Source organism: Lipophrys pholis (genome assembly GCF_963383615.2).
Source record: "Lipophrys pholis genome assembly, chromosome: 17".
NCBI classification, from domain to species: domain Eukaryota; kingdom Metazoa; phylum Chordata; class Actinopteri; order Blenniiformes; family Blenniidae; genus Lipophrys; species Lipophrys pholis.
Genome location: NC_137643.1, coordinates 10354906 through 10463641, shown reverse-complemented (window position 1 = coordinate 10463641; position 108736 = coordinate 10354906). Strand labels below are relative to the sequence as shown.

The following is a 108736-nucleotide window of genomic DNA, read 5'->3' as shown; positions in this document are numbered from 1 at the left end:
GTGATCTTTATTTTGAAAACCAAACTGAACAAAAAAAAACAAACTTTGAAAATTGAACCGTCTCGAGTGTGCTTCATTTGAAACGTCGGACAAATGTTGTTTTTGTTTTGTTTAGTTTTTTTTTTTTTACATCCTTAACTTTTTTTGGAATGTGTCGAGAAAAGGGTGGGCTGGAGGTGTCTGTGCCACGGCATCTGTTCCAGTCGTCTGAATGAAAAGTGTCTGCAGTGATGAGACGACCGGGGCGCGTGCTCCTGATGCTCCGCTTCCCCCCAGAATACGTGGCTGATTAATGAGGCTGGCATCGTGCGGACTGACAACCAAGCGGCACTGAGCCGCAATGATGGAACCGAGCAAAGAAAAAATCCCAACTAATGTGTACCACTTACAGCACGGCCATTATTTTCAGTCCCCTGGAATGATTATTCACATAATTATATGCTCACGATTGGCTGAGCACCAGTGAAAGCCCTTAGATCATAACTCCAGAGGAAAACTGAACAGCGACTGATGTTGAAGTAAATTCACGACTCTTGCCTGTTGAGGAGACTAATGCACTTTTAATAATTAAGATACGACTAATGAGACCGAGGTCTGTGACGAGAGATTAGCAGACGACACTGCAGGTGTCTGTCAACACACCCTCCCTCCCTCCCTACCTCCCTCCCTCTCTCTCTCCCTCTCTTGCTCTTTCAGTTTTATTCAAAGTGCCTCAAAGATAAATAAAACCTGTTCTCACCTGCCCGGTCTTTGTGCGGGGCGTGCAAAGCCCCAACGGAAATGGCAGGGTGTTACTTTTGAAAAACAAGGTGATGCCGCTGGTGGTGAAGCCTCGACTTTGTTGAAATCACAAAACAAGAGAAGAAACCCCCACACGGGAAAAAAAATTGGCTGTATTACCTGTGAGCGTTTTCAGACCATGTGAAAAGTGTCTTGTGGGACGCCTACAAAGGCCCGAGGGTTACAGCTTTATACAAGGCTCAATTTCCTGCTGGATAAAAGAAAAGCTACCCCCCCCCTGTCCACTTATACTTTGTACTTGAGTGGTTTGACGCCAGCATTTTGCAATGAGTCACACAAGTGATGAATAGCAGAAGGTCTCAGGGTGGATATGGGACAATCTTTTTCTTATTTACACGTCTTGGATCCGTCAGAATTTACGTAGTATATCTTTCCTGCGGAAGTCCTATTATAAATTGAGATGGGAAAGATGGTACAGCACATCCATCCATCTTCAGCGCCTCTGAATCTCTGATTTGTTAATACGTTCCAGTGAGAATCCGCTCTCACCCGCATACGAAAGCAGGAACCTTAAACACAAAACAGTTTCCCAGGTCTGATCCAGATTCCACAAACGTATGAGGAGGTTTTGCTTAAAGTTTGGTGACTGCTATGTGGTGTTTTAGGCCAGCCTGAGCTTTCCTCTGTCTTCACCCACAAAGCAAACACAGCTACAGGTGATAATTAACAGTGTCCCAGTGGTGTCGGATCACAAGATTCCTAAAGTTGTTCGTTGACCAAAAACAAGGTCAGGTCCCCTGCATGGCAGTTCTCCCCAAAAGACTGTACTTTGAGACTGTGAAAACATGCTGTATGAGGATATTTAGTTGGCCAGTTCTAACATTACTACTGCATTTGAGGTATATAGTTTCTGTGTTTGCCCTGTGATGGATCAGCAGCCTGTTTAGGATGTATCCTGCCTTTGCTCATGCAGACAGCTGACATTAAAGTCTCCAGGCCCCAGGCAAACTCGAACTGGATTAAACAGGAGATTCTTCGGTGGATGTTACCAGAAGTGACACATAATCAGGTCAAACTACTTGAACTGTGTTCAATAACATGTAGCCGAGAGGCACTGCTGTCTAAAACAAACCTCTAGTAAAACTATAAATCACAAACATCAGTTCAATCTTTAATTGCCTCGTCCATAGCTGGCACGTTATTTAAGGTATCTACAAAATATGTAAACGCTTAGAAGAACATCCTCTGTTAATAGAATGAACTTATTGGCAACAAAAAGGCCAAATGAAAAGATTTTTTTATATGAATCTAAGTTTTCTGTGTAGTCGATTTATAATTTTGTTTTTTATTTCAAATCAAGTTGGTCAGCTGGACTGGGCTTATCCAACTGGTTTGGTGAAAGTAGTCAAATAAACTATAGGATATATACAAATGTATTGTGCGTATAAGTACACTTCAAGAAAAATACTTCTAAGGGTGCAAGCACCTAAAAAAAAAAAGACTATATAATGTGCGTTTTTCCTGTTGGTTACTTCTATATATGCTCAGTCACCGTGACGCAGCCAATCAGAGCGGCGGAGCGCAGCTGCTGCTTCAAGGTGTCACATGAATCCAACCTGAGCGCATCAACAACGGCCAAACCTGCAGCTGATTCAGTGTGTGTGTGTGTGTGTGTGTGTGTGTGTGTGTGTGTGTGTGTGTGTGGGGCTGCGGGTGTCTAACCGATCTGCAGGGGGCATCCTCGCCCCGACTCTCGGATCCCCCCCACCATTCTCTCCCCTATCTGTGTTGAACAACACACACACACACACACACACACACACACACACACACACACACACACACACACACACACACACACACACACACACACACACACACTCCTCCTCCTCTTTCTCCTCCTGCCAAACTCCCAGGCCAGGCAGCGTCGCCATACGGAACATCCTGCCCTCAACGGAGAGGGGGAGGAGAGAGAGAGAGACTGAGACACCGAGGGGGAGAGAGAGAGAGAGACACTGGGACACTGAGAGAGAGAGAGAGAGAGAGAGGTCTGCTGTCTCCCGGTAGTAAATTATCAGGGTTCGAGCACAAAAACTCAGAGACACACGGAGGAGGAGGAACGGAGGCCTGGAGGAGACGTCGGAGCTTCACGGGTGACCGGGAGCAGCAGCAGCAGCAGCGCGTGAAGCTTTGGATTAAAAAAAAAAAAAAAGAAGAAGCTCCGACTGTAGAAGGACTGATGGTCGCGCGGACGGGCGGCGCGCACTGAAGTTGGACCGAGACCGAGAGCGCACACGCACACCGGCGCACACACACACGCAGCAGCAAGCAGCAGGACCGGGAGCAGCTTTTTGTCCTCCCCTCCCCATCCACCTTCCCGAACCCCGTGAAGGCAGCGGCGGCCCCGGGAGGCTGAGCCCGTGCACCCCGACCATGAAGCTGCCTTGGCTGCTCGCGCTCACGGCGCTGTTCGCTCACACCGCCACGGTAAGCCGGGACCTCCGATCCTTTGTTAACCAGAGTCTGTGCAATTTATTTATTTATTCCCGGTGCATGCGTGTGTCTGTGCGCGTGCGTGTTCATAAACGAGACAGTGACTGTGGCTGCACGGGAGGAAATCCTGCACTCGACCTACATATCAGCCCTCATTGGCCGTCCGCGACTCCCGTGCACCCCACCCCCCGCTTTTACACACACACACACACACACACACACACACACACACACACACACACACACACACACACACACACACACACACACACACACACACACACACACACACACACACACACACACCAGCCTTTGTGTCTCAGTGTCGGGATTTACTGTGGCCTGTGTCCCCTTGAGTCAGGAAGTGTGTGTGTGTGTGTGTGTGTGTCGGTAATTAGCGGGTTATCTCTAATTGGGCTTGATGAGGGGTTTTCGTGCGGCGGCTCGTTATGTGGTGTCTGTGTCACCAGCTCACATCCTGCCGTTAATTCGGGGGGGGGGGGGGGGGACTCCAGTCATACTGCGGCTTTAACGACTTTATTACCGGGTGTCTGCGTGCGCGCGTGTGTGTTACGAAGGGGGGTGGTTGAGGGTGTCAGATGGCCAACATGTGACGCGCGCACGCTCCTTTAATTGCCAGATTTGGGCGAGCTCACTGTGGGGATGGGTGCCAGCATCCAAGCCGGGGGCATCCTCGCGTTATACATTTGAGGTGTGTGTGTGTGCGCGCGCGCGCTTGCTTGCTTGTGGCTAAAAGTGGGTGGGGTAACGGAGAAGTTAACGGCGATGCGGTGCGCGAACGGAGGCTCGGGTTGAATGATGTCATCGGGAATCGCGAGGAGGAACGCTGATTAGGAATGCGCGACCCCCCAGCTCTCTCTCTCTCTCTCTCTCTTTCTCCCCCACACACACTCATCTCTCCGGATCCACGCCGAGATATATTCGCCCCCCTATCGCACGCCCACACCTTCCGTTACCGATGAATCCAGATTTATCCTATAAGCAGCAGGAGGAGGAGGTGGAGGAGGAAGAAGCTGAATCATTGAGAGAAAAGGAAGTGGGACCGAAAATGCAGATCTTCTTGTGAAAATCAAAACCCCAACAAAGTGCCCCCAGTGTGCTGCACACACTTTGAGATCTTTATTCTGCTTCACTGTGTTTTTATCCTGTTCTCCCCTCTTCCATTCAAGGGTGCATCTAGTTGTGAAATGGCTTTGGGGCTCTCTCTCCCCACATACATACACACACACACACACATTAGATGCACTAGATGTTTGCACAACGTTTTTAATACAGCACCTATTAAGAGGAGGGATTTCAACACACAGATGATGGGAAACGGCCCATCTATCCAACCTCTAACTACATGGCGTCAGCTTCAGGACGTTCGGAGGGTTTTCTTGTTTCTAATCTCATAAAAATGTTCCGATCACATTCAGCTTTGATGATTTGTCTCGACTGAGCTGCTCCAGAAGCCTCAGTTAAGTCATTTCAATCCACTCTGTGGTGGACATGTTTAGGTTTGGGGGGGGGGGGGGGGGGGGGGGGTTTGTTTAAATGGGCCTCTTGCAGTCATTGATTTCAACTGTAACTACGACGTCACTCCAGAGAGAGCTCGAGGGTGACGTGATCCCGCATGACTGAAATCTGAAGTTGAATCCAAAGTGTGCTTTCGAGCTGGAGAATGATGTCCTGCGGTTTTCTGTTGCGTTGGAGTTTGAGCATGTTCTCCAGGAGTCCGCTCAGACCAGAAATGTATATTTCTTCGACACTGGGGCTCCATTATACTTACAGAAAGTGAAAAAGTGTTTGTCTGATCATTTATACTGCAGATGGTTAAAAAAACCAAACCAAACAATCAACCAACCAGAGCATCTGGGGTAAAATAATGAGGCACAAATTGATTCAGCAAGTTACAAAACTAACCTCAGACTTCATGTTGTATTTTAGTGGTAGAAATGAATGTTATCAGATTTATTGAACAGTATATTTGTTTGTTTTCCAGCTTGACTCGTGGCTGTGACACACCATCAGTTGGAGCTTTGTACTTTGTGCTCCCATGGTGATTGAAAGAGCATAGAAGCAAAGATCTTCAAACTACTGAGACTTGAGGCAACATGTAGACCCATTATTTATGACTGTTTGTGATGCCGAGTGTTTCTGTCTTCACAGCTGAATACAGCATCATTTCGTGTTCTTTTGCAGATGATGGTGCATTTATTTGATTGAACGATGGCGTCCTATGAACTTGTACCTGTGGTATTTGGCTCTGAAGGGAAAGGTTCTTAATCGCTCGGTGGGTGCAGTGCATTTTCAATGACACATAAATACATCTGATATTGTGTCTTCGCGGTGCCAATTCGTCAACACGTTTTCAAAAAGCCAATTTAACAGTGTGCAATCTTAAATGTTTTCGGGGCCCCTTGATGTCTGTGGCCCCGGGGCTGGTGAATGCCTGGACTTGCTCGACTCGGCTTCGCTGTAATTACTTTGCTTGGACACGATATTTGTATTGTCAACATGTTGGAGAGTAACGACTGGCTGTTTCTGCGGCGACGCTGCACCGGTTTTGGCGGAGGTTTTCAACACTACACACACAAACACACACACACACCGATTACCACTGGGTCAGTCTGTTGCCATCTTTGCCAAAGATCCTCGGCCTCAAACTGAACTAATCTGTCTTTAAGTGTACAGATGGAGACGGGTGTGACACACATATGCACACAGACACACACATACTTAAATAGCCAGTGTTGTGAACGTATAGGTTTGGCACACGTTGGTGACACACACACTCAAACCTCAACAGCCCAATTACAAGGCTCACCTCATGCAACCTGGACACACACACACACACACACACACAGGAACCACAGTTGCATGTGACTGCTGACAGGATCTTTCCTCAGACGCCTCCTGGCTTGAAACCAGCTGACTTCATGCGTCTTCAGAGTGATCCCCGGTCTTACGTCTCCGTGGGTATTTCCTGTTATCAAAGTTGTGACATCATTTCCGGATGACTATATCATACATGGGAGACTGATTTTTTCCCATGGACATCTGCTCTGTCCCACGGATCGCCTGTGTGTGTGCGTCCATTGTGTGTGTGTGTGCGCATATCTTTGCCTTCATGAGAGCTCCGACTGTCCATCTGTCTGTGTGGGCTCAAAAATAGTGAATATCCACTGCCAAAAACTTGTTCACGCCAGCCTTCTCTCTCTCTCTCTCGCTCCTTGAAAAGTGGGTGTCTGTGGCGGAAAAGCGTTGTGTTCTCGAGGATCATGTTTAACTCGTGGAATGAATCAGTGTTTTGTGCGTCCGATGGCAGACAAAGCCCCCCATAGAGAGACCAAGAAGGAGAGAAGGATCAAGAAAAAAGAAAAAAATAGCCGGAGTGAGGCGGCTTGAGGGAGAGTGTGGAATGCGAGAGGCAATTTGACACAGGAAGTGGGTCCTTCTCACCCTCCTGGAGGACAAAGTCCCCACACAGGCAGGGATGAGGGCTGGCAGGTAGCAAACAGGGGTGGGGCGGGTGGCGGAGGGGTTTCAGGTGTATGTGAAGGCATGGGTGACGCTCGGGGGGCGGCGGGTTATCTTCTCGCGGCGAGAGGAAATGAAAAGGATCATGGTTCATATCCGGAGTTGCATTCAAGTGGGCCATCGTCTGGAGGTCAACTTGGGCCCAGTGAGGGAATAATGATGGCTTTCAGTGGGAAAAAGTCTGCTCCCACCATCTCGTCTCGTTCCCCCTTCGGCTGTATGTGTGTGTGTGTGTGTGTGTGTTCGGTGTGTACACATACTGCTCACCCGCATATGAAAGCGGGTTCTTATCATAGGATGGGCCGGCTTGGCAGATGTGTGCTGTATTTGACTGGAATTAGTTTTCCTTTCTCATGGAGGGAGTTTTTAATGTTTAAATTCAACTCGGAATGGCTGGAATTTCCCATTTACTATTGAAGCGATAACAGTATGTGGGCACGGCGCAAACCTGCGATCCACAATCCGCCGTGTTTAATACGTTCCCCTCTGAGCTGGAATGAACTGGCAGCTAGGAATTTTATTTCAGGTCGAAGTTTTACTAAAATGCCCTGTATGCAACGCTTTCTTCAATTTAATGAGCGTTAAACAGAGACCGGTTTCTAATAGTCACTTGGCGAGCTCAGGAGACCCTTCATTTGTCTTTAGGACGCTTCCACATCTGCGAAATGGCACACTAATAGTTGAGATGTCATATTTGACCCGCTCTCTGAATTTACAATTCATAGTGGTGTACTTTTCTCACTCTGGAGTCTCCAACCAAAAAAAAGGAGAACAGCTATTTTTGCTAATGTAAACTTAACCGTATGTCAGCCAGCGTCCTATGATGTGATTTGTATCTTCACGATAATACGACTTCAAAAATGGCCATTTTTCATCTGCTGGAGGAGCTTCTGTTTGTCAGGCTGCAGCGGAGCCCCGGCAGTCTGCACTAAGCAGCGAGGATCATGAACCAGATAAAAGCAGAGGTGCCAAACGCGGGGCAGGAATGGTCCAGAGTTTACTCATTGTTAGTCACCACTTAACTTCTGAAGAGCTGAAGATAAAATACAAAGATGACTCAGATGAGCTGAAAGTGCTGAGGAATTGAAGGCAGGATTTTGTGCCTCCATGAATAGATTATTGTAATTTATTGTACTCTTAACTCGGCCAATGTCGCTGCTCTACAGATGGTTGAAAATGCTGCAGCTCATCTTCCAGCAAAGACAATAATGAAGCCCTGGAGCATATGTCTGACTGGCTGTGCTTATATAGGAAGCAAGTCTCTTAAAAAAAAAAAAGCCCCTTAAATTGTGAATTACTTCTTCCAACTTAAGGCCACAAGCGGCCAATTTTTCCAACGGCGTGAGTGAAGGCAGGGTCCGCCCTGGGCAGGCCGCCAGTCCATCACAGGACAAACACACAAACAAAAGTGTTATTTCGCTCTACGTATTTCTTTCAATATCAGTTTGTGTATCTTCATAGAGAAGTGAATTAAGAAAATATAAACAACTAAACCGATTCAGCTCAAGAAAGACAAATACAGAAAAGCCCACAGTCAAGCAGCGTTAAAACTCTACCCAAAACAATTTAGAAGTTGGAGTCATACAGCAAGGTATTTAATTAAAATGTAAACTACATATTAGGCTTCTGAAAGTGGCACATATGTAAAATCAACTTTTGCACTCATTAGGCTGATTTTTTTTTCTGCGTTCTGTTCACTTCAGTGTGAACCGCACAGCGTTCTCAGCTGGTTATTATGCAGAGTGTCTGCTCCCATGCCCTGAAGTCCAGTATGTTAATCCTTTCATTATTATAGACCTGCTGTGCTATTTTTCAATCAGTCTGGCTCTTATTAAGTTTACAGCCATTTTAGCGTTGTGGCACCGAAACGTCATGCTAGACAACGTCCACAACGAGTCGAGCTTCCAGAAAACACAATAGTTTGAACAATGACGACTCCACACAGCTAAACAACCCCCCCCCCCCCCCCCCCCCCCCCCAACGCCCCCAGAAAAAGATTGTGGAGTGAAACTCTCCCAGTCTAGTGCGTTGGAGTAATCCCACGTAATGAAAAGAAGACATTTATTGGCTGAATTCATCCACCTGGAAACTTTGGCTTCTCTCTACATGACCAGCAATACACTCTCACATACACACACAAGTTGAGACACGCTTGCTCACATATGCAGTGATGCACGGCAACATCGTGATTACCACACACACACACACGGGGCTGGTGAGTTGTGGTGGTGTGCAGCCGTTTTGTAGATTCAGTGAGTCAGAGGGAGACGGAGAACGCTGGAGGTGTTTTAGGTAGGTCAAAAGAAGAAACAGCTCGTGCAGAAGCTAAACACATGCAGACTCCCCTGCAGTAATTGGGCAGGACTACGCAGACATACATATTCTCCGGAGTTGGGGGGGGGGGGGGGTAGATTAATATAGAGATGGGGGGAGGAGGAGGGGAGGAATGGAATGGAAAAAAGGGGAGGTGTGCAGACCACAAGATAATGAGGAAGAGCCAACGAGGGGAAGGGCATAAAATGGAGAAAGGGAGGGATGGAAAAAGAGTTAAGGTGATGGTAAGATGGGGATGTTGGATAGAAGGGAGTGGAAGACGTGATAGTGAGGAAGGAGGAAAATTGAGTGCTGCATGATCGGAAGAGGGTGATAAAAGACGGTGTCAGAAAACTGAAGGAGGAAAGAAGGGACAAAGGAAAGACAGGGGGAAGATGGGTGATACTGGGATGTGAAGAGGGCAGGGGGGTAGAAAATGAGGACTGAATGATGGGGATGACAGCAAAGGGACGGAGCAATGGAGGTGCTGGGATGGAGTCGGGATGGAGGGATGTCAGGAGAGAAAAAGGGAGGGAGTCAGGGTGGGGGAGGGAGGCGTGCACTGCTCATTCCCAGGAGACGCTGCTCTACCTGCTCTCCTCGGCCGTTGCCATGACAACCACCATGGCTGCCGCTGTCACAGCTTTATCGCCCCGCTCTCCTCTTCGTTCCCTCTCTTCCCCGCCTTTTTTTTTCTTCCTCTCTTTCATTCTGGCTTGTTCTTTTCGCTGTTGCCGGTCTCATTCACAGCTTCACCAATATTTATTTAGCGGATCCCTTCTTCCACTCTTCCCTTCCCCTTTTTGTCTCTCCAGTTCACTCCCTCCGTCTCTGTTTCCATCCTCTTCCTGTCCTTTCTGTCCCATCTGTTCCACTACAATGAATTCAAACAAGCAAGCTGGAGAGAAGTGGCAGCTGTGCTTCACCTTTACTGTGTCTGTGTGTGTATGTGTGTGTGTGTGTGTGTGTGTGTGTTAATGTGTATGTTTGTGTGTATGTGTGTTCTATTACAGGACTCTAAATTAGAGAGCATAAACGCAGTGCCGTCTCCCAAAACCACAAAGCATTCTGGGATCCCTGTGTGTTACAGCTTTCGCTATAAATAAAACCCCCAGAAACAGGGCGCCTCCTTCCCACCAACAAACCTTTGCGACTATATATATATATGTGTGTGTGTGTGTGTGAGTGACAGAGTATGAATCACAGATGCCTTTCGGCAGCATATTAACTATACGCTGAGATGATATGATCAAATGTACGCTCGTATTATTCACATCTATCTGTGTTTTATTTGTGCTGCGCTGCTTCAGCCTGTGTTTGAGTAAGTGCGGGGTAATTAACGAAGGGCCCGGATGGGCGGGTCCATGCAGAGCCGTCCAATGGAGTTGCTGGAATGCGTTGCTCCTGATAAGAGCGGGCTGAGGCCGCGATAAGGTCGGGCTTTCACACTCTGGACCCCGGGTATCATCTCTGTGAGGTTGCCCCCCCCCCGACCCTCTGTACTCGACTCCATCTCCCTCTCCATCTGTCTGCCTCCTTCTCCATCACACAGCCACTTCTGACTGTAACCTCACATCTCCAGTGAATAAAGAAACTCTCCACATTTACTCGTTTGTAAAGCTAGAAACATGTAAAGTAAAATTATGAATCCAACTTTCAACTGGATTGTACTGATTATATCAGCCCAGTGTATATTTGATATGAACTGTTGATCGTTTCACTCAGACTGCCATTGTTTGTGTTTAATTGAAGTGATTTCTCTTCATTTTCCATTATGTTGAGCTGATTCTTTCACATCTTTCAATGTCTAACGGATGGTTGGATATTAAAATAAGAAAGTTGATGATCAGTTTAGAAAAATTCTATGTTTAGATAATTATGAAAATACCCATTAGTCTGAGTCGAGCACTCCTTCGTGAAATAGAATGATTAGCAGCAGTTTTGACGGTTCATTAATCGTTCCAGTCATTTATTTAGAAATAATAGCAAACATATGTAACGCCCCATCTCGATCCCATCTGAAAACTCAACCCTCTTTTTCTGGTTTATTATTTTATAAATCAAATTGGTTGGTTTGATAAAAAGTCACTCTGGACTCCGGGATCATGTGATTTAACAGCCTATTGATTTGACCTTAAAATAACATCGGTGTGGAATTTTACTACAATGTGGTATAAAGGTAAAGGACAGAAAACCTTGGAGCAAGGTTGTAGTTTACTTCATTCACTCTGTGAAGAACCTGTTTCTTCAGTAGAAACTTGCTTTCTTACTGGAAACGTTATCATCGTTCCTCTGGGAGCCGGTCTTTTGAAAATGGCCACTATAGCCATTCGCGGCCTCGTACCAGTGAGCGGTGGTGGAGAGTGCACCCGAATGAAGACGCAGAGGAAGATGGAGAGTGCACCGTCCCGGGGGAGCGCCTTTAAGGCCGTACAGGAAGAGATAAAGATCCAGTAAGATGGGAGCCACGTCGGATCGAATCTAAACGGCAGAGGTATTATATGCGACTAAAGTCAAACGGCTTCTGGCTTTAAAGTAATTTGTGAAACTCCTCCACCTCGGCTCGCATGTCCTAGAGGGTGTGAACGCTCGCGAGGGAGGAGCCACGTTTCAGCACGGGAACAAGAAAAGCCACATCAAAAGATGCGCGCATTCCTGTGTATGTCACCCTGTCTGTCACCACTGCGTTTTATCTCCTTTAATTACTCAGCGTCACAGTTTCTACTTTAGTCATATTGCCTCCTCTTTTTATAACCGATTTAGGAAGATTGAATCTGCAGTTATTCACGCCCGATTGCGTAATGTTTTGTGGCCTTTACTCTGTTTGATTGGGGTTTGTTGCTGGATATTGTGTTATTTCGTCACAGTTGTATTGAAAATCCACTCTGTGACAAAAAGCAGCCTGTGTGCGTATTGAGGTGTGTATATATAAACACAACCTGTGAACTTGGTTGTGTGGTCGTGGGGTTAAAGCATGGACACAGGAAGTAAGTATTTATAGATCCGGCCTTCAAGCTTTACATGGAGCTTCCTGAGTGGTGCAGAAATGGGGTGGGGGGATTTTTTATGAAGGTGTGTGTGTTTTTATGTGAGGCTGAGGCAAAGAGGAGCACGGAGAGGCCGTCTGTGCGAACAAGAGAGCGAGACTGTGCAAAAGGCATGTGACTGTGTATGTGTGCGTTTAAATTATTTAGCCCAGCGTCCCGACAGAGGAGGGAACGAGGTCAGGAGCTCATTGCTGCAACGGTTTTCCCCCTCTCTCCATCCATCCCTCCATCTCTACACCCTCAGCCCCTCGTCCTCGTCTCCCACTGCTGCGGAGCTCCTCGTCTGCTCAGCCTGGTGTAATAAACAGGAAGTTGGTAATAAAAGGCTTCCCCCATGTTACCCACGTCCCCTCAATTATCGGCAAGCCATGAGGGAGGGACATCGATCCAATTAAACACGGACACTAAAGTGTGTGTGTGTGTGTGTGTGTGTGTGTGTGTGTGTGTGTGTGTGTGTGTGTGTGTGTGTGTGTGTGTGTGTGTGTGTGTGTGTGTGTGTGTGTGTGTGTGTGTGTGTGTGTGTGTGTGTGTGTGTGTGTGTGTGTGTGTGTGTGTGTGTGTGTGTGTGCACACTGATCCTCTGAAGTAAACCTTTGAACCTCGGATCTTTAAAGGGCTCTTTCAAAGGCATTTGCAGTTTGAACGAGCTACTGAAGCTAATGAGCTGTGTGTGTGTGAAGGAATGTAAATCTGTGTGTGTGTGTGTGTGTGCGTGTGCAAGGGTAGTTAGGGATATTAATATAATATTAATATTGCTTGGTGGTTGCAGCAGGTTTCTTTCCCATAGGGCCTCTCTTTAAATGCCTCCACACAGACACACACACACTTGCAGCAGCAGGTGATTCATTCTTAATCTTTCATTCCAACAGTTGTGGATTAGCCCTAATCTTAGCCGGCAGAGGCTCCAGGTCTAAAAGGCTGACTGACACCGAGAGCGTGCGTGTGCGAACGTATTGTTTATTTAGCCGTGCGAGACGTGATAATTGTTTTTCTTTGTCGGGCTGCGGGTGGTGGAGGGGGTGGTGGAGGTATGACAGGCCATGATATGACTGAAGCAGATACACGAGGGAGACTGACAGGTCACACAACACTGGAACATTATACACAGCAGGAGGGGGAGGAAGCACTCAGTGGAGAGACATGATTTCTTTCTGACGTTAATGCATTTTCTGACATTTTGAAATGAGCCCCCCAGTGTGAGGCTGTGTGTGGACTGGATGCAATCTAAAGTAACTATTATTTTAGTAAACACCTACAATGTTGTCTTGAAGTTATTGATTAATTTTTACAGTAAAGCGTAAATTTCGAATATTTTGTGACAGTTCTGTTTTTTTTTTTTTTTTTTCTAGTTTGTGTTGTTTGACGGTAATAAAAGCAGCTGTTAGTGGTAAAAACCTTTCCTTGTTTCTGAAGGCTTGAACTGTAACTATAGTCTGGAGAGCACCTGTCCTTTTTGTGACAGTTGCATGCCAACGCTAAAACTAGTAACACCCTAATTTGCAATAACTCAGAGAAAAGACTTTTTTGTGTGTCCGTCGGCGTATTTTGTGCATAACGGAAGCAAAAGGCGGGAAAATGTCACAAAGGGCATAACCAGGAGGACAGAGAAGAGAGGAGGACTTGACCAGATAGCCGACTGAATGAGATGTTTGTAAATTGGCGACCTCGTAGCCAAATGGCTCAACGGGAAATCGATAACGCCGGCGATAGCCGATCCTGACCGGCAGCACGCTCACCATCCGGGGTCTCATTTGATAGAAGTGTTTGAAGTAGTTGGGTCAGAGAAGAGAATTGTCCTCCAAAGCGGATGTTTTAAAGCACTGACTCATAAAATTCTGGACCTTTTCTTTTTTTTTTTTTTACCCTGTATTTGAAGTGAAATTTTAACTTTTAATAAAGTATTTCACCGCTGCTTAAATGAAACGTGGGTACTTCTGCCACCTCTCTATGTCAATACATATGAATGAAAACCTTTAACTAGGCTTTAACTATTCCCAACCAGAACTGTGGGCAAATGTAGGACATCCAGAACCTTCAAAAAATAACCAGAAAGCAGCGATACAGAGCTCGGTATACACACATTTAGTAATGCATTGTAATGTATGTAGATAATAGTTTCAGTCATAAGATGGTTAAAAAGTAAAGTTATATCCTTGTAAAAGAAAACTTTGCTAATTTATCCCAACTTTTCTCTTGTTTTTTTTTTTTTTCCTTTCGAGGGAACTTTATGGTGTCACAGTTTGTGTGCTTTTTAAACTCGGGAGGTTTAATATCCAGCCCTAATTGTGACATAAAACGTTTGGCTGAGCTCTGCTGAAGACAAATTGTTTCCTAAACTTCTAATAACACCCTCGAAATAAGTTGGTGGCTGAACACTCCCTCAAAAATTGAACAAAGCAGCAAGGTGTGGCGACAGAGGTGATTAGATACTGAGTGGAGGTGGAGGGAGAGGAGATTTGAAGAAAATGAAAGGGGAATGAGGTCAGAGGCAATCACAGACAAAAGTGATATGAAAGGACAGGGTGGGGGCTAAAGTGCTGCAGGAGGAGAAACGAGGCAGATTGGAGAGGAGAACAATGTGCAGCAGATGTGGCGAGAATATGGCGGGGGGGGGGGACTAGATGAGGGAATCGAATTTGTTAATATTTAAGGTGGTAAAAAGGATACGCAGAGCCCATCAGAGAATAGCGGAAGAATAGGGAGGGATTGGCTTTAGGTGGAGTGAAATGATAAAAGGGCAGAGGAGCTGACGAGGAAGAAAAACGAGAAAATGAAAGGAAGATGGATGTGCTGGATTGGTGTCCCGGCAGCAGGAGAGAGAGACAGAGAGAGACTGGTGGTTAAAGCAGGCCTGTAAAGAGCTTATAGCAGCTGAGACGGATTGAATGGAGAGAACAACCTGGACAGGATTACACTGAGACAGAAGAGAGGAGGAGAGCAAGATGGTATCATAACCCATATATTTGCCCCGTCCTGCGCGAGCACAGGTTAACACGGCTGCTGACCACCTTACCACAGGCTTCACAATCACAATTTAATTAAGTGGGAGCCCACATTACCCAGCAATTAACCATCGCCAAATGTTATACCGAACACTTTGGAGCTAATCTATGTGTTAGACAATCATTCTCAAACCATTAGTTACTTAAATCCACCTCCTAATTAATCAGTCAGTGAGTAATATTGTCGGCGGAGAGAAGAAGCTCTCCTGAAATTACAAATGAACTTGTGACGATGTTTATTCTCGATTTTTAGTGGCGACTGTTGGGAGCCATCGCGCTGCTCCTGCCACGATCACATGAAATACTGCGCGGCGTGTTTAACCTGCTCACCCTCGTTATCTACTTGTTCACGGCGACGTGCAGCACGCATGTGTCAATGTTGCTTCAAATACTTTGCAGCAGCGACTCCCCCTCATTTATACCCTTTTAAATTTATACGTCAACAATGTGTGCGACATGCTCGCTGCTTTTTCAAAGTGGGAGGAGATATTGTTCCTGGAGTGTTTGTGTAGCAGAGCTCAGGTCAACAGGTTTGTCTGTCGATTCCTCTATTGTACTTTATCCATCCTCCAAATTGCTCAACATGTCTTTTTTTGTTTTTTTTGTTGGTCTCGTCTGGTATCTTTTATTTAAGTCAATATGCTTTGAAATTATTTTTGAAATAAAACATCTTGGGGTGGAATGATAATAAAAGTTTCAGAAATAGGCGAGACAATATCTGTAGTGACTCATTCAGTTCGAGCCGCAAGGTAGAAATTAATGTGATGAGTTTCTTTAGGAATTATGTTTCTTATCACGGAAACTATGTGCTGATGGAAAAACTTCAGAAAATACAAAATAAAATCTGGTATTGTCTCAAAAGACACTAAAACGCTTACATCATAGAAGCTGACTTCAATCCAAACAAGTTGGTATTTTCTAAAAGCAAACCTTGGATAGAATTCATTATATCAAAAGTACAGTGGAAACCTGAAACGTGGCGTGTGTTGAGAGATTTAAAAGGTTTCCAACCTTTTTTGACCTTGTCTGTCGTTTCCAGACGTGGTGGGATGAACTATCATTTATGATCTGTAAAATTCAATCACATGCAGTAATGCGAAGTATTAAGTTACTTCTGGTGAGACGGTACAAGAGCCATTCATTAAAAGGAACAGAACCGCATTTGCCTTCCTCTCCCTCGCGCTGGCTCATGATTCGTTGAAGTCTCCTGACATCGATTAGTCCGAGTTAATCACTATCTCATGATCGGTATCTGATTAGGTCGCAGGCATGCGGCCTATTAAAGCAGGGACCATATGCAGCTCGCTTCCTTATCTGAAGTTCGCTCCATCACCAGATCGTACAATAATCAGCGTTCGATATCAGGGGCTGTTATGATACACGAGGAATCAGTCGGCTATCTGGCTGCACTGACAGTCACTTGGCCTGCGGTGGCTGGGGATCGGCTCCGGGCTGACCGGGGCCGTTGAGCCAGTGGGGGCGAGCCAGGAGAGTGGCAAGGTCCGCCTGCCAGGATGCCTCAGCTTGTTTACCTCATCCTTGTGTGTGTGTGTGTGTGTGTGTGGGGAAAACGACAGGTATGGCTATGATAATGATACTCATCATGCCCTCTGCGCGCTCACACACAGCCGCGAAGGTGCGTCTTTCCCATTCCAGATTGAATTACACAGGGCTGATTGGATTTTTCTCCCCCTGCATCAAAGACAAAAACACTCGTCTCTCTTTGTTCTCCCGCCCGCTACCTTCCGACTCCGTCCAAACTCATCTCTCAACAAAGCTGTTTTTCTTTCCTCAAGTACTCCCCGTTTGTACCTTTCCTCTGCGAGACTCAGACTTTTGTACATCGATTTTTCTCCTTCTCCTTGACGTTCCCTCCTCGGGGTTTGCATAGTCGCATGACAGTCATTAGCCTGATTACACAAGCTGTAATTATATGAACACACACTCAGATGCTGCCTTGTGATTCCCATCACTGTATATCGGCAAGAATGTGCTTCTCGTCATCCCCCCTGTTCACGCTTATGTGTGTGTGTGAGTGTGTGTGTCTCTTGAGGTTTTCGATTTTAGCCTGAGAAGAGACCATTGATTACCGTTTCTATGTGTACTCTGAGTGCCCCCTCTCTCTCTCTCGCTGCTGCACAAAGGCATCATGGTCCACAGGGCGCTCACTCTCACACGCAGCCACATTTCTGAGCCCCTTTGAAAAGTTCCTTAGAAACACGAGAAAAGTTCCAGCCACAGGCGCCACGCCCTCCCACTGGCCCGGCAGAAATGGGCCCATTGAGCAGGGCTGTAATCACACTCATGGACAGGGACACACACACACACACACACACACACACACACACACACACACACACACACACACACACACACACACACACACACACACACACACACACACACACACACACACACACACACACATAAATCCACATTCAGCGTCGCTCCTCCTTGTCTCTCCCTCCGACACTTCACAGAGGCGGTCCCCCCAAAAAACACAGTCATTGAGCCATCAGCCAACCAGCAGCAGGATTCGCTGCTCATTGTGCCATTCCTCCAACCAAACATCAATATGCTCGCTCGCCGGCACTCCCTGAACGCCACGGACACACACACACACACGCTCAGAAACGCAAACAAACACACTGCAGTGCATTGTGCTGTGTGGGACCTGCAGTTGTGTCAGAATCCGGAAGCATTTCTGGCGGCATGACAGCGGCACACGCTCACTCACACTCTTATTTAGAAATGCATGTTTCATAAGGTCATATATAATAGAGGAGGATTCCACACAGAGAGAGGCCTCCCGCATCTGTGTGTGTGTGTGTGTGTGTGTGTGTGTGTGTGGTAGCCTTGAGATGTGGTCTTTAATCCTGCTGGATTGTCAGATTACTGTAACAGCTGGGGCCTACATACAGATATACATCTCTTTGCTTTCCTGTCTATGTGAGCGTCACCCCTCCTCCCATCATACAGCCCCCGTGTGTGTGTGTGTGTGTGTGTGTGTGTGTGTGTGTGTGTGTGTGTGTGTGTGTGTGTGTGTGTGTGTGTGTGTGTGTGTGTGTGTGTGTGTGTGTGTGTGTGTGTGTGTGTGTGTGTGTGTGTGTGTGTGTGTGTGTGTGTGTGTGTGTGTGTGTGTGTGTGTGTGTGTGTGTGTGTGTGTGTGTGTGTGTGTGTGTGTGTGTGTGTGTGTGTGTGTGTGTGTGTGTGTGTGTTAGTCTCACAGCTCCAGTCCATTACACGGTTTCAGGCCAGCTGATGTGTCACCATACAGTCACATGACCTCCGGCGAGTCGGTGTCAACTGCGTGCTTTGTTGCAGAAATGGAGACGTTACAGGTCAAACACACTGCGAGTCCGAGGGTCAAGGGGTCAGATCAGGACTGCTTCAGCCCGGGTCAGCTGTCAAAACATTGTTTAAAAAAAATGTTTTAAAAATCTATTCTGTGTTTTAAGGTATGTATTTACAGCAGTATATTAGGGAATGAAAGCGGAAGATTTGACATCGTAGTAGAGGGTGGAGGTCACAGTTGATAAAGAAAAGGTAGTTTAAAAAAAATTGAAATTAAACATTAGTATTTAAAATTCTTATATTCTATATTTCATATTTAATTCTAATCTTTTTTATGTAGAAAGACACTTTTTTTTGGCCTTGAAAATGTCCCTAATATGCAATTGTAGTCACATTATCAAGATTTGATTCACATTTCTGATTCATTAGCAAACCATTTTGTTTAAATCTGTCAAAGGTCTAACAGGAGAGGAAGTTGCATATCCATTCACAGTGAAGCCAGACATCAGGCTACATTCACACTACAGGTAAAAGTGATCCAAATCTCACTACTTTACTGTTTTCTGTGACAACAGGAGAACCAGGAATCCTAAATAAGATGCATATCTGATGTTTTCAAAGGCGTCTTCGGTCTGAATAAACCAATAGGACCTGCAGTGGTCATTAAAAACGCATTTTAAACACATCTTACTGGGGTGTTTCGGTTAACTTGGAGTTTCTCAACCTTTTTCTTTCTGTTGCTGCATCTTCTTATTCTATTACTAACTACAGCTAAAATGTGCTGAAGGTTACTCATATAAACATGGCTGGTGCTCACCTCTTTATTTATTGTGAGTTTTTGATGATGAAAGTCCTAAGTTTCATATTTTAAGTGCATTAGCAGTAACGCGATCCAGTTCTGATTCAGCGGTGGGAGGGTGAAGAGCCGACAGCGGAGCCGATATCAATGAGATAAAATTATGCAATAACGGATTACTTACAGGCATCATTTCCTGTGAATCCCTGGTGTTCAGGCAGACAAACAGAAGCCTGTGCATGGCACAGCATGCCATTAACAAATAACAGTAGCGGTAATTACAGAGGAACTTTGAACACAAAATGCATTGTGGGAAAACGGGTCCACATGTTTTGGCTGTTTGAGAAGATTTACTGAGGGGAAGCCAGACGCTATTCTCTACTTTTTTTTTTTTTTATTATTTATTTATTTTTTTTTTATAGGTGATTCATTCAAAGTGAACTTCAAGTTGTCAATTTGAGGACTCCGGTAATCAATTGAATAACAGCGAAGAGGCAGGCAGCCTTCCACCTAATGAGGATTAATTATCAAGTTAACAATGGAAGCATTTGAGTGAGCACCAAATTACACTGAGCGTCTCCATAAATCGAGGTGGGTCTGTTGTTTTGACACATATGAGATAAATACATAAAGTGCGTGCATGAAAATGAGATTACATTGTTTTCCAGTGATTCACATTCACATTACCCCCCCCCCTACACACACCGACACACACACACACACTGTGCACCTGTTCTGTCCCCACAGCGCTCTGTGGCCAAGCCATCCACTGCACCATATACCATATTCAGCAAATGCACACCTTTGCGTGAGGGCATTCGTCACTTAGGTCGTCTTCGTCCTTGTAACTCAGTGCGAGAAGATAATATTAGAAAGATAATATTAGAGCTTGAAAGCTTTTCAGCTGTGGTTTGGTGATGCAGTGAGAAGGATCCAGGGCACAAACGAGCTAAAATAACAAACTCAAGCCGATGTAATGTCATCCTCCCACAGGTTCTGTTGGAGGAATTAATCCGGCCAGAGGAGCCGCGGCAGTGTTATCAGGAACCCGATCTTTTTTTTTTTCTTCTAAAAATAGAAGAAGAGCAAAAAAAAAAAAAAAAAAAAAAGGCAGAGGACGTGCTCCTCTTGATTCCTGGCTGTTGCAGACGCGCGTGTTTATACTTTTTTGCCCGGTTGGTTCATATTTATCGGTCGCAGCGAGCGCCGCGTGTGTGAAAAACTGAGACAAACATGTAGGGAAAGATCAGAAATGTGTTTGGCAAGGGACGAGCGTTTCTACCTTCCCACTCAGTGCTGCTTTAGAGCGTCGTGTCCACAGAAGCCTTCTGGCGTCAAGTTGCAGTTTCAGGATATCGCACGTTATAAATGAGGACGGCAACTATAAATGTCACACTTTATTTTGGTTTTTACCTCTAAAATAAATCAAAATGCTGACATCCAGCAACCCCCCCCCCCATACCCTCTACATGGGTGTGACTGTATCCAAAACATTTTAGGGCCACTTGCCATCTTTTTAACAGCTATTAAGTGTAAAATTGCTCAGCGGGTTTTTCTTCTTGAATACAAAAAGTGACGCCTGCTCATGACCCCCTGCTGCAGCTGTTACTGTAATGATAATTCTGCTTGTAAATTTGGATGTTTTACTTGGCTTACTGCCGAGAAAAGACCCCCCCCCCCCCCCAAAAAAAAAAAACCCGCCTGCAAGGGAAGAAATTAATGATTATTTTGCGAAGACTTTGTCACAGACAGTAAAGATTTGACAGTAAGTGAATGTATTAGGAGCAGAGTTTGGGAATCATTTTGATCACTCCTGAATAGACTCGACTCGTTGGGCGAAGCGCTGCCGGTGTAGAAAAAGATGACGGCTCACACTGTGAGAGAAATGGTGTGTTTCGCTTGTTGGAAGGTGCAAACGTGGTATTTAAAATTCTGCCTAATTATATTTCAGCGGCTTCGCGTGAGTTTAAACTGTAACATTAGAGAAAATGTCAGAGTTTACTGGCCCCGGTGGGCAGCGAAGGCCTTGATTGGGGGATGAATCCTGAAAGCAAGTGCCTCATAAACTCGGGTCAAAATGCAATGGTGTAGACATCCAGATTGTTATGAAACCGTTGATTTAAGGGCAGTGCCAGCTATAGGGAACAGCGCTGAAGATTCAAAACGGTGATTTGAGGGAGTTGGAGGCGGACGGGCAGACATAACAGGGTCCCTTTCTAGAAAGCTCACAGTGTAAACATGAGTGATGCAGGATTGACTACAGATGTTCACGTTCAAGGATAAGTGCGAATTTATACAGTTTACACAAAGTCCCCGCCTCTAAGGTTTCACCTCATTTCAAGGACGGGCGCTTGATTTTACCAAGAGGTTCGAGAACTAATACAGAAATAACAGTGGTGGGAAGGGCTGAGTCTTCAGTCAAACTCAGTTGTGCTCAATAGGAATATAAGTTCTAATAAAAAGTATAGTGTGTAATTTTGATAAGCTACTGTCTTCACTCAACTTCAGTCCAGTCCGCGTATTTCTCTGAGGTGATACAAAGTGAAATCTAATAACACAGTGAATTTGTTCTCCACAAACTGAACTCACAACTTCATCTTTCACTTGGAATAGTTTAAGAAAGTCGAGTTTACATTCTGCATCAATCTTTGTTGGGTTAACGTGAGGTGGGACATGGGATTGGCTCCTAGACTGGACGAAACTCTTCAGAAGATAGAAGGATGGCCTCTTTGTGCTCAAAAGTTTCTCCATTATAGCAAAGTTCTTGTAAATGTTGGGATAACATGATAACTCGGATTGGAGGATCTGTTTTCCATTGTTTTGTGATTTTTAAACCTCACTGGTGTTTCAGCAGGAAGCCTTCAAACTGCCTTCTCTATTCTATTTATAAAAAGATACCTCAACAGGCATGTGTTGTAGTCAGAAAAATCCACAATTATGAGCCAACAATCCTCTTTAAATGCCAAAATTTGACGTCTCTTTCAATGAGTCCTTTGAGAACATTTGTGCCAAACATGAACTAATTCCACATTGGGAGATGTATTAATGAGAGGCGATGGGTGGACAGCCGGAAAACACTAAGCTGGCATAGAAAAGGTTTTTCATACGTACTTGTATCGCCAAGTGTAACGAAGTGCAATCATGGCGCGATGCACATGAAGCCTGTGTGACAGCGTATCTGCCTGAACCAGTGAGGAGACAATAACATTCCCCCGGTTAATCAGCTCCATATCTCCATCATGTTCCCGGCGAGGTTTTTCATCATTTGAGGTTTGTCTGGCGCTCATTTCGATTATGTCGTTTTGCACGTCGCCCTCCTCTGCGATGTTTCCGCGTCGTGTTCGTGTCACGGGGGAGGGACGGTAATGATGGGAAGGATCTCCGTGTTGACGACGGATGCGAGCGTTCAGCATCCAGCTGGCTGTCACGTTGTTCTGCTACTGCCTCTCACTCGCTACCGGGAGACTCCTGCTGTCTGAATCGATAAAGGCTGACAAAACAAACCCGGGAAGATGCAAACTGTAGCAACGGTGTCTGAGGGTTAAAATGTCAAGCTTGTTCACCGTGTGTCTATATTTGTTAAAGGGCGGAACTTCCAAATCACCCGCCAGTCGTTGCTCTGAGCGGACGCCTCGTCGCTCTCCTGCAACCCGATGTGAAAACATGACTGCCGTGTTGATGTGTTTGTTTGCGGTTGCCGATCAATGTCACTTCAGTCTGACAGAAATGCGTCATTAAGGCGAAACAAGGTGTCATCAGCTGTTCTCTCCTTGTAAAACAACTGCACACCTGTACAGGATTGAGACGCTGTCGATCATCAGAGTCTCGCCGGCTTACTGTGCTTCTACGGTTGCTTGAGGTTCGAGCAGATTCGTGCATTCAGAGAAAAAGGGTCACTTTCATGTCTCTTTAGCACTTTGTTGATTTTAGGGTTTAAATCACTGAGGTAGGGTTTCTTCGACCCGCCCCCTGCCGGTGTCGTGTGCAGGTGTGAGCTGCTTTGAGGGTCACGGGAGCACATCTGACGTCACCACTATGGGATACCGTCTCGACATTCGACCGCATTTGTGTGTGTTGTAAGATGTCACGCGTGACCGTGCGCAGGCTTTGTGTGCTAATCTCAGCTGAAGGTGGCAGGTGTCTTAACCAGGCCATCACCTGGTAACCTACTCTCACACACACACACACATGCTGCTCGGCCTCTATCCGGCTCGTGTCTGAGCACGAGCGTGCCGTGGCGTCCACTTTGGCTGGCTGCCCAGCCGGTAGAGGCGCGGGGTGGGGGAGTGAAATGAGGCAGAAAGGCGAGAGATGGAGGGATATTAGAGGTCAATGCTGACAGGGTCGGGGATCCACTCCGGAAAGCAAAGAAGGGCGTGGAACAACACGAACGGTAAACAGGCTGCAGGGCTCTTTTCCCGTAAGCGAGCAAATAGTTGGAGGGCAAAGAGTCGGACAATTTCCAGGTAAAGAGTCGGCTTTCTTCTGTCGGTTGGAACTGTTAATCGGGGTGGGTCAGACACTCGGCAGAGGAGCAGACGCTAAGAGACGGCTGTGAATCAGCTGCTTGCAGTACGAACCAAGTTTCTCCAACGACGCTGAATTTAACAAGAGGAGACTTTCAAATGCAGCCGACAGCAGCCACTTCACTCCGCTTTACGCTTCAAATTACTGTCAGATGATTATATTTTTCCCCCCATCTAAAGCCGCTCTGACATGGAGCACTTCAGCGGGGACGCCCATGTCCAGGTTTAAAACGTTCATCGCGACAATGACTCACGGTAACGTAGCTCCGCGCACGTGACGCCCTGAAACAAACATGAGCAAGCTCGACTCTCGCACTGCATGTAAACGGGGCCTGAAATAGACCGCTTTAATGAACACAAAGTCCCCCGGAGAAACATTCACGATTCGCATACATCTAATTGTCAATATAGCGGGAGACTCGGGAGGGAGCGAGAGGGGGAGGAATGGCTGAAGGCGGGAAGTGATGGAGCTGTGAGGGTGCAGAGCCAAATGTTTATCTGGACCACCAAGTGTTCGTGACATATCATCAGCGTAAATGATTAGCCGGTGAACAGAGCATGTGATTACCTGAAGGAGCAGTGGGCGCCATAAGGAGCCGAGGATGAAGCGGTTACCAGCCCAGTGATGAACATCTGTAACAACTCAAGATGGTTCGTGGGTTCATTATGTTTTCCACTTATCGAGGATGTGAAATGTCTTTTAGTTCAGGCCCAGTTCGATCTCAGTCGTCAAATGATGGCGTCACGATGTTGAAAGGACAAGCTCTAAATGTTCTTTTTACGAAGAGCATCATTAAAATGCTCACTTCCCTCCAGACTAATGCTGGAAAAGGCCCTTTAGTTCATGGGCTGTCATGTTTCTGCAAACTGTTTTTATGTGTTAATGCTGTTTGGCTAGTGATGATGGAACTAGTTTCACACCTGTATTACCACACACATTGCTGCAAATTGGGAATAGTGATTACATTCCTTTAAAAACTGCCATTACTGTCTCCTCACATTATTTTCACCCTATGCAAGGCCTTCCACAGGGATTGAACCTCACCAATGGGTGGCCTTTTGGCCTTGTGTTAATGGTAGCCATATTGAACCATCTTCTTCTAAAGCCCGTCTCCTGAATCACCTTCATATCCTCTGGATTCTGAATATAAACATTGCATGAAGCAACACTAAAGCTTGTCTTGTAGGTGAAGACGAGCAGAGAACATATGTCACTTACCTTTTTTGAGGACTACGTCTGAAGTTTTGTTGTGAATTTACAAAACTGCTACTTGAGGATGGCTGCCTGTCCATAATGTCCTGCATCACTTTAGAAATCAAAACTATGTGGAACTTTTCTGACACTATGTCTTTAGATTTTTTAGAATATATATATATATAATCTTCCTACAGAATTGTGCAGCTTTGCTGTTTTACCAAAAAGTATCGGGGGTCACATGGAAAACTGAGCTTCTTTTTTTGCCTTGTGAGCAGGATATAGTTAAGAACACATTCAGAATCAATTGGGGTTTGTTACAAAATGAAAACCAGCCCATAATGAAAAACAGAGTTCTCCTTTTATAACAAGGATCTATTAGTTAAGTCCTGGTGGGATCAGAGAAGAAGAGAGCTGCCGAGGAAACTCTTTGCACTGGTTGGATTTCGACATGTGCAGGTTTAGACTTCAAACTAAAACACTAACTAGCTAATTGTACTTTATTCATTGCATTGGAGAAATTCCTTTTTCCCATATTGACCCATCCTATTTCTAGGATGCAGAGGCGCGGCCACATTACGGCGCTCCGGAAATTCGAACCTGCAAAACTGCCGCGATGAATTTTTAAGATGGAAATTTTTGATTTTGATTTTTTAAAATTCAGGTCATTCCTAAATAGACAGTGTAGCGTCAGAACGTGACACGGCAACGGGTTTCTGCCCCCTCTTCTCCTTCAGTGCAGTCAAAGGAAGGAAGGACGGACAGAGAAGAGGGACTCACAGATGGTGCCAGAAAGCAGAGGGAGTATTCAAATGATTCTTCACAGTTTGAGAGCTTGGAGATGGCGCCGCAGTAGAGAACGTTCCCTTCGATAAAATCTCACATTTTAAAAAGCACAATTAACTATTATTTCTCCAAAGCGGAGAAGCACTGCGTGCATCAGGGCTTTGCGTGTGTGTGTGTGTGTGTGTGTGTGTGTGTGCGTGTGCGTGTGTGTGTGTGTGTGTGTGCCAGGCATTGTGTGGCAGCCTCTCGGGTTACTGAGGAATGCATTTGAAGTCGATCACAATGAAGCTCTCTATCTGCACTGCTCCCCTGAAGGGGATCTCTAAACTGAGCTGCACTGGATCCCGTAGAAAAACAACCCCCCCCCCCAAAAAAAAAAAAAAAAATCATCTGCCATCTCTTCTTCCAGAAGCGTGTGAACATCAGTGTGACTGTGGGTGTATTTGTGTATTTCAGTGTATTGATAGACCCATTTCTATTTGCCAGTGTCATTCCACTTCCTGCCTCTTGGCATTACCCGATATAACACACACACACACACACACACACACACACACACACACACACACACACACACACACACACACACACACACACACACACACACACACGCATGTAACCTTCAAACAGGCTCCCTCTCTTTATCAGGGCTCTGCAGTGTCGCTGCTATGATATCAGAAACTCGCACATTTATAAGCTTGCTTTTTTTTCTTCTTTTTTTTTTTTGCCCCAGCATTAAAACCCAAATTAAAATCTGTAACAGATTAGCTTGTGTGGAATATTAATATCTGTGAAATTGCAGCACTTGTCTGCTCAGGTATAAGAACCGGGCTGTGTGGTTGTAAAACGAGCCGTGCTCATGCAAACAGAGAAGCGACAGTGGGTTGGATTTATAGTGGGACTTGCCTGATGTCAGCGTCGGATCGAGTTTCTACCTGAGTCACTGCAAATGTTGCAACACCTCGCAGGAAACATACCTGTGTTGGCTCTGTGCAAACTTGACATTAACCCTCTTCCCAAAACACATTTCTTCCGTTTCGTTTTTACAGAATTACACATAATTATATACTGCAAGCTCACGGATTGTTTTAAAATGACTCCAACTGGCACCACATGTCTCACAATGGTACCGCTTCATACGTTGCCAAAAACCAGGATTGCGTTCACTCCGTATATGGCTGTCATCTTACAGTTTCCTTTTATATTGGGAACAAAATGCGGCGGTTGGAGGGAAATTGAGGGCAACATACAGATGATTTTAGCCCTAGGTTATGCGTGCGGTTGGGGGGGGGGGGAGCACGTTGCGTCTCATTGTGGTTTAGTTCGCTATGTGGTGTGGGCTGCGAGCACAGCCGTTTATAGCTCCCAAGATGCAGGCGAAATGCAGAGCTGGCCCGATCCAACTGCCCCCAAATCACGTAAAAAACGCACACTCGCACCCACGCAGATGAGTCTGAGGGGCATTCGCGTCTGCATGTACACATGCACCGCAAACAAAACCTGTGATTACACCCCTTCAGACGCACACGCTGTAATTACACACAGTGACGCACGACTGCCCGCCATACCATGATTTCACGCGTATAATATTCGACTCATAAATTAAATATGCTGAGGCACAGAGAGAGCGATTGTACATTGCTGCGAGATGTTGGGACAAAGATGGACGACGCACGGTTAAAGATAGATGAGGTTGAGACAAATAGGGGACTAGCAGCGATGGCGAGTCCTACAGGCCATTATGTGTGGGCAGGGGAGCTGCGAAGAGGCCTCTGCGGCGGGCCGTGGCGCCGCCTTGGGGGCGGGGTGTGTTTATTTAAGTGTGTGTGTGTTTTTAGGAGTCACGCCGAATTTCTGGGGCTAGCTTCGAGATAAGAAATGCAGTTTGAGATTAAAGGAAAATGGGGCGAGAGCAGGGATACACTGGCACCGAGTTAGTGGATCCGGAGGGGGAGGCGGTGAGGGAGGAGCAGATCGGAGGAGGGAGACGGAGGAACAGACTGTTTTGATGTTGTTTTTTAGGTTGTTTATTTGACGTTACATAACACCTTTGCCTATGTCGTTAAAGCTTTTCTAAGGGTGTGAGAGTGTGTTCTGGTATGTGTGTGTGCCTTGTAGCTTCTCACTGGGAGACGGGAATTTCTGTGAAAGGCAAAGGTTGCCCATAGCAACAGCATTCATTGTAAAACTGATCCTTAGAATACAGCGCACACACACACACACACACACACCATACTTGGAGTGAAACATTTTTGCCAATATTTTTTTTTGACCACTTTAGAGGTTTAACATCAACTTGATTTTACACACTTTTTTCTCATTCAATCTTTTTCTTTGCACGCATGCGCTTGAAACATCAGTCACTGACACACTCTCACATGCACTTAAATTGCCAACAATGCACACACATACACACACACACATACTCAGCCCTCCACTTTCTGCAGCCAACATCCTCGGTGTGTCCGGACTCCAAACAAGTTCAAGTCAATTTCATTTTCAGGAGGTACATATAGCGTTTCAACTCCACCTCATGCTGCGACGTGATGGACTGAGAGGCTCGGGTTTCTAGATTCCATTATGCTTTTATTGGCTTTTAAAGGCATCGGGTTTCCTCCGTCTGGAGCCGGGGAGGAGCTTCTGCCCCGTGTGTGTGTGTGTGTGTGTGTGTGTGTGTGTGTGTGTGTGTATGTATACAATTAGCATGACACAGTCTAGCAAAAAAAGCTCTGCAGGGCCTCGGGAAGGGCTTAAGATTGCTGAGAAGATACGGAGGAGATAAGTTTGTTTTGCTTAGATTTTCAGCAGTGGACTGACTGATTTCCAATACCTGGAGCAAGGCTGAGCCCTGCTTTAGCACAGGAACATTGTACAGTAACACTGTGTACTGAGAGAGATCTGGACCACTGATTAACACAGCACAGAAGAGAAAGAAGAAAAATGCAAATATACCCTGCTGTACAATACAAGTAAAAGACAATTATTCTGATTATTTAACATTTACATGGGAAAAAGCAGACGGAGCAGTAAAAGAACTCCACACCAAAAATTACAAAGTGACAAAGTTCTCTCAGCACATCAAAGCAATTTTATTGGCTTTCGGTTCACCCTTCAGCTTCACTAGGATATAGTGGTAAGAGGAGGAAAAACCCCTCCAAACTCTGAATAAATTGTCCTATTGTTCAAAACTCAAGACACATGAACCAAGCTCGAGACTCGGTTTTGAACGTAGAGGAGCATTTGGCAGCGGAAGAGCCTGATTACTCCATTAGCAGTCGATAGAGAGCAAAAACAAAGCGGGGATAGTCAATATTGGACCTCATCACGGCCAGAAACACTACGCCTAATGCTAATGTGGCCTCATGTCTGCTTGATGTGTAAATGAGCAAGTGTTTGCCCACAAATTGAGCATTTCAACTTTGTAAAGGGATAAAATGTCAGCATTGTTTTGACAGTGTGTTCAGCGGTCCATTTAAAATAAAGAGACAATCTGAACACTTACTCTGAATATTATAGCCTATTTAAGATAATTTTAACAGTATTTCATAATCACTATTTAAGTATGTTCAAACTTAATACTCAAACAAACCACCCGCTGACGAAAAGGTAAAAGACAAAAAAAAAATACCCAGTGAAGTCTGTCGATACACTAGAAAGAAGTGAAGTCTGCAGTCTGCTGGCCACAGCGTGCAGTGTTTACTTATGCACTGCAGGCCTCGTGGTGTCTGGTAAGTGCATGCATCCGATAGCAGTATTGGTCGACTCTGTATGATGGGAAAAGCCTCTGAGTGCTAAAGTGTGCGTTTAAACATCACAGCGATGTGGGATTGAGGTCAAGAGAAAGATGAATGAAGGGAGAAAGAGAGAGAGTAGAGATCAGCTGAAAGTGACCGAAGGCTGAGGTCACTCACTTCAGGGTTTCAACCCCTGAATGATCCCAGACTAATCTCTCCTGCCTTGACCCCCGCCCCCCCCACCCCCGGTGGAGGTCGGCAAGCTCTCGCTCCCCCACCCCCCTTGTGAGCGGACATGAAATAGGGCTGGATTAAGGTGGAATGATGAGGAGTGAAGACGCTGGGAAATGATCCATGAGAGACAGTTACAGCCGCATTACAGACAGAAACGCTTCAGGGGTGCTGCTGTTAAAAAAAAAAAAAAAAAAATTAAATAATACCTCTGTACTGTGTACCGCAGCAGTTATTCAGCGGAGATGATGATATTCTCCGAGCCACACGGGGAGTTCAAAATACTGACAAGTGTTTTGCAGACGATTCTGGTAATTAAATCAGGCTATTTATCAAACAAAACATTTACTCGTGGGTTCTCCAATGTGAGGCTTTGGAGCTTTTTGCCGTTTGTGTGTCAGCAGGCTGAACAGATCTGATGCTCATCAAAACAAGTAAAATCAAAACACAACCTTGTGCTGCCAGTTCCAGTTAGGTTAGGCCACCGGGGAAAATCTTTTTTACTCTACATATAGAATAACTGGATCTTAACTGGGCTTGTCAGAAGACGAGCAGCATCACTTGGTTTTTGTGAAAATACAAGTACATATTGAAAGTGATATCATTTAACTTTTAATCTATCATGAGCAACTTAAGATTTTTTGAACATAAAGAGCAAAGTAATTTCTTTTCGGACAGTCTTTATTCTACTGCACTGATCTCTCAGCTATGAGCTTAAGTCCAACCCCTTGTGGACAAATCAAGAACAGCAGTCATTTCTGTTGATAAAATTGTTGTTGTTTATTTTTTTACACATTGCATTGTCATCCATCCTGCCGCCCATTCTGAACCCTCTCGCTGTCCGCTTCTGCAACACGAGCTGCACGTTTGAAACCTTTTTCTGACCGTATCAGTCAGCCCAGCACTTTGTGCCGCTCCGTCCAGCATCACCGTGCTGCCAGCCTGACTGAAGACTCATACCTTATTGAATTAGTCGGCTGATTAAGTGACTGATTATCCGTTGAGTGAGGAAATACATCTAATGTTCCCCGTGTCTTGGCTTCATTCAGCTTTGTGATTCCGCTTGTCTTGAGATTTAAATGGTTTTAAACCATTTTCGGAGAAGTTGGTTTGGCAAAAACACGCGGCGTGAAAGTAAAACTTTTGCTCTGTCGAACGTAAGATGGACACTTGCTGACATTTTGTGGACTAAGCAGTCTGTTATTTGAGTACAATTGTTGTATGAAATTACACTATTAATCCATAATAGAGCAAATTCAACCAGCCCGAGTTCAGAAGTTAATTGCTTTGCTATGCTTTGCTGCTTTGCAGTCGGAGCATCACTCGCTGCTGACACATGAGCAGAGACTAAATGAAAGCGCCATCTCCCCTTAAAGGCTTTGATGTTCCCCTGCCAAAATCCCAGCTTTAGATCGTCCCGTTAGCTGCGCTCCTCCGCAGAGCCACAGACAGACAGATGTTGTTCTGTCCAGCATAATGCAGCCTGCAACTCCTCCTCCTCCTCTGTGTGTGTAATCTGCCAAAGTGGTTTCCCTTTTAAATGAAATGACAATAATCCCTGTCATCTGCACCTCCCTTTCTCTTGTGTGTCCAACAGGGACAGACGTGGTCGCCGTCCCCTGATGACGAAGGCTCGACGAGAGACGAGTTTTACGATGACGAGGACCTCTACTCGGGCTCCGGCTCTGGCTGTAAGTATGTGTGTGTGTGTGTGTGTCTATGTGTGTGTGTGTTTGTGTGTGTGTTTCATTGTGTTAGAGGTTACAGGCTCACGGCCTGCTTCTTTCAGACCCGACAGCTGCTGGGTTTCAATCTGCTGACCCCGTAGACCCCACCCCCACTGTCTCTGGCCTCGAGTTATGGTCGCTCTATTCACCACGCTCACATGCATAAAGGCCCCAGCGCACTCATTCACGCCATGCGAACACCACATTTGGCCTGACCGGCTGGTTTGGCTGTAGATTTATTGAAAACACCTCAGACACACCCTTACAAACAAGCCCTGACTCAGGCTCAATTCCCCCAGATCTTATTTACTCTAATGAGATTACCGTCCACAGAGATTAGATGATCACACGCACACCAGCAGTTGTGTGCACCTATCTGCGAGCGCATGCCTGTGTTCGCGGGAGCTGGCTGCCTGCGCGTGCAGGAATTACCTACTTAACGTAAATCACGTCGGTGTAATTCGGGCTGATTTTTGTGTGATCTGGCTGTTGAAGCTTGAGCACGGCTCTTCTTATTAAGCTTGACTCATCGAGGGCTGCCCTCAGTTCAGGCACTGCGCAAGTGGACGAGCTCGCTCCAAATAAATTACAATTCCGAGCAGGAGAGTGTAGCAGAGGCACCCCCTGTGGTTGAGACAGCCGCCCGGCAAATTACTTTATCTCAAATGGTTAGGCGCAGTTGCCGGCGTCTAAAAAAAAAATAATAAGAGGAGAATTTTTAACAGACAGATGCGGGTTTTATGATGCTGCAGCCTGAAAATGTGGCATTTTTGGGCGTCTGATATGTTTAACAGAAGTTGCATTGTTGGAGTCCATATTTCAATATCCTCTCCAGCTCCTCTGTCGGCCTTCGTGTCTTTGTGCCTGCAAATTCAATTTGTTTCTCTTTCAACCTAAGGAGCGCCAGTGCTCTAACCGAATGAAAGGTGGCATAATACCATTACAGGATTCAAAAAGAAAATAAATCTCTCTTCTCTTCTCTTCTCTTCTCTTCTCTTCTCTTCTATTCTCTCCTCTTCAGTTTACCATAAAAATGTTAAAAGAATCCGCGTGCACAGGTCAACTCTAACAATCTCCATGCTTATGCAAAAAGGGGAATTATTAAAGCTTATAATTCAGCAACAACAAAACAAAGAAACATCACAGCCAGCATGGGGTCAGGAGACAGACGGACAGCGCGGTTATTCTGCATTTAGTCCTTCGCTGAGGTTTCATGCTTTTGCGTTTCGCTCTCCAGGTATTAATGCAGCTGAACTCGCAACCGATTCAAGTTCTACTCATTTGCACCTTCCTCTGTTTTTGTTATCGGACGACTAAATGAGCAGAAAATAGCTATTTAATTGTGTCTTTGATTGCTGTGATAACTCATCATTAAACTCGCAACTTTTTAAGTAATTTGTAACGGCAATCATAGTGATGCAGGATTTACCGAAGTGAGTTTACAGAGAGAACTCCTCTTAAAGGAGAAGTACGTGCACATAAATCTTGGTGAAGTTCTTGCACACTCACATTCAGTCATATGGCCAATTTAAATTCACCAGTTATTCTCCAAATGCCTGTTTTTGGACTTTGCCTCGGGAGAACCCAGAGAAAATCTCAGGGAAAACATGCAAACTCCACATAAAAACCCAGAATTAGGAACATCTGTGAATTTGCACGACTGTTGTGATTTTGCAAGAAGACGCTATCCAGGTGAAGCTTAGGAATCCAATGCTTTTAGAGCGTAACTCACATGAAAGACTAAAGGCTGGATCATCTTGACCCTAATGCATCACTTTGTAGGACAACTTAAATTACAGTTGATACTAAACCGCTGCAAGCCCCCTTTAATTTTTCTGTGACAGACTCTGAAAACAGCCTCACATGTTTTTCCAGAGGCTCGGTTTTCCTTTGCCAGACATAAATACACGGCTAACATTTTTAAGTTTATCCACTGGTTGGTCTGAGGAAAAGGATCCAGTAAAGTGTAGACTGAAGGCCAAAGCAAGACGGAGCCTTTGAAATTAAAGAGACATAAAGTGCTGGTTCTCTAGTCGGTCTGTCCCCAGATGTCTGCTCTCACATGTCCTCTCCGATTCATAACTGTGTCCCATAAAAGAAAAAAGAAAAATCTTTTGATTAACAAAGAACTTTATTATGCCGTGTGTGCATGTGCTAATCTTGTGCCTGTGAGAAGGAAGTGCTCTCTATGGTATTTACAGTAATTCAGGGCGTCTTTTTACCAGAGAATAAACAACAGAGTGAGAAGCCTCTGATTCGTTATTTGACTGTCTGGATGGTCTTTGATGCGTTTGACAAAGTGAAATGTTTTTCTGAAAGTGCCTTTTCTTGTCTGGCTTAATTCTAATTATAAATTAATCTTCTCCTCCTCAGTTCCTGAGGTCAGTTTGAGGCCAACGTCAGCGGGTGTCTCCTTCACCACGGAAGAGCCCCTCCTCCTCTCCACCACCCAGGCCACTGGCCCCGCCCCCTCCGCCTCACCTGCGGCCGAGCCCAGCCCCAGCCCGGAGGACGTCACGGCCACGCCGCTGCCCACCGAGGCCGATGGAGAGAGCGGTGCATTCTGGGAGCTGGAGAAGGAGAGGGAAAAAGAACGGGAACTGGAGCTGGAGAGAGAGAAGCAAAAGGAGCTGGAGAGAGAGAAGGAGAAACAGTTGGAGAGAGAGAGGGAACGAGAGATGGAGAGGGAGCGGGTCCGAGAGATGGAGAAAGAGAGGGAGAGGGAGCGAGAGCGGGAGAGGGAGAGGGAACGCGAGAGAGAGCGGGAGAAGGAGCGAGAGAGACAGAGAGAGCGGGAGCTGGAAAGAGAGAGGGAGCTGGAGCGCATCCGGGCCGCCGCCGCCCAGACCACCGCCGCGCCGCGGTCGCCTGCATCCGTTCCCGTCACCTCCAACCCCGCAAGCAGTCCCGCACAAAGTGCAGTTCCTTCCGCAGGTTCAGATGACCTGAGCACCACAGAAGAAGAAGAGGACGTCTACCTGTCACCTGAGCCCTCCTCCTATTACCCCGGCTTCGACGTGGAGACCACCACAGAGGAAGACGCCTCCACCACGGCGGAGGCCACTCCTGAGCCCACCACAGCTGCGCCTGTCACAACCACCTCGGCGCCCACGACTGTCAGGACCAGGTTCGCCTTCAGACCCCGCGTTCCCATGACGACGACCACTCAGGCGGCGTCGACGGAGCAGACGACCCGCCCACAGACGCCCGCGACGACACAGGTTAGGATCCTATAATATGAGATTAGATATCCGGGTTTGTCTCCATCGGCAGGAAGCAAACTGAAGAAACAAACCATAAATACTGACGCTGCACTCTTATGTGTTGCACTGATTAACGCAAGTAGAGAGAGAGAGAGCAAATTCCTGAGATTTAATGTTCGAAAGTGTAATTAATTTAAGAAATAACCAGGCTAATGACTTTACCACGTTTCCAGTGGTTTTGCTTTTAACATGAGTGGCTGTTCTATTTCTTCACATTGTTTACAAATCCAGTTGAGCGAAAGTTAACAATGTGTAATGACTTTCAGGTTTGTACTGTTAAATCCTCTAAGAGTCTTTCTTCTCTTGAGTTATTGCCTACGAACACATCAATCTTTGAATGGAGAGCCTTAATTAGCAGGTTTATGGGACGGTTTTATCAGCCACAAATACATTTATGGCTTTATTTTAAAATCAAGCAAGGCTTCATTATTTTCTAAAACAGCTGGGCATCGTAGTTCGGAGCAGATGTTGTTCATGGGAATAAATTGATTCCTAAGGACGGTTGTCACTGGTGAATTGAAACGCATGCGATGCACTAACCAGTCCCTTCAGAGAATTGCGATGCCGTGATCACAATATTGAAATGTAGATTTCATCTTTTGTTTTTCGGCAAGAGCGTTTTGTCCAGGAGCCCATTAACACCATGAATCCATCCATCTTCTATATCTGGTCTTCCCGCTGAGTATGTGAAGGCTCTCGAGTCCATCACCGTACAAACACACAGAGACAGACAACCGCCCACTCACATTCAGGACTACACCCATTCTGGAAACGCCAATTAGCCTCAAACGCATGTTTTCTGACTGTGGGAGAAAACCAGCGGAGCTTCAGAGGCGGTGCAGTGGCTGGAAACATTAGGGGGATGGTTCTTTAGCTTTTAAATTTTGGGGAAAAAATCACGTTCAAAAGAAATAAGTGGAGGGTAAAATGTAATTTTCTATGTTTTTATAGCAGCGTTATATGGACTAGGTGAATTTTCAAAATGAAAGCATCTGATTAAAGCAAGAGGTCTGTTCTTTAACTGAATATAATACGTCACCTCGTTTGGTTTAAAACATAGAATAATCAGGATTATTTTTGCAACGTTCTAGACACTCATTTTTCAGTGTGAAAAAAAAAAAATAAAAAAAGGAACTTGACGAGAAGCATCTATTCTCATTATATGCAGAGTGCCTATTATAGCAAGTGATTACCTGACTCATTTTCACCAGGCAGATGTTTGGAAAGACTTCAATAAAAAAAATGAGCCCCAGACTCGCAATATTTCACAATTCCCCAACTGACGTAACAGATGACATGAAGTGTTTTGGCTATTGTTCATTTCGGTGTATTATTAGATGGAGGTCTGTAGTGCAGAACGTAAACACTCTTCTTTTAGTCAAACAGTTCATAAATATGATCGCTTCTATGTTCTGTTTTTACCAGGTGTAATAAGAAACAGATTAAGTAATAAACTCTGACCAAATAGCCACATACTACTTTAATGGACTCATTCTATACAGCACCAATAAACCATTGAGGTTAAGCTTCTCCTCTGACTGCCACCAACAGTTTAATTATTTACAGGCCTGAGCCATTTCTCTGATTGGTGTGCTTCTGGTTGTTTTGCAGCGGTTCTGCATTAAAGCACGGATGTGTTTAGATTGGCCGGGTTTTCCACTTTGAACGTGAGCTGCCGGGTTTTTATGAAGTGTGTATACATTTTGGACAACACGAGACTTTCCGCCAAACAGAACACACAGAGGCTCATTGTTCGAAATGCGAGCATGTGCCATGGAAAGTTCTCTGTGTGGGTTTGGATAAGTTTCAGCGCGGCGACTCGCTGGAACAAATGTGATTACATCAAATGTAAATTATCTGTCATTAGTCCCACTCCTCTCTCTCTCTCTCCCCCTTGGTTCTCAGGAGAATAACAACGAGGTGGGTGCTGCGGGGCCCAGCGGGGATTTCGAGATTCGTGACGACCGACGCAATGGTGTCGGCCGGGGCGTCATGCCAGTGGATCCTGATCTGATCGGCAACACGGTGGACGGAGGGAGCTCAGCGGCTCAGCTGCCACAGAAGAACATCTTGGAGAGAAAAGAGGTCTTGATAGGTAAGAGAATCTTTAAACCTAATTCCATGTTAATGTGGCGTTTGCCCTCTAGCTTGTCTCGCCTGTCGCTTGTGATTTTGGTAAAATCGCCGAAACACATTTCCCCCCCGTTGCCTCCTGTATTCTCTCCCTGCTTCCAGCGAGCTGCGGAGAAAAAAACCCGGCATTACCTGGCGTTCACGTAGAGCAGAGTCATCGCCATAAGTGAATGTGCTGCTTAGCCCCTTTTGACCCGCTGAGAACAAGCAATCCTCCTCTTGGGTCATCCGACCCCCACTCCGTCTCCCTTCCACCCCTCCTTTTTTTCCCATCATTTCCCCTCTGGGTAAATCCAATTTCTTTTCAAGTGCCCCCCCTTCTCTGATCCCAAAGAGCTGTTGTAGAGAAGTTAGGGAGCAGCCAACTTCTCCTGACCTGACTGGCTCTCTGTCTCTCCCTCAGCTGTTCTGATTGGTGGACTGCTGGCGGTGGTTTTCGCTGACTTCCTGGTCATCGGTAAAGAGCAGGAGGCAACAGATTTTAGACTAGACTTCCTCCGTAGTGCTGAACAGACCTAGACACTTTCCTTATTTCCCACCGACTAGAGTAGCAGATTGAACCCAGCTATTTTCCATCTTTAACTTTTGACACTTTTTTATTGGACATTTGACATTTGTGCTGGTTATTTCTTTTGATCCATGCTGGCGTCCCCCCCCCCCCCAAAAAAAAGAAATCTCTATTTACTGGGTCCTCCACTTCTGGTTCCTTCACGTTGTTCTTCGTCAAAAAACTGTGTGATTCTACCCTTCACACCGTCAAAATATATACTCGCTTATACACCAAAGTTCTGGGCAAATTATAATTCCTGACTTGATGATGATGAAAAGTAATGAGATCACTGAGGCTGTTAACAATTCGTCCTGAGGGCAACATTAATGTCAGTGCCAAAATTCCCAGCAATCCATCCAGGAGTTGTCGAAACACGTAAGCCCGGATCAAAGCGGCGCGCTGACACATCGACCAGTGGTACCGTCCTTGGATCCACACTGCAAACGTGACTGAAATCTGTGCTTTAGTCGGTGACGTTAATGAAGATTTTATATTGGGTGACATACTGGCATCAGAGACGAGTAGGGGCTCATGTCCTGGTAGGATTCTTTTTTTTTTTTTCTTTTTTTTGTCACAGCTGTCTTTCACTATAAAATCAAAGATGGCGAAGGTCCGAAATAAAAGAAAAGTCTAAATTGTAGAAGATTTTCACAAGTTTCAATCAACTAATTGAAGAATTGAATATGCTTGCTGTGACAGTGCACAGTGGTTTATGAAAACCCCCCCCAGCAGCAACAGGATAAACAAAGTGATAAATGGTGAACACACCCTTCACAGTAAGTGGAAACCAAAGCGTTTTGGAAAACACCCATTTGGTTTCTGCTTTGGCATCCATGCCAATTACTTTAACGAGGGAGTCTTTTTTTTTTTTTTTTTTTTTTTTACTATTTTCACAACTGCACTCAGCAAGCGTTCATTAGCAACGTGAATGAAGAGAGTGGGGGGGGGGGGGGTAAAAAAGAAAAGGAATTCCTGCGGATTGGTTACACCAGACCCACTTGGTGAAAATATGACGTTGTGCTGCAGGGCTGCAATTCTGCACGAATCTGTTGGCAGCGCAAAAACCTACGTTGGCACATGCAGACTCATCAGTCTGAAGCGAGGTGGTCGTGATGCTGTAGTGGAATTTGTCTGCTCCAAGGCCGGATGTGTTTTTAATCGAGGCTCGTGTAGCGTCGTCGCCTGCTGCAGGACTCCACAAACGCTTTAGTAGTATTTTAGTATTTATGTGTTGTTGTCTTTTTTTTTTTTTTTATTACAGATGTCAAATTCTGAATGTTGTGTTTCTGTCTCGCTGCAGCTGTGATTGTGGGCGGCGTGGTCGGCGCCTTGTTTGCGGCCTTCCTGGTGATGCTGCTGGTGTACCGGATGAAGAAGAAGGACGAGGGCAGCTACACGCTGGAGGAACCCAAACAGGCCACGGTCACCTACCAGAAACCAGACAAGCAGGAGGAGTTTTACGCATAACACCTGTTCGCCAGAGAGACACACTGCACGCCAAGGGAGAGAGGAAGAGCAAGCGACAGAAGAGAGAAAGATACTCTAAAGCCCTGCCCGCCTCCCCCCTCCTCCTCCTCCTCTTCGTCGGCCCCTCCTCATCTGCTCGTCTCTCGTCATTCCTCTCTCCTCTCGTCTCCAAAACACTTGAGAGCGCCTTTCTCTCAGCGGACTTGGGACTTTCTTTTCAATGAAAATGAAAGAAAAAGAGGACAGAAAAAAAACCGGAAAAAAAACAAAAAAAAAACAACTAAATATATTCTAAAAAAATAACACATACACACAAGATGTTTTTAAAGTAAATGTTGTTATTAATATTCTACAGATTCTCTTGTTCTGTATGTAATGATATGATTATTTTGTAAAAAAAACAAACAAACAAAACAAAACACAAGCTTTTACCGTGTTTTTCAGCACACACACACAAAAAAAAGTTTCTCCTGTTTTTGCAGAGCGAATGAAGAGGCTTAAAAGTGAGAGGAGAGGAGAGGAGAGGGGTGAGCTGGGAGAAACGCATAATAAGAGGGCGGCAGAGAGCTCGACTCTGCCCCTCACCCTCAGAGAATATAAAAACGCGACGCACTCGCAGAGCGTCTGGTTGGCCGCACAGAGCCCAGGGTCAAAGGTGAGAGGAAAGGTCTCTTTTGTGCCTTCCATCCCTCTGGTGCTTAAAGACATGCAAACGCACATACATGCATACATGCAGCCACATCAACATGCACGCTCACCTCTGCGCGCACGCACACATACACACTTGTATCTGATCGAAGGTGGCTCTGACCTCTCTCTCTGTGCTCGGCCAACCAGAAGACGGGGCTCGACCCTCACCGTGTTCCAGTGGAAACACGAGCCTGGTCACACCCCGGTTTGCACCGAGCAGGCGGCCCCTCTGCTCCTCTTAAGCTGTACAAAGTCTAGTTATGGATAGTAATAATAATCAATAATATATCCTCGTTCTGGGCTGGATGGTGAACAATAATGAGAATAATAATGCCGTGATAATAATAATACTTAAACAGGAGGAGGTGTATTTAGCGGTTTAAAAAAAAAAAGAAGAAAAAAAGTTTATATGTAAATATCAGCGTATCCTTTCTGGCGTCACTAACCATCTGCATGATCATGAAGAGTTTTTATTCATCACATCCGTCATCACTTTAGATGAGCTGTGCTCGTGTCACATGCACGCATACACACTCTTACATTCACACACACACACACACACACACACACACACACACACACACACACACACACACACACACACACCCGCGGACATAAACCTCGCATTTCAACACACCACACAGACGTTAGATATACTGTAAATCAGTCAAACATATCAATCCCCATCGTCTTCATCATCCCCCTCCTCATTGTCGTCATTGTGATAGTCATCACTTGTGATTTGAGCGAGATCAGGTGGTTTCAATATGTTATTGATTAGTTATCAGTAAGTTGCAGGTTGGTTTAATGTTTGGTCTGTTTGTGTAAAAGCACAACTACATTTCCAGTCCTCATGTCATTCAATCACCCCCTTTTCAACTTCACTCTCACACGTCCTTTGCATGCCTCACTTTCTTTTTCTTCCGCCCATCTGCTCTCTGTTTGGGGCTGGGAGGGGTTCCGGGGAAGGGTGAGGGGCTTTTGATGAAAAACTAAGAGTGTGTCCTATGCAGGAAGTTGCGCCCACGTGTGCTAATTCAGGCACAATCAATACATTTGTTGTTACAACTTCGGTCACGAGAGGAATTAGCTTTTATTCGGCCAACTTTGACCTGCTGTGGGGGCCATTTTATTTTTCGGGACAAGGAGGGGGGAATGTGAGGAGACAGGAGGGCTGTGCTTCTATCTAAGAGATTGTAACAATAACCACACCAGTGCGACTGGGCTAGTAGCTTCAATTATACTCAGTACTGTAGAACAAAAATGCATGGGAGTCAAAAAATATACTCGTCTGGATGTGTGTGGATGCCCGTGTGCGTTTCCGTCCGTGTGTGTATTTGAGAGAAATGGAGGGGTGAGTTTAAGCTGGAATGTACTGTGGTCGAGTGTGTGTTTACCTTCTCCAGCAGTTCCCACGCTCTTCCACAGATGGGTAACACACCTCGTCCACTCCTGTGTGCAAAGTCACCTGCCCGAGTTCACCAGTGCGAGAGTACCTCTGTGTGTGTGTGTGTGTGTGTGTGTGTGTGTGTGTGTGTGTGTGTGTGTGTGTGTGTGTGTGTGTGTGTGTGTGTGTGTGTGTGTGTGTGTGTGTGTGTGTGTGTGTGTGTGTGTGTGTGTGTGTGTGTGTGTGTGTGTGTGTGTGTGTGTGTGTGTGTGTGTGTGTGTGTGTGTGTGTGTGTGTGTGTGTGTGTGTGTGTGTGTGTGTGTGTGTGTCTCATCCAACCCTGCCGTCTGTGTGTATGCATGAGTGCTTCACCTTGGTATTTCACAGCAGACTCTTGTGTACACTGACTAGCCTGTCGACGTGTGTGTGTGTGTGCGTGTGTTCTGTCCGTTCTCTGCTGAATGTGGGGCAGATTGTCCCTCACAGTGGCTATCACACACAGTGACTGTGTCTTCTCACTGTCCGTCCGTCCGTCCGACTCGTCTACCTGTCTGTCTCTCTGCCGCCGGACAGATGGACAGCCGCCGCAGCCACTTTCTCACAGGCAGGAATGATCTTAACACGTACTGTCTTTTCTAAAGTGACTGTCAAAGTGTAAACGTGCGTTTGTACCCATCAAAGCCTGCGTAGCCAAATAAAGACGTGTGTTTGTGAGAGAACGAGGGTAAATTTGTATGTGTGTGAGTAGTCTGGGTGTGTGTGTGCGTGTGTGTGTGCGTGAAGCCCAGTGGAGGCTACACTTCTCTGTTTGCTGTTCCCATTCCTGTTTTTATACATTTGCATTTTTTTAAGGCTGAGTTTCTGTCATTGGCTGAGTGTGCGAGAGGAGGCGGATCCTCCACGCCACCGCCCTGTCACTAATCTGCCACTCTGTTCCAAATAAAATAAACCTGATTGGGTATACCTACCGCCTCTCCTTATTTTTTTTTAATGAAATTCAATAAATCAACATGGCTGTCATTTTTTTCTTTTGGTTCTTGGTATCAAGTCTAATCCCCGATGTTCTCTCGCCTTCTCAACACTTCATTGCACCGATCCCATCAACAATCGGTAATATCTCTGTAAACTGAGCTCACGTCAACCTGTTAGACTGCACTGAGGTAAAATGTTGCTTTTGAGGCTCTAAAGATCACAACGAGTCCCCACTTACAGAGAACTTTGTTTTGGTTGTCCATTTTCACATTTACAGCCGGTGGACACTGAGCTTATCACTGAATGGGGAAACGGCTGGCTTTACGCTATAGGAGAAAATGATCTTCCTACTGGCGCCTTGAGAGTTTTACTGATGACCTTATTGTATGTATTCAGTTTAAGCAGAGCGAATGTAGTACTTACAAGTAGGAGTTTTATTCCTCAGACTGTTTGTCCCAGCCTCATGAGGTGGGCAGATAGCCTGACTTTATCTTTGGACTGAGCGTTGTTTCCAGACTTTAAGCTTGGTTATTAGGCTTTTGTCATCTAATGTTGTTTTTGCAGAGAAAAAAAAAAAATGCCTGTACCTAAAATGTTGAACTACTCCTTTAATACAGTATATGGTTTACTTAGTGTAGTTGTACTCCTAAAGCTTACCTGGTAGTCTGGATTTGTTCCAATTAAAAAGTACCCAACTATACTAGTTCACTTTTGTATTTTAATCACCTGTACTATTGATCAAAATAAAGTTATTAAAATACAACAAACCTGTGAAATCCGAAGCATCAAGAGGTGAAGGATCCAGTTTTGCTTGTTAATGTGATAATAGCTTTTTTTCCAAACACGTTTACTCTGTGTGTACCCCACACAATTTGGCAAATCTATTTTCACTTGAAGAAATGTCATGATAGATAATTAAAAGGCATTGCACAGCAGCAATGTTGACTCAGTTGGTTTGGCTCTTTCAGTGAAGGGTTTGTATGTTCTCCCGATGGCTTTGAGTTTCCTCTCAGATAATCCAAGTTTGAATTGGCGATATTAAAATGCCGACAGGTTCCACTGTGATAGTGACTTGAAAGGCCTCCAGTGTGTGTTTTTCTCTCATACCAACGATCCTCCTCCTCCTGAGTAATTATTAAATCAGTTTTTGTAATGGCAGAAATTGCATACTAAATGAATCTGTTTTTTTTTTGTTTTTTTTCAATGTTTGGTTGATAAGACGCTTACAATAAATGTGTGGAAAGTCAGGAGGTGTGGGAGTGCAGAGCAGAATGTTCACTCTCACCACATGAAACATCAAACGGGCCTCGGAGGATACATTTTAATATTCATGCTTGGAGTAAAGTTCAAAAGCTTTGACTTCATTGATAGTACTATCTACACCATGCATTAAAGTAGCAGTTTCTGAAATTTCTCCACACATGAATACGATTCAATTGGAGTCGAAAGATGTTCTAACAAGAGCCGCATTGTTGGAGTTGCTCGCTGTGGCGTGTGAGCTCTCTTTGCATTGCAGCCATCACCATTAATGTGTGAATGGATGAGAAGCATCATGTGATAATGCACTCAGGGGGTTGAATGTGTAAGTAAAGGGCATTTACTGGTAATTACCGTTGGCAAAAGCACAAAAACGTAAAAGTGTTTTTCACATAGTCTGTCTGGCATTTCTGCTTCCACCTCAGCACAGTTGGTGGTGCTCATAATGATTACAACCCACATTCGGAAACAGTAACATCTTTCTCTGAAGACACATGTGTCCTGGTTACTGTTGCTCTCTCGGTAAACAGACCATTACAACTTCTCGTGGTGGAATCACTCCACTGAAAACCGATGTCATTGTGGCCTCAGGAATATCCTCCAGGATGTTGTTGCTGGAAACAAACGCTACTGTTTAATCATTTAGATGGTTTTTTTTTGTTTTTTTTAAATTTCGTTGTCCATTATGCCGGCATAAGTGTATTTGTCCTCGTTGTATTTTGATGACTTAAAACAAGGAACCACAAAGCCAAAAGTATTTGTATGGTCAGATGCGGTTAGTGAGAAAAATATGTTCCTCGTAAAGTTGTGGGGAAACTGCTCCTTTAAACTTTACTCTGACTCAGCTCCCTCGCCATGCTGAATTGCTCAAACATTGAGGCAACGTGTCCTCTCACGACTCAGCAGCGAAGTACTTGGAAACAGTGGATAAATATATATCGGTTGCATACGTTCAGAAAGTATTTCTGTGGAGACACAAAGTCTGTGTGTGTGTGTGTGTGTGTGTGTGTGTGTGTGTGTGTGTGTGTGTGTGTGTGTGTGTGTGTGTGTGTGTGTGTGTGTGTTATGACCCACTGACACCGCACACAGCTGGGTTGTGACAGAGAAATCGTAAATGTATAGATCATCACAGCCTCTTAACACTCTATTTACGCTCAGTTAACTCGGGGTCCTCGAGGGAGATGCAGACAGAGATGTTATTATTCTCAAGTTATCACATAAAAATCCACTGTGCGCTGAAATAATTAAACTCACTCTGGGGATCTGCGTGCACACAGGGAAGAAAATCATTTGTGCTCCTCACTTTGCATTCTTAGCATCACACCAGATGAGACCAAGGTCACCTGATGTGGCGGAGCCGTGGGGCCGGCAGCTGGCCGTCGCTTGATCCCGTGAAGCAAACAAGTCGTCCCGGCCTTGGCTAGAGGGGGCAGCTGATATGGAAATGTGCCTCCACATTTCGACTGAGGGGATGTTGGTATATGAGCCTCCTCTGTCGGGGAGGAGGGAGGACAGAGGGGCAAAGCTGGGCAGAGGAGCCGGGATAGACCAGAGCAGGTTGTTGATGTCCAGGTCCAGCCAGTACCCCATCTGCTGGGAAAGAGAGGTACAACTGCAGCAAAGGCAAAATGACTTCAAGCTTAGTTCAGACACTTTCAGGTGTGTTTTTTTTATCAGTTCTGTGAGTAAAAAGTTGCAGCACATTGTCGCCCCTCTGGGATTGCGATCAGAGCACAACGGTGTCATGGTCGTCTCAACGTGTCGAGCTGTGGCAGGAATAGAGCAGACACACACACACGTTGAGCTGATGTCGTATTCATGCAGGAAGGTTTATTCTTCAGCAAGAATCAGGTATACTTAAACAAAATCCCAACTGGCCATCATCTTCATTCACATTGCCGACATGGCCATAATATCCCTTTTAGGACAATTGCATTTCTCTCATTCTATTAATCTAACATATTTCCAACTAAGCTATTGAACAACATCCACAAGACAAATGAACTGTATAACTCGTTTTCCTTTACTCCTGACAATACTTTTTAACACTCCATACAAAACAACACATTTTTACTCTCAAAAATCCTTAATACCATCTTGAACGACATGAAACATGCGTTCCAAAACTATGAACTATTTTACTTCTTGTACAAATTCACATAATAACATAGGTTGATCTACAATAGGTTGACCTACAATATGACAATTCTGGGTAAAGCAGGATAGGAGGATTTGTCAACATCTCGACACGTTTTGATGTTCAGAGGTCCACGTCATTGATGTACGGGCGGAAAGCTTCACCTTGTTTCTTTTCATTTTCCCCTTATTGGTCTGAGGCCCCATCAGGCCTCCTTGGTTCTGTAGCAGCTTGAACAAGGGCCTCACTAGGCATGACACATCTTGGATGGAGGACCACCTTTAGAGAATTAATTAGTATTTTGAATGACAAATAGAATTAAATAAAACTTCATGAAACTGAGAATTAAATAGGGTTATCATCCTGTCATCTTTTGGCCCTCTACAACATCACCCTAATGTCTTTAAAACTTGCAATATCATGGTATGATTCACAGAAGTATGCTTATGCTACACAAATTCTTATTTGGATACCATATCTCACAGCAGCAACAATAAAATGGCTGGAATAGTCACTTTCTGAAAGATAATAATACACACATCATTCCTGGCATAATTTCACACTGTGCAATATAAACAAAACACATGGCATTGTTGCTTTATGGGCTTTTAAAAACACACATTTAAACAGTTGTGATTAAAATCTCAAAGGAATATGGATGCAACCTGAATACAAGATGTATTTAAAATTATATAAATGAGATTTTAAAAAGTGTTTAAAGTGTTTGAACTGGTATCTTCAGATTTTAACAATTAAGTAATGGCCTTGTGAAGACAATATACATATGTGATTTCTATTAAAATGCACCTGGAATCTGAAAAATACAAAACTAACCTATTACAAATATGTATAAAGGACATAAAATAAGTATTCTCTAAGTTAAAACAATAAAGGTGATGCTGATTATAAGATTTAAATTAATCCAAGCTGTGGGTGTACACAGTATACAAACTTTAGATGTTCATTGTAGTTAATTAGATAGTTTTGTGTATATTGTACAAGTAGGAATAAAACCTCCCAGGGATTAAGTGAAGAAAATCACTTAATCACAGTAATTTGAGTGTTTTCAGTAATTTATGACTTCAACAATTCGCAACACAAATATCACAAATGACATAAAAACTACAAACTAACTAGTAAAACTGAAGGAAGAATGCAACAGTTTCCTTGAATTTAAATGAGTTTTGAGCCGCCAACACACGCTTGTGTCATATTTCCTGAATGTAACCATTTTAATTAAGATCATGCACATTAACGATGACTGTCACATGGTTCGTAGGTGTTTGGCGCGTGCTCGTGGCATTATATTCTGAGCCCTGATTGGCTGCATGGGTTCACCTTTGCACGTGATGACTGCCGTCACACAGCTGCACGCTCTCGGTGATAGTCATCAATCAATCAACCTCGTTAATTTGAGAACTGTGGCCTTTCGCCGCGTGACCCACCGACCTTAATTGGTCATTATCAGCCGTTTATTGGCCTGGACGGTGGCGCGAGCCGCCATGGACGAAGACGACAGTGCCTTAGCTGGATATTTGGGTAAGGAAGGACTCCCGCAGGTCAGCGTTTAATTGTTTTATTGGCTTATTGGCTCGTTGTGGCGCTTCCACCCCCGGAGCATGGCGGGCACGCCTGCCTCCACTGCTTTTATCAATGTGCAAACTTTGAAAGACTTTTCCACTTTGCGGTGAGAGCCGCTCCCCGGGCTGCTTTGCTCCCGCGGGGACTCCTCCTTTTAAAATTTTTTTTTTTTTTTTTTAAACTCCCCGTTATTAACATTGGCGACCCGGCGGCGCTTGCGGCCGGGTACCAGGGGTGGCAATGTTTTCGCGGGGAGTTAATTAACGGGCAGGTGAGGCGCCGCACAGCTGGGACACTAATTAAGTCACTGCAGGCTGCGGCTCCTCGAGAGGACGGCGATTATCAGGTCTCACTCCACCTGCGGGTCAGCGCGTGACGCAGGAAATGTGAGAGAAATGAAGTCCTGTGACAGCGTGGAGCCGCTTCATCTGGCGCTGCTCTGATCAATATCTCCGGCCTCCAGAGGCAGAAACCGTCTGAGTGAAAGTCACTGACATAAAGTCACGTCATAGTTAAATATCCTGTATGGAATCAAAGCACACGGGCTTTAACAGACAGAAGCTTCTATTCACTATTACTAATGTTCTAGTTACCCCTGTGTGGGACAAGTGCAATAATTTTATATAAATTTTCTGTATCATGTCTTGACGTTGATTTGTGCTTCTCAATTCTTCCTTGTGGCCTAAAGATATACAATGACTAAAAAATTATTCATGAATTAGTTAAGTGCACAATCCTTGTGAATTACATCAATTAATGAAATTTTTTCCATTTTAAAGTTGCAGAACATATATGCTCAGGGCATTAATTGAACATAAGTTATGGTAGTACAGGAAGTCCTTTGATATCTATATTGTGCCCATGGACATCCAGATAACATTTTATGGAAAAGGTAAAAAAGTTCAGGCTCCACTGATATTATGTCATGGAAGTAGGGTATTTAAGTAGAAGCATGCAATGCTGAATTCCTGATCTCAATTTATCCAAACAGAAAGCCAACAGTGGAGGGTATACTACAACAAACAATGTCAATGTCACAATAACTTGTCATGTGCCCTTGAGCATCAAATATCAGCTCAACAACAAGGTCTCATATGGCATCCCACTCTTCTTGAAGGGCCCTCAGGTCATTAAGGTTCTGGAATACAGAGTTACAAGCCTCTTCTCAGCTGATCCCAGAGGCTTTCTATGGGATTCAGGTCTGGAGAAAGTGCAGGTCTCTTCATTTGAGATCCCTCAGTCTCCAGCAGCCGTTCCCTAAAGATTCCACCTCCACGAGCTGGAGCGTGTCATCCATGAAGATAGAATTAGACCTGTGTTGTTCACGCAGAGGCACACTGACTGGATTAATGATGTTATTCGGGTAGTATGAGCTTGTCGCTGTACCATTTAAAGTGTAGAGCAGTTTTGTATTGACTAGACACACCTCCACCGCTGAAGGCTGGTCTGGTGATAACAGTGGCTGATTCATAGCTTCACCTTGCCCTCGCCACAATCATTAGAACCCAGCATTTCTGCCCAACGTGAATGGACTCTCAGAGAACAACACTGAGACCCACTTACAACCTGCTGATGATGCTCTGTGACACTCTTAAGCTCAGTGACCAATAAATAATTGCGATAATTGAATTGTAATGAATAACTGGAAGAAACTGGGTGGTTTTAAAATCTTTAACCGGTAGTGTATGTTTTTAAAATACATGTATTGATGATACCATTGTGAACATTTTCATTTACAGTAAAGCAAAATTTTTAATATTAGTTTCGAAAATGAAATAAAATCAGCTTTTAACTTGAGTAGATGAGGAAGCTTAATGTGTCCCAGTCCTGCAGGAACAGCAACCGTCTTTGCAAAAGCCGACTTTTCTCTGGGCAGCTTTAAGAAAATGTGTATTCCTTTTGAAGAGATAAATGTGTGTGATGTCAATGATGAGCAGGGAGTCATTATGAATTGATCCGTGTCTAGAGAACCATTAAATAAAAAAATTGAGATAAAGTAGATTTGAAGTTTGAGTTCAGCAAAGACTTCTGAGTCACCTCTTTGTGGAGAAAAACTACAGATGAATGATTTCAGCTGTAGCTCGTGTACATGACCTCTCACTTCACCCTCTTGCAGACTGTCCAAGCCTTCTGTGTGAGGAACTGGAAGTTTTGGAGACGGTGAACTATCAGGGTAAGATGGGCAGGAGGAAGAACGGGAGGTGGAGGAGGAAGGAGAGAGTGACAGAAGAGGAGGAAGAGAAAGTGTTTGAGCGGGCGGATGAAGACGCAGGAATAAAGACTGTGCAAGTAACAAAGGAGGGGGAGGAGGAGAAAGAACAGAAAGTTGTTGTGTCAGAGAAAGAAATGATGGTGACAGAGGGAGAGGAGGAGGAGGAGGAGGAGCAGGTGAGTCCCGAGAGTGGGCTGGAAGCGGAGGAGGTGCAGATGGAGGACAACCAGACTGAGGAAACTAAGAAAACAGGCTCTGATAAGCTCGAACGCAAAGTGAAAAGTTTACAACTGAAAGACAAGCAGAAGACGAAGTGCAAAAAGAAGCGAGGGAAGAAGCAGCCGGTGAGAAGCAGGAGAGGGGTCGAGCACCTTAGAGAGAGGAGTGAAGAGGGGGAGGGGAAGTCTTCGATAAAGGAGGTGCTCGTGACGAGTTCGGAGGAAAGCTCTGCTCTGGTGGAGCAGTCCATCGGCCTGATGAGCACCTGCGAGCTGACTGACCCGGTCTACGTGAATCTGGGGGGCGCCGGGCTGTACTGCCCCTCGGTTCCTATTCCACTGCTGTATTCCTCCCAGAACTCAGTCCCAGTGCAGCCGACTGTCCCCCCTCACAATGCTCTCCCCCCTCCTCTTCAAACACACGGGACGAAACGGCCTCACAGTCCCCTCCCACCTCACGCTGTCCCCCCGGAGGACCCACGGCCACTCGAGGTGAGAGGAGCTCACGCCTGTCTTCACACACACTTCTAGGGAGAGTCTACAGGTTTCTAATAATGACTCGTCTGCTGTCTAGAATTAAAGTCTATTGCAAACGGGATGATGTCTGATATCAGTAGATGACTGAGGCCCCGTTTACACGACAACGAGTGTATCCACAAAACGTTCTTCACTTTTGGGGGGGTCAGGTTACGCGACACCAGTGGTTGGATCCACTGCATCCGTGACTTTTTTTTTTACAAACACATGTACACTGGTGAAATTACACTCAACAAAGACAAGAGCAAGTCAAATTCAAAAAGGGTTTAAAGAATTCAGAGAGAGAAGACTTGGAATAGATTCAAGACCAGTATTTGACATCAGTTGAAGCCACACATCTTACTCGGTTCCCATTTAATCAACTAATTGACCCGATCTTTAAGCAAGTTGTCCCACTCTCCTTCGATGACTTTAAGTATACTTTCAGGATCACTTGCGATTTATGTCGGCCATCTTTTCATACACACGTATCACAACACAATGGACATCTGAAAAAGGCACAGAACCAAGGAGAAGTTCTTAATCTACCAACTAGAGTTGTAGATGAAGGTAAGTTAGCATCCACTTGGCTGTACTTTAAAAAATAAATAAATAAGAGGAACCAATAACATTAATCAAATATTGATTTGTTTCAATGGTGCATTTTGTCCACTTGTGCTGTGCAGACTGCTGGCAACAGTGCAGTTCAGCTAAAATGATCACGTTTGGTAGACTTAAAGGTTTTAATATACAATAATGGATGTCCCTCTAAAAACCAGATCACTATATTAAATCATTATTGTAATAAACAATAATACAACAAATGTTCGCTGCAGGGAAGAGCTGAAAAATGATGCTAAGAATATTTTCCAAACTGCGGGTGGCATCATTACAAGTCTTTCTGAACTGATGATGGGAGGTGACTTAACCAGAACTCAATATTAAGTTGAAGTCTCTGTCTGTCACAAAGCAACGATCTGGGATTTTAGGTAGCCAGAGCCGTTTGCATTTGCTCGACCTTGTTCATGAGAGTGGGAGAGCTGCATTAATTGCCAGTTCCTGCAAAACAGTGTATATATAATATTGGCACTATCCTCTCCATCTGCTGTGCTGCGTGCCCTTGGTCAAGCAAACAAAGCCAAGTTACAATACTAACACACTCTTCGATAGCAGTCAGTGCTAAACACTGAAAACTATAACTAAAAGCAGTTCTGTGTAACTTTGTGGACACTTGATTTTTCTCTTCTATTTCCTAGTTTGTACTGTAATAATATAAGTTCAGGTAGACAGAAGCTGCCCTATATTATGGCCTCTTTCAGCGTGACTAGATCGTTGATCAGCTGACTTTTTTCCAACCAAAAATAATAAGGCTGCTTCTTTTTCAAATGTAAATTTCCTGCGACTGTCTTTGTCCTGGATTGGGGATAATATGATGTCCTTTAGGTTTCGACCACCTGTTTCACACGGTGAACAATTTGAGGACGTTACCCTGGGCCCTCGATAATTGCCCTGGCCGTTTTCTATACACTGTGACATTTAATAGACCAAGCAATTAGCAGAAAATGAGAAAAATGATCACCTGCTGGCTGCAGCCCTGGAGTATAGACACTGCAGTGTCACATATGGCAGGTCCATAGACTAAACTAGAAATTAATTACTCAGCCACTCAAGTCTTACCAATACCGTCTTTCTTTTATGGAAGCCATTGTTGCAGTGCTTTCTGTGCACCTGTTCACCTCAGTGGTGTTTTGAAAATCACTGTTGTGCACATCTTTAAGAACAGGTGTGCCAGGGCGCTTGATGAAATCAGGGATTAAGGAACGATTTGATAAAGCTTAAGCTTTTTAATGACTGAAGGCACACATTTAATGTTTTTGACAATAGATGGAGATAACGCAGGTTTACTCCACCCGACGCTCCATTCGCTACAGCACCCGGGGCCGCAGCCAGCCGCTCAGCTTCAACCTGCTGTCCGGGTTGGAGACTGTGGACCCTGGCCTCTTGCCGCCGGCTCCGAAGAAGAAATCACGGACGCTCTACAGGACGGGTGTGTGAAAAGTGTCTGTATTTCCAGGCATGGACACGTTTGACTGCGATGGAGATGTATGACCTCATTCTTGTGTGTGTCATTGTGTCTGTGCACCCGAGTGCAGATCAGATTGAGCATTTGGAGGCGCTGTTCCAGGAGGATCACTATCCCGACGCAGAGAGGAGGAAAGTCATCGCTGCTTCAGTTGGCGTCACACCTCAGAGAATCATGGTTCGCCTGTCGTCTCCTCGCTTTGATCTTTAAGAAATTTCACACTATTTTGGCTTCACTACAGCTAAGACCGAAAAAGAAACTCTCAGCAGGCTGTGAAAGTAATCTTCCCACCTTGTCAGTTAACATGGTCTGTCTTCTCTGACTTCACCTGTTACCCTGTTAACACCTTCCTCTTTATGCCCACTATTATCTATTTCTTTGTGTCGTTTTTTTTCCATCATTCTCTAATATGTTTCTGTATTCTCAGGTCTGGTTTCAGAACCGCAGGGCAAAGTGGAGAAAAGCTCACTCTGTTCCAGCAAACGTTGACCCCAAACCGAATCGAGCTGAATGCAGCAGCAGCCCACATCACCTGGCTCCTAACAGGTACTACAGCATTGTCCCTCTGCTTCTTTTTTGTGGGATTTATTGTCAATTGTTTTTTGTTGTTGTCTATTTTGTTTTGTTTTTTCCCCCAGAAGAGGGCCTCTTTTTCATGGTCTCGATGCTTCCAAGTTTCCTCAGCTGGCCCCTATGCAGCCTTCTATCTCGACAATTTCCACTCAGACGCCTCCCTGCTTCAGCAATACTCTGGCCAACGCCGGCAGCCCAGGTGTTGAAATATGCATGCATAGAAACATATACAGTCACATGTTTTTGCTCTCGCATCCAATTGTTAAAACTGAATCCTAATGCCTTTATGAGGTAAGTAGTGATAGTATTTTCACTGTGCAGCGTGCTGTAAGCATTTGAAGCTGAATGTTTGATATCATTGCCTTGAAAGGGTGCCGTTAAGGCCCTTATAGGTTGTGTTTAAGCTGTTAGTTTACATGATAATGGTGGAGTCACTGAAAACAAAATTCTATGAAAGCGGCGTCCAGAGTGCAGCGTTTTTTTTTTTGTTTTTTTTTTCCGGCACCGCTCTCTATAAACAGGGACAACAACTTTCCTTTAACTGCACATGTGCGAGTAAATCAACAACGATTTTTCCAGACTGTCCTCCTCTGTCTCTTGATTATAACAGCGTTACTCCAACTTAGTGTTCATTTACGACACAATCGTCTGGCTTACATGTAGAGACATTTCTTTACATATGGATTGAATACTGAGAAGAAAGACGCTAATGACACTGTTCTCTGCGTGGTATATTTATATATATGTATATGGCCTGACATGCGTACTGCACCATTTTCAGGTTTATGGTGTGTTTTTGAGGTCAGAACCTCAAACTTTTCAGAAATAAAAAAATAAATTTCCAGTTGATTATTGTCATGTAAACAGGACCTTAGACTAACTATTTTGAATTTTTGACATTCTTTCAAAGAAACCTCACTCCTAATTTCATTAGGAGAATTGTCTATTTCAACGATACTGTATCATATGTATGTAATTTCACACCAGACTCATCCGGCAACAATGCCTGGAACAGATGAGCATATAAATAAATATTGTAAAAAAATGAAAACAGTTTGTGCATCGTAAAACTGAGATGTATCCATAAATCTGTAATTTTTATTATTTTACTTTGTCTATGTCGAATAAGAAAACTTAAATGTTGCTGTGTTAAACCTGTGAAAATATATACGGGAAGCGTGTTCCTTAACTAGTAAAATCTTGTGGCATTATGCCTGCATAACTTGCATGCATTACTATCCTGTTGCATTCAGACTCTGTGAATGTTCGTTCTGCATAAGATCAACAAGAAACTTAACGACGGAACCTCTCTAATCCCACTTTCTAATCTGTTTGTTTCATCTACAAGGTCACTTCAGAGGGAAAGATGCAGGCCGGCACCAGCTTTCATCTCAGGGGGGTTTATCAGAGTATCACCCCCGCCCCATGCACAGCCCTCCCCCACTGCGGCGAGCCAGCCTCCCTATTTTTACACCCCACAGCCCGATCACCACCCCACCTCCGTTCCTGGAGCCTCTGGAGGGCGGCCCCTCCTTAGCCCATCATGACATGCAGCCTCTGCAGACCGACACCAGGTCAGCTCAGCTCAGCTCACAGCCAAGTGTGTCGTGAATACTAGGATGATTCCAACATAGACGAGTACGAGAGCTGACAGGAGGACAGAGAGCAGGCAGGGAGAGATCCTGTGAAATACTGATATAATGATCACTCACACAGAGCCAGTAGTCGGAGGGAGGCAGTTTCAGATGGTGCCTACAAGTCTCTCAAGAGTACATTCTGCAAGAAATCTCAGTAATTACTATGCACAGGGTTGTGGTTATTTTGCTATAGTTGCATGTCACAACACTAAAACAACTCTGCTAATGGTAGATGACACAAAAACAAATACATTGGTGCAGCTCTTGTTCCTGTTGGTAGATTTTTAAAGATCTCTGAACTAAATTTCAGTTGTGCTTTAATAGAGGAACTTCATCCAAATGTATATTTTTGTTATGAATAGTTGAGTGCCATCTAAACTAACGCAACTACTAATGAAGGCTAAAGTGTGGTAGTCGACACAGTTAACATCAACTTCCTCATTTTAACTCCTCTTGCATGCTTCTTCTAGAAAATACGCATTTTTAAAACTAATTAGTGAAACATTTCTGCTACTACAGTTTTAAATTTCATAGGTTAGGTTCACTAAACAATCTAACCTTGGATTTTAGTGCCGCAAAACATTTTCTCGCAGTATTTTCTGGTGTCATCTCTCCATCTGTGACTCCTGTGCACGAAGTGGAGTGTTTGCACAAGGCAGAACACCTGCTGTAACATAGTGTTTGAGAGGTGTTACCTACACTCATAACACTCAACCAATTTTACCATCAGATGGGATTCATCCTGCACAGGAGGGTGGGAGTAGATTTGGAAGATTAGAAATGTTTTCAGTTTAGATCTTACCTGGAAATTAAGAGGAAAAACAAATGAGGTGAATCTGAGACTCATTGTGGTTTGTTTTGAATTCTTAGAATTTTAGCAGAAAACATTACTCACATTCACTGCATGGATCCAGGCAGGAATTTCAGAAACTTGCCTGAAAGATTCCTCCTTACCAACGTGTGTAATCTTAGAGATAGCTCTAGGTTGCCTATGAAATATATGTCCGAGTGTTCTTCTGTTAAAATCTTTGTTTCTGTCATCCTCAGTTCACTGTTGGACTTTGTGGAGAAGCTGGATTACCTGCCGTCGGGCCAGCAGAGCAACAACTTCCCCTTCCAGCTCCAGACCTCCTACCCCACCAGCCAGCCGCAGCATCAACCTACAGCATCCCTGCCCCGAGTGGCCTATCTCACTCCCTCTCGCTACCTCACCCCCAACCCCCCCGACGCCAACTCCAACTCCTACTTGACCTTTGGCCCCGGAGGAAGCTCGACTGGGGTGATGTCCTACTCCACCAGTGGTCACACCTACTTCCAGCCACAGAGCAGCGGACAAATGGTGCTACAGTCGAGCGGCCCCCACGGTGAGTCGCTGAAATAATGTGACATTCTATGATTGAAAAACACGCCAGTTTATGTAGAAAGGGATGTTAAAGGTTTTGTATAATACATTTCACAAGTTGCTATTTGACCTATGAGCCTCTGCTTCTTCTCTCAAAGTGAAAAGGTCGGGTTAGGTCAGGTGCGTGAATCAAACGTGCAACATTCAAAAGCTTTGTAGTTTATAAGAAGATGCTGCAGAATCCATTTGGAGTTGCTCCTCAATTTGACAGTAGTTTAATTCTCAACTAAAACTGAAAGTCCAGTGTTCCCTGTGGGGATTGACGTGTGTGTAGAAGCTGCTGTAGAGTTGAAAATGGGAATCATGTTGTGAAACACAAGAATTTAAGAAAAATTCTAATATGGTATTTATGGGTATGAATGGACTTGCACCCAGGTGGGATCACAACATACCGGCCTTACCCCTCGAGTAACATGTATAATCAGCTCCCTGCACACCAGCACAATCCGTGCCATTCAACCGCCAGCATGGGATCTTCTCTGGACCATCAGATGCCCTCCACCACTAGCCTGTCCACGTACCAGTCATTCTTCTCACGGGGGAACCAAGGGTCTTCACTCTCAAACTTCCAGCACTGGTCATATGACCAGACGCACACAAACACCACGATGACGACCACCGCCGCCGCCGCCACAGTCACCGTCCTCCCCATGGTGTCGTCTCTACGGCCCTCCAGCCTGAGAGCAGAGAACACTCCGGGCCAGGTTTCATCTCAGCTCCCCCCTCAGGTCAGCACTGCATGTCTGGAAAGCTCTGCAGCGCCCCCTTGTGTCAAAATAGACTGTGACAGTCCTCAAGAGCTTCACAGTCACTTCCACTGCGATTTCTCTGAAATACATTTTTGACTATGCGTGTGATTGTTTAAACTAAATGACTGAATATATAAGTGGTGAGAGTTATGTATATTTTCTAAGAATCCCAAGATTTTTCTCACCGTGAATATTTATGCTGCCATATTTGGTTGAGCTGCAATGATTGTTAATCTTGCTGCTAATAATATATTTCTGGATTTAGCGTGAGTCACAAGACGAAGCTTCTCAAAATGTTTGTTTCTTTCTGCCTATTGTTTTAGTGAGACATTTTCGTTGTGCACCAGCGGAACGTTTTCTAACCTCTCCGCACTGATGCATGCTCACAGATTGTGCATGTTTTTGTTCAGCCCTCTTCTCAAAAAACGAAAGACACTTTGGCAGCACCGAGTTTGAAAATGAAAAGAAAAGACAGACAGAGGAAAGGACTGCTTAAGAGAAACTCACAAATAAACAAAACTAAAACTAATTTTTACTTCATGTGGTCTGCGTTTTGTTGTGGTCTTCCGCGTTAGACTGGACAAGAGTTGACGTACTTTTGAAAACCAAATGATGGTGACGTACCAAGAAGGGATGATTTACAAATATATAAATAACCTTCAGACCAGTCCAGATATGACAAGATTTAAAGTGATCCCTCTTTACAAAATTCCAAGTAAAAACCCAAACATGGAAAAAGTAAAAGAGCATACATGTAGTAAAGCCGAACTTGCTGCAGTTTTTTCCGAGCGTACAAATACTGACGTATGAATCAAGTGTCTTGCTCGTGTTAAATAGTTTTTTGAGACTACGAGAGAGCAGGGCCCGAGGCAGACTACTGGCCCCTGCACATATTCCCTTTATGAACCCATGAGAACAAGAAGAAAATTCGGCAGTAATGTCAGCCAGCTGGCGAAAAAAATGCCATTTGATTTCTGATGATGCAGAAAATTAGAATGTCAATGAAGAAGTTGTCATGTGTGTGTTAGAAGTGTTTGACAGACCAAAAACTCTCCCTGATATTTGCTTTTAGTTGATGTTGATGGACCTGAAGCTGAATCCTTTCACTAAATTTCATTTAATAATGCTGAAAACTGACCGACATCTCATATTTAACTTGAGGACAATCTCTGGTCAAATGGCTCCAGTTGCCTCAGCATCAGGAAGAAATATTTATTTTGAACAATTAAATAACTTTTTGCTGAGTCACAGTGTGGAGTTCTCACTTCAGCACTTATGTGTGAGCAGCTGCTTGCTGGGATCTCTACTGTTAAAGTTGACGCTGTTCTATTCCTCTTCGTCAGCAGGCGGGTTATGTGACGGGCTAATCGGATCGAGGAGAGTAAGGACAGTCGGGGTAGCGGGATCCCAGACAGTCACTGATACAGCCCAAATCCTTAATCTGTGTTGCCATCTGCTGTGTTCACGTGCTTACTGCACTGTCCTCTCTCTGTGTTTATCCTTAGTATGCATGTCAGTCAGTGACATGAGCTTGTGAAAAGCAAATCCCTGTATGAAACCCGCCTCTAAAAGAGCTGAAGGCATTTTCCTGAGACCAAAAACCACATTTGGGAGTAGTGTGTCATTTCTTTTGCTCTCAGTAGTGCAAGTGACACAAAAGTTTCTCGTTTTAAGTCTTGTTAATATTCCTGGTTCGTAGTCCTGCTGAATGAAATGGAAAGTTTGAAGCGAAGCTTGGATGATGTGGGAGTAAGTAAAGGAACTATTTGATGAGCATGAGGAGGAGGTGGCAGGAACCAAGGGAGCAGATAAAGGAGGGGGGGGGGGGGTGGAGGAGGAGGAGGGAGGCGTCGTGTTGGTCTGGGAACAAGGGAGGAGAGCCGAGATGAGCCGTTGCTAAGGGAGGAGGAGAAGAGGATGATGGGTGGGCTCTGCCAGCAGGCGTGGGAGGGAGGAGAAGATGGGGATGAAGGAGGAGTGTGTTTGTGGCACAGGGGGTTCTGGGACGAACAGAACTGTCGGTTATGTAAGTGCTGTATTTGGATTTTTAATGAACCTCTCTCTTCCTGCTTACTGGCTACTGAGCTGTTGGTGTTGGCAGGAGAGGAGCAGCATAAACACACACACTTGCATTAAAAACTTCATTTGCTGTGCAGGAATTTCTCAAACTCTTGGACAAAGGCACACACACTCATCGCACATTTCAGAAATGAAGACTGAGCTCTATTCAGAGTGTTTTTGTCCATTTTAGGTTTCATAGGTGTAATATGGGACGAATTCTTTTATGATAATATGCTATTAATTATTAATGCATCTTTTGAGAGTCCTTCAGTATTCATGTATCAGTGTTCTCTCTCTCTCTCTCTCTCATATGTGTTACTGAAGGGAGCTTCATGTAGGTTTAACTTTGCAATTAATTTTTCCAGGACTAGTGAGGGTGAACAGAGAGAGCTCTGAGCACAGCGTCGAGGACCAAAGTGTGTGTCTGGCTTTAAGTATGTTTGTGCACGTATGTGCGTGTGTGTGTGAAGGAGAGAGAAGGAGCACAGGTATGGGATGCTTCTCCCCACCCTGATCTCGCCGTGTCAATATTGACTCAGTATTCTGAGATTTGAAGAAAGGCAACTTGTTTCAATATTTATGGATGTGGTCAAACATGAAATCCTCGCAGTTTTTCCAAATGCTCTGACAGTATGCACGCACACACACGGAGCGCCGGGGGAAAAGTAACGGAACACCTCACTCTGCATGCTCAAGTTGAGTAACGAGCTTTATTGATATTGGTGGATAAAGTATTTATTAGTGGATAAAGTTTATTGATATTAGTAGATCAAGTTTATTGATATAACAGCTTGAGAGTGATCTTTGGTGGCAGGACAAAACCAAAACAGATTTACTAGAAGCTCCAGTTGTTGATCTTCAGTTTGTTTATGAAAGACGTGACTAACAGACTTTGTTGAGATTCTTGGAAGAGGGACCGTCAGTGACTCGGGAAAACAGGTTACTGGGTAGAACAAATAAAGCTTCATATTCACATGTTTAAAAATGAGGACAAACAGTGGAAGATCCAGATTTAACAGAGATAAAATATCCCACTTTGTTGATTGTTAATATTTACACTCATAGTGGCACTATTGGTTTAAAGTGTCTTCATGGCATGCAGTGAGGCCGGGGAATTTGTTTGTGTTACAATTTTACTCAATGGGTCTGGCAGTACTATTGTGAATATTTTCTAAACTGAGCTTCTTAGTGGTTTGACCATTGGCAGGGAGAAGGGATTTACAGGAACATTTCCCATTTCAGTTAAAAAACCAAATATGCCATATCTTCACATCAGGTTTCTGTTGAGCCAATAAATGTACGTGTGAGAAAAAGGTGAATAACAAAATAACTGGGCAGATTATGAGCGAAGTAAATTTATACCCAGTGAATTAAATCAGGAGATAATAAAAAAAAAAGCCTTATTATATAATCATGGTGATAATTACTAGATCAAAATCTGCAGATTAGTTGACTTATGACAGAATATTATGTATTTACCCTTCGTAGTGTTTTTGTAAAAAGCAATTTTCTTGCAGCCAAGGTTTTTTTTTATCTTCAACTTGCCTCCAATAGTTTTTCTCAGCTAAAACTAAATTTCAAGGTTACAAAAACCAAGAATTGTTCCAATTTCATCAACAATTAATAGCTTCAATGTGGTCAGTAAAAGTCGATTTAAAGGTGTTGCTTATATTTTTTCCAAAGTAGATTTGAATTATGGATTTATTATTCAAAATCAACAAAAATACACGTTTGTTACAAACCCTCTGTGACCGTTAGTCTCGGCAGTTATTTATTTGTTTTAACCTTCTGGATATGATCTGGATGCCAGCTGACTATGTGGAAAATCCTGTTTAACCCTGGTCAGGGTTATAGTCCCATCACAGATCCAATATAGAGAAACAGATAATTACACACGGTCACATTTACATTTATGCACAATTTAGAGACGCATCCATCTGTGGAAGTGTGAGTGCAGCCGTTGCACTCTGGCACACTGGTGAGACACTGCAGGTGAGACAGACTTTAGATGGGCCGTAAGTTAACAGTGCAGTTTATCATGATGTGCATAATGGGGGGAAATCCTGCCCCTGATTTGACTCTTTCACACACTTTATAGACTGTCGGCGGGTTTCTAGCTCTTGCAAAGACCCAACAGGCATTGTGTTTCGCTTAAAGCAGCGTACAGCTTTTGTTGTGGAAGTCGTATGCAAGAACGTATCTTGAATCGCTCTAGAGTTCAGTTGTTTCTCTTTTTTAGTAATTATTTGTGTGGACCAGGGAACTACAGCGCAAGTGTGACCACTACCTGCTCAAATGAATGAGTGAATATCAGGCTGAAGCTCAGTTTGATGACGCGACTCTTAATTGAATCAGACATATGTGCTCCGAGAGACGACTGAAATGTGCCAGGCTTTAGATCCCTGAGAAGAGGACATATTTGATGATCATTTCTCTTCATACCCATGCTTCAACACACCACTTTTATATTTCCATTTGATTCCAGTCACACGTCAACACAGGGTGATATGAGACGGACAGCGTGTGTTGTGAAATCGTACATATTGGTTGGATGGACTGAGGTAAAGTTCCTCCTGCTTATGTTTGTGTTTGTCCGGTGTGCCAAGCAGAAAAAGTTACATAACCTGTGTGTGTGTGTGTGTGTGTGTGTGTGTGTGTGCGTGCGTGTGATCTCTATACTATGTCTGTGTAAATATCTGAATTTTGAGTCTATTGCGTCTTCTCCTGTGAGCCAAAAAGTCTGTTCCCTGACATGACATGATGCCCAGGAATAACATCTCCTCTCTTCTCATCCTCCATCACTGCCATCACTGCCATCACACACATGTTCAGTCGGTTTTGCCGCCTTTTCAGTGGGAAATGTGTCTCTGGAGTTACTGTAACAGCCTGAGCAGCAGCTCCCCTTCTCCCCCTCACAGACATACCCCCTCAATTGCGGCTTGTTCAGGTTGTGTGTGTGTGTGGGGGGGGGTTGTGGAGGAATGTGAAGTTGAGCAGGTTGGGTGGAGCGGGCTGTTGAAGGTAAAAGAGGGGTCTCTGTTTGGTGTGTATGTGGACTATATGGGGAGATTAAAGACGTCTATGTGAGCTTATTGATGAAAGTGTGTTTTCCTACTGTGTTTATTCCACTGGGGCCCGGGGCTGACCTGACAGTGGAGAGTAATGAGGAAGCGCACGGGGAAAGGAATGAAAAGAGGAAATGTAATTATATTTTTGCTCTGACATCCGAACCTCCAATTTATGACTTAAGTTCTTTGGTCAAAATTGCTCTTGAAACGAGAGGCGGCCTAAGAAATGATCCTAGTAAAAAAAGAAAATGTCCAAGCAACTGACAGAAAAATCTGAAATGTTACACATGATTGAGTTGGACTGAACTGAACTTAAACAGCCAGGAAGTGGCTTGTATACTTCAATCTATACAAAAATGCTCACACACACACACACACAACCCAACATGTGGAGTGGCAGGAACACTGTCGGCTGTGTACAGCGGCGCTCCTTCACTTCCGCACCATAAATGTGTGTTTGCTATACGAGGGAACACGGGGAGAAAAGAGGAATTCATGTTGGTGTTTATTTGAGCGGTGGCCAAATCCAACCTGGGGCGGCTGTGCTGGCGCACACGCTTGACCAAACCCCAGCCGCTCCTGTACCCCCAGCCAGACACACACTCGTACTGTACTAACTCGGGGACTCGAGTGCACACACACACACACACACATGCCTACCTGTCCATCCTAGCCATATCAAGGTGTGTTTGTCTTTCCCTGCCCACAATTTTAGGTCCTCCCAGAGCAGGTATTTCCCTCTCTTTCCCACAGACACACACATGCACTACATCAGTGCGGGTGGGGTGGGGGGGTGGGGGTGGGGTTGTCTGTGGGCTGAGTGTGTGAAGCTCTTGCATTGATAACCTGCAGCTCAAAGTCACCCGGTCTCACTTTGTGGCCGTCCCCATCGCCTGGAACTCCCTTCGCCCTGCTCTGCTTCCTTTCTGCCTCTCAGTCTCGGACCGTCTGTGGCCGCGCTCAGATCCCCCATCCTGCTGTCACCATGACGCTTACCTCGCCGTTTTTTCTGCTCCTGCTTGGCTTCATTGGAGCTCAAGCCACTCTAGACGTCCGCACAGCTGCAGCAATGGGTAAGGATGATGACCTTTAACCTCCATTTTTGACTAACTGCAGGTGTTGAGCAGAGGGATGCTGATGGTGTAGTGCATCGCACACTGATCTCCTAATCCCTGTAGTTGAACTTTGACCTTACCTTAGACAGCATATTAGTACAAAAAAAAAATAGGCTCACGTTTCATCTCAGAGCAGCAGTTTTCTGAAGGTCCATTTGCTTAGTCAGCAAAGTTGTAAACATTAGCTATGATCTCTTAAGCAACATTTTTGGTTTTTCGCTCATGTTGGTGAACGCCTGTTAACGTTTGAGCACAAAAACTCAAAAATAACATCATAACCAAACAAAAATGCATAAATGCTTATACAGTTGCTGTGATACTGGGACAGATTAATATAGTTTAGATAATTCGTTTAACAAAAGAGTAGGACTTTATATTTAATTTGTGTGATTTTCTTGATTGGAAATGTGTAAGCCGTCATCATTTACTGTCAATCATCCTTCTGGTTGAGTGAATGTACAAAGCTTAAAAATCAAATTTCAGGACAGTTGCATGTGGTGTGTGTATATGTATGTATGATAGGTGTGTGTGTGTGTGTGTTGTTGGTTGAAGATGTTTGGGAGATTTAAAAGTAAGATTAAAACAAAACTGGATGGAGGGAGAGAGGTGAAGGGTGAGAAGGGAGATCAGTTTTATTATCAGACCCACAAAGTGTTATTGAGCCTCAGTTAGTCAACCAGAAATGTTGAACCTCGTCAGGTTTCTGTGTATCACCTGAATGATCAATGTCACAAAAATTATATCAAATTTTTTTAAATCATATGAAACGCTTATTCAGATTTTCAGCTCATCATTTAGAATGTATTCATCAAAAGATTCAGTATTATTTTAATCGTAAAATACCTGATGTTCTGCCCTTTTCAAATCTTGAAAGGAATTCTAATCTCATGGTCCACCTGAGTTCAATGTAATTGCCCAGTTGGTGATCTAATAACACTTCATCAATATATTTATGCAAGACGTTATTTAAATATTTTTAAAGAAGGTTATCGGATCCTTTTTGTCCTCCACCTATGTTTTTCTGGCTGAGCCCCTCTGCATCTCAGCCTCCACCTCTCTCCCGCTCTCCTCCCGTTGCCTCTTTGCATCCTGTTTTTCTGTTCCCGCCCACTTCCTCTCATATACGTCTCACCAGCCTCCATCACTTCACCTCTGCCCTCCCTCTCTCCTCTCAGTGCCTCCACTGTCCCTTCGTGCTCCTCCCATTAATATTCTCAGCTTGTATTCAACTCCATTCAACATTTCAGGAAAAGAGGATTAAGTGTTTAGGAACTATTAAGAAAATGTTCCGGACTAACTTTTCTCTCCGTGTGCAGCTGCGGGTTTGTGCAAAACCCGTCCCACAGACCTCGTGTTCATCATCGACAGCAGCCGCAGCGTTCGCCCCTCGGAGTTTGAGCAAGTAAAGGTCTTCCTCGCAAAAGTCATCGAGGGGCTGGACGTCGGACCCAATGCCACTCGCGTGGGAGTCGTTAACTATGCCAGCCGGGTCAAAAACGAGGTACACATACACAACTTCCAACTGCCAGAGCTTTTAGATCTTTTTGAAAAACCAACTTCGAACACAAATTCTTGCCCACTGTGCTTTCCTATGCAGGTTTCTCTGAAGACTCACCGCACCAAAGCTGGGTTGGTGAAGGCTGTGACAAAAATCGAGCCCCTGTCCACTGGAACAATGACTGGTCTGGCCATCCAGTTTGCCTTGAACGTCGCTTTCAGTGATGCCGAGGGCGCTCGTGCCAAATCTCCCGATATCAGCAAGGTCCGGTGCACATTAAGTGTTCACACATACGGTTCCTCTCATCCCACAATCCGCATTATCACTCTCGATTGTACCTCTGCTGTCGCAGGTAGCCATTATCGTGACAGACGGGCGTCCCCAGGACAGCGTGAAAGATGTGGCTCAGCGTGCACGAGATGCCGGCATTGAGATTTTTGCCATCGGTGTTGGACGCGTGGACATGAGCACTCTGAAGCAGATGGCCAGCGACCCACTGGATGACCATGTGGACTACGTGGAGAGCTACAGTGTGATCGAGAAGCTCACCAAGAAGTTCCAGGAGGCCTTCTGTGGTAAGAGGGGACAGGAGGGGAAGGTTAGGAATATCGTCTCTGTTTTAAAGTGAAAAGAGGCAGCAGGAGGATATGGGCTTATTATGGGGTGTTTGAAAAAACAAAAGGTCATGGTGACCTTCATCCCTTTGGAGAGTGCTATCTGCTGGCAACCCTATACTGAGGGTAAGGTGTCAGGGCTGTCATACCTTTCATTCCAATACATTGTTCCCTCCCTTTTGTCCTCATCCCCAGTCTGTACATCCGTTCAGTCGCCCAGACTTTGTTTAAAATTTCCTGTGCATGAGGATATTAGGGCTGAAACAACATCTTGGAACGAGAGTTGCTCCTATTCCTCACTCAGCTCTCACATAACCGAGGGGCGAGACTGATCTGTCTGTAATTACCGATCCATTAGTGACAATCATTAAACCCCTAATTAGTAATGCCCTTCGGCGTTTGCAGTCTACGGCAGTTGCGACTGCTGTCCTGCTTTGCAGCAGCCAGTCTCACTGCAGACGTTTCATCGGAGGGCAAAGCTGCATGGTCACGGTGTTGGATTGTTCTTGGACGAGCCTGCATATGAGACGGGAACCAAGAACTAATCAGATATTCTTGAATTGAGGCCACTCCAATCTTTTCCACCTGTTCATTTTAAGGATCCACTGGGTTCATGCTTCATCCACACACTTTTCAAAATGGCCGACGCCTCTTGCCGATCACAGTGGATCATTAAAAAAATCAATGCAAATCTTTTTCAAACTGACATTTCATTTCTTCTCCTAACTCCATCCCCCCTCTGCGTGCACTGTGTGTACGTGTGTGTGCTCGGCATACACGCACACACACAGTGTCGGACCTGTGTGCCACTGGGGATCACGACTGTGCGCAGGTATGCATCAGCACCCCAGGATCATACAAGTGTGCCTGCAAAGATGGCTTTACCCTCATGGATGATGGTCGCAGTTGCAGTGGTGAGTGTGTGTGTGTGTCTGGAGGTATTCGTCCAAGCAGCACGGTTACAGTGCCGCCACATTCACACGGTTCAACGTTTGCGTGTCTGTTTGTGATGCAATCAGCTTGCAGCAACTCTGCGACGGATGTGGTGTTCCTGATCGATGGCTCCAAGAGCGTGCGCCCTGAGAACTTTGAGCTGGTTAAGAAGTGGATAAATCAGATCATTGACAAACTGGATGTGTCTGACAGCAAGGCTCATGTCGGACTGGTTCAGTACTCCAGCTCAGTCAAACAAGTAGGATTCTTATTCATGGTAACAGTAAAATACATAACTTTTTTTTTTCCCCCTGCCTTCATATGCTTATGTTTTTCTCTCTGCAGGAGTTTCCCCTGGGCCGCTACAACAACAAGAAAGACCTGAAAGATGCTGTGAAAAAGATGGCCTACATGGAGAAGGGGACCATGACAGGCCAGGCGCTCCGTTACCTGTCAGACAACAGCTTCAGCGTTGCTCAGGGTGCCAGGCCTGGAGTCGTAAAGGTGGGCATTGTGTTCACTGACGGACGCAGCCAGGACTACATCGGAGATGCAGCCAAGAAGGCCAAGGAAAACGGTAGGGCAAGAGAAAAGGTGACATCATGCTCCACGAGTGCGGCAACTGCCAGTTGTTTATTCCAGTCACATGACACCTGTCCATTCAAGGCTTCAAGATGTATGCTGTTGGAGTGGGAAACGCAGTTGAGGATGAACTGAAGGAGATTGCCTCTGTGCCAACTGGAGAGCATTACTTCTACACCGCTGACTTCAAGGCTATGACCCAGATCGCCAAGAAACTGCAGATTAATATCTGCCAAGGTCAGAGATTTCTGGTTAAGATGCATATCATGGAAACTTGCATTATTGTTTTTTTGATCTTGTGCTCTCTGATCCCACAGAGGAGGACCCCTGTGAATGTGACTCCCTTGTTAAGTTCCAAAAGAAAGTAGAAGATGCCCTACAGGCGCTAACGAAAAAATATATCCTTTACGATGGGTGAAGCGATTTCACAATACAGTACAGGAAGGTGTTTCATGTTCTTTGTCTTATTTTATGTTTCGAGCGTTTCTGTCCTTAACAAAAGCTCACTAGAGAGCATGTCGAAGAGGATTGCCTTGCTGGAGAACAAAATCGTCTGAGGTGTCGCATCCCACTCTCCACTGAACATCTTCACACCCACCCATCAAAACACGTAAACAACCCCACACACACTTTTGTTTACTTCTGGTAAGATATTGAAGAGGGGCCCATGTGTGTGCGAACCCGGACCTCTGCTTGCACCTTGAGCACTCCCAAACCACCTGCTGTCTCCTCCTCTCTCGGCCGAACCTCCTCTGGGACACGAAGCGCAGGTCGCCATGAGGACCATGCCTTTGTGTGTGTGTGTGTGTGTTTATCTGTGTGCGTGCTCCAAAGGTCATCCTCCAAAGCCAGCCTGTGTGTTAATAAAAGTCTTCCCTCATAGGGAAACGGTGATGGTACATTGAAGGGGTTTTCTTTGTTGCTATGGCAATACTGAAGTTTCTGAAACTCCAGAGGGTCCGTGTCTCGTCATGACAGATGGAGCAGCACATCACCTTCACTTGTTTGTCTGTTTCTGTGTCAATGTCATCGTCTTTCTCTTACCAACTTTGACCTTCTTCTCCTATGCTCACGAAAAGCTATCAATCATTATATATGATCTACATATGTGCAGGTAAATTAATATAAGATGTATGTCTGATAATAAGAATTCACCGTTGATGTGTTTTATTTTCCTAAATAAAGGTGTTTCAGGAAGTAAACATAAGAATGTGAAACTCTTATATAATATATAAAGATTAAATGCACAAATGTACACACCAACAAAGAATCACAGAGACATCCAGTTTCCTTTATTTTGATATATTAGGGTGAGAAGGTCCTTTTATCAAAGCTCCCAAACATGGACTCCGAGGACCAAAGGGGCGAGTTGGTTTGACTATTCTCTTACAAATGAAAATACCATGTAAAAAGTTATTAAACATATATGTACTGATGATATCGGGTACAAAATTAAACCTGGCTCTAGTAGTACTAACATATATAGATGGCTTCTTTTTTTGTATGAGCTAAATTCAACACAGTCCTTTCAGTTCTGGTAAATCCACAGGTTTCATCACCAATTTAATCATAACTACACAGTCTAATTTAACATGCAGGAGTTAATTAGATCCACTTATGAGCAATATGTGGTTTAAGCCACTAGTGTACAGACAGTTATTTGCTTTTTTAAGCAACTAATTATAATCCTGCAATGTATGGCCCACGTGGTGGAGGGATTCCTGTTTGCTGTAGCTTCTAAAGTGGTGACCTGGACCCAGAGTGACTCCACATCAGCAAAGATAGAAATCATAACTCAGAGAATGTGTAAATTATTCTCAAACATTTTAGCGTTTCCCCAAACTGCAGATGTGCTACATGTTCCTCCCATGTCAAAATCCATAGACTTTACTATTTTCAATGTTCCAAAATGCATGAAGCACTCAAACTGTGATCTGATCTGCATTGACTCACAAGATGTGCTTGACCTAAAATATCCTAAACAATTTAGAAACATGCATTCATTCAGACAATCTCTAAAACCCTGCCGGTGTTGCTGGAAAGCCATGTGAGACATATTTCACCAATGTTTCTTGAGAGATTCTTCTTTAAACTCAGTTCTCATTTGAATACGTTTGCTGTTTAATCGAAATTTTACTTGAGTGTTCCTTTATTTTGTACAACTCAACACACGTTTAATGTCTGTATTTTGTGAAGATGTAAATTACTCTAGGTGTGTTGTGTCAGGGTAAACACACTGTTCTATGCCAATAACTTCCATGCAGAAGAAAAAAGAAAACATTCACTGACCTTTCCTCGAGCGCACTTGTTTTATTGTTTGTTTCCACCGGATGAGAAGATAAAGTGTTAAAGTGACAATAGTTAAAGATAAAGAAACGAAAGTGTATAAATAATGCAACAAGACTGCCTCGAGCTCATTCAGTGGAAATTTTGTGCGCGTCACTGTGACGTCACTCTGAAGGCAGGAAGAGACATGAAGCGGAGCAGCGACTGAAATCTGCATAAACTCTTCTCGTTGGTTCCCGTTGGTTGATTTTAAGTTCATATCGGGCTGCTCTGCGACCGCTGCGTCCAGTCCGCTCCTAACCCACCTCCTGTCAGAGTTTGCGGGGGACAGCCGCCGCGGAAAAGCACTTTGCAGCATCTGCTCGCAGCGGCTGAACGAGCCGAGCGAGCCACCCGGCGACAGGCGGTCTCTCCGGTGCCGGTGGCCGGACCATGAGACGGTGCAGTGCGTGCTGGCAGTGGAAGGTGGTCCGAGGGTGTTAATGATTATTGGGACGGATAATTGCGCAGTCAGAGACACCTGGAGATTTTTAAGCCGCGAGGAAAACCCCTGATGTTTGCGTCAGGCTAACGGTTAGCGTCAGGTCACCACTTCAGCTAGCTCAGCAACCAAACGACACGTAACACCGGCGGCTGCAGACATGGCCAGTAATCCCGCACCGGTCGTCCCGGGACATGGCTCCGGTTCTGGACGCTCGGGTCGGCACGACTCCGAGTGTGAGCCCGACGCCGGGGCGGCGGTGAAGAACTTCTCCCGGCTGTGTAGCAGGGACGAGGAGGAGCGGACCGCGGCTCTGGAGGAGCTCAGCCTCGGGGTCGAGGCTTGCTTGAACCTGGACCGACCCGGTTCGGCCCGGATGAGCAGACACACTCTGCTCCACCTGCTGCGACTGTCCAAGTCGTGTCCGCTGCAGGAGGTCCGGGAGAGGGCTGCTAAGCTGCTCCGGACCGCACAGGTAAGGAGGAACTTGATGTTTAATTGCTAATTCACTTGCAACCATTTATTTACAGTATTGGATTATTGAGACTCCCAGCTGACTGTGGCCGGTTATCAGCGGGTGTTTATTATTGTTATTGCCCCCTCGCTGCTGGAGATTTCATCAGACGGTAACTGGAGGTGATGCAAGACTGAGTGGCTGTGTGCACAAACAGGCAGGCAGGCCGGCCGGGACACGCCCCCTCCCGGAGCCCTGATCACATAGCAGACACACCCCCCCCCTGACAGGCTCGCTGCCCCCCACGCAACCGGCTCAAATAAAGCTGCACCCCGGTGCTACGCTCCTATTTTATTTAATTTCTCGGATAATACAAGCTGCAGCTTGCAGCTGTCGCTCCTCTGATGTCGGTGAGTTTCACGCATCGATCGACTTAAGAAAAACAATAACAACAACAACGCATTTGTAATTTCGTTGGCTGCGTGTTATGAAACGGATCTCTCCGGTTACACTCAACTGTTAATAGTCAAAGTCGGTCTAGGAAGGTTCAAGGGGATTCAGGCTGCCTGCAGATTATTCATTTATCTGGGAATATTCGAGATAACATGGTTGTCCTAACTTTCCTAATCATTCACTATCGTTTAATTAAGATTGCACCACTCATTTACAACCTTGTGGTTTTTTTTTTTTAAGACCATTTAGATCCAATTTTAGAGACCTTGGCTATTAATTATTGTCCAACTTGTTCATGGTCTAACTTCATCTCATCCCTACTGATTTTATTTAGTCTTATTTGTCAACTCACAATACTTTGCGTGGCTCACATTAAATATATGGAAATGCGACTTGTATAACTAATGATCTCACACTTCAATAAAGTAGTTAATTGTTGTTGGCTGATTTCTGTGTTTTCAATCTCCTCTCTTTCACTCTAGGAACAGGGAGTTGAAGTACCTCGGGCCTTGGCCACCGGCCCCAGTGCCTTTATCCCTGCTAAAGAGGTAAACAAGTGCGGTATTACCTGATGTGTTTGGTTTGGAAATCAACAAATTATTAACTGGCAAGAGTTTTTATTTTATTTTTTTTCCTTCAAAAGGAGGTGCAACATGTTTCACCCCTTTCCATCAAAAGTGCCCCCACATTAGAGGTACAGTGTCATAAGGTGATACGCAGCTGTCCTTTCTAATCATAGCTATTGCATGATTTGTTGCAGGTCCTTTTTCATATCAACAGATAAATCTTTGAATGCATGACTATGTTGCCTGTTGCTTATGAAACAAGATTGTAGAAATGCGATTTGAAGAAGCACATGAAAACTACAAACTTGACTCACTGCTGGAATGTACGTTTTGCACGTTTTTTCAGTCGGTCTAAGGCTTTATTCAACTTCATATTTGTATTTCCTCGACACGATGGAATCTTCCTTTTTTCCGGTGACTTTTGTACAGCTCAGTAAACATTCCTCCGACCTTACATGGCCATGCTACGAGCAGCGAGTCTGCTGTAACACTGCGGCGCATTGCTTCAGCGTTCAGGAGCTGCAATACCAGAACTATGTTGCCAGAGCCGATGACTGATGCTTGTTTTATATTTGACTCGCGCTAAATTTTCCACAGGAGAAAGTTGAGCGTTCTCTCAGCTGTGGAAATCTCCAGCTTCGTGTGGCTGCTTATTTACAACTTAACGACAAAGTGTTTTCTTAAACAAATTTAGTTTTGTTGACAGGGACTCAAATCAAACATTAACTTATAGTTTTTTGCTTTTTCTTCCACTCCAGGTCTTGAAAGATGGGCCGAATCAGGACATCCTCATCGAGTCTTTTCTCTCCCTGGGCCGGGTGGATCATATCACCATGGTGATGGCGCTGCATCCTGCCTATCTCAGCTGCTTCCTGAAGACCCAGCATGCTTTGCTGGAGCTGGACGGCCCCTTGCCCCGTCACTGGAGACATTACATTGCTGTCATGGTAAGAAATATCTGTTAACTGTTGAGCACATCTCGTATCCGTCCGCCCTTCATCTACACCTGTTTAGTACAAGTTAATTGTTGTTGTTTTTTCTTTCCTGTGCCTCTGAGCTGAGTTAATAAACTAAATGGAAAACGATACCTAATGTGGAACTGACGCTTGATATTATTACAACGATTAATGTATTGCACTGGAAGGTTTATTGCTTGTCCCTCGGTTCTGTGGATCCATACACACTCCATCATTATTGGAATGGATGAGTACAAAAGAATCAAATTAATATTTATCTTCATCCTTTACTATGAACAGATGAGACGGCAGTCGCTTTGGTCTTTTACTTCCTGGCACAAAGTGCTGCAACCTTTGATACTTCTGCTTTGATGTGAAGAGTTGACTTATTGAGGTTGTACACTCGGGTCGAGTTCTCCTTTGACTCTTTAGTTTATTTCAAATTGCATATATTTGTTTTTCTGTCAGATGAAGAGGTACACACAACAGCTGATGACTGTGCCGCTGTTATTTCTCTTTATTCATGTGATCAGAGGAGCACAGTGCTTTGTTGACACATTTATTAATAGTCTTTTAATAGACAGTTGTTATTGCTGTAAAGTTTAGTTTTCAGCTTTTATAGTCCTGCTAGATAAAGGCATTTGACTGCTTGTGTGGCAGTTTTAGTAATATAACACTGCTCATCTACCAAAATATTCCACAGCTCTTCCGTTTTTTTTTTTTTTTCAGTTATCAAACAAATAAATACGAATGTTTACTGTGTGTCACCTTAATGAAAAGGCATTTTACCGACTAATCTTCTGCCGGATGTGACTATGCTTTGCCTTTTATTACATTTATTCTGATCCCTACCTTTCTTTCCGAGAATGGTAAGCACGATGCTTTAAGATATACATTTCCGTAAAAAACTAAAGGCTGCTGTGTTTTTTTAGTACTTTATTTAATACAGTATAACATTAAATCTGTATTGAAAATGTCTATAATATAGCAATGTATTCTAATATTTTAATCTTATTTTTATAAATGGGATGGATTCACATTGTCTCTTGCTCCCTGACCAATAACTGAAAAGACCACGGTAAACATTTCAGTAAAGTACATTTAGGGGTGTAATTCTGCTTTAACTCGGTCTTTTGTCACACTTACATAATTTGAAAAAATATATTTTGGTGATTTAAAGGAAAAAACAGTGGACATATTTGTCCACTGTATCATAGCAAACCTCTTAGAGATGTTCCAAAAGTCTATTAGTGACTTGGCACATAAACATTTAGTGGCTCTCATCGCATTAGAGGCCCCTGTCACTTTAAATATGCTTTCCTCAGAATCGGCCTGCACCAGTTCATCTTGTGCCGCTTTAACCTCTGTGCGCTTGATATTTATGAGGCGAGGCAGCCTTTATGTATTTATCTGTTACTCGCAGATCTGCGATTAGAGCTTTGTGTTCGAATAGAAGGCGTGCTCATAGCTGACTTCTCCTGGTGCTTTGGCAGGCTGCAGCTCGACACCACTGCTCGTACCTGGTGCAGCAGCACAGCGCCGGCTTCCTGGAGGCCGGCGGCGAGGAGAGCTGGCTGAGCGGCCTGGAGCGCGCGCCCACCAAACTCCGCAGCCTCCAAACACTCAACAAGCTGCTGGCACACAGACCCTGGCTAATTACACAGCAGCACATCCAGGTCAGACTCCACACCCACTCCATTCCCGTGCCTCGCTCACTCCAAACTCGCTTTCCGCTCGTATCGTGTCACGTCGCATCATAGCGAGCTAATTAAAATTTCCGACTTGCATCCAAAAATCACTTGCTGACTCAGTCGCTGCTCCCTGCGTAGTAGACTTTTAGTGGTTTAACCAGTAAATCAATGATTCTGACATCATTTTACACCATTTCTGGTTTACATAGTTTGAATTGTATTAAATAAGATCATGAATGAACCTCATGCTGGATCAGAAAGGTAACAGAACACAATATCTTTTAACAATTAGAGATGCAATTGGAGGCAACAACCTGAATTTCCCTTTGTAAAGATCACATTGTTCTTAGAATTCGCATGCTGATCTTCATTTAAAAATACCGTTGGAGCATGTGCCCTGGTTTGCACATGTTTGTGTGAGAAGTTCTTTAAGTCATTAGGCTTTAATCGACTCATTAGGATTTGTTGCTGCAGGTCAGGAATAAACCTTTGGAGATGTTAGCTGGAGAGTACTCAGGACTGTTTCCTTTTTTTTTGTAACACTCAGCAGCAGTTGGTTTGTCCACGTCAGTCTCAAGATCTAATAAGAAAATGACAAATGAAAAGATCATAATGAGGTTTTTTTTTCTTTTAATTATCCTGTTTAGGGTCTAATGTTACATTGTCCTGGATTGCATATGGCAATAAATGTGAACTTGAAATTAAAAATCCAGATTTTTAAAAAGTTGTGGATAAAAATCGGTAATCGACTAAAGAAGACGACCAAAGCTCTGCTCAAGTGTTTACATATTCGCTTGTCTCCCTGCGCGTGGCTCTCTGCCCTGCAGGAGCTGGTGTGTCCCGGAGCGGAGCCTCGCTGGTCGCTCGCCGAGCTGATACACGCCGTGGTCCTGATGGCGCACGCTCACTCGCTGTGCTCCTTCGTGTGGGGCTGCGGTCTAAACCCGGAGCCTGACCACGTCGGGGGCCACACCTTCCAGCCCCCGTCGCCCGGCCACGTTCCCCCCAGCCCTCACAGCCCTGCTCAGGAGGACGGCAGGCAGGAGGTGAGGCCGCCGCTCCGATCGCAGGAGGGAAATAGTTGTTGGGGAAACCCTGCTTTGTTTTACTGGACGCACCGGTTCAGCAACAGCTGCTCGTCTCAGTGTTGACACATTAGGGTTTTATGCAAGACTTCCTCCTCTGCAGCTGGGTGACGGAGCGATGGAGGTGGAGGTGCTGATGAAGAGGATGGTGGAGCTGCAGCAGCAGCAGGAGGAGGAAGAGTGTACGCAGGAGGAAATGGTTACTCGCTTTGAAAGGGAGCGGAGTGAGAGCATCCCCACGGGTAGGAGGATAAACGCTTGTTTACCTCTGCATCACGTCTCGACTTGTGTTGACTCTGTGTTTTCTCCCCTGTTGTGTTTGCGCAGCGGTGGTGCGCGGCGCTCCACCTGACCTGGTGCTGTGTCTCGTGGAGGAACCAGAGTTCAGATACGAAGACTTTGCCCCCAGGGGCGAGCAGGCGCCGCCCACCATGCGAGCACAGGTAGGCTGGAGCATTTTGATTTTGCATCACAGCATGCTCGGCCATTTATTTATTTTTTTATTTGTCCGGACTGTTGATGATGTCACTGTTGGCGTTTGATTTCAGGACTATTCATGGGAGGATCACGGCTTCTCTCTGGTCAACAGGCTGCTGCCAGACATGGGCCAACTCCTGGATGAGAAGTTCCAGGTACTCCCACGTCTCCTCCGTTACGAGAGTATTGCTAAAAACTGCATGTGTGAGCAACGGGTCCGCCTGCTTCAGTGAGTCTGAGCGAGTGACACTCGCCGTAGCAGCCGAAACTAGGGCCGGGTTTACACTCGAGAGGAACTTCCCTTCACAACATTCACACCAAGTGCTCTCGTGGTTTTCTGGTGCGAGCTCACTCTGAGCTTTTCACATAGAAAAGACAGCAGCTGATGCACAAGAACGATTTGGTACCGTAAAACTCAAAAGTCATCAAAGGATAAGATGTTTGAAATGTAAATACAAAACATAATTGAACATAGAAAATCTGATATTTAAAGTAAAAAAAAAATAAATAAAAAATTGCTCCGGGTCGTGTTTTGAAAGAGTTGTTCTGAAAGCTCCAGCTGGTTTTCAGCTTTCGCCTTTTGAAGGAGAACAACGCCACCAAATCAGCAGCCAGATTCATCGTGACCTTTTGCAGGAGCGATGGTCTCTGCGGCTCCAGCAGACGAGCAAATATCTAATCAGGATGCATTATCTATGTTCTGCTGTGACTGGCCGAGGCCTCTCGAGCTGCCCGCACCATATTCACTAATGCTGCCACATCAGAGGGACTGTGCAGTGATACCCGACCAAATAGTCCCTCGTCTCTTCAGTTCAAAGGCTACAATAGACCTTTTTCTCCATGTTTCCATCTATATGATTTTTTTTTTCACCATGGAGCACATGGCAGTGAAATCATCATATTCAATGTTGCTGTTTTTACGGACTGACCTTTTTTTTTTTTTTTTCAGAGACTTTCGCATTAAAAGACTTTTGTTTCATACTCAGTTTATTGTTTATTGTTATTAAAATTAGATTACATTTTCATAGTGTTTTTTATTTTAAGCTACTCAACGACACTTTTTAATGTTTTAACATTTCTGATAAATTCTCCGAATGATCTCATGTCTGGGCCGTACTTGCAGTGCACTTTGAACTCTGTGTGTCTGCACACCAAGGTTCAGATTGCAGCATCCTCACACGTCTGCAAATACACAGTAACACAATAACAGTCACACCAGTTTTTTTTATTTTATTTTATCCTTCCCATTAAGTCAAACCTGTCATGTGTAAATACTGAATTAGTTTCAAGAGAAATATAGTCGACCTGCCATACAGGTGGAGTTCTGCTCGGTGTCAGGTAAACAAATAGGTGTTGGCTCGACGTTCAAAGTAGAACAACAGTTTTTCTTTTCTTTCTCTGTGAAATCAATGACTTTTTTTTTTAACATCTTTAAAAAATGATTCTAATGAAAGCGAGTAAAGGAGCAAATCTGTTTGAATTGCTCGTGCCTCATAAACATTTATCGTGCTGCAGAGGATACAGAGCAGGCTTAGTTTTGTACTTGGAGGTCGTGAGGACTGTGGCATGAAGATGAATAGTCGTCTGTTACCTACGCAGCACAACAACGGCACCACTGTGCTTATAATGGAGAGAACAAACAGGTTTTGAAGTCCTCAAAACAAGACGAGTTTACTCTTTGGCGTCACTGCTGTTGCTGTGTGTGGAGAAAAATGGATGAAATTATCATTGCAGGTCGTGAGCAACTTGACGTACCACCGGATGGCCATGCACGAAGGTGTGGACACTCTCACTCTGAGAAAAGCTCTGTGGAACTATATCCACTGCCTCTACGGCATCCGGTCAGTACTCAAGGTTTCTACACCCTAACTGCTATTATATGAAATACTATGGAATGTTTGTGGTAAAACACATCAGTCAGCAGCAGATTATACAAAACACTATAAAGTAGAGATGAAAACAATCTTTTTTTTTTTTTTTTGTACTCAAATATATCCAAGTGATATCAAAAAAGCCTGTGTTGCTATAAACGTCTCTCGCCGCTCTGCCCTGACAGCTATGACGATTACGACTACGGCAGCGTGAATGTGTTGTTGGAGCGCTCTCTGAAGGTATTTGTTAAAACCATGGCCTGTCATCCCGAGCAGACCACGGCTCGCATCTACCACACCTTCTGGAGACACTTCAGGCACTCTGAAAAGGTATGAATGGGTTCAAACGAGCGGCCTGCCCCGGCCTCTTCAGCCACAAATCATTTGACATTTTAACATGTCGCCTCTCTCCGGTACCTTCTTCCTCGACGTACGAAGCATTTGGCATTTCGCCGTGTCCTTTCTTTTGCTTCCTTTTAAAATGTCATCACAGAAGGAAGTGTTATGGACAGAACTTGAAAGTGTGTCACCCAGTGACCTGAAGGTAATAACAGGCTTATTTTTTTTTTCCCCTCCCTCCCCCTCTCACAGGTTCATGCAAACATAATAGTGATGGAAGCCCGGCTACAGGCTGCCCTTCTTTACACCCTGCGAGCCATCACACATTACATGAGATGACGCGCTCGTACTCTTTTTGTTTTTGCAAATGCTGAGCCAGCTGTGATACACCACAGTCCAATATTACACACACACAGACACTACAGTGAATGTTTGTATAGGCAGATCATATCTTTCAGTGTTAATGTTTTGATGCTGCTTCGTGACTGGGATATTGTATATTTAAATGTACCTCTTTTGCACTGAAGTGTATCCGTTTTTTTTGTTTTGCGCCTCGAGTGTTGTTCTGAATATCTTGCACATCATTCAGCCTCTCAGACATATTCACATGCCAGCTACTGACTAAGATCCGATGTAGCTGAATCATCATCATGATTGCTGATTGTTTTTGTTGTTCATTGACGAATACCGGCCACGTACCACTACAGCTCAAGCCTCCGTGATCCAGTGTCGGCGGCACACGGAGGCTGAGATCAAACATGACGAAATGTGTATTTTTTTTAAACAATAAAGGGTTACTTTGCTATTAAAATCAAACGGCTGTGCGTTTGTGTGAAGAATTGAATTACACGAACTGACCACAAGATGGCGACAAAGACTTTGAGATGTGAACTGACTCCTCAGCTCCTGAGGGAGTGAGAGCAGTGTGGTCTGACTTCTGCTGTTACTCCTGATATCAGTCCATCAACCTTCATTTTCATAGCTCCTTTCATACAAGTCTGAGCTTTACAGATGACTGACGGCGATAATAAGACGGAACAGGTGATGGTAACAAAGACAAATCATTGAATGGATTGTCAAAACAATCAAAACCCAGATTTGAAGTGTTTGCTTAAGTGAAAAGGGGCACTTATCAAAATATTGGAAATATTTCAAGCCCGTTGTGAGTTAATGCATTTGATTAAAAGCATTAAACTGACTAGAATGACAAATTTCCCATTTCTGTCCCTAAACAGTAGTTGCATAGTTCTCTATTGATTTTCTGTTTGGAAAGTTGAGTAGCATTGTTTTTAATATGTAATGTATCATTTCCAAAAATATCCCTAAACACGACTTCCCAAAAGCAACGAGCGTCTGTTTAGAAAGACACTTTGGTTAATAACTTATGGTCAAGCGTCAGTTCCCCCCCCCCAACCCCCAATACCGGTAAATGCAATAATTAAGTGCAGTGATGGGAGGAAGCAATCTTTTATTAACCGCAAAGGGAAATATAGGAACGATCTCAATGTTTGAAAACAATTTAATCTTGTTTTTAATGATTGTGATTAGTTGTGAAGCAACGTGAAATGCAAAAGTTAACGGATAAAGTCTTAAGGGAATGTGTTAATTTAAAAAAAGAAAGTAGAAAAGAAATCAATGAATAATGCCAGTCTTTTAAAAAAATATATTTTTTAAATCTCAGCCCATGCAGGACGTCTAAAGCTGCTCTGTTGCATTTTTTTATTTATTTTTTTGCTTCATTGCTCTTCTCATTCAGTCTGAGTGTCGCAGACTGCATCGATGCACAGCTTCTCAATCCTCTCGTCCAGTCTCATCTCACTGCGTTAAAACGTTCCACGACTTCGGTGCGTCTTTTGCGCGCTTTACAGGAGATTTAAATGTCCAATCATGAAGAATCGACTGCGCCACAGCGTAGTGTGGCTTTATGTCTTTATATTCTATCAGAGGAGAAGAGATGAGCCCGGATTTTCCACCGTTTAATCTCGAAGATTAAAAAAAAAAAAAAAAAAAAAGTTGTTTCTTTGCCCTGGTGATGACGTGACGTGCACGCGCCCTCCTCTGGGTTGGACTTCACGGCTGTGCGCGTGAGGCGGTGACTCGCGCAGCAGCGGAGCGGTGATTTTTTTTTTTTTCTTTTTTTTTTTTTTCTTTTTTCTTGTTCAACCTCCGTGAGTCCCCCGCGAGCGTCCGGACAGCGCTGCCGCTCCTCTCCGTCCCCCGAGGGCTCGAACAAGGAGTCCAGGAGAAGCACCGGGACCGAGAGCGCGCTTCTGTGTCAGGTACGTGTCCGCACCGGCTTTTACTTTAAGAAAAAAAAAAGACCTTTATTTCCAAAATAAAATACTTTCAAGTGCGCAAACTGAGGGTTAAGTTCTCTTTAAAAAGTTACTGTCAAATATGTATTTCGAAGAAATTAAAGATAAATTCTAACAGTTATTGAACAAGACCCTGAAAAGCGCCCGAACTAAACCATTTCAGTACTTAATGAGCTTAATAGTTACTTCTCTTAAGTTGAGTAACTTTGAAGCGTCTGTTGAATAAAAGGAAGTTAGTCGTGAGAAATGTGACCATTCTCGCACTCTGTACAGGACAGACGCCACAGAAAGTAATATTTGGAAACCAAATGGTCAATATTGCAGTTTTGAAAGAGTGGAATTTCCAAAGGAAGTAAAGATCCTTCCTTCCTGAAGATCTCAGTCACAAGACTGATCTCTTCAGGGCACTTTTTAATATTTACATGGTTTAAGGATTTTATTTTCTGTGTCATGCAATCATGTCTTGTCTTGTCTTTTGCTTTGCTTGTCTCTTGTCTAGATGTTTTCCAGGTATTCACTCAGTAAATGTGGCTGTGATTTATCTGCCGAATGGTGTTCAGGAAACCAGCTGGAGGAAAAGGCCCAGCGGCCTGCTTCCTCAGCATGCCCACCTATCAGAGGTGTTTCTGATTGATGCAGGTGTTCATCCCGTCACTGTGGCGGTTTTGAAGCAGGCCGCTCCCGTCACACCTCCATTACCTGGAAACTCGACATAGTTGTTAGTTCGACACTAAAACTCCGTTAGTTGAGGAGTTGGTCTGGATCCGTGGAGCGGTGAGGTTTCGTCCAAGGCCGAACTTCATCACTTCCTGTTTCTTTACGAGGTCAGTTCCTGCCTCTAGCCTTGGGGCAAAGCAGGAAGGAAGGGGGCGTAGATCTGTTGTTTTAGTTAGGGTGGAGGGGAGAGGGGGGTTACAAATGCACTGCGAAGGTTTCCCAAGAAGTCGCCGAGGGCTTGAGGCAGGTGAATCACCTGCAGGCGGAAGCCCAGCACCCTGGGTGGTGTTTTCACTTTGAGGTTTGACCTTGAGCCCCGGCTGTTGAAGAAAGTAGATGAAAACTGTCGACATTTTGCGGCTTACTGCCTGAGCAGCCGCTCTATCTGAAGGATATGATGACATCATGTGGAAACAGGACATCCTGAGGACCAAGACACCTTACTTTTCCACCGCTCCCTCCCAGCCCTGTCCTCGTCTCCTTTCTCTTACACTACGTGTGTGTGTGTGTGTGTGTGTGTGTGTGTGTGTGTGTGTGTGTGTGTGTGTGTGTGTGTGTGTGTGTGTGTGTGTGTGTGTGTGTGTGTGTGTGTGTGTGTGTGTGTGTGTGTGTGTGTGTGTGTGTGTGTGTGTGTGTGTGTGTGTGTGTGTGCTCTGTGTGCTCTGTGTGCAAGGGTTCAGTGACAGCTTGCTTCCCATTGTCCTATCATTCCTGCCCCACTCACACTCTGCATCCTGTGGAGTTTCCTGCTCATGGAGGAGAGAGTCGGGGAGAAAGACGAAGCAAAAGTTAAGAAGAGGTAAAGATGAGGAGGAAGAGCAGCGAGGGCTTGTGCGGCGGCGCTAAAACACGACACGTCTAAACAATCCTGTGTGTTTGTGTGCGTTTGCTGCCGTGAATTTTCCCGCTGGGAGCAGCTTATCTGCAGGCCCGCGGAGCAGGAAAGGGTGTGTCCGTTGGATTTGGATGTTTGCGAGTGTGACGATGGCGATGGAGGGTGATGTTATTGTGATTTTATAGGAATGCACGGAGTGCGTGCTGGTGGCTTTTGGGTCCAGATTTATTTGCTTCCTTATATTGTTCAGTGGGAACAAATATGTGGCAGTTTGGTTGTTCTGCAGCTGTTCTGAGGTGAGTTTTTTTTATCCTAAAGGACTTTCTTTGGGAATCAGTTCACGTTAGGGCATTTTCACACTTATCACCTGCTACTGATCACTTATTACAGAACACACACTATCGGGACATAGGAATTGACACATGAGACATCAATTAATTAAAGTAAACCTACATCATAGAGTATTTTTGCTGCTGGAAAGGACATTTACTGTAATCTAGTATTGAGAATTGCAATGCACGTATTTTATATTTGGGGCAGTATTGGATTGTAGGTTTGAATCTACAACTGCCAGGTCACCACTGTGGGTCCCTGAGCAAGGCTCTTGACACCCCCCCCCCCCCCCCCCCCCCCTCTTTTCCCTGTCATTTCAATTTCAAAATTTTCATATTAAATGAACTTTTTAGGAAAAAAAAAAATCAACTTTGGGTGAATCAGCACTTAAAGTGAAATCTGAAATCTCCACAGTGATTCTTTCACGTTGTCTGGGAGCCCGTCGTCTCTCGGGTCGGATGATTTCGTGCAGCGTTCAGTGTGCACGTTGTCCGCCAGCTCACCCCCGCAGTGCGGCGTCCATTCTGATGTATTTTCAGTAGCGAAGGAAGAGGCCGGCTTTCTCAACGGCGTCTTGCTGCAACCGGCTGTTCAGTTCTGGGCCTGTTTGTCTTGCAAAAACACTTTGGACCACACTGGCTAATTTAGCAATGGCAGTTGCTTCTCTTGAAAAAAAACTGCAGTCTCCTTTAGGGCGTCATGGCGGGGGAGGCGCTTCATGCTTTCGCCTCACAATGAACACAATCCCACCGGTTTGAGCCCTGGTTCATCAGTTATCGCCTTGCAGCTGCGTGAGCAGCCCTGAAAGCGCTTTACATAGTTCATCACTTTCACTTCCATTGGAGGCTGCAAGCCACTCCAATGGGAGCAGTTTGGGGTTCAGTGTCCTGCCCAAGGACACTATGGCACGTAGACAGTCAGAGATGGGAATCGAACCCGCAACCCTTCTGATTGGGAGACGACGGCTCCACCAACCGAGCCATTATTGTGTATTTTGTCCTGTTTTAATGTACATTCAATATCTATAGACGCAGCGCGGCATCTGTGAGCTGAATGGAGCGGTGTATATATGGAGACAGTCGGTGTGTGAAATGTCACAAAGGCGGGGTCAGCTTAGACCCTCCAACCGATCGCTTGTTATGTTATCTTCACTTTAATCAACCACAACATTTGTTTTCCGCTCGGCTTCATGTAATGCAACAATAGAAGTATTTCTTTTTTCTTCCTCTCCAGAGAGTCACCGCTTCACTTCTGCCACACGATGTTGAGTTTCAGTTTCAGAATTAATTTTAATGGATAAAAAAAACAAAAAACAAACTTTGCTCATCCAGTGTGAAAACCAGGAACTGCTGATTGCTTTTCAGATATTGTGACGTTAAAGCACGGTGGCGGCAGCATCATGCCGAAGGGGCTGCTGCCCAGCTTCAGAGCAACTGGTCAGAACTGACAAGTCAAACTGGACCTTGGCGGCCCGGCTTCATGACAAGTGTCCTTAAGTGTCCCTGTGAGGGTTCAAATTGAAAACCTCGCACAGCGTCTGCTCCGTGACGCTTCCTGTCCAACAGGAGCGAGCTTGAGCGGATCGGTCTGTAACAAAGGCTCGCAAAGCCTGTAGACACTTTTTACTCAAGAAGACACGGAGCTGTAATCACTGCCAAAGTGTCCTTCGCAAACTAAAGCAACGGGCGAGAATTGTTTATCAAATGCACATTTTCTCCTCTTGGCCTTTTTTGATTTAATAAAAGAAAAATTAACATTTAAGTTAAAAAAACCAAAACAGTTTTTATTTCTTTTATTCATTGAAAGCTGAGAATTATGAAGCCGTTCATCTTCAAACAAGCACAGTTGGAACAGTTTTGACAACTCATAGAAAATGTCAAATATCAATATTGAAAAAGAAAACAGAAAGCCTTTGCATTATTAGTTTGTGCTGTTAAAGGGGGCCGTGTTTTGCCGGCTGACTTATCAACCGCGCGTAGCAAACCAACACCACACTTCTCCCCGCCAGAGGAAGCAGCTTCTGTTTCACAGCAAGTCTAATTATTTCTTGTCTGTATTTGCCAGCTGCTATAAAGAAGAAAGAAAAAAAAAAAAAAAAAGCTGCCATGACGTTCAGCAGCCAGTGAACTTGGGTTTAGCAAGAGAACTCTGTGGAACTACACTAGTGGACGGGAGCGACGCAGTTACATCACAGGGGAATGTGTAACTCTTCTGGTTTCATCACGCAGCAGGAGCCCCAACCTATTTAGCTTATTACAAACCAGGAGTCTTTATTTTTTTTTGTTTTTAATGTGTATTACATGCTGCATGTCACCTATATTTCCATTACATGGTTTTAAAGCGCTGCAAGGACTTCAGACTGATCGTTACTTGAATTGATGCCGAGTACCTTTGGGTCTTTAAGTTCATGTTTTAAAAAGCAGCAGCTATGCATTGTCCCCGTTCGCCTGTGCAACCCCCAACTTTTAACACTCATCTCTGACATAACCGCACGCCCACACACACACACATTTTACACACTCACACTTCAACATGTCTAATGTTTGTGGCAGATTGTGACACAAACCCAAAATATTGCCACAGCTTCAGGCAGGGCTGAGGAAACACAATCGTGTTCATTAGAGATAAATTCTTCTGTGACATTTTGATCAACAACCGGAGTTCAGTCCGTGTGTCCTTGTGACGCGACGCTTGCTGATTTTTAGGGTTGGTGTGTGTTAATTGTTTTTACGGTTAAAAAAACCCAAAAACCCAACAACCCACTTGAGGTCAACTGAATTGTTGGTTGGCACCTATGACTGATCACAGCTCCTGTGTGCAGAGAGGAAGACAGACGAGAGCAGCAATATCTGGTCAACAGGAACCAAAACGGAGAACAATGAGCTGCGTGGCTGCCCTGTAAATGCTCCTGTGTGTGTGTGTGTGTGTGTGTGTGTGTGTGTGTGTGTTGTGTGTGTGTGTGTGTGTGTGTGTGTGTGTGTGTGTGTGTGTGTGTGTGTGTGTGTGTGTGTGTGTGTGTGTGTGTGTGTGTGTGTGTGTGTGTGTGTGTGTGTGTGTGTGTGTGTGTGTGTGTGTGTGTTATTGTATCAGTCCTGTTTGTGGTCATCTGCCAATTCTAGAAAAAGAGGAGGAGAGAGAGAGAGAGAAGGGCAGCGGAGTGATAAGGATGAAAGGCATGTGGCCTCTTTTGTGTTGCCCTCTGTCACTTCTTCTTTCTGCGGTTTTATCAGAAATAAAAAAAAAATAAAAAATCAGAAGCTGAAAAAGTGTTTGTCGGAGAACATGTGTGCGGTGGAGCTTTTTGTGGCGCTGCAGCTGGTGTGCGTGTGTGTGTGTGTGTGTGTGTGTGTGTGTGTGTGTGTGTGTGTGTGTGTGTGTGTGTGTGTGTGTGTGTGTGTGTGAGTGTGTGTGAGTGTGTGTGACCGCCATCCTCAGTTTCCAGGAAAAAGGGGGAGCCATCAGAAGGGTGGACAGGAAACCCTAACATTGCTGCCTTCCTGCAGCCCTCATGATGGCTGGACTGATTGTGTGTGTGTGTGTGTGTGTGTGTGTGTGTGTGTGTGTGTGTGTGTGTGTGTGTGTGTGTGTGTGTGTGTGTGTGTGTGTGTGTGTGTGTGTGTGTGTGTGTGTGTGTGTGTGTGTGTGTGTGTGTGTGTGACACAGTCTTGTCCAGCCCACAGGTTTTATTCTTTTAGGATTAAATGGGGTCTTGAGGAATTTCCCTGTGTGAGGTAAACTGGTGGAGCTCCTCTGCTTTTCTTTTCTTTTAATCTTTTTAATAGAAGCGACTTATTTGGGGTTTCTTTGTCTCGTGCTGCCAGAACTTGTATTGTTCTTCCTCTGTGTGACTTCCTCCACATTCCTCAGGAGCTGAGGTGGCTCTGGGTTGAAAGGTTGCTAGTTTGAAACCAACGGTTGCGGCGGCTCCACTGTAATTCTAATGTGCTTTAGACCATTTCAGTCCACCTTATGAAATGGGTTAAAATCGTCCCTTTGTCTATTGTTGTATTACAGTATGTTGTCAATGCCTGATTCGCACCAAGTTTGCACATGTTAGTATCAATATAGTACAAGTTACCGGAAATGCTAGCAGGGCATTGAGCCTGAGGTCAAATTACCAGCATTCACAGCGCTGAAGTTGGCAGAATTGGCGGTGTTGAAAGAGAGACTTTGTGGAAGCCGTCCAACCTGATGATGAAAGTGGGATTTCTTGGAGGCTGACTTCGAAGAGAGAAAAGCTAAAACAGCTTTTTTTTCCATATAGTTGATCAACTACTTTGTTTTTCTTCTTTCTTCCTGTACAAATGTGTGAATCAGGAATTTCTGCTTCGGCCACCTTCAAATGTTGGAAACGAACAAAATTGCCACAAAGTTCAATCTCAAGATTACTTTCATTCTGGGTTATTCTGGGGAATTTATTCTCAAACTCAAGTGACAAATATTGACAGTTTTTCTATATTTATCTGATTTAAGAGTTATTTACCACGAGATCATTGTTCTGTGTCGAGTTTGCATGTTCTCTCAGCGCTTGAGTAGGTTTTACACACCCAGTCCAAACAGCCTGCAACCAGAACTTAGTCCATCCATCCATCCATCCATCCATCCATCCATCCATCCATCCATCCATCCATCCATCCAAGGGTAATTTAGGGTCACCCATTAACCCATTATGGATGTTTTGGACGGTGGGAGGAAACCCACATGCAAACTCCCAACAGAACACACACAGAGCAACTAATAGTTTCCAAAAGCACATATAAATAAAAATAAGATTCATGAATATCCCCAAACTTTATCTTGAAGAAAATACTTAGTAAACAACCAAAAGGAAGAAACATCTTGCAGCCATCTAAAAAGTTGTTGTTGCAGCAGTCCCTCTGGCATACACCCCCACAATGCAACAAATATGAGGCACGTCTGCTTCAAATACGACTCAGAAGAATATAATTGAAATGTTTTGGGTTTTTTTTCTTGCGAGACGACTGCATCATACATGGGCTAATTTATGTAGAAAATTTATTTGATGGTTTTGTACTTTTGTTATACCTTTCCTTTTTTTTTTTTTTTTTTTCTTACCTGGTTTGTGGACGACGTCGTCGCCTCGCTGGCTTCTTCCAGTGTTTTTCCTGCGAGCTGAGCCATCTGACTGCCGGCAGCAGCGTCACATATAAAGGACCTGCATTAGAGCGGTGTCACTTCTCTCCTCTCTGCCAGGGGGTGAATGACTGGCTGTCCCCAAGTGCCAAACTATTGTTTCAAGACGCATTCAAACTGGCTCTCTGAAGAATGTCACACACTGGAAAAAGCACTTAGCTGTACGCATTTACCTTTTTCCTTGGTGAAATATTGTTGATCTGGAAAGGTGACTGCATGTAATTAAACCGTTCGACTCGCTTCTCTCTGTGTTCTTTCCTCTGGTTGGCCCAGAGCAAACAATGGGCTTCGTGAAACCGTGAGTCAGGGTTGGACATTTGAAGACTGTGACGGGGCTCAAGCTTTCACTGATGATCACCAGTGATCAGTTTGTGTTGTTTCTTTTGTCACCACAAAGAATGTCAGACACACACACACACACACACACACACACACACACACACACACACACACACACACACACACACACACACACACACACACACACACACACACACACACACACACACACACACACACAGCTGTTGACCAAAGTGAATGACTGAGTACCCTTTTTCGAAACGGCAAAGCAAAAAGGGAAGTGGCCAACCTCAACCTCACATCTCTCTCTGTCTTTCCTTATCTCGAGCTGTCTCCGACTCTCTCTCGCTCTCTCTCTCTCTCTCTTTCTTTCTCCCCCCCCCCCCCCCTCGCTCCTTTTTCAAACTTCTCTGTCTCCTTGCGTCTGCTTTCACGCGTCTCTTTATTCACGCTTTACCGCTCTTGAGCCCTTCGCTCCCAGTCTCCAGCACCTTTTCCCTCTCCGGTTCTCTGCCACTCATCCTCCCTTTGCCCTGCTCGTTCATTCCAGCCCTTGTCACTCACCTCTTCCCTCTTTTTTTTTTTTTTCCTTTTTTTCAGTGGCGATGGTGATTGACAGATGATCTGACAGAGGAAGACATCAGGTGAGAAAAAGTTAACTTCTCCTTCCCGCCCTTCCTCCTCCTCACTCCTCTTCCTCCTCCTCCTGCTTCAGGGAAGTTAAGTTCTTTTTTATTTATTTTTTAAGTTTGTAACTTCTCTCTTCACACTTCTCTATCTGACCCTGCGCACTCTGCGTTGTTCATGCGTGTTGCTTTCACTTTCTGTCAGCGTGTGTTTCAAGTCTCAGTCTGAGGAGCCGTCAAGGAAATTGATTATTAAGAGTAACGTCCAAATTGTCTTGGTTTTATTGTTTTTAGACTTAAAATGAGGATTCTCCGATTAATAAAGTAAACTAATGATTACGTGTGGTTGAGTTTCCTTCAGCACCAGCTGTGTTTTGTCTCCTGTAATGTTGTACAGAGCTTTCCACAGTTGTTGTGAAATCTCTTATCGTGGGAAATTGTTCTTTCTGGGGAGTGACACATACAATCAGTTTACGTTCTCTTCTGCTCTAATGTGTGAGTAGTGACTTATTAAATAGCTGAAAACCCTTAAATGAGGTAGTGTTTATTTTATACGGAAACATTCCCCTTATCTTTCCTCAAAACTGACCTTTCTTGGTATTTCTGTGAACAAACGCCTCACGTCTTAGGACTGTTGTACTCGTGTTACTTGTGAAAATATCTAATCTTTTAGTATATTTTCTAATTCTTTTGGTTCATATGTTACCATCCCTTTTTACTCACCTATGTGATTTTATGTATTTACTTTTTCTTTAGGCTTTTCATGGTGTCAAACTGAAACAAAAAGAAAATAAATATTTCTACTTTCAACAACAAGCGAATTGAGGCGCATAACTCTGCTCTCTCCAGCAGACACCGTCTCCGTGCTGGTTATTATGGGGTGTGCCTGTTGCAAGCAGAAGAAGTCTGCCAAAGCCGTAGCAGCAACATCAGCAGCAGACGTTGCCGATCTGTCTCCTAGCAACGCAGATGGCGGATTGTCTGCGGCCTTGACTCAGGGCCGCTACTGTCCTGACCCCACTCAGACCATCCCGGACTTCAACAAGGGCTTCTCGTCCGGCCCCATCTTCCCGAACACCAGCCCACACCCACGGCCGGGGGGGCTCATCACAAGTACGACTCTTTGTGTGTGTGTGTGTGTGTGCGTGTGTGTGTGCGTGTGCGAGAGAGAGAGAGAATCATCTAACTTATATTGTAATGATTATTTATTGCCAATTGAAACCACTCAACCTTTACTCAAGAGTTACTTTTCTTTTAATCACATTTTATGAAAAACACATCATTTTAATTAATAGAAAACGCCAAATTAAAACAACAAATCAACCCCAGAATACTGCGAGCGTTTGTCCCAAAGAAGCTGATCGTTGTCTCTACATGCAGGCGGCGGAGTCACTCTCTTCATAGCGCTGTATGACTACGACGCTCGCACCGAAGATGACCTTACTTTCCAGAAAGGAGAGAAATTTCAAATCATCAACAACACGTGAGTGTAAATGCAAATGAACGCTATTGTGTTTTAATTACACCTGCTTATAGAGGAAACATCTCTGATAGTTTGTCATCTTGAAACCAGACAGCATGTACGAGATGTGCGTCTGCAGTTCCTGTTAAATACGGGAATTTAAATCAGCTGCAACTTCTAAAAAGATGCATAAGATGTATTTTTTTTATGTGTTTACATATTTAGGAGGTGTGTTTTAGATTTGAGTGACATTTCCAGCAGGCAGTAATACTCCATGTGTCAGTTTAAGCTTGCTGGTGCAGACGAGACACCAGTGAAACTGCATATGCAGTTGTTTTGAATGGGGAATTAGGAAATACCTCCGAGAGGAGAGTGACTCATCAGGCATTTCACATCATTTTACCTGGCGAGAAAAAGTGGGAAGTTACTGGACTAACTCTTCAGTAATACTTTCTTTAACAGTTATATAGTTCAGATAAGGACAAGTAAACGGTGCTCCTGAAGAGACACTATGGTTGATGTTATTTCTAATATACATGAAATTAATGAAAATCCCCCCCCCAAAAATGTGTTTATTTGTATTTTGATATAAAACTTAAAATCATTCTTTTTGTATGTAACATCGATCTGTGAACCAATAGTTCCTTACTTTACCATGGCGCCATCAAAACTATCTATTTACAGTAAATTCTTACTGGTTAAGGATGAGGATGACAATAAGTACTCCGTTTTCTTGTTATACACTTTTAATTATGGCCATTTTCACAAAATTCTGTTCTAAAAATGTGTGTTATGATGATTCCGGAGTTTCCCCCTCAGCTTAGTCCCTTTTAAAAGGTGTGCAGTGCATTATGTGAGTGGGCGTGAATTGTGTGTCTGTGTTTTTCTAGAGAGGGCGACTGGTGGGAAGCTCGCTCTTTGGACACGGGCAACTCAGGTTACATCCCCTCCAACTACGTAGCCCCTGTTGACTCGATACAGGCCGAGGAGTAAGTACACACACACACACACACACACACACACACACACACACACACACACACACACACACACACACACACACACACACACACACACACACACACACACACACACACACACACACACACACACACACACACACACACACACACACACACACACACACACACAGTGGAAGCCGTATACGCGGCTACTGTATATGAACACTTCTGCTTTACATTGTTAAATTATTTGGGAGGTTGACATGTAGTATGAAGGCAGAGGTCAAGCGAGGTGTGCTGTCGTCGCGGTGACCCATGCGGTGTTGTCATGGTGACAGGTGGTATTTCGGGAAGATGGGGAGAAAGGATGCAGAGCGACAGCTGCTGGGTCACGGCAACCAGAGAGGAACTTTCCTCATACGAGAGAGCGAGACCACAAAGGGTGAGACGAGCGCGCGTTCAAACACAATCTCTGAGAAAATATCCAACTGCTGTAAATGTAGAAAAGCTTTCAACTCATCTTTCTTTTCCTTTGTTCACTTCAACCCTCCCTGTGCTTTTCTTTTGTCCTCACCTTCAACTCCTTACTCCCCCCCCCATCTCGGTACAGGCGCTTATTCTCTATCCATCCGTGACTGGGACGACAACAAAGGAGACCACGTCAAGCATTATAAGATCCGCAAACTAGACAACGGTGGCTACTACATCACCACCAGATCGCAGTTTGACACTGTGCAGCAGCTGGTAGAGCACTACACAGGTAAACACATTTCCAAACAAGCACAAGGACTCACATGATTGTTATTGGTCTTTCATTCACAGTGAAATATGTTACTGGTGCAAAGCTTCTCCCTCTTTGAAGTCAAGTTTTCAATTTATATTGAGACTTCTACTGTACATAATGCGATGGATGGATGGATGGATGGATGGATGGATGGATGGATGGATGGATGGATGGATGGATGGATGGATGGATGGATGGATGGATGGATGGATGGATGGATACATTGTCTCCGCAGGGTAATTTCACCTGAACTCTAGATAGACTTCTCCCACAAGTGGACATCAAAACCCCATCTGTCAAAAAAAAAAAAGCAGAAAACTCTTGACAAATCTCAAATAATTTGCTGCTATTGCACCCCGACAACACAACCTATAACACCGCATTTATTTCGGGCCCCTATTTGAAATACCAACTGAAAGCAGCACAAACAAGTTCTTAGTCTGAACTCTATTCCATCTTTCTTTGCTGGCGCTTTATACTTGTATTCTATTGCATTTTAGGCAGACAGTTTTTTTTTAATGCACTGTATTTAACCGATAGGGGACTTCTCTTTGCAAAGTTTATTTTTATTTTTTTCATATGTAGGTGTAAGTATTTGGTTTATGTGCATGTTAGGAAATACTTTTCCTACTTTTGACAGGTGTCAAATATCCCTAACTGTGAGAAGGTACCCTTATGATCAAGAAACAATTAGTTTTTTTCAAATTTAAAAAGTTAATAATTCATTGTTAGGCTGTGGTTAACTGTGTTTGCATACCGCTGCAGTCGCTGCCTGTAAGTGACTGGAGAGGCTTGAATTAGAGTTTGAGTAATAAATGCTCACACCCTCTCCTTCCGCTCCTCTGGTTCAGTGTGAATATGCCCCCTAGTGGCTTGTACTGATACAACATCCATTCTGCAGTCTCATCATCAAAAGCAACCTGTGATGTTTATCTGTTCTCTTATCACCTGCAGCCTCTGTTTTTTTCCTTTTTTGTTTTAGTGATCGTCTTTCTTGGTGTGTGTTTATGTCTGTTGTGCTCCGTTTTATTTGTGATCCTCACACTTTGGTTTTTGCTTAAACTTGTCAGTTGTATAAGCACATAAGCAAACTGTCTTGTTCTTTCTTTATCTTTGCTCTGCTTCTTTTCCCCTCTTGTATCGCCTGTTGGTGCCTCCCTCCTTTTCACTCTCTCCCAGAGAGAGCGGCGGGACTGTGCTGCCGTTTGATTGGCAGCTGTAAGCGGGGCATGCCTAAGCTGGCCGACTTATCAGTGAAGACCAAGGATATGTGGGAGATTCCCCGTGAATCTCTACAGCTGATTAAGAAACTGGGCAACGGCCAGTTTGGAGAAGTCTGGATGGGTAGGCCTGGTGGGGCTGTGTTGTGAGTGTGGGGGCGGGGGGTGTACAGCCGGAGCACACCTGAATAAAAACAGCAGCAGGGACGTATTTTACATTTACGTGTTGGTTCAGTTGAAAGGAACATCAGTAAGCCAACAAATACTGTAAATCCCTCTCATCTATTGGTCTTGTCTGTTTACACCTGCAGCATGTAACAGCACACAGACAAAGAACACACACACACACACACACACACAAACACACTGTAGAATTGGAAGAAAAAAATTAAGAGTGTGTTGGTATTTGGTTAAAGGGTCCATGTGTTCATTATCCAGGTGTGCGGTTGCTTCCCTCTTCCCCCGTTATTGCATGAGCATGTTTTATCATCTCACCCCATCTCTTTGTCACTCCCCCACCCATCTTTCTTCCATCTTTCCACCCATCACTGCACTTCTTTTCCACCGTTCCCAATCACCTTTTCCTCCACTCCCTTTCCCTCATCTCATCTCCACTCCACTCCTCCTCCTCCTCCTCCTCCTCCTCCTCCTCCTCCTAGGCAGTAACGATGGGCTGTGTTATTACCTGACAAATCCCTGTCCCAACGCCACCCCACTCACCATGGGTCTTGGGCGGGATGCCTGGGAGGTATTGAGGGATACGCTGTCCCTCCAAAGAAAGCTGGGACAGGGCTGCTTCGGAGACGTGCACATGGGTGAGACTGACTGTACCTCCAACCTTCTGACCCCCTCTGCAGGTTTAAAGGGACTCGAGTATGGCTAGTAAATTGACGACAGTACTTGCCGTCTCTGTTAAAGTTTGTGTCGCACCCTAAACAGCCATATTAGCTGGTGTTCCTACAAGATGTTATTCTATGTTACACCTATGACCGGTTTCTGTCAAAACTGTCATACATTTTCCCTGACTGAATCCGACTGTTGGGTTTCTGAGCCGTGCAGACTTTCTCCCTGAAGCCAGCCGAGCTCTGCGCCTGTCCATGTAGCTCAGGTGCTGCTGGTGTTGATGTAAGACCAGAAAGCCGCCCTCCCCCTCCTCCTAACCTCACCCTCTCGTGTCTTGCATCCTCTCCACGATAACAATCACATGCATGCACTTCAATGTGACCACATGTTTCTTGTTTGTTACAGCCCGCCTCTTGTGCACCTTATTTTTTTGATATTTATATCCGCATGCGTGGGCGTACGTGTTGCCATGTATGTAGTATATATACGGTACAGTTTGTGCAGCTGTCGCCTCATCACCATGGCAGTAAAATTGCAGTGTGTACATTTGCGCAGTGGTTCTGCGTTGTCCAATGTTCAGTGAGTGCATTAACGCGAGCTTGTCTGTATGCCAGGCATGTGGAACGGCACCACCAAGGTAGCGGTGAAAACTCTGAAGCCAGGAACCATGTCCCCCGAGGCCTTCCTTGAGGAGGCTCAGATCATGAAGAGACTCCGCCATGACAAGCTGGTGCAGCTCTACGCCGTCGTGTCTGAGGAGCCCATTTACATTATCACTGAGTTCATGAGCCAAGGTATCAGGCTGAGTAAACCGTCACAACTCTGACTTACTGTACAGATGAACTGTTGCCCTTATAGCAGGAGAAGCCTGGCTGTATTTGAGCTTTTCCATAAATGGGACCTGGTTTTACTAAATGAAAATGAAAAGCGCACGTCAACAGGAAGATACAGAGTGGTTTTTGGAGATAACGATACATTTCTAAAATCAATATATATATATATATATATATATATTAATTACAATGAAATATGGACTTTAGTGTTCATGGCACACAGGTAGACTTCCTCAATTTCAGTGAAAAAAAAAACACCTTATCTTGTAATAAAATCTTCCCCGGCATCTGTAGCCGAATTTGGACTGCCACCAAAAATGATCCGCTCTTCATTTGGCTCCTGTCCTGACTTTCATCTATCGCCTAAGTGAAAAATTTGAGACATCCTCACTCACGATCCAACCAAACATGGGCAGAAAGTTAAACAGTCTACAGTGAAAGCATTTACACTGCACATTGAATATCTGTCGGAGTGGTGAGCATGGGGATGTTTTGTAGCACAAAAGACAAAGGTTCAAGCGTCTCTGGTGGACAAATCACCATCCAGCGTCCACTAGCTGAGGTTTCTTGGCTCTTTGGACATCACAGTTGGCTCACCTGTGATGGCGGTGGTTCAGATCCAAAAGCTATAACTCGTAGAAAGACAGAAACAAATATTGAAATTGTGTTTGGCTGAAGGAAACAAAGATTTATCTGAAATGTGCCACAATATTAATTTTTAAACACCCAGCTTGTAAAAAAGTATGAAAAATGCATGATGTACACAGTTCATAATGCAAAGGGGTGCGTGTGGCTGAAGGTATGCTGATAATGAGCATTCGGAGACACCCCAGTCCTATCTGCTTCTCTTTGTATTCCAGGAAGTTTGCTGGACTTCCTAAAAGATGGAGAGGGACAGAGCCTGAAACTGCCTCAGCTGGTGGACATGGCGGCACAGGTGGGTTACAAGACAGACACAAACTCCCAGTGACAGACGAAAAAGGAAGCTTGGACGTGCTTCCATCGCAGATCTAAGCTCTCTCTGTCCCACTGGGAGTGCAGATAGCAGCTGGGATGGCATACATCGAGAGGATGAACTACATCCACCGTGACCTGCGTGCGGCTAACATCCTCGTTGGCGACAATCTCGTGTGTAAGATTGCAGACTTCGGCCTGGCGAGGCTCATTGAGGACAACGAGTACACTGCCAGACAAGGTAGCGGGTTTTTGATAATAAGCGTGTGCATTTCTTGATTGTGTTCGAGGAAAGTGAGCCATGCTCCAACCATGCCGTGATTAAGAGTGTCTCCTTCTGCCTCCATGCTTATATTTTTACACATAACCTATCTTAATTACACGATTATGCATCTTCACTGTGTTGCCATGGTTTCAGGGGCGAAATTCCCAATCAAGTGGACGGCTCCAGAAGCCGCTCTGTACGGACGTTTCACCATCAAGTCGGATGTGTGGAGCTTTGGCATCCTGCTAACCGAACTCATCACTAAGGGACGCGTGCCATATCCAGGTACTGGATGAAAAGCTGCTGTATTTCACGTTCACATGCAGTTGAAAGTCTAACCTCACAGCTGATTAATAAAAAAAAAAAACAACTTTATTCTTGCCTCTCTCAATCTGATTTATAAATCTGAATTAAAAAAAAACAAAAACAAATCTACAATCAAATAACCTATTAAAGTAAATCGAATATAATCCCAAAATATATAAAAATGCAGCTGTATTGGAAAAAAAAAATCAGATGCCACAGTGCTGGAGACTTAGCCTGCATTGTTGCTGGAGCCCGTCTCATTACAGCGCTTGATGGTTGGTCACCGAGCAGCTTCACTGGAGACCTCGTGGCTTACGGCGTGGCTCAGGCACTTTGCTCAATTGCACAGCACAAGTAAATGGAGAAGGAGGGAGTAACTGTTCCTTAAGCACCTGCCACCCCACTGTGTAAATTAGCATGCAGAATATGTGGCTTCTCGCTTTTTCTCGGCATCCTTTAGCACTTACTGTAATGAGTGTTAAAAAAGAAAAGAAGAAGCAAAATTTCTTGTGAAATGTTATTGATTAAATTTGACAAAAAAAAAAAAAAGAAATATATATAAAAAATCAGACTACAAATTGAAATGGTGACTGTTGGTACTTGTCCCTTCACTTCAGACATTTCACATTTTGAAATGTTGCCGGTCCTTCTGAGATTAAAAATCTCTTTTAAAGGACTGTCATGGCCAATTTAGCAGTGCCATCTTGTAATAAAACATATTAAAGAGACTCATTATAAATTAGATCAAATATGAAGGGAATGATCGGGGATCACAGCTCACAGAAAGTCCGAGGAATAACACAGGATTGATCAAAGAGCAGCAGGAGGCTGCTGGTGTCCTAAAAAGCGATATTAAAGCAGACATGCAAAGGGTTTTATATTTAACACACAAATATACATATTATTACTGAAAATGGATAAATAAATAAATACAAATAACACTTATGATTAGGACTGTTGCCAGTTTATGGTTGTTTATAGTGTGCTATGTGGGCTATGTGTGTGCTTGTTTTACACTCTATACTGTAGTTACACTATCATTTTTAAATGTTTTCAAAGCTTCTTAACAATTCACTTGATATTACATGTTAAATGAAGGGAATAATTTCCAAATCATACCAGCCACCTCTTCTGTATAGATATTCTGACATTTTATGCCACCGTTTAGTGGCGCACGGTGCTGCGAGTGAAATTCATTAATCCCACCATTACTGTTTTGATCTGATCTTTTTAAGGCTGGTTTTTTTTTTTTGGAAAGTGTTTAATCCGACCTTTTTCTCTCCCTCCCCTGTGTGCACACCCTCCTCTCTCCTCCATCCCTTTAGGCATGAACAACCGCGAGGTGCTGGAGCAGGTGGAGAGGGGCTACCGGATGCCCTGTGCCCCGGGCTGCCCCACCTCGCTCCATGAACTGATGCTACAGTGCTGGAGGCGGGAGGCTGATGAGAGGCACACCTTTGAGTACCTGCAGTCCTTCCTGGAGGATTATTTCACCGCCACAGAGCCGCAGTACCAGCCCGGAGAAAACCTGTGACCACACACGCGCCGGACAGACATGGAGCGACAGATGGACAAACACGGACATTTGCATACAAAATCCTTTGACTGGCTTGGTGCAGTAGATGTGCCCACTTCAAGTGTATTTCATGCTCTCATTCTCATACTTTCACATAGACGTACATAAACCATTGTATGATTACTTGTTTGCAGACAGTTTTCTTTCATTGGCCATTGATTGCCGGCGCCCGTGGAGGACAGATCCACTAACCTCGCTGTAGAGCAGAGTCGGAGCTCTTCTGGTCAGGCCTTGCAGAGATGTTGCTTTACTCTGTAACCATGACAACAAAGAACTGAAAGAAGATGTAGATGGTTGTGCTTGGGTGGGGGGTGGGGGGGGGGACGTTGAGTTGTTACATGATTTCTTCAGTTGCCATATATGTTCAGGTCCTTTGATTCCTCTTTTTGAGAGGGACGTTAAGACGGGCCGACTGTTTACCTGAGATAAATACGCCGATACTAAGTGGCTCGCGGGTGCAACAGGCGACCAGACAACATTCTAAGTGCAGTCTTTTTAAAAACTGTCAGTGGACCCCGTGGCCCTGTGTGGAAACTGACTAGATTATGTACAAACGGCATCATTTAAATGTAATATTTTCACTCTTCTGCGATAACTAAACAGCGGTCTGTTTTCAGCTTTGTCATGGTTTTTAGATGAAAAGGCGGCTGAACTGCTGCCAGATCCGTGTCTGTCTCCTCCAGCTAGTCTCTGTCTTAACACCAACATGTGCCTTAAAGAGATCAAATCAAACACTGTTTTTAGATCCAGTTATACTGTGTTAGCCAATATCAGCAGGAATGCTCCTTATTTCTCAGATCTTTGTAAGACAATTTTGTATGAATTGTGTCTGTCGTGTTTTCTAATTTAACTCCGATATATGTTTGCATCACAAAGACTTCTATATCTAGTTAACATGTATGCAGTTTTCCATCCATTTGGGAGGGCAGGGGACGCATCAGGGGGATAGGATAAATGCGTTAAAGAGAATATAACCTTCATGTTGAGAATCCCCTGTCATGTTATTGTAATAAAGATCAGATATCTTTTACCGGTCACTGGAAGCCTCTTGTTATGTGTGTATTCAGACATATGCAGTGTGGCGAGACGTAACAAAAGAGCTTTATTTATTAAACGTGCTTAAGTATAGTTTCAGTTATTTGTTCATCACATTTCAAATTCTGGTCCTGGTAAAAACCTGGTGTACTGCACATTAGTCCTGCTTCATCATGCCTGACAGAACTGAATGGTTCATTTTACAGTTTCAGGAGATCTAAAAAATTCATTCAAATCAAATGTTATGGAGCAGAAACCCTCTAAAATATACACAGCAAAAGGTCCTCAGGGCCAAACACTGACATTTAATGTTTTAATTAAGCTCCAATATGACATATAATTAGAGTGAGGTGATTAATTTTCTAAATATAATAAGCCTAAATGTTCATGGCTGCTGGGTGGTGGACAGTAGTTGGGGAAAATCTCTGGTTCCGTTCTAGACTTGGGGACAATTCCTGTGCTTGTGTGAGATCAGAAACTGGTTTGGTGATTTGAAATTGCCTGAACGAGTGACTACAAATGTGTTTGCTTGTTTGTCTGCGTTTGTCCTGCGTCAACCTGTCCAGGATGGTTTTTTTTCATTTATTAAATAAACTATTCATTTGCAGAACAGTATTTAGAAATGGAAACTTGTGTGCTGCGTTCAATAGCAAAACGGCCACCATGGGCAAACAATGCAGACGATTCGTCTTCAATTAATTTACCTGGATAGTTAAAAAAAAACAAGCATTAATGGTCAATTTACCCTCAAAGAAAGTCTGGATTGTGTTCTTGTCATAAGTAAAAATTCCAATAAGTGACCTCTTCTTTATAACTATATAATTGCTTCTCGCTGTCTGAACCAAGTGTGTCAAACACAGAACCCACGGACCAAAACCAGCCCACCAAAGAATCTTCTCTTTATTGTCATAGACCAGAGGACTAATGTCATAGTCCTCCATTACAAGCAGCAATGGAGGACAAAGCTATCAGATATTTCATTCCATTTGCTCCAGGGGGTATTGGAAAAAGAAAATAGATAACATGGGAAATGCCTTCGTGCTACTTCAAGCATGTCAGATGTTCAGGATTTGAAAAAAGAATTAAAATTAAGTGTAAATTCATTCATTTTGAACTAACGTGAGTTATTTCGATTTATTAAACACGGTCGTGTTTAATTTGGTCCAACAAACTTGAGATAAAGTTTGGATGTACACACACACACACATGTGTTTGACACCTGGGTTTCTGTCTTTATAAAACTACTACTCCCACAATTCCAGAGGTGCGGCGTGAAGTGAGCTACGGGTGCCCGGATGGCTCTGGCACTAAGGCACGTTGGATAGGCACATCGGAGACCGGGGCGCACGAGAGACACAGAGCTGGAAATGCAGCGGCAGAGACGCGCGGGCGCACGGTGGATTCTCGCTTCCCGCATACCGGGGAGTCTCGCGCCTGTCACCAAAACCTGAGCCCAGGGTTCGAGTGCGGCTTTGTCAGTGGCAAAATGTTGGAGAAGACTATAAACTAAAATTCCCGCAACACATTTTACAAGCTCTCTCCTTTTTTGCCTTTTCTGTTTTCCCACATTTTTTCCGCGGGTGCAGATGTTGGCGTGAGGAGCCAGAGGAGCGGTTTTCTCCCGTTGAGCCGCTTGAGACAGTGGCGCGCCACGGCAGGAGGAGACAGCGCTCACATTGATGTGGGAGGAATATCTCCCTCCGACGCGGGGAGCTCAGATGGAGGGGAAACGCCGCGCGCTGACGGCTGCAGCCGTCCAGGCTCCGTGACCCGCGCGAGGAGAGGAGCGAGCCCCGACACCGACAGCTGCTCGAGCCGCCAGCCAGCGTCAACGCCGCAACAGACTCCCTCTCTCTCTCCCTCTCGCTCTCTCCCTTGGTGAGTACGCGTGCACCTTATGTACATAACAACCCCCTAAATAAAATATTTAAATAAGCGTTACTGTCCCTTCTGCCAGTTGTGTTGCGCACATCTGGCTACATTTTCTTTTTAGTTTTTTTTTAAAAATTGTATTTATTTTTTATTAATTAACCTGGTTGGTGCTGTTTCTGGAGCTCTGCATGCGCACTGCTCGTGCTTGCTGGGTCATCTGGGCTTTACTGTGGGCACGCAGCGTGTGTGGTGAGACCATAAATGATGATGTTCAGACACAAGCACACACGCGCGCACACACACACGCAGTACGCCTGAATGTGCGCACACTGAACTCCGTGTACCCCTACTTCTCTGCTGGAGTATTCGCAATATTTTCACCTATTAGCCTCATTATGACCGAATACATATACAGTGTAAGCAGGGCAGCAGGACACAGTGCCTCCCCAGGTACTGTCACACTGCTGGTGACACACACAGCTCCTCTCTTATTTGTCTCAACACATTTTTCGCTGTGGGTGAGTTTAATGGGACTTTTTTTTTTTTTTTTTCCCCCCAAACAATGCATTTCCATATGAATGACACCTAACAAAAGTATGACTGTGAGCAAAAGAAAGAAAGGAAAAAAAACAAAACTCCTGTTGATAGACAGATGCTTGCCTTGCAAGCAGCAGACCAAGAAAGTAAGAAGCGGTCCAGCCGCCCCAGAGGTTGTCAGGGCAGTTAGACAGGACACAGCAGCAACAGCAGCACATCCTGCAGTGGCAACAGAGCCAGCGTTGGAGGCACGGCATACTCATGGTGGTGATTATCAGCTCTCATCTGTGGTTTAGCAGGGGTGGGGGTGGGGGGTTGGGGGTGGAGGGGGTGGGGGGGGGGGGGGGGGGGCTGGGTGGGTGCAAAGAAAAAAGAAAGAGTGCAGCAGAGAAACTGCAAGAGTGGAGAGGGAGAGAGGATGAGAGAAGTCAATGTCAGTGTCTGGGCAGTGACAGTTCGTTATTTAAGGGCCCCTCTGAGACGTGCACAGGCTGCCCTAGTGCAGGTGCTGTTAGTATGCAGAGTGATGCTCTGTCTGTCTGTCTCACACTCTCACAGTCTCACTCTCCTCAGTCACTGGCTGAAGAGTGAGTTCTCTTATTGGCAGGTCCACTTGGACATAATGAATAATTTCAAACCTCTGAATGCTGGATTGAAAAGGAAATGGCCTTACCTTGGCATTCAGCTGCTGTCTGTCAGACTTGTCTTGAGTGCACAGCCGTGTGTGTGCGTGTGTGTGCGTGTGTGTGCGCGTGTGTGCGCGTGTGTGCGCGCGTGTGTGCGCGTGTGTGCGTGTGTGTGACAAACAGAGAATGTGAACATATAACAGCTTAGGCCCATTGTGCTACCTACCTGTGTGAGCGGGGCTAGTTGTCATAGCAACGGCCTTGTAGCTCCGTTGATGTTCCTCCTGTCCTCATTGGCAGGGTCAGCGCACCTAACACACCACATCTCGTCTCAAATCTCTATTTGTGTGATTGTGTGCGCGTGTGTGTGCATATGCGTGTGTGTGTGTGTGTGTGTGTGTGTGTGTGTGTGTGTGTGTGTGCACCATGGAAGTACCTTTTGTTTGCTCCTTGCTGCAGTTCGTAGGCGTGTAGGTTGATGGCAGACAAGTCAGTGTGCGTGCGTGTGTGTGTGTGTGTGTATATGTGTGTGTGTGTGTGTGGTTGTGTGTTGCAGTGTCACAAAGATACACCCTGCTGATATGACAGTCGACAGCTCAACCAATCACCTGTTTTCTCTCTCTGCCTATCAGCATGTGAGGTTGCCATAGTCAGACGTCCTCTTGATATGGAGGTCGCCATGGAGATGGAGAAGAATGAATGGACACATATAATGATGTATAGACACAAAATCATGTGCACACACACACACACACAACATACTGAATGGTGCAGTCATTTTATTGATTTATATAGATTTTCTGGAGTTTCGGGAAGTTTTGAGTTGCATTCAGCTGGGAGCAACCTGTTGAATGGAGATTTGGAAGCATCTATCGAGGCATCAGTTCTCATCCGAGACAATGTCACCATGTAAAACTCCTTCTGTTCCTTTTGTGGTTAATCTTTTACCTCAAATTAGGGGCTGTACTCAAACAATGCCATCAAACAGAGCTTCAGTTATCTGAATCAAAAAGGGTACGCAAACAAGAGCTCAGATCCATTCAAATCCTGTTTCCCACAAAACAATTCAGAGCTTCTCGTGCCACTAAAAAAAGCATCGCATATAATCAATTTGGCTTCTGGCTATGTAAAATTGTTTTTAAATGCAACCAAATAATTTTCTGGGAGCAGCAGATGTTTTTGGGAACATCAGTTGAGGATCATTCTGCCACTCCTCTTTGAACTCTTTACAAGAGATACCGCCATTCAGGAAAAGAGAATGTTACACCACTGTTGTGAATGAGTAAGCCCATTATTACTCAGTGCTTAAAGCACCTCCCAAAATACACCAGAAATAGATTTTGCGGACACAAATTCACATAAACAATCCACATCTTTCCACACTGACAGATTTCAGTTGGATAGAATTTTCTTTCCAATTCATGCCGAGAGCGATCAGAAGACGACTCTCGGCTTTGACTGAACATTGAGACGCAAATTATATAAATTATTCTTTTGCTGTTGTTTCTAATCCAAAACTTTGAATCCTGTCTGCTTTTAAACAAAAAAAGGAAAGAGCAAAGTCATCGTAAGACTTTCAGCTTTATTATGGAGTAACAGGACACTTTCTGAATATTTTACAACTTTTCATGTTTTTACTATGCAACAAGCTACTACCGGTACAAAATAATTAGTCATTACTTTGTCCTTGGGGTGAGGGGGTCCTGTCGTTTATGGCTCCCATTAATCTAATCATCACCTGAAGTGAAATAGCTTTTGCCAGAGGCAGGTAAACGTGGCCCAACTCCCCCACACACACACAGGCAAGTGCACACAAACACATACACAGATGCACCCACACACAGAGCAACCATTTAGCATTAGTGTAAGCAGTGTTTGTGTGCTCCATTCTGTCACCTCCCACACGATACATTCATAAAACGGCTCCTCCGCGCCGAAGCCAGCGACTCAAAAGAAGACATCTCCCCTTCTCTTTTCTCTCGCTTCCTTCCCTCCTTTAACCCCTCACCCCCTCCCTCTGGTATCGGTCCTTTTGGTCCCTTCTTCTTCTCCCTTTTATTCCCCTTGCACTTGTTCCTTCTCCCTTTCCTTTCGTATATGTCCTTCCTCACCTACCTCCTGGTTCTCCTTGCCCCCCCCCTACAGGGCTGGTTGCAGCCGGTTTCGAGTCTGACAGTGGAGAGAGGAAGCTTCGACCTCTCACCTTCGAGGGATGGAGGGAGGCAGGAGAGGGATGATGGAGGGCAGCGGGGCGGAGGGTGTAGAGGGGAAGAGCGAGATCGTGGATGAAGCTGCAAGAGGCGAGGGAGAGGTCAAAGAACAGGAGGGATTTGTGAAGAAGAGAGGGAGAAGAGAGCTGGGGGAAGGGACGGGGAAGGAGGGAAAGAGGGAGAGGACAGAGGGGTCAGAGAGGAGAAGGAGTGATAAATGAAGGGGGAGCGGTGAGATGGAAGGACGAGGAGGGAGAGACGGAGCGAGTGAGATGGGATGAGAAGGAGAGAAAGACAGAGTGTGAAGCTGCTGTGTACCTCCCTAACAAGCTGGACAGAATCAGCTCAATTATTAAAGAGGAGCGAGAGATGGGGAAAACATGGAGACACACACACACACACACACACACTCACACACACACTCACACACACATACCTATGTGCACATCAGCGTACTTTACACATGTACAGTACGTCTGATCTGTAGATTTTTTTAACGCTCACTCACCCGTGTGTTACGGTTATCTTTGTTTTTAAGCAGCATGTGAGTGCGTGTATACATGTGTCTAGGTTTGTGTGTTTAAAAACAGTGAGTCAGAGGATAAGCAGAGACTTGTTAGTGATCCCCCCCCCCCCCCCCCCCCCCCCCCACACACACACACCCCCCCACACACACACACACACACACCGCTCCTACCTACCCCCCCACTACCCATTTTGGCTTCACCAGCGCCTCAACGTTCCACCAGCATGGCTTCAACGTCGTCCATCAATATGAACAGACAATCAGAGCACTAAAGGCTCTGTCTATAAATCCCTGCTGTGAATATAGTTTTCACCCTCTTCCCTTCCTCTCTCCTTCCTTCCTCTCTCTATCCCCTTCTCCTCCTCTTCGTCTTTTTCCTGTTCCACCCTTGTTTGTAGCCCTCCTTCTTCTTCCCCTTTTCCCTCCTTCTCTGAGGAAGTGTATGCCCCCAAGGGACGAAAAGATTCGTTACCTTCCAGGAGAGAACGAGATTGTGCGTGTCTGTGTGTATGAAATGAGTGTGTCCTCCGTGTGTGTGTGTGTGTGTGTGTGTGCCAGGATAATAGTGTGTGCATGAGTGAGAGTAAGCACACATACTTCCTGAGACACAGGGAGAGGGGGAGAGAGGGGCATGGGATGAGCAAGTGAAAAGCAAGTGAGAGAGTGAAAGCAGGACTGTGGAGGGGGAGGAGAGAGAAAGAGATAAGAGAGAAAGACAGAGAGTAGTTGGGGAGAAGGGGGAAGATGGATGAATGCACTGCGCACCAAATGTGTGTGTGTGTGTGTGTGTGTGTGTGTGTGTGTGTGTGTGTGTGTGTGTGTGTGTGTGTGTGTGTGTGTGTGTATGTGTGTGTGTGCGTGTGCGTGTGCGTGTGCGTGTGTTAGAGAGAGAGAGAGAGAGAGAGGGATGGAGGGGTGTCTTATCCTCTCAGCAGAAGTCATAATTTCTTAGAGCATGCACAGATGTGTATGTGTGTGTATTGAGTGCATGTCTCATTGTGTTTATGTGTGAAAGTGTTACCTCTCAGGCTTGAGGCCAAGAAGTGGAGAGGTACAGCAGTGTGGCGTCAGCGTGTAGCGTGAGCAGCACGCCTCCGTGTCCGCGTGTGCTTTTTGAGAGGTGTGTATGTTGAGGCAGTGGCTGATGAGCTGTCAGTACCTACAGTTGAAATGTTCACAAGGCGGCCATTGTTGTTCAAACAGCCAGCAGCCTTCTCCTTGGCAACGGGCGCTGCAGCAGCGTCTCCCACAGCAACTGTGGAACAGGAGTATGGAGGGAGGAGGAGGAGTCAGGAAGTCAGGGCCGCAGCACTGAGGCCCCTCTCCAAAACACTGGCCTCAAGGTCTGAGTGTGTGTCGGGTCCAAGCATCTGGTTTGTGTGTCCTCTGTGTGTACGCTGGATATGCGTGACTGTGTTTCTGTGTGTCGGTATGTGAGGTTTTTTTAAGTGTGTCTGTGGGTTCTCGTTCCTGTAACTACGTGGAGTGTGCGTCAGTATTAGCGTGCCTCTTCTCTTACACTTGTTTGTGTGTACATGTCAGCTCTGTGTGTGTGTGTGTGTGTGTGTGTGTGTGTGTGTGTGTGTGTATGCGCACCTGTGTGAACTCTAAGTGGGTGTGTTTCTGTGTTTGCACCTAAGTGCTTAGTTTCATCCTCCTGTATTTGCATGTGTTTGTGCATGTGTGTTTCCAGACATATTCCTGTGTGTCATTGCTTGTGTGGTTTTCGCGTGCGCACATGTGCACACACTCTTAGCTGTTCCCAGCTGGCGCTGGTTGGTCACATGACCTGACTGAGGGGCGGCCATCAGCAAGCGCCAGGAAACTGCCTGCAGGAGAGTGAGAGAGAGGAGAGAGAGTGTCAGGCTGAGTTGAAGATGAGGGAGGGGTGTTGGGGAGTGGGAGCGTGTGTTGTGGGAGAGAAACTAGGGGCGGGTGGGGTTGGGGGGGGGGGGGGGGGTGCTCGCGAGATGAGAGAAGGGAACAGTGTGGAAGAGAAGTGAGGAGGGGGTAAGGAAGGAAGAGGAAGGGGTAATACAGTCCTCATCGTCTTAAAATAACTACAGCATGTAGGTTCCTGCAGAAACAAGGGGAGAGAGACAGGCAGAGAGAGTGAGACGGTCTAATGGGGGTGGGGGGGGTCCTGATTTTGTGTTGTCTAGTGTTTTGAGCTACTTCTACTGTCCCCCGTGTGCATCCTTGGCTGAGCTGCCACTGTATCTGGTCTGTGTGAAGTCTGTTTACGTTAGATGTGTGTCTGTCTGTCTTAACGTCTGTGCGCCTTTTTTGTTTGTCTGCACATATGGTTTATGTGTTGGTCTCTATTCATTTCAATGCTTTGTGTGCACGTTTCTTGTGTGTGCGCGCGTGCATGTGCCGGCTCTTGGCAGGAGATACAGCATGCACACTGATGATGGAGATCATTAGGAATTTCCTGCAGCTGGGGAGGTTGCGGTGGTGGTGATGGGGCTTTTTTGTGTCGTGGGGGAGGCAGCAGCGGGGCGGATGTGAGACGAGTGGGTGAACAAGAGAGGAGAGGTCACAGTGAAGGAGAGTGGGTGGAGTGGGGCAGGGGTCCGCATGTAAGTGTGTTGGTTTGACTGTCTGCTTGACTGACGTATGTGCGGCGCTGCAGCCCACTGGAGCTCCAAGTTCAGCCCTGTTGAGAAGGTTTGTTGATGGTAATTCATATGACTCTCCTCGCCCTGTCTGGCACGCTTAACGGCACCTCGAGCCCTCAGACGACCCAGGTCTGGAGATAAAAAAGGTTTAGATGTGTCTAAGTTTGCTCACTGATTCATGCCTGTTGGGCCACGATGCACTGTGGCCAAAGCAGAGCCTCACATTTACATTTTACTGTTCAGTTCATTGAGCTGAATTAGAACTTTGCAAACGCTGAGCAAACTTTGCATTATACTCAAACTTTTTTTTTTTCCCCAACTCACGAGCTTCGAAACAATCCCTCTAAATGAAAAATATCACCAACGATGTCTTGTGTTGTGCTGTTCATATATATATAAAGATTACATATGTGACCTTTGGTTCTAGAATACCCTGACAATACACTGAGAACATGCAAACTCTGCAATGCAGCCCAGCACTGACTTGAATCAGGAACAACTCGCTGAAAGTCATAAGTGCTGACCACGACACCACTGCGAGGCCCCAAACCAAAGCTTATGGAGTATTTGAATACCACACAGTGTTTCTAATCGGTAGGTCATTTTAAGTGTTGGCTATGAAACAAAACACAACATCGCATCTCTGTCTTCACCACTTTGTCTCACAAACCACTTGCAGATTATTTTTTAAAACAGTTACAGGTTTGTTTTGTGAAATTTGCTTTTTCATAATTTCCCCTCATCTTTCCACTGATGTTTTTAATTGTGGAGTGATTTCACAGTGCGCGCGGTGTCGGCTGTTTGAGCTGCAGGTTGAGGTTGCGTCAGGGTGGAGGTGATGTAGAGGAACGAGAGACTGACGGCAGCTAAGTTTTCTACACGGTGTCACTCAGTCTCTGCGGACCCCCTGACCCACTTCCCCCTCCCCACCTCCTCTTCTCTCCTGGCCTCACATACACTTTCTCCATCTCACTCCTTTGCTCGCTCTCTGTTTTATCCCCCCTTATTCTTATCTGTCTAAACCTCTTGGTGGAGCCCCCTCCTTCCCCATCCTCCCCCCTCCTCTCTCTCTCTCTCTCTCTCTCTCTCTCTCTCGCTCTCTCTCTCTCTCTCTCTCTCTCTCTCTCTCTCTCTCTCTCTCTCTCTCTCTCTCTCTCCTACTCTCTCTCCTCTATGTCCCCCATCCCTTACACCCCCCCATGCTGTTTCGGTGCTGCTGCCTGTCTCTTAGCAACAACTGCACACCCGTTAGAGCTCAGTGAGTGCTTTTACAAACACACCCAGGAAGACACACTCGTGCACGTGCACGCTCACAGGCACACACATACCCACGCATGCGTGCGCACACACACTCACAGTCGTACGCACAGGGTCTAGTTCCTCATTGAGGGTTTCTGCTGGCAGGCCTGTGAGTCTGCAAGCCTTTGTGGCAGTGAGATAGATGGGAAGAGAATAGATATGCTGTACAGCTACCATGTACAAAGTCATTGCGCCTCTCTGTCTATGCACAACAGGGCAGTTGCCCAAACTGGAAATTGACAGGTTCTACTTTCTGATTCTACTCTGGCATGTCGCGCGTACCCTCTGTGGTGTGTTGTATAGTTGCTTCCATTCCTGTATGCGCACAGAAACACCCAAAACTTTTAGAAGACAGTGGGGGGAAAGAAATTCTCAAGTTCAAAAGCTGTTCAAATATCATCATTCGTATGGAGGCTGCTTTTTGTGAAACAGATTCAACAGATCTTCATGTGAGAGCCGCACACACCATGGGCTGTTTTCACAGAAACAATACTATGCCACTGTGTGCTCCAAAGCCCCAGAGCCATTCACAGTAAAATGCACCAAAACGCATTTGCTACGTATGACGGTGATTATATTGGAATGGCTGCTGATGATTGCCAGGAGTGTTTGCTTAAACAATGAATCATAGTGGGAGCGTTTGATTGGCTGGCATCGAAAACCCTGTCAGAATGCCCCCCGCAGAGCTCAGTAGAGGGATATTTGCATGTGTGTCTTTGTTTTGTGTGTTATTGTGCATGAGCACATATGTGTGCGTGATATGTCTGTCTTTATGTGTAAATGGATGTGCGAGTGTGTGGGAGGATGAAGCTGTGGGGGCATATTTGCATGTGAGTTTGCGTGTCGGAATGTGTCGCTGCGTGCGTGTGTGTGTGTGTGTGTGTGTGTGTGTGTGTGTGTGTGTGCGCGCGTGTGCACGTATGTGCAAGAACATGTGACGCAATGTTTAATTAAAGCATGTGTTCTCCTCTCACAAACTGGTCAAATGAAGCACTAATTAATGAGCGCTGTTAATTAGACACTAGAGAAAGTGAGAATGGGAGGGAAGGCAGGGAGACAGCACTGGGCATGAGAGGGAGTGGGTGAGGAGGTTAAGGAAAGTCTGGTGTGTTCGTCTCCATGTTTGTCTGTCCCAGTTGTGTCATTCCTCAGAGCAGCAGAACATTGAGGTTGCTCCACTCCATGTGTGCAGCCCTGAACACGGCTACAATGAAACTCTCCCACTCCTCTTCTTTGCTCTACTGCCTCATCCTCCCAGGCTTCCTCCTCCTCCTCCTCCTCCTCCTCCTCCTCCTCCTCCTCCTCCTCTTCCTCTACCAACTTTTTCTCCCTCATTTTGCAACAGTCTGTCTGCTTCTGTATTTTCATCTACTTACCCTGCCTTGATAATGTCTTTCACCTTTCCATTCTGTCTCTCTTCTTTTCATACTTTTCTCACCCATTGAGTCACTCGTTCTCATTTCTTTTTACCTCCACCTCTCCTCATTCCCTCTCCTCCCTCTCTCCCTGCCGCTCTCTCTCTCTCTCTCTCTCTCTCTCTCTCTGTCCTTTTCCCTCCCTCCTAATCAGAGCCATATGTTGGAGAGGGAGGCAGAGACTTCTGACGATGGACATAATTGTGTTGGATGTGGACTGTGTGGTACAGTGCTGGAGCCAGCCGTAGACACACATGCTTGCAAACGTTGCACGCACGACTGTATTTCTGTTGAACGTGTGCATGTGTACAGTTACATATAGATG

At 44.9% G+C, this 108736-nt stretch overlaps 4 protein-coding genes across 12 annotated transcripts; all 4 read left to right on the top strand.

Moving 5' to 3' along the window:
* The first annotated feature begins 2673 nt into the window (after nt 1–2673).
* sdc3 (syndecan 3) lies at nt 2674–39174 on the top strand. Its single transcript, XM_080484599.1, has 5 exons — nt 2674–3228; nt 31299–31392; nt 33802–34649; nt 36597–36786; nt 38675–39174. The coding sequence occupies exons 1-5, from the start codon at nt 3175–3177 to the stop codon at nt 38839–38841; spliced, it is 1353 nt and encodes a 450-aa protein (XP_080340725.1). The 5' UTR covers nt 2674–3174; the 3' UTR covers nt 38842–39174.
* A 23084-nt stretch (nt 39175–62258) lies between these two features.
* matn1 (matrilin 1) lies at nt 62259–67412 on the top strand. 2 transcript variants are annotated; one of them, XM_080484653.1, is made up of 10 exons: nt 62259–62457; nt 63816–64000; nt 64097–64261; nt 64350–64572; nt 65403–65525; nt 65631–65803; nt 65890–66121; nt 66211–66363; nt 66444–66524; nt 66634–67412. In XM_080484653.1, the coding sequence occupies exons 1-10, from the start codon at nt 62370–62372 to the stop codon at nt 66681–66683; spliced, it is 1473 nt and encodes a 490-aa protein (XP_080340779.1). In that variant the 5' UTR covers nt 62259–62369; the 3' UTR covers nt 66684–67412. The 2 variants fall into 2 exon arrangements, with proteins under 2 accessions (XP_080340779.1, XP_080340780.1); XM_080484654.1 differs by lacking the exon at nt 65403–65525 and having other exon boundaries at nt 62271–62457.
* A 111-nt stretch (nt 67413–67523) lies between these two features.
* sesn2 (sestrin 2) lies at nt 67524–77608 on the top strand. Of its 5 annotated transcripts, none has more exons than XM_080484649.1 (12): nt 67524–69368; nt 70283–70348; nt 70444–70494; nt 71125–71313; nt 72816–72998; nt 73841–74059; nt 74202–74340; nt 74426–74541; nt 74647–74730; nt 76310–76416; nt 76632–76776; nt 77038–77592. In XM_080484649.1, exons 1-12 carry the CDS (start codon nt 69054–69056, stop codon nt 77122–77124), a joined length of 1701 nt encoding a protein of 566 aa, XP_080340775.1. In that variant the 5' UTR covers nt 67524–69053; the 3' UTR covers nt 77125–77592. The 5 variants fall into 5 exon arrangements, with proteins under 5 accessions (XP_080340775.1, XP_080340774.1, XP_080340776.1 ...); XM_080484648.1 differs by having other exon boundaries at nt 70444–70509; XM_080484651.1 differs by lacking the exon at nt 67524–69368 and adding an exon at nt 69649–69757 and having other exon boundaries at nt 70444–70509.
* A 1238-nt stretch (nt 77609–78846) lies between these two features.
* yrk (Yes-related kinase) lies at nt 78847–96398 on the top strand. 4 transcript variants are annotated; one of them, XM_080484598.1, is made up of 13 exons: nt 78847–79064; nt 87040–87083; nt 87918–88178; nt 88446–88548; nt 89418–89516; nt 89828–89931; nt 90100–90249; nt 92153–92308; nt 92951–93130; nt 94030–94106; nt 94211–94364; nt 94542–94673; nt 96020–96398. In XM_080484598.1, exons 3-13 carry the CDS (start codon nt 87941–87943, stop codon nt 96226–96228), a joined length of 1602 nt encoding a protein of 533 aa, XP_080340724.1. In that variant the 5' UTR covers nt 78847–79064; nt 87040–87083; nt 87918–87940; the 3' UTR covers nt 96229–96398. The 4 variants fall into 4 exon arrangements, with proteins under 4 accessions (XP_080340724.1, XP_080340723.1, XP_080340721.1 ...); XM_080484597.1 differs by having other exon boundaries at nt 78850–79064; nt 87915–88178; XM_080484595.1 differs by lacking the exon at nt 92153–92308 and adding an exon at nt 91453–91617 and having other exon boundaries at nt 78851–79064; nt 87915–88178.
* Nucleotides 96399–108736: the final 12338 nt, after the last annotated feature.

Coding starts and splice junctions, on each gene's coding strand:
- yrk (XM_080484595.1), top strand. CDS start 87,941: ATGGGGTGTGCCTGTTGCAAGCAGAAGAAGTCTGCCAAAGCCGTAGCA. Junction 93,131..94,029: donor CACTGAGTTCATGAGCCAAG/GTATCAGGCTGA, acceptor TTTGTATTCCAG/GAAGTTTGCTGGACTTCCTA. Junction 94,365..94,541: donor CGAGTACACTGCCAGACAAG/GTAGCGGGTTTT, acceptor CCATGGTTTCAG/GGGCGAAATTCCCAATCAAG.
- matn1 (XM_080484653.1), top strand. CDS start 62,370: ATGACGCTTACCTCGCCGTTTTTTCTGCTCCTGCTTGGCTTCATTGGA. Junction 65,526..65,630: donor TGATGGTCGCAGTTGCAGTG/GTGAGTGTGTGT, acceptor TGATGCAATCAG/CTTGCAGCAACTCTGCGACG. Junction 66,525..66,633: donor ACAGGCGCTAACGAAAAAAT/ATATCCTTTACG, acceptor ACAAAAGCTCAC/TAGAGAGCATGTCGAAGAGG.
- sesn2 (XM_080484648.1), top strand. CDS start 69,054: ATGGCCAGTAATCCCGCACCGGTCGTCCCGGGACATGGCTCCGGTTCT. Junction 70,510..71,124: donor TAGAGGTACAGTGTCATAAG/GTGATACGCAGC, acceptor CTTCCACTCCAG/GTCTTGAAAGATGGGCCGAA. Junction 76,417..76,631: donor CACTGCCTCTACGGCATCCG/GTCAGTACTCAA, acceptor CTGCCCTGACAG/CTATGACGATTACGACTACG.
- sdc3 (XM_080484599.1), top strand. CDS start 3,175: ATGAAGCTGCCTTGGCTGCTCGCGCTCACGGCGCTGTTCGCTCACACC. Junction 31,393..33,801: donor CTCGGGCTCCGGCTCTGGCT/GTAAGTATGTGT, acceptor TCTCCTCCTCAG/TTCCTGAGGTCAGTTTGAGG. Junction 34,650..36,596: donor AGACGCCCGCGACGACACAG/GTTAGGATCCTA, acceptor CTTGGTTCTCAG/GAGAATAACAACGAGGTGGG.